Below are 141,788 nucleotides of genomic sequence, written 5' to 3'. Positions count from 1 at the left end.
CCTGCTTCTCCCTCTGCCTGTGTCTCTGCCTCTCTCTCTCTCTCTGGGTCTCTCATGAATAAATAAACAAAATCTTAAAAGAACAAATTCTATATACAGTCAGGATCCCCTGCAAAAAAAGAGAGGAAATAAATATACATATACCTACATATGTGTATGTATTTAAGAATTCACATGTACATGCCTGAGCCCTGCACACCCCCATCGGCAACTCTTGTGGGTATTTCTATCACCACGGGTTAGTGTGCTGCTTCTAGAACTTCATGTAAGCGGAATCAGGCAATATGGGGTCTTGGTCGGCTTCTTTGGCTCTGCATGGTGTTTCAAGACTCATCTGCTATTGTGTGTGTTAGCGCCTTGTTCATTTTAATTGTGTGTCTCCCTCCGGATGAATGTGCCACCGTTTGATTTTTCACGGACTTGGTGGTTGGTTTTCAGTTTTTGGCCATTGTGAATAAAACTGCTGCGAGCACTTCTGCACAAGCCTTTTTGCGGATATATGTGTGTGTTTGGGTTGAGTGTCTTGGGATAGGATTGCTGGGTCCTTGGTGCCTCTGTAACTATTAAGAACGGCCAGTTTTCCAAAAACGGTTATATCATTTTACGCCCCTGCAGGTGGCGCGTGATGGTTTCATCCACTCCACACCCTTGCCAATGTGGTATTGTTTTGTTTCTGCTTTTTTGTTTGTTTGTTTCTGCTTTTTTATTTATTTTATTTTTATTTTTATTTTAGTTTTTTAAAGATTTTATTTATTTATTCATGATAGTCACACAGAGAGAGAGAGAGAGGCAGAGATACAGGCAGAGGGAGAAGCAGGCTCCATGCAGGGAGCCCGATGTGGGATTCGATCCCGGGTCTCCAGGATCGCGCCCTGGGCCAAAGGCAGGCGCCAAACCTCTGCGCCACCCAGGGATCCCTGTTTCTGCTTTTTTAAACCATCATTTTAAAGCATGGTTTGATTAGAGATGTATGTTCATAGTGGGAGAATGAGAAAATACAGACCTGTTGGAAGATACTAGTCTGTTTAGTCTCCTCTAACAGAATCCCACAGACCGGGCAGTTCATCAACAACACACATGTATTTCCCACACTTCTGGAGGCCAGGAGTCCAAGACCAAGATGCTGGCAGATTTGGTGTTGGGGAGGCCCCTTCCTGCTTCACAGCTGGCAGCTTCTTGCTGAGTCCTCAGGTCGGGAAAAGGAGAGGGCACTCCTGGGGTCTCTTTCATAAGGGCACTGGTCCCAGCATGGGGCTCCCATCTCATGACCTAATCACCTCCAAAGGCCCCGCCTCCTCATGCCATCACCTTGGGGGTTAGGTTTCAATATATGAATTTCGGGGGGGTGGGATGCAAACATTCAGTCTATAACAGAAGGCTCGGACAAGATAGTTGACTGTGATCGTGGGAAGTCATGTAGCTTGCTCTCCTGCAGTCTCCTCTGCACAGCGGGGGTAATAAGAATGCTCACTCCCTGGGGTTGAAGAGGAATCCACATGTATTCATCTGTGTCTTGCTTGGAGCACATGTGTGGCACATGATAAGCCCTTACTAAATGTTAGCTCGTTAGATACAGAGTGAGAAATACGTATGTTTTATATATTGCCATATTTAGAATTGTAAGCTGTAGGACACTGTATTAAATCATTGAAGAAATAATTATTAAGCTCTATGTGTCAGCCTCTGGGGATCCAAAGCTGACCAGGAATATAAACTTTTAAGAATTACTATTTTAAAAGATTTTATTTATTTATTCATGAGAGACACAGGCAGAGGGAGAAGCAGGCTCTCTGCGGGGAGCCTGATTCGGGACTCGATCCCAGGACCGCCCTGAGTCAAAGGCAGATGCTCAACCACTGAGCCCCCCAGGCATCCCTAAGAATTACTATTATTGCAGTTCTTTTATACCAGCTCTTAATCTACATATATTGAGGGAAGGGAAGTTTAGATTCAGTAGACAATCCAGAGGTGCCAGGAATATGCAACAAGCGGACCCTATTTGGACAGACTGTTTATCCTTGCTCTGCTGTTTCCTCTGACCTTTTATAGACCACGCAGGATGGGGAGCTGGGTGGAGGGACGCCCAGGTAACTGCAGGTAGGCTGCAAAGGAGTGGGGGAGGCTGGTGATGAGAGCTCAGGAGGTCATCTTATTTTATGTAGACCGTGCAGCAGAATGGATGGGATCGCTCGCCCAAGGCCGGGTTGCTCTGTGTCTGTTCTAAAGCTTACCACGCCTGTGCCATTCGTATCCAGATCAGCCACCTGAGCCCTTGGTACTTTCCACATCCCATGCACCATCTGGCTGTCCACCTTTAATTGCAGAGGCAGCCGGCATCCAAGGACACCCCCTCCTGGACCCACCGAGGCCGTGGGCAGCGAGGCTCGCCCTCCACACCTCGGTGGGCGTTCATCAGGATATGCCGAGCTACGATTCAGGCACGGCGTGCAGGCAAAATGCTCTTGGCTTCTGGTTCAGAACAGCTTGTGCCGATCAAACCCTGCTCACCAACATTTTCTATTTTTATTTTCTAACCTGAACATGTTAGTTTACCAGCCTGTTAGGGAGACTGTCAGCCAGCGTGCACAGATTGTAAGTGCACAGCGCATGCCTTTGTGTGTGGACACCACAGCTGGGTTTCTCCCTGTCCCGACTGCTTGTGTCTGCTGCTCTCAAGTCAGGGGACAGAGCAGCAGCAGCAGCCTGTGAAAGCCCCTTCCTCTGGAGCCTTCTTGTGCTCCCTGGTAGCCATACTCTGATTGCTATCACTGCATATTGGTTTTGCCTGTGTTTGATTTTTTTTTTTAATTCAGAGATTTTATTTATTTATTTAGAGTGAGCGTAAGTGGAAGGGAGGAGCAGAGGGAAAGGGCAGAGAGAGAATCACAAGCAGACGCCCCGTTGGGCATGGAGCCTGTTGTAGGGCTCAGTCTCACTACCCTGAGATCATGACCTGAGCTGAAATCAAAGTCAGACACTTAGCTGACTGAGCCACCCAGGCGCCCCTGGTTTTGCCTGTGTTTGAACTTGATATTGGTAGAATCACTATGTTCCTTTCTATGTCTGGCTTTTCTGTTTTACATCGAGGTGTGAGAGTCACCCTCATTGTTGGGAGTAGGCCTTGCCTTACAGTTTCCCTCGTTCCCTTGTGCTGCACTGACTGACCTCCTGTGCATCACGATTGCCAGTGCATGTCTCCGAGTGAGGGGCCCCACAGAGGAGTTGGGGGAGGCCAGGCTGTTGCTGCTCAGGAGTGCACACAGCCGCAGGTGCCAGAGCCAGGGGCTGAACTGGTTTGACCACCTCCAAAGTCCAGCCTTGCCTATGTGATGAGTCATGGTCCCCTTGAAATAAGACACTGTTTTCTTTGTCTTTATATACCTGAGCCTCGTGCAGCTCTCCCCAACACATAAGAGGCACTCAGAATTACATGGGAGGATCCTGGGAAGATGGTGGAGCAGGAAGCACCAGGAATCAGTCTCCCCATCTGGACAACTATTGCCCTGGCACAATCTGATGTGACCATTTTGGAACTCTGGAGTCACTAAAGACTTGCACCTTCCAGGAGAGGGCTTGGATTGTAAACTGTGGTTAATTTTGATGACTTTCAGCTTGTAGCCCTTTTTTTCCCCTTCATTTTTCACTTTGTTTTGCCCATTTCAGAAGCCAGAAATTAAGGACTCGGACTTTTTTTTTTTTAAAGATTTTTTTAAAATTTTTATTTATTTATGATAGTCACACACACAGAGAGAGAGAGAGAGAGAGGCAGAGACATAGGCAGAGAGAGAAGCAGGCTCCATGCACCGGGAGCCCGATGTGGGATTCGATCCCGGGTCTCCAGGATTGCGCCCTGGGCCAAAGGCAGGCGCCAAACCACTGCGCCACCCAGGGATCCCCTTAAATATTTTATTTATTCATTCATGAGAGATGAGAGAGAGGAGAGAGAGGAGAGAGAGAGAGAGAGAGAAAGAGGCAGAGACACAGGCAGAGGGAGAAGCAGGCTCCATTCAGGGAGCCCGATGTGGGACTAAATCCCGGGTCTCCAGGATCACGCCCTAGGGCAGAGGCAGAGGCTCAACTGCTGAGCCACCTAGGTGTCCAGGATTCTGACATTCAAAAACAACTGCACACATGGGGGAAATTAGAAAGTGACTGTGTACGTCAAGGTAAGGGTCAGAAAAGAACTGAGGTTTTAAGTTTATACCTCAGGTTGATCCTTGGCACAGAGACAGCCTACATCAATCAGAAAAACAAAACCAATAGACAATAATGAAACCCTAACAAAATCAATAGAGCAAACCTTGGGGAAGGGGGGATAATCTGATTTTCACAGTTAACTGTGTGATTAGATTCAGACATCCAGTTTTCAACAAAAAAATCACAAACAATAAAGTGTGGTCTATTCAAAGGGAAAAAATAAATCAATAGAAACTCTCCCTGAAGAAAAGACTTGATGGCAGATCTATTAGAGGAAGACTTTTAAACAAGGGTCTTAAACATGCTTAAAAAATTGAAAGGAGATGGAGAGAGAGAGTCAAGAAAATGAATTGCGAACAAAACAGAAATACCAGCAAAGAGAACTAGAAACCAAAAAGAAATTCTGGGACTTCACATTAAAAACTGAAGTGAAAAAATGCACCAAATGGAATCGGAGGCAGATTGGGGGCAGAAGAAAGAATCAGCACACTTATAGATAAGACCGTTGAAATGATCCAGTCTGAGGAACAGAAGGAAAGAAGATTGAAGAAAAGTGAATGGAGCCTGTGGGCCGTGGGCCACGGAAGGTATCAAATACAGTTTTGTGACATCTGGGCAGTGACAGAGCCATTTTTGTATGTGACTGGAAGTTAACCTGTTATGCATTCAGATTAGAGGGCTATAACTTTAGAAAAATTTTTTTTTTCAATTTTTATTTATTTATGATAGTCACAGAGAGAGAGAGAGAGAGAGAGAGGCAGAGACATAGGCTGAGGGAGAAGCAGGCTCCATGCACCGGGAGCCCGATGTGGGATTCGATCCCGGGTCTCCAGGATCGCGCCCTGGGCCAAAGGCAGGTGCCAAACCGCTGCGCCACCCAGGGATCCCAGGCTATAACTTTAGGATGGGAAGTGTGATCTCCATGATAACCACAAAGAAAATAGCTATAGAATACACCAAAAGAAAATGAGAGAGGAATTTAAACATGTCATGATTAAAAAAAAAAAAAAAAAGTCAAACACAAGAGAAGAAAGTATTGCAGGAAATGAGCAAAAAGCTGTAAGGCATATGGAAAATAGTAGCAGAATGACAGAAGTCCCTCCTTATCAGTAAATGCTTTAAATGTAAATGGATTAAACTCTCCAAAAGACAGAGATTGGCAGAACAGATAAAAACACATGACCGAGGGGCGCCTGGGTGGCTTAGTCAGTGAAGCGTTGGCCCTCCACTCTGCTCAGATCATGATCTTGGGGTCCTGGGATCGAGCCTCGAGCCTCATGTTGGGCTCCCTGCTCAGTGGGGAGTCTGCTTCTCCCTCTCCCTTGCTCCCCCCCATTCTCTTGCTCTCTCTCAAATAAATAAATAAATAAAATCTTTAAAAACGAAGAAAAAACACATGACCCAACAACATGCTGTCCATAAGAGACTTACCTCCAAAGACACAAAGATATTCCAAGATATTTTTTTGATTCTATAGTATTCAAAAGAGAGCAGGAGTGGCTGCTAATATCAGACAAAATAAAAGGCCATAAGACATGAGAAGGATGTTATATATTAATGAAAAGTTCAGTACAGCAAAAAGATGTAAGCAATTGTAAACATTTACCCACCAAATGATAAAGAATCAAAATACATAAAGCAAAAACTGAGAGAACTGAAGGAGGTAGGAGACTCAGTACGCACTTGCAGTGATGGATACGACCCCGGGCAGAAGGACTCGTGAGACACAATAAAGTGACTATTCCAGCCAACGTGTGCAGGACGCTCCACCTGCAGCCACGCACATGAGCTTCTCCAGTGGACATGGACCTTCTCCAGGATGAAACACCTGTCAGGACACAAGTCTCTGTAGATGTAAAAAGATAGATGTGATGCAAGGGCTTTTCCCTGCAGTGGGATGAAGATAGAAGTTCCTAACACAAGAGCTGGAAGACTCACAGAACAACACTCCCAATCAACCAGTGGATCAAAAAAGAAATGACAAGGGAAATTAGAAAATAATTAGGGACAGATGAAAATGAAAACATACCAAAGCTCACAGGATGCAGCAAGAGTGGCGCTAAAGGGAGAGTTTATATCTATCAATGCCTACATTAAAAACCAAAGATCTCAACTCAACAATCTAAGTTTCTGGAAGAAGAACGAGTGAGATGCAAAGCTAGCAGAGAGAAGAAAGAAAGATTAGAGCAGTGGTAAGTGAAATAGGGAATAGAAGAACAGTAGAGAAAAGATCAAGAAAATGGATAAACTTGTAGCTGAGCAGACTAAGAAAAAAAAAAAGACTCAAATTGTCAAAATCAGAAATGGAAGTGGGGGCTTTATTTTATTTTTATTTTTTTAATTTTTATAATAAATTTATTTTTTATTGGTGTTCAATTTGCCAACATACAGAGTAACACCCAGTGCTCATCCCATCAAGTGCCCCCCTAAGTGCCCGTCACCCAGTCACCCCCACCCCCCGCCCTCCTCCCCTTCCACCACCTCTAGTTCGTTTCTCAGAGTTAGGAGTCTTTCATGTTCTGTCTCCCTTTTCTGATATTTCCCACACATTTCTTCTCCCTTCCCTTCTATTCCCTTTCACTATTATTTATATCCCCCAAATGAATGAGACCATATAATGTTTGTCCTTCTCCGTTTGACTTACTTCACTCAGCATAATACCCTCCAGGTCCATCCACATTGAAGCAAATGGTGGGTATTTGTCGTGAGTACACGTCTTAACGCAATTCTGTGAGGCCAGTATTCCCCTGATACCAAAGTCAGACACTATAAGAAAAAAACTACAGACCAATATCCCTGTGAACATAGATGCAAAAATCTTCAACAAAACACTGGCAAACCAAATTCAGCAGCAGAGTAAAAGGATGAATACACCATGACCAAGTGTGATATATTCCTGGGATGCAAGATGCTCTAACATGAAAATTGATCAATGTCATAAACCATTGAATGAAGGGAAAAAAACCCCACATGATTAACTAAGTGTGGAAAAAGCATGTGACAAAATTCAACATTCTTTTGTAATAAAACACTTGACAAACTTGGTATAGAAGGGCCCTCCCTCAATGCAGTAAAGGCCATCTGTGAAAAACCCACACTGAACATTATACTCTATGGGGAAAGACTTAAAGCTTTCCCTCTAAGACCAAGAACAGGTAAGAAGACTCATTTTTGCCACTTTTATTCAACTAGTACTGGAAGTTCTAGCTGGAGCAGTTAGGCAAGAGAAATAAGCATTGGAATAAACATTGGAAAAGAAGTAAAATTATCGCAGTTCACAGATATATGGTCTTATATGTAGAAAACCCTTAAGTTTCCATTTTAAAAAAGCCCCCAAGGGATCCCTGGGTGGCGCAGCGGTTTGGCGCCTGCCTTTGGCCCAGGGCGCGATCCTGGAGATCCGGGATCGAGTCCCATGTCGGGCTCCCGGTGCATGGAGCCTGCTTCTCCCTCTGCCTATGTCTCTGCCTCTCTCTCTCTCTCTGTGTGACTATCATAAATAAATAAAAATTAAAAAAATAAAAATAAAAAAGCCCCCAAAAAACAACTGTTAGGACTAAAAAAATGAATTCAGCAAAGTAGCAAGATGTAAAGTCAACACACAAAAATCAGTTGCATTTCTATATACTAGCAATGAGCAATCTGGAAAGGAAATCACAGGGGCACCTGGGTGGCTCAGCCGGTGAAGCATCTGCCTTTGGCTCAGGTCATGATCCTGGAATCCCGGGATCGAGCCCTGGGTCAGGTCGTGCTTCCTGTTCAGTGGGGAGTCCACTTCTCCCTCTCCCTTTACTCCTATCCCTGCTTGTGCTCTCTCTTCCTCACTCTAGTTCACTCACTCTCTCAAATAAATAAATAAAATCTTAAAGAAGAAATCACAGAAGCAATTCCATTTACATTAGCTTAAAAAGCAAAAAAACAAAACGAAAACAACTTAGTAGTTAACCTAGAGTGACACTTGTACAATGAAGCATTTTTGAAAAGAACATTTTCACGATTTGAACATTTTTGAAAAAAATTAAAGAAGACACAAATGGGGATCCCTGGGTGCCTCAGTGGTTTAGTGCCTGCCTTGGGCCCAGGGTGTGATCCTGGAGACCGGGGATCGAGTCCCGCGTCGGCTCCCTGCATGGGGCCTGCTTCTCTCTCTGCCTGTGTCTCTGCCTCTCTCTCTCTCTGTGTCTCTCATAAATAAATAAAATCTTAAAAAAAAAAAAAAGATACAAATGGGAATACTTTCCATGCTCATGGGTTGGAACATGAACATTGTTAGCATGTCAGTACTACCCAGAGCCATCTACAGATTCAGTGCCATAAGTATCAAAATCCCAAGGACATTTTTTGCAGAAGTGGAAAAACTGTAAAGTTCAAATGGAATCTCAGGGGACCCTTTATAGCCAAAACGCTCTTGAGAAAGAACAGAGCCAGAGGACTCACACTCCCCGATTTCAAAACTTATTATAAAGCTACCGTAATCAAAACACTGTGGTATTGGCATAAAGACAGACACATAGACCAATGGAGTAGAATGAAGAGCCCAGAAATTACCTTGGCCAGAAATGACCTTTGCATTTATGGTCAGATGATTTCTGATGAGGGTGTCGAGACCATCTGATGGGGGTAAAGGACAGTCTTTTTATCAAATGGTGCTGAAAACTGGACATCCACATGCAACAGAATGAAGTTGGACCCCTGTCTCACACTGTGTCCAAAAATTCATTCAAAATGAAGAAAGACCAGGATGTTAGACTTAAAACAATAATGCTCTTAGAAGAGAACATTAGGAGTAAGATTTCACGACCTTGGACTTGGCAGTGGTTTCTTGGTTATGCCGCCAAAGGCATAGACAACAAAAGGAAAAACAGGCAGATTGCAGCTCACGAACATTTTTAAAAATTGCATGTCAAAAGACACCATCAAAAGAGTAAAAAGGCAACTGCTAGGATGGGAGAAAATATTTGCAAGTCATATATCTGATAAGGGATTAATACAAAACAACCCAATTAAAAATTGGACAAAGGACTTGAATAGCTATTTCTCCAAAGAAGACATACATGTGGCCATAGGCATGTGAAAAAATGCTCCCTATCACTCATCATTAGGGGAATGCAAATCAAACCCACAAAAAGCTATCATCTCACGCCCCTTAGGAAGGCGATCAGCTTGGCTCTCTATTGATTCACTTCTTTTGACATGTCCCATTGCACTGAGTGCTGTCGTAGTTTCTTTTTTTTTTTTTAATATTTTTTTTTAATTTTTATTTATTTGTGATAGTCACAGAGAGAGAGAGAGGCAGAGACATAGGCAGAGGGAGAAGCAGGCTCCATGCACCGGGAGCCCGACGTGGGATTCGATCCCAGGTCTCCAGGATCACGCCCTGGGCCAAAGGCAGGCACTAAACCGCTGCGCCACCCAGGGATCCCGCTGTCGTAGTTTCTAAACAAGGAGATTTCAGGTTCATCTGGTACCTTCCCTGCCCAAGCCCTAGCTAGGGTCAGCATCTCTCCAGGGAGGCTGGTTCTATAGGTTGGGGATGGGCATTTGGAAACCACGGCCTGGGTGCTGGTTGCACTTGTGGCTGTGGCGGCCTGAGCCCCTCCCAGGGGACAGCAGGAGCCCACGCGCCTGAGCACATGGCTTTCACGTGGATGCATTTCTATGTCCACCTGCAGGCACTGGAGACCAGGAGCACCCACGGAGCGAGCCCTCCAGTGCAACGCCACAGAGTTCATTCTGTTTTCTCCTTTTCCACATTCGCAATTCCCCTTTCCAACGGCAAGAACCGGATCAGTCCCCTGGCCCTGACCAATCCCATGGATGGCACCACTGCTAGTGTGGAGGCCCTGCCCACTCGCTCTGGCTGTGATGCCCGGTGGCCACCACCCTGGCTGCTCCTTCTCCCCACTAGTGAGCCCTCCGCACCCTGTGGGGCCTAGAACTCTGCACCGGGCCGCGCTGGGGCCAGAACCTGTGGCTGCCTCCTCGTCTTCTGAGCTGCGCCAGGCAGTGGACACGGGGGCCTCACCGGCACAGACCCCTGCTCTCCCTGGGCCCAGCCCCTGCATCCCGCGAGGGGCCTGCTGCCTTTGCACCCCTGCCACCTGTCCTCCGAGATCCGCGGTCCTGCAGCAGCACGCCTGAGCTAAGCCACAGCCCTGCCCAGCTACTGGCTTCCGGATGTGCTGTTACAGGAAGGGAAGGAAATAAGGCCAGGGTCTGTTAATTCCTTCTTGTGGTTTGGTTTTACATATTTTTTTGAAAGTGTTATTTAGCGGTTCATAGGCTCAAACTTTGTCTCCCGGTTCCTAGGGAACTGTTCCTTTTGTTACTGACCAAGGGACGTTCATTATCCCTGGCCATGCCCTTGGCCTCAAAGGCAGCTTGACTTAGTGTCAAGATTGCAGCATCACCCTCTCGTGTGCTTGCCCCACCCCCTTCCTGACTCCTTTTTGCTTCTTTACATTTTAGGAATATTTATATTTCCTGTAAATAGCAGGTGGCTGAATTTTTTTCTTCTCTAAGAAATCTGTCTTGTGGGGGTGTCTGGGTGACTGTCGGTGAAGCATCTGCCTTCGGCTCGGGTGGTGATCTCCAGGTCCTAGGATGGAGTCCCGCATCGGGCTCCCTGCTCAGCGGGGCGTCCGTGTCTCCCTCTGCCCCCACCCCCAGCTCATGTGCTCTCCATCTTTAATAAAATAAATAAATAAAATCTTTAAAAATTTTTAAAAAATCAGTCTTTGATTTATTATTTATTTATTTTTAAATACATTTATTTTTTATTGGTGTTCAATTTGCCAACATACAGAATAACACCCAGTGCTCATCCCGTCAAGTTCCCCCCTCAGTGCCCGTCACCCATTCACCCCCACCCCCCGCCCTCCCCCCGTTTTATTTATTCATATATTAGGAACCATATTTAGCCAAATATGATTCTATGAGCTGTAATTACTGATACATCAGCCCCAAGTTGACCCATCCTGTGTTTTCAGTTTACTGCACCCCGTGCCTCCGGGGCCTCCTCCCACCCCCTTCTCTCTGGTGGACGGTACTCCCCCACCCCCGTGCTCTGCTCATACATTCAGCTTCTCTTCTCAGGGCCATAATCTGATCAAACTAAGGACATTTGTCATAGACAGTCACGGGATAACGACCTCGTCCTGGCAGTGAGTGATCATTAGTCACCCCGGGCCTGGGCTTGCACTTGATAAGGAGGCACAACAGCCACCCGGAAGCTCTGGGAAGACGGGACGGCACGTGTGGCCAGGCTCAGCCTCAACAAGCCTCTCCCACCAGGCACGCGCCCTCCATCACATGTTCTGTCCCCTGCCACCTTCTGTCTTCATCTTGTCCGCTGCAGCTCACCTCCAGATGTGAAATTTAAGTTCACTGATACTTAGGTTCATCTTACATTTCTCCTCTTGCCTGATCTCTGCCTGAAGCTCCTCTTTGCAGCTTGCCCACTTCTTCCATTTACCAGTTGAGAGACAAAAATAAAACCTCAAAGGCACGCAGAGAAAAAAGCTAAATGTTCTCTGTGGCAGCTATGGGCTAACAGCTGACATCTCAATAGCAGCAAGACAGCTGGAACGTAGTGGAATAATCAGGCTGCACACTGAGGACTGGTAAACGTGGCTAAGTTATTGTTCATAAGTGAAATACAGACATTTTTGAACAAGCAATGGCAAAGGGGGCTTACCCAAGACAGGAGATGTAAAGCCAGAGCGAGAAAGTTATGATGCCAAGGGGAAGGTTTACAGAGTGGGAGATGTGGGTGAATAGGAACGTGTTGGCTGTAAAATGAAAATAAAGGTGAGGGAGACTCATGTGAGTTGTTAGAACAGCAAGGGTAGACCCCGCAACCCAGGCCACAGTGAGGCAAACAGCAAGGGCAGTCGGGGGAAGGACCCAAGCGGTGTGCATGCTGTAGGACGGCAGAGCTGGAACCTTCAGATGGGCTCGATCTAGGCAGACAGTTAAAAATGCGAGTGGCCCCACTGGAAAACTGAAAGGAGAATAAGTGTATGACTCTCAAACAGTAGAGAAATGGAAGAGAAAAATTTTAATCCAGAAAATGAGGAAAGAACATAGAGAGAAATCCCCCTGCCAGCAGGTGGTGGGAAGAGGTTTGAGGGTCCAGGGGTGCTGGACCAGTGGATGTTCTGTGCTCATCTTGGGACTAGTGATGGGGGTCCTTGGGCTCCGGGCCAGCTGATGCTCTGTTCTCTTGAAGACTTAAGACTAGTGACAGGGATCTATGGGCACTGGGGCCAGTGGATGCTCTGTTTTCCTGCAGACTTAGAACTAGTGACGGGGGTCCATGGGCAGCAGGTCCAGTGGATTCTCTGTCCTCCTCCAGACTTAACACTAGTGACATGGGTCCGTGGGCACCAGGTTCAGTGCATTCTCTGTTCTCCTGCAGACTTAGGACTAGTGACAGAAGTCCGTGGCTGCCAGGCCCAGTGAATGCTCTTTCCTCCAGACTTGAGACTAGTGATGGGGATCCCTGGGCACCAGATCCAGCAGATGTTCTTCTCTCCTCCAGACTTGGGACTAGTGATGGGGATCCCTGGGCACCAGATCCAGCAGATGTTCTTCTCTCCTCCAGACTTGGGACTAGTGATGGGGATTCCTGGGCACCAGATCCAGCAGATGCTCTTGTCTCCTCCAGACTTGGGACTGGTGATGGGGATCCCTGGGTGCGAGATCCAGCAGATGCTTTTCTCTCCTCCAGACTTGGGACTAGTGATGGGGGTCCCTGGGCACAGGGCCAAGTGGATGCTCTGATCTCCTCCAGACTTGGGACTGGAGATGGGGATCCCTGGGCGCCAGATCCAGCAGATGCTCTTGTCTCCTCCACACTTGGGACTGGTGATGGGGATCCCTGGGTGTGAGATCCAGCAGATGCTTTTCTCTCCTCCAGATTTGGGACTTGTGGTGGGGGTCCCTGGGCACCAGATCCAGCAGATGCTCTTCTCTCCTCCAGATTTGGGACTAATGATGGGGATCTTTGGGCCCAGGGCCCAGTGGATGCTCTGATCTCCTTCAGTCTTGGGACTAGGGATGGGGATCTTTGGGCGCAGGGCCAAGCAGATGCTCTGATCTCCTCTAGTCTTGGGACTAGTGATGGGGATCTTTGGGCGCAGGGCCCAGTAGATGCTCTGATCTCCTTCAGTCTTGGGACTAGTGATGGGGATCTTTGGGTGCAGGGCCAAGCAGATGCTCTGATCTCCTCTACTCTTGGGACTAGTGATGGGGATCTTTGGGCGCAGGGCCAAGCAGATGCTCTGATCTCCTCTAGTCTTGGGACTAGTGATGGGGATCTTTGGGCGCAGGGCCCAGTAGATGCTCTGATCTCCTTCAGTCTTGGGACTAGTGATGGGGATCTTTGGGTGCAGGGCCAAGCAGATGCTCTGATCTCCTCTACTCTTGGGACTAGTGATGGGGATCTTTGGGCGCAGGGCCCAGTAGATGCTCTGATCTCCTTCAGTCTTGGGACTAGTGATGGGGATCTTTGGGTGCAGGGCCCAGTAGATGCTCTGATTTCCTCCAGTCTTGGGACTGGTGATGGGGATCTTTGGGCACAGGGCCCAGTAGATGCTCTGATCTCCTCCAGACTTGGGACTGGTGATGGGGGTCCCTGGGTGCCGGATCCAGCAGATGCTCTTCTCTCCTCCAGACTTGGGACTGGTGATGGGGATCCCTGGGCACCAGATTCAGTAGATGGTCTTCTCTCCTCCAGGCTTGGGACTGGTGATAGGGGTCCCTGGGTGCCCCATCCAGCAGATGCTCTTCTATCCTCCAGACTTGGGACTGGTGATGGGGGTCCCTGGGCACCAGATTCAGTAGATGGTCTTCTGTCCTCCAGGCTTGGGACTGGTGATGGGGGTCCCTGGGCGCCGGATCCAGCAGATGCTCTTCTATCCTCCAGACTTGGGACTGGTGATGGTGGTCCCTGGGCACCAGATCCAGCAGATGCTCTTCTCTCCTCCAGACTTGGGACTAGTGATGGGGATCCCTGGGCACCAGATCCAGCAGATGCTCTTCTCTCCTCCAGACTTGGGACGGGTGATGGTAGTCCCTGGGCACCAGATTCAGTAGATGTTCTTCTATCCTCCAGGTTTGGGACTGGTGATAGGGGTCCCAGGGTGCCCCATCCAGCAGATGCTCTTCTATCCTCCAGGCTTGGGACTGGTGATGGAGATCCCTGGGCACCAGATCCAGCAGATGCTCTTCTCTCCTCCAGACTTGGGACTGGTGATGGTGGTCCCTGGGCACCAGATCCAGCAGATGCTCTTCTCTCCTCCAGGCTTGGGACTGGTGATGGTGGTCCCTGGGCACCAGATCCAGCAGATGCTCTTCTCTCCTCCAGGCTTGGGACTGGTGATGGGGATCCCTGGGCGCCAGATCCAGCAGATGCTCTTCTCTCTTCCAGACTTGGGACTGGTGATGGGGATCCCTGGGCGCCAGATCCACCAGATGCTCTTCTCTCCTCCAGACTTGGGACTGGTGATGGGGATCCCTGGGCGCCAGATCCACCAGATGCTCTTCTCTCCTCCAGACTTGGGACTGGTGATGGTGGTCCCTGGGCGCCAGATCCAGCAGATGCTCTTCTCTCCTCCAGACTTGGGACTGGTGATGGGGATCCCTGGGCGCCAGATCCACCAGATGCTTTTCTCTCCTCCAGACTTGGGACTGGTGATGGGGGTCCCTGGGCACCAGATCCAGCAGATGCTCTTCTCTCCTCCAGGCTTGAGACTGGTGATGGGGATCCCTGGGCACCAGATCCAGCAGATGCTCTTCTCTCCTCCAGACTTGGGACTGGTGATGGGGATCCCTGGGTACCAGATCCAGCAGATGCTCTTCTCTCCTCCAGACTTGGGACTGGTGATGGGGATCCCTGGGCACCAGATCCAGCAGATGCTCTTCTCTCCTCCAGACTTGGGACTGGTGATGGAGATCCCTGGGCACCAGATCCAGCAGATGCTCTTCTCTCCTCCAGACTTGGGACTGGTGATGGAGATCCCTGGGCACCAGATCCAGCAGATGCTCTTCTCTCCTCCAGACTTGGGACTGGTGATGGGGATCCCTGGGCGCCAGATCCAGCAGATGCTCTTCTCTCCTCCAGACTTGGGACTGATGATGGGGATCCCTGGGTGCCAGATCCAGCAGATGCTCTTCTCTCCTCCAGGCTTGGGACTGGTGGTGGGGGTCCTGGGGCACCAGGTCCAGGGGATATTCTGTATTCCTCCAGATTTAGGATTAGTGTTGGGTGTCCATGATTATCAGGTGTAATAGATGCTCTGTTCTCCTCCACACTTAGGACTAGTGACAGGGGTCTGTTTCCACAGGGCCCAGCGGGTGCTCTGTTCTCCTGCAGACTTAGGATAAGTGATGAGGGTCCATGGGCAGCAGGTGCAGCAAATACTCTCTTCTCCTCTAGATTTAGGACTAGTGATGGGGATCCATCGGTGCTGGGGCTAGTGGTTGCTCTATTCTCATCCAGTCTTAGGACTAGTGACAAGTGTCCATGGGCACCAGGTCCAGTGGATGCTCTATTCTCTTGTTGATTTAGGACTAATGGTAGGGGTCCGTGTTCACCAGGTCTATTGGATTCTCTGTTCTCATCCAGTCTTGGGACTAGAGATGCAGGTCTCTGGTCATCAGGCCCAGTGGATGCTCCGATCTCCAGACTTGGGACTAGTGATGGGGTTGCTGGTGCACCAGGTGTAGTGGATATTCTGTGTTCATCCAGACTTAGGACTAGTGATGGGAGTCCATCAGTGCTGGGGCTAGTGGTTGCTCTGTACTCATCTAGACTTAGGACTAGTGATGGGGGTCCATGGGTTTCGGGTCCAGTGGATGCTGTGTTTTCCTCCACACTTAGGACTAGTGACAGGGGTCTGTTTCCACAGGGCCCAGTGGAGGGTCTGTTTTCCTGCAGACTTAGGACAAGTAAGGAGGGTTCATGGGCACCAGGTCCAGTGGATACTCTGTTCCTCTGTAGACTTAGGACTAGTGATGGGGGTCCATGGGCACCAGGCCCAGTGGTTGCTCTGTTGTCATCCAGGCTTGGGACTAGTGATGGGGGTTCATGGGCACCAGATCCAATGGATACTATGTTCTTCTCCAGTCTTAGCACTAGTGACGGGGGTCTGTGGGCACCGGGTCCAGCAGATGCTCTGTTCACCTCCTGTCTTGGTCCTAGTGATGGGGGTCTGTCGGGGTGGGGGCCAGTGGATGCTCTGTTCTCCACCAGTGTCTGGCCACATGGAGGACACTGAAGCTGTAGCTCAAAATGTAGCAGGAGTGGCGTTTATCCTCTCTGCTTCCTGCAATGACATAAGGTGTGTCAGGAGCATATGTGTTTTCTTCTCAGCTAAATTGAGTCGTGAAGGCAGAGACTGTGATATATTAAAAAAAGTGTATTTATATAAATCATTCTTCAAAGAATGCCCTTGAGTGACATTTAGTGTATTCACTGTTTTGCAAGCACAGTAAGTGTGTGGTGAGTGTAAAAGGACACAATGGGTTTTGAAAACTTAGTTGGAAAAAAGAATGTGAATGGTCATGAATAATTTTTATATGGATGTTATGTTTTCTTATCGAGATACCATTTACATAATGTAAAACTCACCATCTTAAAATGTATAAATTCGGCAATTTTTAGTATATTCATTTTGTTGTATAGCCCTTACTGCTAATTCCAGAATATTTCCATCACCCCAAAAGGAAACCCACACCCACTAAACAGTCACCCCCATTCCCTCTCCCAGCCCTAGGCTCCCACCAGTCTGCTTTCTGTGTGAAGATAAGTTTCTGTTTGACTCACTGTTCTTCACTTCTGGCACCAAATATGTGGGGTTTCCACACCGAACAGATCTCCATTCCTCTGATACCATGGGGCATCCTACAGTTCAGTTCAATCCGGCACTAAGCCAGGCTCAGCCCCACCAACCACCCTCCCCAGATGCTGGGGACAAGGAGTCAGTTCCGGGTTCCCACACTTTGTCTGACTTGGCTACAAACTGGGGGTTCCCTCAGCTCCCTCCTTGTGTTTGGTCATTTGCTAGAATGGCTCACAGAACTCAATTTATTTTAAGTGATGCTGATAAGCAGCCAGATGAAGAGGTACCAGGGGCAGGCCCAGAAGCCCCGAGCACAGGAGCTTATGTCCTATGGTGTTGTGGTATGCCACCCTCCTGGCAGGTGGGTGTGTTTACCAACCTGGAAGCTCTCTGAACTAGGATTTTATTTATTTTATTTTATTTTATTTTTGTTTTTTTCAACTAGGATTTTAATGGAAGCCTCAGTACATAAGCACTATTGATTAAATCATTGGCTGTCGGTAATTAATTCTCTAAGTCCTCAAGGATATGAATCTTACTCCTCTTTCAAGCCTGGCAGCTGAAGCCCAGAAGGTTATTAGCAAAGGATAGGTCCTAAATTTGGATCCAGCTATTTGGCTTCAGAGGCAAAGCCCAGAGTCCCTGCTGCCCCGGGGCAGTGCCCTGTGGCTGCACCTGGGAGCCTATCTTCACCCCCCTCACCTCCCACTCAGAGCCCGCAGTGTCCCAAGGAGGACACTTCAAGGGCATGTGAAGAAATGCACTTCCAGGCTCTTCCCGAGGCGGTGGGATGATTGGATCTGTGTCTCCTGAGAAGCCCTCTCTCTGTCAGCAGCAGTCAGACGTGATCAGAGAACTAATGCCCATTAAATTGTCAATGATGCATCAACTCTCCACTTCTTTTTAGCCATGAAAAAGTTTCTAATCCGATAATTTCTTATTCTTCCTTTCAATTACTCTTGCTTCTAACTGTGCAATCAAAGCAGGATCAGATAATGCTCTTTTTCCCTCCCGAGGGTTTTTAATTTCCATCTCCTGGAAGGGATTAGAGGTGCTTTCAGTTTTTTCTTCATAGATTGAGGTTTGCCACTGGAAGCCTCTTCCTTCCTCTCATTTTGTATTTGAATAACGGACACTTCCTTAAATGGGTTTCTGATGGAGGAATGAAAAAAAAAATAATTTTCCGTGGGGAGACTTAGTGGCAGGCAGACCCCGCATGTGATCCTTAGGTCGGGGGGGAGTTGCACTTCGTTTCTGGGGGGCAGGCTACACAGATGAAGCTGCAGGAAAGTGCAGAGCAAATCATCCAGAGCAGAACTAGAAAGCACCTTCTCATCCAGTGTTGACAGCAGAGAAAATTGAGAGCCCCAGGGGAGGAAAGGCAAGTGGAGTGAGAATGTGCATGTGTGTGCACACGTGCCTGTGTGCCCGCACATGTGCGTGAGTGTGCACGTGTGCATGCATACGTGCATGTTTGCAGGGTCTGGACCCTTTGCTGGGAAGGAAATGCACACAACGGTCACTCTTAGTTCCTGAGAACTTTGCCCCAGAGGGCTGTTGGGGAGGCTTCGAAGCCTCTGGGCTTGCTCCTTCCTGCCGCGTGTCTTCTCCAGAAGCACTCCTCCTGCTGTCCCAGCTCCCGGTGGGCCCTGTCCTGACAGCACATTCAGTCTCCAATGTGCAGAGGACCCGTTTCCACGCATTTCTGGAGAACACGGGCTCTCTCGTGATCTCGCTTGGGTTTCATTTCTTCTTTTCCAGAGCACATAAACTCTACACGTCAGAAGGCATGAATATTCTGCAGCAGAGGTAGTGCTCCAGCCCTGGGGCTCTCCCCTGAGTTTGGTGGAGAACCCATGAGCCCCGCACGGAAGCCCCCAGGAGTCCCTGATGGACATCTCCACCCCATCAAGGTGGGCTTCGGCTGCAGTCACTCTTTGTACTTGGGCAGTCGCTTAAAGCCAGTTCTCCGAAGAGCCAATTTGCCAAGTGACCAACTCCCGGAATTTATTGTCTCTTTGAACTAATTCGCTTTGGCTGAGCAGTTTTCAATTTGTGTTCCTATCAGTATATTCCCATTGCTCTCTTGTCTCTGCCTCAGTGCTGTGCAGATGGACAGAGAGGGGGCTCAGAAGACACCGGGGAGCACATTTTATGCATATAACTTTGACTACAGAGAGTTCTAATCAGCCAGTTCTTTATTAAAGTAATTATCATAAACAACTTTATACTGAAAAACGGATTCAAGCCTGTATTCTTATGGATTTATTCCTTCACTTTTTCCACATGAAGAATCTTTCCATCTGAGAAAGAGGCTGCTGGTTGCCTGGCCAATGTCTATACTCCCTTTTGCCTTTAACAGAAGCCCCTTCTTTTGTGGGGGCATCACTGTGCCCAGTAAACAAATCACATCTCCCTGCGAGGTCTAGAGAGATGTAAGCAAATGTGTCTGGATGGGATCCTCATTTTAAAAGTCCTGTAAAAGGTCTCACCTGGGAGGCATGCTCTTTGCCTGTCTGCTTGACTTCCTCTCTACCTGGAATGTGCTCGCAATGATGGATTCTGCAGTGAGACCATGAGGTGACTCCGGTGATGAATGCTCAGAAACCAAATATGCAAATGGACAGTGGCCAGACCATGTGTAAAAGTAGAACTCTAACCCCACAGGCTCCAGCCCAGGAAGCCAGCCCATTATCTGCAGTAACCAGCCCAGGAAGCCAGCCAGCATGTTACAAGGCAGATGTGTAGGAATTCAGACTACTATCTCCAATAACCAGTTCAGGAAGCCAAACGATAACCCCTGTCACAATTGGCCCCAAATGTCTATGACTTGACAGCTTCTCTAATTTTTTTCCCTGCCCTAACTTTGGACCAACCAGAGGAAACCACACATACATTGCTAATGAATCATGTAGGATGACCCACTTCTAGTTACCTGCCCACAGCTTCCTCGGGCCACAACCTCCACTCAGGGCATGCCCAGAGCCTTCCTGCTCTCCACAAGGAGGCTTCCCCACTCCTCTGCCTGCCTGGGAGTTTCCACCAAAGGCAGATGACCCCCTGCGGTAGCAAGCTCTGAATACATAGCCTTTGCTTTTCTCATTTGGGTTTCATTTATTTCCATGCTGCCAGGTGTTGAGGATGGTGAAGCAGAACCATGAAAGGACATGGAACTCTGATCAAAGGGCAGGTGGTCTACTCGCCCAGGACTGTGTGGTTGAGAGCAAAATGTCCTCCCGATCCGGAACACTTCTCCACAGAGGCAGAGGAGAGAGAAAGCACTTTTATTACTGAACAAGCATTTAGCTAGAATGTGGCGTGCATCATAGGCAATCAGCTAAAGAGACTGCAGACAGAAAGGGCTCTTACTCTTGTATGAAGCTATGTAGATATGGCCCATTATCGTCGTGCGTCCAAGATGGAACTACCGCATTTCTCATAACTTTATGAGCAGACGTTTGTTTGCATTTGGAGTCAGGTGCCAGCTGAAATCATACCCTCTCTTCCCGGGGTCAGGGAGATGGGGCATTGCCTTCCCTGATGGTCATACTTCAGAGGCACTCTCCTGGGCCCATGAGGAGTGAGGCCTGCAAGAGGCTTGTTTCACTTTCAATCTACAATGCCTGTCTCCAGCCTTCGCAACACAAAAGAAAATAAGCCTTTATCATGTGTAAGTCACTCTCATCTTGATTTTTTTTTTTTTAATAATTAGTAGCTAAACACAGTATCCAATGAAAACACAGTTTAGTGTTTTTTTCCCCAAGTCTGGACAATTCTCTTATCTTGAATACTGATTGCCACTCTCTTTGTTGTTGTTGTTTTAAGATTTTATGTATTTATTCATGAGACACACACAGAGAGAGGAAGAGGGAGAAGCAGGCTCCCTGTAGGGAGCCCGATGCGGGACTCCATCCCAGGACCCCAGGATCATGGCCTGAGCCGAAGGCAGATGCTCAACCACTGAGCCACCCAGGCGCCCTGCCACCCTCTTTGTTCTGTCCTCCGAAGCTCTCATTCTATCTTCCTCATCTAAAGTTTTCTCTCAATGCTGCTCAGCCTATATCTCCCTGTACCGCACATCTGGCGTCCGGTTCTTTAATTCTCTCTTCCTCTGCTATATAATCCTTATGTTAAGTGTTGTATTTTAATGAATAATAGGTATAGCTCACATTTTTGTTTTCTTTTTTAAAAGTTCTTCTTAAAAAAAAATGATTCCCTGTTTATGCATCAAATGCTATCCCTCATCATTATGCTTAAAGGAAGCCTCTTCAAATACAAAGACGTACATACATAGTTAAAGGTGTAAAGGATACATTGTGTAGACACAAATGAAAACTGTAGCTGGAGTGGCAGTAGCGATATTGATCAAATATCAAAGCCAATTTCAGCGGGAGGACTGTCGCCAGAGAGGAAGGGGTCAAGTGATCGGAGATACCAGAATCCTAAATGCGTATGTCCTAACATCAGAACTTCAAAATACATAAAGAAAGTCCTGAAAAAACTGAGTCTTGAAGCAAACACACCCACAGTCACGGCTGTAGACTTCTGTGCCACCTTCTCAGTAATCAATAGAACAAGAGAACGGAAGGCCCTGGGCCTGGGGAGTGGCGTGCCTGCCTCATCTGCGGGCCTTCATGTGGGGTTGAGCTGTCTCTGCTCAGGAGCTGGCTGCCCGGCCTGTTTGGGTTTGTTGTTGCCATGGTCACCTCCATGCAGATGTGAAGCCCCTCTGACTGCAGGCTGCAGTGGCCTCGTGGAGCGGGGTGCCGTGCTGGAGGGGAGGGTCTTTCTCAGGCTTCCTTGGGCCTTCTCAGCTTCAGCTGTCCCTATAGGACGGCCCCATAGAGGGGGTCCCTCTTCAGGTCCTTACGCCTCCTGACACTGCTGGGTCTGCTTCTGCCCCAGGGGTGAGACTGTCTGATGCCTTTCCCTCAGCCAGAGGCTTTGCTTATGAGAGTCTAGGAAGCACGTGGATCCTGAGGAACCACTGGTCACCCCATGCGCACCTGTGTCACCCAGAGGGCTCTCTGTATGGGACTCCATCTGTTCCCAACTGTCATACTGATCAGCCTTTAAAAACTTAAGATTTACCTGAACCTCTCTCTGTCCATCTGTGCGGTGGTCACATCTTTCTTCTGTGCCCCATCAAAGATGAAACAGTTTGTGCCCTTTCTCTCTCTCTCTCTCTCCTTGAAGGGTCTCATTCCTTTTTGGAATTCAGTTTACTTTGTTCCTTTGTGACTCATCATCTGACTTTCACCGTTGCTAGCGTGGGAGGGATGTTCTGTGCAGCTTTTGGCATTCTGAGTGGAAATGCAAGTCTCTTAGGTATTTTATTGCAACCCAAAGCTAACTGTTTCACTCTGTGAGTTCATCTTTTGGTGAGAATTTCCACTGTAGGAGTCCAGGGTAATAGCAGTATCCCCTGAGATATGTATCCTATCATGAGGCCACAGCAGGAAACAGATGGTACAGAAAACTGGGTCACCTAGGAAAGTGACAATGAGGGGAAGGCAGGGCCAGAGAACCCAGTGTCCTAGGGCTCACAGGAACAGGTGCTGTGGCATCTGGAAGGGTAAGGTCTGCAAGGGCGAGGGAGGAAACGTTCTGGGGTCCAGAGAGGGTGGCCACATGGAGAGGACTGGCAGCAGCTGTGTCCATCAGTGAAAGGTCTCAGCCAGTTTGTGGCTAGACATAAAACAAAGGAGGATATAGGAGAACTTAACACTGTTACCAACCAAGAGGACCTAATCAGCATTCACAGACTGCTTCCCCCAACCACAGCACAGAACACACGCTTTCTCTCTCTCTCTCTCTCTCTCTTTTTAAAGATTTTATTTATTTATTCATGAGAGACACACAGAAAGAGAGAGAGGCAGAGACACAGGCAGAGGGAGAATCAGGCTCCATGCAGGGAGCCCGATGTGGGACTCGATCCTGGGTCTCCAGGATCAGGCCCTGGGCTGAAGGCAGCGCTAAACCACTGAGCCACCCGGACTGCCCAGAACACAAGCTTCTCAAATGTTCATGGAACATACCCCAAGGTAGATGACATCATGAGCCATAAAACACACTTCAACAGGTTAGAATTGAAATCATGCAGAGTATGTTCTTGGGCCACAGCACAGTCGAACTAGGTATCAGTAACGGGAAGCCAACAGGAAAATCTCCAAACAGTTGGAACTAATGAGCTCACTGCCAAAGAACCCATGAATCAAAGAAGTCTCAATGAAAATTAAAAACAAAAAACAAAAAACATTGGATTGAATGAAAGTGAAAATACAACACATCAAAGCAGGGGTGAGAAATTTTTAGCACTAAATCCTTATAATAGAAAAGAGGGAAAAATCTCAAATCAGCAGTCTGGGCTCCGCCCTTAACAAAAAGAAGAGGAAAATAAACCCAGAACAAGCAGAAGGAAGGAGACAATAAAGATAAGAGATGAAATCAATGAAACTGAAGACAGAAACAATAGAGAAGGTCAACAAATCAAAGCTGGTTCTTTGAAAAGATCACTGAACCTCTAGCAGGATTGACAAAGACACAAGGAGAGAAGAGACAGATAACAAAACCAGGAGCAGAAGTGGGGACATCACCACAGACCCCACGGACGTCAGACGGGTAATAAGGGGACACTTTAAACAAACCCTCCACACAAAAGTTTTATGACTTGTATGAGATGGACCACTTCTTTGAAAAGCACAAACTAGCAACCTCACCTATTATGAAATATATACTTTGAATAACTCTGTAACTATTAAGGAAATTGAATCAGTCATTAAAATCTACCCCCCTGCCCTGCACCCAAATTCCAGATCTAGATGTTCCCATTGAAGACTTCTTTCAGGCTTTTAAAGAAGGACGACGACCAGTTCTACACAATCTCCAGTAGAAAAAAGACAAGAAGGAAGCCCTTCCCAATTCATTTTATGAAGTTAGTGTCACCCTGACAACAAAAACCAGACAGCACAAAACAGGAAAACTAGACCAGTACTCCTTAGGAATATAGATGCAAAAGCTCTGAATAAAGTTTAGCAACTGTAATTCAGGAGTTATGTATAAAAAGAATTACTGCGACCAAGCGGAGTTTATTTCAGGGATGCAAGGCTGGTTTAATATTCAAAAACTAACCAATATAATCCACTACTTTAACAGACTGAAGAAGAAAAAAACCGTAAGATCAAATTAATTGATGCAGAAGAAGCATTTGATGAAATACAGCGGCCACTCTTGAGAAGGTCTCTCAGAGAACCAGGAAGGAGCGGAACTCTCTCAAGCCGATAAAGAGCATCTACAGAAGTTACATTCATGCTTTGCCCCCTAAGATCCAGAGAAAAGCAGGGTTGTCTTTTCTCACCACTGTTGTTCAGCGTGGTTTTGGGTATTCTCGAAGGGCAATCAGGGAAGAAAAGGAAGGAGAGACCCACACTTCTCTCCTGTGCTGTGGGCCGCAATGGTGGTTACTGTGTCAGCGTCTCCTGGGGTAGAGCAAAGGACCGAAGAGCAGGGTCCCCCCTGCGGAGCTGGCCGGGCCAGGGGTGGGGGGGCCCAAGGTCAGGGAGTAGCTGTAGCCACCAAGTCTAAGATCACTGAGCGCTTCATCTCTGACAGGTCCTCTGGCCAGATGACCATGGGCACCCATGTGCATGTTCATGGTGTGATACCATGAGCGCTTCTACAGAGCCCAGCATCTTCCACCTCACTGTCCCCACCCAAGCCCCAGGAGGCCGACCAGGGCGAAAGTGGGGCTGTGCCCAACCCTCACCGGGCCAAGTCAGAGGCCTTCTTCCACGAGGCAAGTGGGTGTGAGCCCTGTCCTGTGATCTCAGCCTATGGGGCCTCCACCCAGAACTTGACCTTGGGCCCTGCTAGCATGCCCTTGGGCCTCCTGCACCCAGGGGCCCTACTGTCACCTCCGCAGGCACCTTACCTCAGAGGACTCTGGCCATGCCAACTCCGCAGTCCCTTGCCCTACCCCCGATGAACAATGTGGTGCCCCTAGCGCCGGTGTGATGCTGTCCCTGACTTCCCAAGGTTGGGACTGATGCCACTCATCTCAGAGCTGGCGGGAGAGCTGATAACAGAGACCACGAGGTACGTCTGGGCAGCCCTCCAAGGACCACATGGAAGCTTTCAGGAGCTTCAGAGCTGAGCCCCTTCAATGGGAGTTGGAGGCTCGCAGCATCAGAATGGCAAAGTGACTCTCTGGCTGCTCCTCCTGGGGTTTGCTATGTGGGCCTTCACTCCTGAAATCGCGTGGGTAGAAGAGGGAGGTTAAAACGGGGCAGCCAGAGGGCCTGGGGCAGCCAGAGGGCCTGGGGCAATGCTGCCAGTTGTGTGTTTAGATGGTGGGTGTCCTCACTCGGGTAGATGGCAGGATGTATGTCCTTCTGTCATGAAGTGGAGTTTGTCCCTGTCCCCCTTAAATCTGGGCTTGACCAGGTGACCTGCTGTGGCCGATGGGACATAATGTAAGAGCTGAGTGCATGCCAAGTCATGGAAAGTGCTTGAGCACTGGGGCTTACCCTCTCTGGCTGCTGGGACCATTCGCCACCATGAGCGTGGACCATGTTAGCTAGTCTGCTGCATGGTGAGGGTGACAGACACCTGGCTGAAATTCCAGCTGACATCAAACACTCCAGAAGTGTGGCCAAGGCCATTTAGGCCAACCAGCTCCAGCTGAGCTGGGCCAGACCAGAAATCCTGTCCTGCTAACCTGCAAACCCATGGGAAAGAGTAAGCAACGTTGTTCCAAGTCGCTAAGTTGTAGGGTGGTTTGTTACGCAGCAGGAGCTGAGACACTCTGCATTCAGAGGCAGATGCTGGAAGGAGGCAGCCACTGTGGGATTGAGTTTGCCCGAGCACATGGTCCCAGCTTGTCTTCCAGGACCTGAACCTTCCTGTCACCCTTCCCTTCTGTCATCTGTCCCCTGTGAATCCCTCTGCGCCCTGGGGCCTGGTCCTCCCAGACACCCTGCTGGTCTAAGTCTTCTGTCCTCCTACCTCCCGAGACTGAGCCCCGACCCTGCCCTGGGCAACATGTGCATGGCAGCAGTGGCCCTGGAGCAGTGACACCTTGAGCCCTGGGGAGAGAGGCAGGCTCCTGGGGGGCTGCTGTTGATAGAGCTGAGAGCCAGTCATCATGCCAAGTGCTTTGCACACATGTGTATGACTATACGACGGGAGAGGCAGGGATCGACACACAGTGACTGGGAGGGAGTAGGGGGTTGACCTGTGTCCCCCCCCCACCCATGAAAGGGTCATGACCACTTGCACCTGTGAATGTGAACTTGTTTGGAAACCAGGTCTTTGCTGATATAATGGAGTTAGGATGAGGCCGCCTGCAGGCAGGCTGGACCCGGATCCAGTGACTGGTGTCCCCACAGAGGACATTTGGATGCACAGACACACAGTGAGGGGCCATGTGACAGCAGAGGCAATGTGGCCACAGGCCAAGGACCGTGGGTAGCCACCAGAATCAGGAAGAGGAGAGGAAGGACCCAGAGTGCAGCCCTGCCCACACCTTGGTTCTGGATCTTTTGCCTCCTGAACTGTGAAAGAATTCCCGTTAGGCCACCAAGCTTGTGGTGCTTTGTGGTGGCCGCCAGAGGACACTCATGTGGAAGGCGGGTGGTGCTCACGGGTGGTGGGCAGAGAAATCCAGAAGGGCTCAAGCTCGCTCTGGCCAGACTCTTGGCAGAACAGGTGGCCTCTGGATGACCCTCCGTGGAGGTAGCAGATGCTGGGCCAGGAGGGCAGGCGCTGCCTTGGCGGGATGTGGGCGGCTGGGCTGCGGTGGGGGACGCGGGCTTGGCAGGCGTCGCCCGGGTTCCCGTCGGGAGGGATGGGCCGGCCCGAGGGGGCGGGCGATGTATAAACAGAAGGAGCATTTCTGTGCGGTTCCTTCCCGACCGAGAACTGCGGTGGGCACGGTGGGCACGCATCTGCCGGGCGGCAGGCGAGCAGGCGCTCCCCCGAGGCGGCCGCCCGCACCGAGCGGGCACACGCGGTACTTGGCGGCGTCTCCGGGATCCAGCACGGCGCTGAGCACGGCAGGCCGGTCAGCCAGCGCGGTTGTTTAGTATTTCCTTCTGTTTCATTCCAGTTGGCACGTCCAGTGCATTTTGAGTTTTCTGTAAAATAACTTTTTAAGGAAAACAGCAGAAATCAGTCCAGAGTTCTCACTGCCATGAATAATTGCTAGGTGCCGCCGGACGCTTCCGTGCCCCGTGTCGCTGCTCCTCCCGTCTCCTTCACGCCAGCCCCCTTTTCCCTTAACGAAGCCCAAATGCTCCTTGTTTTCACCCAGTTTGCCATCAGGTCTGCAAACGGAGCGGGCACGAAAGCTCGCCGTCTACCCTCAGCTGGGAGCGAGGCCAGGTGAGTAATAGGTGAGTAATAGGCGCACAGATGCTTATCGACGTGCACGCACACAGCCCCTTACTGCGGATACGCACGCCTGCACGAGTGTCCCTGTCTTCATCATGAGCACACACGCACACACACACATACGTGCGCGCGTTTTACAGTACGATTTTTACCCTCTTGCATGATTCTTTAGATTAGTGATCACAGACCGACTCACTCATTCAGTTGGCAAATGTCTGAGTTCTGAATACGTAGATCACCAGCAGTGTCCCTAAGGTGTGTGGGGTCCCGGGAGATCGTTTTGTGTAGATGTGTGTCTTTTTTTTTTTTAAGATTTTATTTATTTATTCATGAGAGACGCACAGAGAGAGGCAGAGCCATAGGCAGAGGGAGAAGCAGGCTCCCTGCGGGGAGCCCGACGCGGGACTCGATCCAGGACCCTGGGGTCACGCCCTGAGCTGAAGGCAGACAGACGCCCAACCACTGAGCCACCCGGGGGCACCAGGGTGTGTGTCTTTATAAACGGTTCAAATCACTCCAAACCAGCCTTTGGGCTGTTGGGGCTTCACTGGGAGCCGTGACGTGGCATCGAGCCGGGACGGCCAGAGCACAGCAGGGCCCAGGCACCACGGGTCAAGCCCATTCGGTGGTGACCACAGGTGGACCTCCCCTCCTCTTGTCCTCACACCTGACCCCCAAGTCCAGCTGGACGTACGGCCTCAGTGGCCCCTCAGACCCCACCTCCCTCTTCTCCTGGATGACCCGGGGTGTTGCCCTCACTGGCCTCTGGCCTCTCCGTGTGGTCATTCTGCACAGCCTCACCCTAGCCCAGGCCCCACCTCGTCCCCATCTTGCCGCTCCACCTGGTGGCCCCGTCCGCACACCCCGAGTCCACAAGCCCACCGCTCATCCTGGCTGCGGGGCCTCGGTCACCCTGCACCCCGCCACGGATGCAGCCTCGCCAGGTCTCCGGGCTCACTGCGTTCATCGCCCCACAGGACCCCAGGCTGGTAGTGAGGCCGGGAAAACTCGCCAAGGACACAGGGGACGCTGTGGGAATTCACTGTGAGTCCCTAGCACCCTCACCCAGCTCCTCTTGGCCACTGAAGGAGAACAGCTCCCCCCCAAATCCAGAGTGACCATTTTATCCTCCCCTTCCAGAGACTACGGTTCAATTCTTTTGACTTAAATGTTAAACACTCTCCTGTGGCGGTATCGGAGGAGCAGAAGGCCGGAGCAAGGCCTCCCGTGCCGTGCACCTGCCCGGCCGCGTCCCTCTTCTGCCCTTCCTGGGGTGGGGGCCGCAGCTGCCCTTGGGGTGACAACACAGCAGGGCATTTCTTGCGGCAGGGGGACGCGGCGGGGCCGCTCTGTGGCCCCGGCCCAGCGGAGCAACCGGAAGCCAGTGGCTGTCTGGGATGAAGTATTGTGTGTGTTTACTGTTCATGCAGAGTGGATTTTCCCATGTGACTTGGTTGAAGGCCACAGCCAGCGGAGGCTGTCGCGTTGGCTTTGGACAGTATGAATGGAGGAAGCCGCAGACGGTGCCCGTGGTCTGAGCCAGGACGGCGTAGGGCGCTGGGCCTGGGGTCACCTCCCAGGTGGGAGTCTGGACATCTCTCCTTTGTGTCTCCCGACCCGGAGGTCAGGATGGAGCCACGGAGGCTGCGCTGGCCTGCTGCCCGGCGAGGGGAGGAGCGGGGACTGGGCGCTGCATTCCCAGGGTGGCCTTGCTCCCGTGCCCAGCGGGCGCACGGCATTTAGGACCGAGATGTGCGGAGTCTGTAAAGCATGCTCTCATCCCCCTCATGTGAACAGCAGGTGACGGAGGCGTGGCCGGTGCGCAGGAAGCAGCGGCCAGCTCCGTTGTGTTCTGGGACGTGCAGCGCATTGTGTGTGTCCCTGGATGGGCAGGCGGCCCTAAGCGTCCTACCCTTCATGCTGACTTAGCACTGACGGTTGTGCAGTGGCCACGTTTCCCCCCAGCTTCCAGTGCTGATGTGGTCACTGCCCTGTGCCCACCTGGGTGGCCTCTCCTGGGGCAGGGGTGATCCAGGCTCTGGGGGGGGGGGGGCCCGTCCACGGCTACAGAGGCTGGTCTATAAGGGAAGAGATGTGCCCAGGTGGAAGGGGACTCAGGGCCAGGGCCTCGTCACCCCCTTGGGCTCAGCTAACAGGGTGCAAGTTACCCCAATACATAAACATTCTGGGGGCAGAAGGTTGGAGGAGGCATTTTTCGGGGATCTGATGCTCTTGCGCCCGTTGGTAAGGTTTCCGCTGATGGAAACCAGGCTGCCGCATGACACGGGGGCTGTCACAGAGGTTCTCTCCTCACAGCCCCCTCCTGGATGTTGGTTTCCTTGTTCCAGGACTTGATGTAACCTCAACCCAGTAATGTGAAGGGTGTTAGAGTGTGTATACGTGCGTGTGTGTACACGTGTGTACCCGTCATTGTGGTATATGTGCACAGAGGTGTGGTTGTGTGGATATGTGTGTGTGGGTGCAGCAGCAGTGAATTCAGTAAGCCCGGTGTGAAGTCTGACAGGGCGGAGTGTGACGGGGTGGCATTCGGACCAAGTTAGCAGGTGGGAGGTGCTGGTCAGAGCTCTTCCACTGGGGGAGCAGGTCACAGAACTTTCCTGCCAGGTGTGTGGGCCGGTGTGCAGGCTGGCGTGCGGGCTGCTATGCAGGCGTTGTGCAGGCTGGTGTGTGGGCCGGTGTGCAGGCGAGTGTGCGGGCCGGCGTGTGGGCTGGTGTGCGGACCGGTGTGTGGACTGAAGCACATCGCCCTCCAGACCCCGACTGAGTTTGGGGTTACTGTAGCTGAAGCTGCCACCGTACTGGCTTCAGCCGGATTGAAATGAAAAACAAGACCACGGAGGGATGTAGAACCCAAGGCCCGCGTTCATACTGAAATGGATTCAAAAAGTGATGGAAAATGTCACAGCACGAAATGAATTATTCAAGGATGGAAACTATTCAAGGATGGAAATTCTGGAATTCGCCGAGACGGACTGAATGCTGGAAGGACACTAATCAGCACCAGATGAAGGGCCGGCGGAGCGCAGATTTTGCGGCGGCCTTTGTCAGCAGGCTTCCTCAGAGCAGAGCCTCTTTCGTCCCCAGAGGCGGCAGAGGAAGTGTGCGCGGCCCTGGGGAGCATGGAGGGGTCTGGATGCACACGGGGCGCCGGGGGGCTGGGGTGTGTGCTGCCCGGATCTGGGGTCTGGATGCATGCGGGGTGCTGGGGGGCTGGGGTGTGTGCTGCCATTCAGAGCTTGATGTCCGCCAGCCGGGGTTGACTCTCCCTTTATGGGCACAGGGCCTTGTCCCTAAAACAAGGGCAGGAAGAAAGGCCAGCTGTCCTCCCCTGGGACAGACGCCCTCCAATGTGCCGAGCACAGTCTGCCTGCTGTCTGAGGTGGCCAATGCCCACCTCCCTGCAAACGGGGGCCAGCCTGGTGCTGTGTTCACACCTGCGTCTGAGCGAGCCGCCTCCGGCCCCACACCTCCCGGCACACCGCCACCACCTCCCCTCGCTGCTCACAAACAGGACACGGGCACGTCCTTGTGCTCCGGGCACCGCCTGAGATTTAATTCTGAATTTACACGGGATGGGGCATCACATCACACCGGGCAACCGTTCTCGATACATCTGCGAGCAAAGCACAGTTCCTCGTCTCCCCGCGAGAGCTCCGGGGGACTCTGGGGACCCTCAGGAGCAGCCCCAGGATACACATCACTACCAAAGAAGAAGTACAGTACCCGTTTCTGTATAAGAATATATTATTTAAAAGACAGTTTAAAAATAAAAATTCTGTACAGCATCATGAATTCCTTTTTTTTTTTTTTTTTGTATCAGTGAACAAAACAGTTCTTAGAAAACGCGGTTTTGTGGAGTCGGGCGCGGAGTCAACCTCCCTGCGTGGATGGCTCCCCCGAGGCTCGGCCCGCCTGGTCCAGGACCGCGGCCTGTGACTGTCCTGCCTGCTTCGGGCTCCGTCTGCTTGGAAAAGGAAAGAGACCACTGGTTTGCTTCTGTCGGGATTGAAAACGTGCAGGCGCGTTCAGGACGTCACAGGATGACACGCAGACTGTGCTGGAAAACCACACACACCGTGGATCACACTGGGGCCAAATACAACAATTTAGATCCTTCTTCCGAGCTGTCAAAAAAATATGCCATAACTGAAAAACGAAAGGCTGGTGTTTACAAGCTCTTGGGGTTCCCAGCGTTCCGCTCACTTAACGGGACAAAAGCAGTCATATTAACGGTAGTAGTCCCACTAGTTGAGCGACTGGGGCTCTGAGGCCCAGAGAGGTTGAGACCCTCATGCGGCTCACTCAGCGCGTCCTCAGCTAGCGCGTTGCTCCCCCTGCACAAAAGCAGGCCCAGCTTCCCACCCCCTGCGCCTGGCGCGCTTCCTAAGAGAATCTCCCCGGTGGTGCTTTGGCTTAGAGGGGCTGGTTCCCCTTTGACACGGACCACATGACCCGCTCGTGTCAGGTGCACGGGAAATGCTCACGGCAGCGTAACCGATTCGGCATTTCCCAGAAGTAGGTTTTTACAACCTACGTGTCCTTGTAGGCCGCCCTCGTGCTCACTATCCATCTCGTGCCGTCAACCAAAGCGCGTCCCCCTTCCCTCCGAGCCTGTGTGACTCACCGGCAAGGAATAAAAGTCTCACTTAAAACCTGGCCGTCATTTGGATTCTCCGCCCTCCCCTCCTCCGACCCTCCCCGCCACCCCCACAGATCTTCCCCGTCGCCCCGGTTTTCGTCTGAATTACCATACGAGTCGACGTCAATTCAGAATGGCATTATCTTCGCTTTTGGTCGCATCTCCGCTCCCCTCTCTCGACGTGTCGGTTTCCCCGGAGGACGTCAGGCTCTCAGTCTTCTGTAATGGGGACAGGGTATACAGAAGGCGACAATCAGGTGCCCGGAGCCCGTGAGTGCCTGCTAGAGCGCCGCTGTTGGCTGACAGCTGCCCACGCGCCCTGTGCCGAACCACGTGGCTGCGCGTGAGCCCCCTTCCCTGCTCCGGGACAACCAGCTCACCCTGGCTGCAGAGCCCAGTGGGCCGGCCGGGCTGAGCACGGAGCCCGCGGCCCTTTCTCTTTGGCGGGTCTGGCCTTCCTGGGGGCGAGGAAAGCATCCTGGGGGGGGGGCCCCACGGGGTGGCCGGGCCTGGGGCCTTTCTAGTGGTGGCTCTCGGGTAGCCCAGGAGCAACAGGGCGCTTTAGCAATCCTGCCGGGGGCCCCACAGGACACCTGCTCGGACATCGCTCCCTGTACCATTTGCTTGTAGGCTTTGGGGTCTCAGGACCTCTCTGTGCCCCGGGAGAGGGATCCCACCGACCAGCAGGCAGTTCCTGAGCACTGACGACGAGCCTGTGTTGCACACAGAGCAGTTTGGGGGGACGTAGGAACACGGGGCGCCTGGGAAATCACTCGGCGCTCAGCAGGGCGTGGGGTTCCCACTGGCAAGGCGGGGGTGGGGGGCCCATCACCGGGGAGCCCTGACTCCAGTGAGCAGTGGAGAACGGACGGCCTGGGGCGGGTGTGTGGCTCCCGACAAGGACCAGGTGTGGGCGGCAGGGACGCTGCTCTAGCTCCACCAGGGCCCCTGCCAGAGGGCAGCGGTGGCCGAGAGAGGCTCACCCGGGGCCGCTGGCCACCAGGCGGGGGTGGCCTGCGTGGGTCTGGGAGGCAAGGATCCCGAAGGGACATGAGCACGCACAGAGGCCCTGGCGAGGCCAGAGCGGCTCACGGGCTTTGCACAAAGCCTCTACGCCGCTCTGAGCGTGAGCTGGGCCTTCCCTGGAAACGCTACCAGACCCAACTGCCACCTGGAGCCAGGCCCGGTCTCCCGGACCCCGAGGGGCCGAGCTGCCATGCGCGAGGGCTCAGGGGTGCGGCTGGGCCTGGAGCTGACCCGGGAGGAGGACAGGGACCCCCGTGGGGCCAGGGCGCTGCTCTGGGGGGGTCCGAGCTGCAGAGAGACCCTGGCACACCCGACCACACCACAACTACGGGGGACGGCGTCACCCTCCCCAGGGCAGTTTGGTTTCTTGGGATTTCGGGGCGACGCAAGTGAGCTCTGGTCCAGAGGGCCCTGCTGCAGGGGTGCCCGCTGCCGTGCCTGGAGTGCGGAGCCTCACGGTGGGGAAGAGCACGTTTCCCACGTGGCACGCGTTACCTCTTTCATGGCATCATCGATTTGCTTCAGCTCCTCGTAACGATCCCTGGATTCCCAAAGGGGCTGCAGCATGATCTCCTCCACCACGGGGAAGAGCTGGGGAGACAGCGGGCTCACTCAGGCGGCCCATCGTTCTGGGAGCAGCAGACCCAGGCGTCCGCGGAGCACGTGGCAAGTGTTCTCGCAGCCCCTGGGCCGCCACCCGCGGCGGGGTCCACGGACACCCCGGGTCTGAGGCTGGCTGGTCAGCGGCTCCTGGACACCCTCACACCCGCCACCCGCCCACCCGCCTCCGGGTCCTCTCACTGCACACGCACCTGTCCCCCACCTGCCTGTCCCCGAATGTCCATCGTTCAAATGCCAGCCTCGCCTCTAGTTTCCTGACAGCCCCTGTGGCCGGAGGAACCAGACGGTTCCCCACCCGCCTCCGCTCACGCCATCCTGCCACCCCTGCCCCCGGAACGCTGCGCACGCAGCCCTCGCCCGGTGACGCCCTCCGTGCTTCCCCTGTCACATCCCGGGCCCGCAGCGCCCCTGCCCCCGCTGGCCGTGATAAAGGCCCGGAGGTCTGTGGCAGGAATGTACAGGAAGGCAAGTCCCCAGAGGAGCTGCGGTCAGTGGGGTTTACGGAAGGACGTGCTGAGGGGGTTCCGGAAGGCTGGCGGGTGGCACGGGGCCAAGGCCAGCTGAACGGGCGCACTCCGAGGCGGGGGCGTGAAGAGAGGTGAGGACCAGGGGCTGTGGGCCATCCTGCAGGACAGGAGCGCCGGGGAGGGCGGGGGACTGGGTGCAATGAGGGGGGCACGGGAGCCATGGAAGGTTCAGGAGACAGGCAGAGTCAGCCCGGGGTGGCCGTGCGCCGGGTAGAGAGGGGCAGGTTAGGAGGTGCTTCTGGAGGGCCTGGGGTGGCTCCTGGGGGCCCGGAGGCGAGAGGGCGAGTGCAGGGGCACCTTATGGGGCCTGGCAGGCGGCCACCGCATGCTGGCGTGCGTGTGCACACGGGTGTGCTCAATGTCGTGTCTTCTGGCTCGTGGTGACGGCCACTCACCTTGGTCACCGTTTCGAACATCGGGATCAGGACAAACTTGATGAACCCAATTTGGGCCGTGGCTTTGGTCACTTTGTCCCGGTCCATGAAGGGGGCCACAGGGAGGCCCTCCGACTTCTCGCGGTCGCTCTGCGGGGATGCAGGGGGCCACAACGTCAGAAATACCCCTGGGGACCCCTGAGGGTCTGAGGGCAGAAGGCGCGTTCATGTGCCAACCAGGCTGCTCGGACATAGGGACATGTCACGTGGCCACTGGAGCGTGCAGTGGGTGTGCGCGGCCGAACCGTGAAGCCGGGGCACAGGGGCAGGCGGCCTGCCCGGGGTCCCCCACGCTGCTGTCGTGAGTCCCTTGCTGGCCGGCCCAGGATTTTTGCACACAGGCCAGCCGGTTTCCGTCTAGGGCCCCCCCCACCGGGGGCTGGACGTGCCGGCCAACCTGCTTGGTCTCCCCCGCCCCCGGGGACCCCTCCTGCCTCTGTCACTTCTCTTTCAGGCCCTTTGCCCGACGTGTCCGCCCCCCCAGCTGCTCAACTAATGGTCGAGGCAGCAGTTTTCAACATTGGCTTTCCCAGGCTGTCACTGGCTCTCCTACGGCACCTTGTACCCGCTCATCGTGGATGTGCACCTGCTGCGAGGGCTTTCCGGAGGCCGGAGGCCAGTGACCCAGGCCACCAGCACCCTGGGCACACCCATCACCTTTCCAACACGGAGCCCGTAAAGGGGCTGAGGCGAGCAGCAGGGGCTGGTGGCTTTGGGACACTCTTACCTGCATGAAATACTCTTCTAACAGGCAGTCCACCCAAGGCTCCGCGACTTCCATTGGACGGACCTCATTGGAGATGTCACAGCATTTTATCAAAATCATCTTCAGCTGGAAGAGAGATTTGGGATCAGGCCTGGGGCACAGGGCGCGTCCCGCTGCCGCGTCTGGGTGTGCGCTTGCCGTCCCGGGGGACGGAGGGCGGTGCCGCTGGCAGTCTGCATCTGACCCCCAGCTCCACCCCGAGCACGGGGCCACCACTGCACCCCCGAGGGGCCCGAATATGTTTGGGGGGCTTCAGTATACGAGAGTCCGTTTGACACAGATGAGTTTCATAAAACTTAAATTGTAAAGTTTAAAAGTGTCCTGTTGAGGACACACAGCCAAATACAGAAAGAAGTCACCGTTAGCACGTGGAGGTTAAAAGGGTGATGGGAGAGGGACGCCTGGGTGGCTCAGCGGTTTAGAGCCTGCTTTCGGCCCAGGTTGTGATCCTGGGGTCCCGGGATCGAGTCCCACGTCAGGCTACCTGCGTGGAGCCTGCTTCTCCCTCTGCCTGTGTCTCTGCCTCTCTCTGTGTCTCTCATGAATGAATACATAACATCTTTAAAAAAAAAAGGGGGGGTGATGGGAGAGACCCAATCCCGCCCGCCCCTCCAGCCTGGAGTCAGGTGGACCACACGGAGGTGGAAGGCGGTGTGGGCTCCTGCCCTGTGCCCGGGACCCGCGACTCGCCTGTGAACCAGGGCTCTCTGCCCCCGGGGCCCGGGCACCTTCTGCTCAAGCCACCACCTGCAGACGCCTCGTCTCCTTCTGCTCTGGCCCCTCCGTCCAGCCTTCCTGGCCACCTCAGCGCCAGGCGGCGGCCCCAGGAGACTAGCCTCCGAGCCTGCTGGGCTGTGGGCCCGAAGTGGGCCGACCCCCCAGCCGGAGCGTTCCCACCTGGGCTGAAGGTGCGTGCTTTCAGGACCAGCTGGAAGGTCGGCCCCGTGTGGCCTGGCCTCCCTCCAGCACACCACTGTCCCTGGGAGCCACTGGCATCCTGGGTCAATGTGTGGGCCACCGCTCAGGGTCTGGAGGTGACCCCACGAGAGTCCATCTGGGCACCCCAACGCGGGCCGTGGGCCCTGAAGGGGCCTGGGCTGTTTGCACCGGGTCTTCCAGGACGGGGGTGGGCGGCGTGACTTGGCACATCTGCTTTCAGCCCAGCATCTGGCACAGCCCCAGCTGGACCTCGGGGTGCCTCGGCTGCACTGTCCCTGTCCCTGGTCACCACCCTTCCTTATCAGTGCCCGGGAGGCCATCCAGGCCTCCTTTGTCTGCTCTGGGACTTGGCTCCAGAACACAGGTCAGCAGTGGGTCCGCCCGGCAGGCCTCTGGGGGAGGCTGTCCCGACACGGCCTGGGGTACAGCCTGGGCAGGGCCGTGCTGCGGGAGTTGTGCCGGGATCTCAGGCCCTGGCCACGCGGGGCACAGCATCCAGGTCTCCTGCTGGGGGCCTCGGCGGAGGCCCTAGAATCCATCTTGACCCAGAACCTTCACGTGTGCGGGCTTTCCCCTCTACCTCCTCCAGCCCGTGTCCACAGAGACGTGGGAGCCTCTGGCCGAGGCATGATCCTCTGGTCTGTGCTGCAGGCCACTGACCCTCGCCCTGTGTTGGGGGTGGACGGAACCCTGGGGACCCGGCGACTCTTTTTCCCACTTGCTTGGACAGTTGGAAGGAGGGGGTAACGGTGTGATGGTCACTCTGTGTGGCTCATCTTCCTGACCGCTCGAGTCCCGGCAGCCCAGGCCTCCTGCCCCCAAGGGCCTCTCCTTATGTGTCAGAGGGAACACGGACGCTCTGAGGGGGCACAGTCCACTTGTCCGTCCTCCTCGTCCTGCCGTGGGGGGGCAGCGGCGCGTCCCACACCCCGCTGGCTTTTCAGGAGCCAGACCCGTCCCTCCAACATGACCCCATCTCCCCGTGTCCTGACCCATGAAGGGAGGGCTCGGGAGGCCTGGCTCGCGGGGATGTTTTCTCCTGATGATCACTTAGGGAAAACGCCAGGTCCTTCCCTGCATAGCGTGTTAGCTATTGGGGACGGGATGGTCACAAGGTCAACCGGATCTCAGAGGGCTGTCCTTGTTAATCAGCTTCTAGGGAGGGAAGGTGACCAGCAGTTTTAAAGAGAGAGAGAAGGGGGACACCTGGGTGGCTCAGTGGTTGAGCATCTGCCTTTGGCTCAGGGCGTGATCCCGGGGTCCTGGGATCGAGTCTCGAATTGGGCACTGCCTGTGTCTCTGCCTCTCTCTCTGTGCCTCTCATAAATTAAAGAGAGAGAGAGAGAGAGAGAGAGAAATGCGAGAAAGCAGGCCTAACACCCAGACCAGGCTCAGCGTCACCCCTTTGGCCACAGACCCGGGAGGACGTTCCCTTGCATCTTCCTCTTTAAAGGGCAGGCCCGGTGCAGCCCCGGGTGGGGCGGGCTCTCCTCGCTGGTGGGGTTCTGTGTCCCCCCTGTTCCTAGAGGGGCGAGCCCGGGAGCGGCCCTGCGGCCCCCTGACGTGCCCGCCCCGGAGCTGGTGTTCAGAGTGTTTTCTGGGGCAGTGCCTCCCCGGGAGGGCCAGCTTTGTTCTCAGGAAACCAGAGCAAGATGGGCTGCCTCACCCACTCCCCACCTCCAGGTCAAGCGAGGAGTGAGAGGGGCCGCCTCCAACGGGGGGATGGGAGATGCGCCCGCTGGGGGCTCTCCAGGTAGGTGCTGTGACTGCACCCGCCTGAACCAGGCCTCGCTCCCAGGCCAGGCTGAGGGTTCGGGCCGATCCAGCGGCTTCCAGTCTGGGCTGGGCGTGGGGCTGGGGGTGGGGGCCCAAGCACTAGCCCCCAAACGACGAGGAACAAGCTACTTACAAGGGTCACGTGCTCCTCATTGCTGTAGTCAAAATTCTCCATCGTTTCTTTGAAAGAATCCATAATTTCTGCGTGTCTTGCCATGTCGGTGGCTAAGATCAATGTGATCATCCCCTGAAAGGTGAAAGCAAAGCGTTGACCCCGGGCACAGCCCCCGCATTACGCAGCGAGCGCCAGCTGTGTGCCCAGCGCCCCCACCGCGCACGGCGGACTCCGCTCGCTCCTGGCGCCAGCTCTGCGTGTGTCTGAGGATCCCTGGCCTCATCTTCAGGACCAAGGAGGAGGCTGGGAGCCTCCCAGGCCGCCGCTGGCGAGTGGAGGCTGGACTTTCAAGCCCACGCATGCGCTGGGAGCAAGCCTCGAATGCCGAGTCCAGGAGGAGGCCGCCCTGCCAGGCCCTGCCAGGCCCACTCGCGTGCTGACGACAGGCGCAGCACCGCGCTTCCTGGTGACGGCTGGCTTCGGCCACGGACAGATGCTTCCCCCGAATCCAGCAATCCAGGGATATGGCTGATCTTTCACGTCACGTTGTTGGAGGTCAATCACCGATTTTCCAGGAGACTGTCCCCACCCCCCCATTATCTCATCTGTACGTGACTCTGTGCGTATAATGCTTGGGAGCAACCAAAGTCAGGTTACACTCGACAGCACTGTCCTACTAACACGTTTGTAAATGAGAAGGCCGTGATTTAAAAAAAAATTCTTTTTTTTTTTTTTTTCAAGTAGACTCAGCATGGAGCCCAACCTGGGGCTTGGACTCAGGACCCCGAACTCACGACTCTGGGATCATGGCCTGAGCTGAGATCGAGAGTCGGACACTCAACTGATGGAGCCCCCCAGGCGCCCAGAGGATGCAGTGGTTTTTAAAATACACATTATTACCTCGTTCACCAAACATCGGGTCAGGAGAAGCAACATAATTCGAAACCGTGAGCATCCGTCCGTCCACCCCGAACGCATTTATGAGAACACAGCTCTGCTGCAGAGTGTGGTCCTTTCCAAGAAAACAGCACGACAGCCTCGGGTACAGGACTGAAGTCAGTCGATTCACAGCACGTCCCACGTCCCACGTGTTTCGGGGGAGGGGAGCGTCACTGGCATTTCGAATTATGCGGTTTCTCCGTAAAGGTTTAATTGTGTTATTGGTGAAGGATCCTCCCGTGTGAGGAGTGATCCTTGGTGACGAAATATCATTAAAAAGTGGGGCAGCAAGGACGCCTGGGGGCCCCCGTCGGTGAAGCGTCCGCCTTGGGCTCAGGCCACGGTCTCGGGGTCCTGGGATCGAGTCCCGCGTCAGGCTCCGTGCTTGGTGCAGAGTCTGCTTCTCCCTCTCCCTCTGCTCCTCCCCCTGCTCATGGTTCCTCTCTATCGCTAAAATAAATAAATAAAATCTTAAAAAAAAATTGGGACAACTGGTTTTATGCTCAGAAAGTCTCATTTTAGCCTCAGCAAGTGTTCGAGGCAGGACAAGCCTCGTGTGTCTCCGTGGCAGGCGGGGACGGGTCACGCACCAAGGGGACCCTGCTGCTCTGCTCCTCTAGGTGGACCCCCCCCCCCAGGAACCTCTCCCAGGGCGGCCGCCGGGGGCTCTTCGTGACTCGCGCCCTGTCCCACCTCCTCCTGACAGCACGGGGCGCCCCGGCCAGGCGGCTCCGCAGCGTGGAAGAGCGGCGGGAAAGCCCACAGACGGGAGGACGTGGTTGTGCCAGGATTCATGACTCGGTGGCGACCGACCTTCAGCCTGCCCTGGGCTCTGAGCTTCCTGGAAGCACGGCAGGTGATGGGTGACACGGTTTATGAGGCTGTTGTCCTCTGATAAAGTGAAGCTTATCAGACCTCCAGGACGGAGGCCCCGGAATCCCGCGTGCTTACCAGGTGCGCCCGAGGCAGGCAGCGAGGACACGGGGTTGTCCGTGGCGCGGCGGAGTGTGGCTCCCCTGCACGCACGCACACGGGTCCCCAGGCTGCCGGACAAGTGCCACACGCGGGGTGACGGGGAAGCCCAGAAAGCCACCCTCTCACGGTCAGGACGCCTCTAGGGGCCTGGAGGGAAGGTGTGGGCAGGGCCGCGCTCCCTCCCAAGGCTCCGGGGACGCGTCCTTCCCGGCTGCTCGGGCTCCCGGCCACCCCAGGCGTTCCTGGACTCCTGTCCCCGTCGCTCCCGCCTCTGCCTCCCCTTTACACGGCTTTCTCCTCCGTGTATCTGTCTCCCCTTCTGTGTCTTCTAAGGACACTTGTCGTTGGGTTTAGGGCCCACCTGGACAATCCAAGCTGATCTCACCCAGAGACCCCAAGTACCGGCGGGTGAAGTCACACCCACAGCTTCTGGGGTCAGGAGAAAGGAAACACACAATTTCTTTGGCAGAGGGGGCTACCATTCAACCCAGCGACTCCTCCGAGAGGTCACCCTGGTCTCTCCCCTCCCCTGAAAACCCCGGAGGGTGGCACCCAGAGCTCAGCCGTCCTGCCTGGAAGCGGCCCTGCTGCCGGTGAGTTGGCGGTGTGTGTCTCAGGACATGAGGGCTCTGTCCCCACCTCCCCAGCGGCCCTTACGTGAGGTGGGCGGTGGGGCCGGGGAACAGCCGGGGTCTGCTAGGGTGGATGCGGCAGGTGCATCTGCCCGGGGCCTGCATACGCTCACCGCGCGCCTCTGGTGAACGACCCACCCCCAGAACACGCGCTGGAGGAGGGACGGGTCTCAAGGGATCCGGTGAGATGCTGGACGAGAAGTGGAGACCCGTGGGGTCCCCTGGACCTGTGCCGAGGGCACGCCTCCCCTTGGGGCGCCACTGGCCTTGGTGACGGAGGGGTGACCGGGGGCCTCAGTCCCTGGAGAGCAGGGCTCTACCCCGCGGCGTGCTCATCGCCCCCCTCTGCGCCGTCAGAGGGCCCTTGCCCCTGCACACCTGTCTGATCTGCTTGAACCCGTCCGGCTGCACGTTGGCGAAGATGTTGCACTCGGGCTGGGCGAGAATCTGGAAGGCCACGGCACAGTGGTGGTTCTCCAGGGGCGAGATGTCGTTGTACCGGACGGCCAGCTCTGTGCGCGCGTTGATCTGGTACCTGGCATCGACGGAGAGAGCACACGGAGCCTCGGGTGCCTGCCGGGGAGGCCAGCCTGACCCCCCTGCAGTCTCCTGACTCTCTGCTGCCCCTTTAACTAGATGCCCTCGAGGTTCTTTAATCCCACCGGCTAGACACCACCAGTACACCTCAGCTTCTCCCGGGCACGGCGCCCCGAAGGTGACCAGGCCTCCCGTTGTGTCCCCTTGCAAACATCAGCATGTGCACAAGGCAGGCACGTGGGAGGAGCACCAGGTGTGTTTCCCGTGAGAGCTGTGGCTGCCACCCCTCGGCGTGAAACGGGGGGGAGAGAGGCCCGTGGCACCCGCCTCCTCAGAGGAGCGTGGGCAGCCACACCTTGGGATCCACTCCCGTCCGGATGGAGGCCCGCCACCAAACACGACGGTGAGCTCTCGGCCACGTCGGATGTTGCCGCACAAAGACATCTGCTAGAACAGGCGCATCACTGGGGACGCAAACCAGGGCTGCACGGCCTGGACCTGGTTATGCGGGGTGGATCTGGGCCTTGCCCCCGCAGATGCGGGAGATTGTTGCTGTTCCGGGGAAGCCTGGCCTGTCCCCCCGCGGGCTGTGCACCCCTCCCTCCCTGCCCGTCTGCGCTCCTTCTCTCCCTTGGTCCCGGCCCCCTGCCTTGCTCCTGTCGGGCCCAGGCTGGGAGTGGGATCCAGAGGACGGGGCATCTTGTGCGGCATCGCTCCTGCTTCAGGCTGAGGGGAGGTTCTGGCCACCACCGGGCTCTGCTCTGTCTGTGCAGATCGCAGATGCGGGTCTGGAGCCAGGACCCCAAAGGTAACCCAGAAGGCTCTGCCCCGGGAGGCCCAAGGCCCAGAGTGGGAGCTGTGTCCCACGGGGGCGAGCTGGGGGCTGGTGAGGCCCTGGCTGACAGCCCCAACTCAGAACTGGTCTCCGTGTTAGGCTGAAGGTCACCTCTGGTAACCAGCGAGCCCTTGGAAGGGGAAGCGAGGGGCGCCCGGGGGGCTCAGCGGTGGAGCACCTGCCCCTGGCCCAGGGCGTGACCCCGGGGTCCTGGGATCGAGTCCCGCATCGGGCTCCCCGCGTGGAGCCTGCTTCTCCCTCTGCCTGTGTCTCTGCCTCTCTCTGTGTGTCTTTCATGAATAAATAAAATCTTAAAAAAAAAAAAAAAAAAGGAAGGGGAAATGAGAGAGACAAATCATGAACGTACGTGTTGTTGTAGCCTGGATGGTCCAGGTCATGGCAGATGGCCGCTGTCATTAGAATCAGGATGTCCATTTGGGAAAATTTCTCCTGGATGAGACAGAGGGTGGGAGGGGGTGAGGAGGGGGTGAGGAGGGGTCGGAGCGCGGCGGGAGAGAAGTGATGCCGGCAGGAGGAAGCCTCCCAGCAGCAGGCCTGGGGAGGGTACGGGGGGTGGGGGGGACCTGCCCACTCTCTGGGGCAGCGTCAGCAGGGTGGGTGCCCCCCGCAGGGCGGGGTGGGCTGTCTTCCCAGGAGGGTGGGGGAGCCTGTACTGGGGGCTGCGTCTCTGGGTGAGGCACTGCCCGCCGCCCCCCCCCCCCCCCCCGGCGGAGCCCCCCAGAGACCCACCTGGAGCCTGCAGAGCCAGATCATGCTGTACATCATCTGGGTCACGCAGAAGCAGTGCCGGAAGTTGTGAAAAGGGTTGTTTCTGTAGTTGTCGTGGACGCAGAGCTGCGAGGGGCAGAGGGTCCCAGCTGCCACGTCCGCCGCCCGCCCTCCCCGCCAGGCCGCCCGGGCCCTCCTCCCTCCCCACCGTGCCAGCCGGGCCGCCAGCGCTGCGGGTGCTGTGCATGACCCTCCGCTGAGCCAGAGGCCAACTGCGGGCCTGTGCTTGCTGGAGGGGCGGGCCAGGTGGCCCAGGCGGCCCGAGGACGTCCCACTGGCCACCCTGCGCCCCGAGGGCAGGTGGGGGACAGGCCTCCACCTGGGCTCATGGACTGAGGTGGGCGGGGGGCCGTCGGAGAGGCTCCCGGTCATCACCACACCTTTCCATACTTTAATATTTAACATGTAGACTTTTACTCCTTGGTTCTGAGCATTATTTTACTTAAAATAATTTGTCGCTAAACACACCCTCACACGCACATACCCCTACACGTGTCCCCTCCCCCCCACGCTCACACCCACACAAACTCACGCACACGCCTGCACACGTGCACACAAATCCACACACACCCATAAGCGTGCACACACCCGCACACACACTCCCAGACTGCAACCCTGGCCCCGACCCGGTTCTTCCTATTTTCTCGCACAGGCGCTTCGGGGCACCGAGTGTTTCCGTGGGAGACGGACAGAAGCAGGCCTCATGTCCTCCCAGAACGCTCGAGGGAACGTCACCCCTGGCTGCAGGAAGGCCCGGGCCACCAGGAAGGGCCCGGCTGGTCCGTTCCCCAGGAACGCTGCAGAGGGACGTGAGGGGCCTGCACTTACCAGCCATCTCCTGAGCGTGATGGGGTTGATGGAGAAATCTCTGACCAGGCCCAGGTCGTGGTACATGTGCTCCAAGCAGCTCAGCATCTGCGGGCAGAGGAGCAGAGGGTGGTCGGTGGCAGGGGCATCCGGGAGATGCCTGCAGAGCCAGCCGGCAGCTTCACCAGGCCGCTCCCTGGCGGGTGAGCCTAGCCCCGCCCCGGGGGCCTTGGGACCCCTAGAAGGGATGGGGTGCTTGAAAGAGCAGTTGAGGTCAGAAGTCAAGAGAGTTCCATGGAGAAGGGACAGCGATTGGTGAGAGGCAGCGCCTGCAAAGACCACGTCAGCCTCGGCGAACACGGACACACGAGAAGCCAGGCTGAGGTGCTGGGACACGGCGCCACGGGACGCGCCCGAGAGCAGGTGCTGTCGCCGACACAGGTGAGCGCCCTGTGCTCGCTGAGACCCGATGGCCCGTGTCCCCAGCACGCGTCGTCGTTCACCCCGTGGGGCCCGCTGGGACCAGACACCCACTGTAATGCGTTCATCGTTCATCGTTCATCGTGGGGTCTGGAAGGTAGGCCGCGTGCCGGGTGAGCTTCCCGTCACCGAGCTGTCTTCTACGGAAATATTGCTCTGGTTAAAATAGATTTTGTTTTCAGTCCCAAAGAGGATTGATTGTCACTGGCGCGGTCTATTTACAGCTCGGAGCCGCGGAGCTGAGTGAGCCAGGGAAGAGAGTGAGGGATCGTTCAACGCTGAGAGTCTGACAACGCGGGCTCTGCGGACTGGATAACGGGCGGGCGCCAGGCTCTGGAGGTCAGGGAGTGGTCGGAGTCCCGGGCGCTGGCGTGGGGCTGGGGTGCGGGTGCCCCGAGGCCTGAAGCCCCTTGCCCCTTGCCCCCCCACCCGCGCGCACAGCTCCGGGGATCCCAGTGAGCCGGGAGGCTGCTGGTGAAATCGGGAGTCCTAGTTGGGGGTGATGGGCAGGCGAGACGATCTGGTGCCGCTAACGGCAGGTGCGCGGCGGGAGGGCGGTGTCTGTGCCTCTGTTCCCGCGCTGGCAGCCCCGGACGCTGGGGGGTGCGGCTGGGCGGCTGCGTGGGGCGCTGTGGGTGCTCACGGGACAGCAGGGGCCCCATGGCTCGCAGCCTTGCGCTCAGGGGGGCTGTGCTGGCCCTGCTGCTGCCACACGTCGGCCGGAGGGGACAAGGGCTGGGAAGGCGTTTCCTTGTCCACGCTGTGACCTGGAGGACGCTGGTCGGGCTGGGGGGTGCCGGGCGCAGTGAGAGCCCCCCTTTGCAGGACGAGACGAGAACCCCCTGCCGGGGCCTGACATTCCAGGCGGCCAGACGCAGTTTTGCGGGGCCTTCACGGCCCACAGTCAAGATCCATGGCGTCTCCAGATTTGCCAGAGGTGAGGGCTCCCGTCTTTGGGCATCTCTGGTTTCTGGCCGCCTGCAGGTGGGATGTTTCTGGAAACCCCGGAACCGCCGAGCAGAATGCGCTGCCCTGAGATGTGCTGGGAGCCCACCCAGAGGCCGAGCCCACCGCCGGGAGCTGCTGGCTCTTTTGCCCCGGCCCTGACGCAACGGGCAGCCGGCCCTCCCCTCGGGGCTGCGGGACCCCCCCGACCTGTCCCCGGCGCCCTCCCGGGCCACCAGGAGCCCAGGCCCGGCGGGATCGCTAGCAGCGGGTGTCCATCTCCACGAAGGTGCTTTGCCGTCGGGGCTCCGGCTTTGCTCCTATTCCCGCCGCGCTGAAGCCAGAACGATTTCCAGGAGGGCGGCTCTCCGAGAGGCGTCCGTCCACCTTCCAGAAGCAGGAGCCTGCGTGCTGAGCCGGGCCGCTGCGTCCACTCGCCGGTGGACGGGCCTTGCCCAGCCTGGGCCCCCCGTTCACACCTGGTCCTAATAGTTGTCTTCAAGGACCTAACCGGTGTTTCTCCTGGCCACGTGGCCTCCCACCCCCCGGGTCACGGCCGCTGCGCACTGGCCTCCTGCCCGGCCGAACCCACGCTCCCGTCCTGCACGCTCCTGGGGCGCTGGAGGATTTGGGGCACACGTGTCGTCTGGCCTGGCGTTTGCTATGGGACCGCCCCTGGGATGGTCACACAGAGCACACAGGGGGGCGGAGGTGGGGCTGGGGCTTCTCCTGTGCCAGAGCAGAAGCAGGAGAGTCGGGGACTTCAGAGACCCCAGGCCCCGGCGTGCCAGCCAGTGGCTGCAACCTGCGGGGAGCTTCCTGGAGGCCAGGTGCCCTTGCTGCACGTCTGTGCTACTGGAAAGCTGGAGAAGTCGTGATTTGGTGGGTCTCAGGGCCGTGATGAGGGACTTTTGCTTTCTTGGGGTTCAGGAAGGGAGAGGTACAACTTGTATTACTAGATTATACTGAACGAACCCAAAAATGTCCATTTTAGTGTTTTCTCAGCCAAAGGGGAAACTGGAAGGACGGTCTTGTGGTGGGGGTCCTGCGCCCCCAGTCCCCTGGCTGCGGACAGCACCCCCCGGGCTCTCTCCTTTCGCCGGCCCCAGAGGGTGTGCGGAGGGGTGTGGGGGGCCGGCCTCCCTGCCCTTGACCGCCCGTGCCTCCACCCCGACTCCCCCTTCCCGGGCCCTGTCTCCGGGCCAGAGCGGAGGCAAGGCCCCGGCAGGTCCCCGTGTCGCTGGCTCCGGGTCTCCTCACTCACCTCGTTGGGCTCCCAGAGCCAGACGTCAAAGGTGGGCTTCCGGAGGGCGTCTATGGTCTCTGGAGAGAGCAGGTACTGAAAGCACAGAGGCCGGTCAGGGGCGCCGGGGCAAGGCTGCCACACGTCCTCGGGCCCCCGTGTCAAGGACACCCGCGTTCACACTCCAGGGCCGCCACGCCACGGGTTCTGCGCCGGGCTGACCTCGGGCGCTGACAGCCCGCAGTGGCCGGTGGGGTCCCGGGGCTCGTGGAGCCTGACTCGCTCCCGCCCACAGCGCTGTGCTCCGCGGGGCTCCACCGGCCTGCGAGCCACCTCCCGCCCCGACGGGGGGGAGCACTAGTGTCAGCGAAGTCAAGGGAAGAGAAGTAACCTGGCCTGAAGGCCCACACCGGCCCAGAGCTCTCGGCGCTTCTGTCTTGGGCCCAGGCTAACGCGGTGCAGCTTGCTGGGGTGTGGACGGGGGGACGGTCAAAGTGGGTGTGTAGATGGGGGGACGGTCAAAATGGGGGTGTGGATGGGGGGATGGTCAAAGCGGGTGTGTGGATGGGGGGACGGTCAAAGTCGGGGTGTGGATGGGGGGATGGTCAAAGCGGGTGTGTGGATGGGGGGACGGTCAAAGTGGGGGTGTGGATGGGGGGACGGTTTAAGTGGGGGTGTGGATGGGGGGACGGTCAAAGTGGGGGTGTGGATGGGGGGACAGTCAAAGTGGGGGTGTGGATGGGGGGACGGTCAAAATGGGGGTGTGGATGGGGGGACGGTCAAAGTGGGGGTGTGGATGAGGGGACGGTCAAAGTGGGGGTGTGGATGGGGGGATGGTCAAAGTGGGGGTGTGGATGGGGGGACGGTCAAAATGGGGGTGTGGATGGGGGGACGGTCAAAGTGGGGGTGTGGATGGGGGGACGGTCAAAGTGGGAGTGTGGATGGGGGGACGGTCAAAGTGGGGGTGTGGATGGGGGGATGGTCAAAGTGGGGGTGTGGATGGGGGGACGGTCAAAATGGGGGTGTGGATGGGGGGACGGTCAAAGTGGGGGTGTGGATGGGGGGACGGTCAAAGTGGGAGTGTGGATGGGGGGACGGTCAAAGTGGGGGTGTGGATGGGGGGATGGTCAAAGTTGGGGTGTGGATGGGGGGACGGTCAAAGTGGGGGTGTGGATGGGGGGACGGTCAAAGTGGGGGTGTGGATGGGGGTATGTGTGGATGGGGGGATGGTCAAAGTGTCATAGGACATGGGCTGTGGTCCCACATGTAAGACCCTCACAGTGCTCCGGGATGAGAGGTCATCTTCCCTGGGGTCTTTTGGTTTGTTTGGTTTTACATTTACTTATTATTATCATTATTATTTTAGAGCGAGCGAGAGAGCAGGAGGAGGAGCGGAGGGAGAGAGTCTCAAGCAGATTCCGAGCTGAGCGCAGAGCCCCACGCGGGGCTCAATCCCTGAGATCGAGACCTGAGCTGAGATCGAGAGTCGGACGCTCACCCAGGCGCCCCTGTTTGGTTTCCTATAAGCAACTGCAGTGGACGATGGACACCTTTCATTCTGGACGTCGGCTGGGCTGGGGGCGCACAGCCCTGCTCTCTCCGCACCGCCCTCCCCGCCGCCCCGCTGGCCAGAACTCGCTCTTACCTTGGGATACGTGGGGACATCACGCCGAGGCGTCAACCTCCTGTTGTTATCCACTAAACTGTACTTGCAGGGACAGCTGGTCCTGAAGGGGAACAGTTGGGATTAGTTCTGGTTCGGCCGCGTCGGACGTGGTGCCCGCGGGGGCCCCTCCTCCGAGCAGCACCCCAGACGCCCAAACCAAACCCCCGCCCCACGGGCCACCTCTCTTATTTGTTACGGGAGAATAAGTCGTCAAGCCGGTGACCTCTCATTGCTCACCCCCCAGGGACCCTGCCTGCGCCTGTGACGGTGACGGTGGGGCTCTCATTCCTAAAAACCTTTCCAGGATGCAAGTAAAACACTGCTAAAAAAAAAATTCAAACAAGAAGGAAGTGGGCAAAGTTAAAAAAGAAGAAAGCAAGCCCCCACGTTACCTACTTCTTTCAATCTCACACCCTGGAAATACCTTCTGTTAAGTGTGGGGTATCCTTCCAGAACGTTCCTAGGCGCGGACACCCAGGGACAGTGCCTTGTGCTTTTTTTTTTGGACAAAAATGGAATTGTACCAAACTTACTCTTTTGCTACCCTCCCCCCCCAACCTAGCATACGGCGAACGCTCCTGCCTGCAGCTTCGGTACAAGGCACGTCCCTCGGCGGTGCTCCCGGGGTGGCTGATCCAGGCTCCCACCGCGGACTCCTAGGACCTTTCCAGTTTCCCCCGGTACCTACCTTTGAGGGATGAACGTTGCTACCTGACTCCTGACTCTGTTTTCCTTCCCTTGTTAGTCTCGAGGAATTGCCCCATAAGGACAGAACCAACGGCGCCAGGGGTGCTTTGGAGGGAACGCACCTTCCAGCATCCGGGGGTGGGGGGCTGCTGACCTGGCGGCATGCGGGGGGCTGATGCGCATGGGACCCTACCTCCCCGGAAGTGGACGAGCTCCCTATCCTCACACGTTACCAACTTTGCGGGTCAAGTCCCACCTCTCGGGAGCCAAGGAGAAATCCATATCCTCTAAGCCTGTGGCGTCTACGCCGGGGAATTTATTTCAAGAAAAGAATCAGATGCGAGCAAATCGGTCCATTTGCTGCAACGTCATCTGCTGTTATCAGAACACGTCGAACCGAAGCCGCCTAAATGTTGCAGGACGGGACATCCTCTAAACCATTGTGGTATCAAGGGGACGGCCGATCGTTGTAAGATGATGATGGGTGTCACGCAGAGTAAGGAGTTTCAGGGGAAAGATGCGCTGCACGCTGCATGGACCAAGAAAAATCTACCAAGGTTCGAGGAGAAAGGAAGGCATCGGGTGGGTTGAGGTGAGCGTGGACCGTGGCCTCCCGGGAAAGCACAGCAGCTGGATGTTGGTCCAGATCTTGATTCGTTTGTTGCTCACAGTGTTGCAAGCGAAGAAAGGTCGCAGCACAGTGCTTCTTTCCAAAAGGAGGGCTCCACGCCCAGCAGCACACCGGACACCTTGGTGTCCAGATCTCAGGTGGGGGGCGCCCCGGCGTCCGGCCCGTCTGGAGGTTTTCCCCGGGCAGGCGCCAGGCCGCTGGCAAACTCGGAGTAATACCAAGTCTGTTTCCTTCCTGAGAAAAGGAGCCTCCCGCTTAGCCTTCGGGGTCCCGCTCTCCCTCCCCTCAACGCGGTGCCGCATCGGGCTCCGTGGGCGGGGGTGGGGGGATTTTTAATGCGGGTCCAGCAAAATGGCGACCAACGTGCCGTGGACGGGGACCAGCCGGGTGACCCCCACTGCCGCCCTGTAAAGGAGGAGTCGTGCCCCGCACGTTCGTGAGCAGTGTCGCGCGCTTGAGAGAGGAGACCCCTCGGTCGCCCTCGCCCCCTCCCTGCGCTCAGCCCCTCCCCTGCAGACACGCACACCCGCCGCGCTGCGTGCAGAGCTGCGTGCAGAGCCGTGCGCATTGCCCGGGGACGCGGGCACAAAGCTAGACGGTTCGCCTGCTGGAATCGCAGGGTCCGGGGCGTCCGCCAGGTGCCCTGTGACCCTCGTCAGCACCCCCACCCCCCTACCTGGGCCGGGCGGCCCTGACAGCTCCCTCCGTGCCCCGTTGCCACGGGAACGGCATCTTCCAGCGACAGAGCAGCTGGCACGGCGCCTTTTCTTTTCATTCTATTTGGGGCTTATGTTTGCTTTCATTTCCTGGGCTCCCAGCCCCCCCCTTCCCTGTGGCTCATCCGGTGGACAAGGCCATTTGGGATGAACGTGGAGACCACAGACCCCGAGCCCTCCCCGCCGGGGACGGTGGCCAGCTCCCGGTGCGCCCAGCGAGGTCCGGCCCTGGGGGGAGCAGGAGGGCGGCGGAGAACCCCTGGGCGTGTGTCTCAGAGGAGCACAGCCTGTTTGGGGGGCGCTGGGAGGCTGCCTGCGACCCCCCCTCGGCTGCTGCTCCCACTGCCAGGAGGCCCAGTGGGGTGGTCTCGCGTGGGGGCCCACGTGGAGCAGGACTTCAGGCTCGTCGGCCTTCCGGGTGGGTACGGGGCTGCCACCCTGGTTCCATGCGTCCTCCCGGAGAGGCTCAGCACCACCCAGCGGCTCGATGGGGCTGCCAGGGGTGCCCGTGTGTCCCCGTGGGCCAGGGACGCCGAAAGGACTCTGGTGGACCCCTCCGGACAACACGTCTGTGTTGGGGCGCGCACGCGGCGTATCCTTGGCCATCGGAGTTCATTTCTGCGTAAAGCGAAGCGAAGGGCTGTTTGTGGGGGTCACGGAAGGGCCGCCGGGCTCCTGCACCAGGCTCCGGGGTGGCCGGCGTGGCTGTGGGTTAGACCCGAGCCCAGGCCGCCGGGTTTCTTTCTCCTAAATGTATCAGCAACGTTCGAAATTTTTACCCCACTCTGGTTTTGACTGAAGAGTCACATTTACCCGTCTCTCACCTACGTGGGATGCTGTGAAAACCGTCTGCTGAGAATATCGCCTCTGCAAGCAGTTAGGGCACCGGGAAGTCTTCGCTTTGGATCATGGCATTGTGAGCTCTAAAAATGTACTTTCTGGGCGGTGAGGAAGGGCCCCCAGTCCTCGGCGGAGCCCGGGCGCCTCGGCTCAGCCCACGCGGCCAGGTGGGCACCCGCGGGTCACGCGTCGCCGCTCGGCTCGCCGGGTGGGCCTCTCCCCGTGCGCTCTAAAATCGGGTGCGTCCACGTGGGCTGTTCGACTTACACTCCCCAAAGGTGAGAAGGGGAGTCCTAGCCCCTGGGACCTTTGGAAACAGGGTCATCACGGGCGTCGTTACTTCAGATGTGGCCATCCTGCGGGGGCGTGGGCCCGCATCCAAGAGGACTGGTGTCCTTTTACAGGCGGACGTTGGGCTCCTTCAACGGGGTGAGGCTTCACGGGGAGCAGGCCGCGTGAGGCCGGGGGCTGTAGTCGTGCCGGGGCCGGCCGGGAGCCCCAGGGCCTGCCGACAACCTCCAGAAGCTTCGGAGTGAGGCTGGGATGATAGACCCTCCCTGGAGCCGTCGGGGGGAGCGTGGCCTTGTGGACAGCGTGGCCTCTGACCTCTGGCCATCAGAACCGAGACGGAGCACGTTGGTGGTGGTTCAGGCGCCCGGAACGTGGTGCTGTTGGGGCGGCGGCAGGAAACCAGTACGACCTGGACCAAGCGAGTTCTCTCCGCCTGTGGCCCGAGAGGTGGCAGCAGGGACGGCACACGCCCCCTTCCACGGGGGAGCCGCAGGGAGCCTGGGACGCCGCCAGGTGGGGACCGGCCAGGGCAGGGCCTGCGACTCACCCCCGCCCCCCGCTGCTCTGGGCGGGCGGCAGGACTTGGCCATCTGAGGAGGGACCAAAGGCTGCTTTCTAGAAATGCCTCCTGCAGGTGCTCCGTGGGCTCTGTGGGCGCAGCACGTTTCTGATGGAGGTGATGCCCACAGAGGCGGGAGGGGACCTCGGGGGCACCATCCCGCTCCAGAGACACCCCCTCGGCCCGTTGTGCAGACGGGGGAACTGAGGCCTGTGCACGGAGCCTTTTGTCTCAAGCTGAAGACAAGCTCCAGTTGGAGCCCCTGCCCCGAAGCTGCCCGAGGAGGCCGGTCACGCTGGCGAGGCTGGAGGCCCATCCTCCGCCCAGCGGTCTGCCCATGCCAGGCCCTGGGGAGAGGGTGGCTCCCGGGCACAGGGCCACCAGGCCCTCAGAGCAGCGGCCACGGGCGGTCCCTGGCCATGGGCTCGGGCTAAGCGCCGGGCCTGGCTCACTGGCTCCTCGTACTCGGGCGTGGGGACTGGCCACAGGAGGGAGGCGCCCGGGGGTGCCTCCGTGACCACAGCCTGACCTCCTTGCCAGCCGCCTGCTCCAGCCAACCCCAGGGCTCTTCCCTGGTCCCGCGAGTGACTCTGCCTCCAGCCCCTAAAAAGCCTCTCACTCAGGGGATGTCCGGGGTGAACCACTCACTCCCAGTTTTCTGCGAGTTTCCACAGACCCCTTCACCCCGATGTCCTCAAGTCAAATGGGATGAGACATTCCCAGATCCTCGTCAGGTGCCAAGTGGGTGTGACATAAACGTGGTGCGGTCCCTGTAAGGCCCTACTAATCAGGCTGCCCTCTGAGCCCAGCAGGGGCAGCTCCACAGCTCCCCCCTCACCTCCTGCAGGTGCAGCCAGCCTCCCCCCCCACCCCCCCGAGCTGCTTGCCCTCAAAGCTTTAAGTCAGGGGATGATCTCACTGGCAGGTGAGCTTTCAGAGACCACCTGCTGGGCGTGCGCAGGGCTCTTCCTAGGTTGGTCCCCAGCAAACCCCGCTGAGACCCGGCTGGGCCTTCAGTGGTGCCTGGCGGTGCCCCGTCCTGGGAGGGAGGAGGCCACGTTGTCCCGTGGGTCCTCCTGGGTGGGTAGCGGTGGTTGGGGGTGGGGTGGGAATCCGGCCAGCAGCAGGTGTCAGCCCCTCCCCCTGCAAGCGCTCGATGCACGTGCTCCTCCCTCATCCTCTCCGCCGTCAACCCGAATGCGTGCCGTGACCACCGTTCCGGTGGAGGGGCCTGCTCGTAGAAGCACTTGCTTTTGGTGGGGAAGGGGACACATAACGAAGCCCCCAGTCTTTTTCCCTGATTTCGGCTCCCCTGGGGAGCACCCCTCGTTCTGCACAGTAAGTAATCTCGGCATCGAGATGGCCAGAGGCCTGTGGCATCTCTCCCGTGACCTGCTGCTCCGTGCTGTGGGGCCGTCCACGCAGGAGCTCGGCCTCCGGACACCACAAGCCAAAGCCCTTTCCCTCTTATGGGGCCCCTTCTTTACGCATCGATGCCAACTTCTCTCAAGCTGGATAAGTTGATCCTAACACTTCGATCTGCGGGAGGATTGTTCCCCCGTGACATGAAGCCATCCTCCTCGCCTCTACCTGCCGGACACTCCCTCTTATGCTAGGAAGGCCGTGTCGTTGACAAGCATATCCTAGCCCGGGGCCAGGCTGCCTCCGTGCCATGCTCCCCCCAGCCAGGGCTGGGTCCCAAAACAGAGCCCAGAGCCCCCTCCCGGGGCCCCGTGTCCGGGGGAGCTCTTCCCAGGCCCGGCCTTACCTGCTGCTTCTGGCTGCCAGCTCCTCTCGCATCTTCTTGATGTCACTCTTGCATTTCTCAATCTCCACCACTTTCAGGCCTTCCACTGGGACAAAGAGAAACAAGGGGGTTACCATGGAAACACACAGAAGCCCTCTCCAGGCTGGTCACCGGGGGCGGCCCTGCGAGAAAACCTGGCTCTGGCTCCAGCCACGGTGCCCGCTGCCGAGGGCTGCTCGCGGCTCAGGGACGAGGGCCCCGGCATGTCCTGGGCCCAGACGCAGCGCCGCACCCCTCCGTGCGGTTTCTGCAGGGCCGAGCCCCTGCTTCCCTCCCCACACTGCTGAGGCTTCCTGTACCCACTTCCCGCTCTCTCTCTCCAGGCCCCTAAGCACCGGCGGAGGACAGAGGACAAAGAAATCTCTTATCCCAGGAAGAAAAGGAGGAAATGTGGCCGCCGTGTGTTAAAACACGATGAGAAGCTCAGTGGGCAAAACCCCAGCCTTCCTGGCAACGACGAACTCACGTTAATATAAACCCTTCAAAATGTTAAGGTCCCGCTGGAGCACCTAACCAGGGGAAGCTGTGGACTTCGGGGAAATGCAAACTGGCCAGGTCAACGGGGAGCAGAGCCCGGGCTTGCTCACCTTCCTGCAGCCCCAGATGCTACTGTTGACCAAAAAACGCACCGGAGCTCATGCCTCCCAGCGAGTGTTCACCTTCAAGGCGTTCACTCTGGCAGGTGCACACGGAGCCTGAGAAATAGGGCCACGAAGCAAGTGGCTTTGGAAAAGCTTTTAGGTTAGAGTCGGTTTTTTGTTTTTTTGTTTTTTTGTTTTTTTTGTTGTTGTTGATGCTCCGGAACCACACCTCAATTTTTATGCAAAAAGATGCTACCCACGATGCTCCTCTCTTCCCCTTTCCCTCAAGTATGGCCTGAATACCTAAAAATACAACGTGAACGCTTGCTTTCTCAAGGAAAACCAGTCCCCTCCCACGGCAAGTGTCGGGAGAGAGGAACACCCGGCAGGTGCTTGCCTGAACCCTGAGCCCCCAGGGCAGTTCTGTAAGCGTCTCCAGGGCCAGGGCCCAGGCAGGGACAGGGCTCCGTGAAGAGACTGCTTCTTTCTGCCCAAAGTGATGGGAATCTGGAGGGTCTGATAGCTCTGATGTGGTCCTGGCAACTCGGTTCTGGACCCCCTGGGGGATGTTGTGTGGGGCCCCTCCACCAGGACACGGGACCGGAGCGTGGGGCCGTCGGTGCAAGGGGCTGGGACCAGCCAGGTGCAGCAGCGCAGGGAATCTGATGTCGGGGACGCCTGCTCCCTCACCAAGAGCCCACAGCCTCCTTTGGGGGCGACACGCTCTCTGCGCTTCCTTGCCTCGCAGACCCCATTAGGAGGCGGCTGGAAGGCACGGGTCCTCCTCCGAGAAGAGCGCAGCGGCTCGCACCCCGTCTGGTTTGCATCTGGACCTCCCGGGGCGCCGAGCCCGGGCCACACCGCAGGCGGCTGTCGGCCGCGGGGACGCTGTCCTCTGTCCTCAGCGCGGGGCAGGGGCCGCGTCCCTGGGAAGGAGCTCAGCTTTGTTGACACGCGAACGGCAGAAACGTCCGGAAAGCGGGCGGCTCTGGAGGAGTCCGGATACGTGGGATAGACTTTGATCCCCAAAGCCAAGAGACACGCAGCGTAGAGTCCAAACAGGGTGGCCGCGTCCTGGCGGCCAAAGTCCACGGTTGCCTTTACTGCGTTTTAAACATCGTTTCTCCCGAATACATCTGATCGTTGTAGACAATGGAGGAGACACAGAACGCCTCAAAGAAGAATGTTTTAACATTTATCTGTGGTCCCAGCGGCCCAGAGAACAACCCATTTATTCCGTATGTACCGGTGTGGATCTTTCCAGGTGTTTCTCTCCCGCCGCCCCGCCCTCCATGCACGCCAAACAGCCGTCTGTCCATCCGGGGTTTTAAAAGACAAAATGGGGATCCTGCTGCTTGCTGGGTTTCCTTAGTGGCTTTTTTACCGTTATCATGACATTAGGGACACGCCCCGGTTAGCAGCCGCCCCCTGGCTCACGGCTTGCGGTGGGGGCGTCATGTTCGATTATTCGATATTGGTTCACGTAGGTCAGATTTCCAGGCCGTCTACTGGGGTTGACGTTCAAAGTAAACCTTTTGGGCGACACAGTACAATATCGCTAGTTCGGATCCCAGGGATTCAGGGTCTATGACGACTACGCTTCTGAAGAGCCTGGTTGCCAAGGAAATTGATAGCGAGTAACGAGACGCAAAGTTGCGCATTAATCAGTGGAGAGAAAAAGCCGGTCACAGGATTAGAGGCGGGCCTGAGGCGGGGGAGCCGGGGACAGGAGCCAGAGCACCCCACACCCGTGGCCGCCGCTCCCGTCCTGTCCAGGCCGCCTCCGGAAGGTTCCACGGCTCTCCTTTGGCCTGCGCCAGCCCCGCTCTGCCCCCCGTCCCCCAGGAGGGAGAGGGTCCGGCCCAGAATCGGGGCCCACCCCGGGGAAGTCCTGCATAGACCCCGGCAACGGCCCCGAGTGAGGCTGAGTGTCAGGTCCCTACCGTCCACCCGCAAGCTTTAAACAGGTGGGCGCAGCGCGGAACCCCGAACTAGAGCGCTGGAGGGCTGCTGGAGACCACCCACGAGGAGCACCCCCCACGAGCCTGGGGGGTCCCCTCCAGGACTTCAGGAGTCGTGGGGGCGCAGGAGGGCTCTGCAAGTCACCCCGAAGGAGAACCTCTGGGGATGATTCTCGAGGAGGGGCGCTGGCTCTGGGGAAGGGGCCTCAGGGGGCAGAGGCCACAGCGCAGCCAGGGAGGCCGCTCTGCCCTCGTCCTGCCCACCGGCTCGCAGGGCTCTCCCGAGAGGCCGCCTCAGCCGCCAAGACCCCCCTTCAGCGGCGGAGCTAAGGAAGTCAGTTCAAGTCCCGCATGGCTAGCGCGCAACCTCAACACTTCCTCCAAGGGCTCCGGCAAAGCATGTGCATAAACCACACGTCCCGAGCGGCACAGAGGAAAGCTTGGGTTTTGGCCTCGAGTCTCCCGGATTGTTTGTGTGTCCTGGCATTGAACCCTGCCCCGCCGGCCAGCTGTCCCGGCCTTTCGGTTCTGGTCCAGGCCTGGGCGCGTCCCACAAACAAGGGAGGGAGTCCCTCCCCCCAACCTGGGGTTTCATCTCCAGCTGGGAGGCGGCTGAGGACCTGGGTGTCCCGTGCCCATGACATCATTTCTAACCTAAGCAGGACCTCAGACTCCCTTTAATGAAGGAAAACGGCTTACGTAAGAAGGAAGGAAAGCTTCTAAAGTGAATTAAGAGAAATTCAGATGCTTATATCTGATTCAGAGGAATTAGGCTTGAGAAGGTTAAAAAAACAAAACAAAACAAACAACCCAGGAGATTCCACTCAAAACAAGTCAAGCCAGCGTAATGTGGGGTACAGACGGCCAGGTTAGCCGCGCCTCCTGGAACTCAAGGACACGTACAACAGCTCACGTATACCAGCTAAAGCAAGGGTGCGCACGTATGTGCATGAGTCACTGTGCTTACACACACATGCCTGGGAGGTGTGCACGTATGTGTGTGCCTGCCTCTACATCTTCATGTGTGTGTTTACACATGTGCAAGCAGCTGCATGCCCATGTCTCTGCATGTTCACACACGCGCTTACGTGTGCGAGCATGCCAGTGTAATGTGTGTGCATGCATGTGAGTGTGCGTGTGAGAGTCCAGGCCTCTGGACTTCGCTTCCCCATCCGAGGTCCCTGCCGTGTCCTGGACACTCACACGTTTGGGGTTAAGGAACCGCTGTGTTGGGGCGGCTTTTTGGAGCTCGCGCCGCTGGGGCTCGGCTCAGGTGAGGCTGCCTGCCCCTCTGTGCTGGGGCGCAGGGGCCTTGGAGACTGGGGAGGGGTGGCCGGAAGCCTGGTGGATGGCCGAGAGCCTGTCGGAATCATGCGCAAGTCCTGGTGGGTGTGCTCCCGCGAGGACGGGGCAGCCAGGAGGTGGGGATGCCGGCTGTGGGACGCCCCACCGATCCCGTTCCTGCTGTGCCTGGGTGTCTGGTGCCAGAGGCCAGCACAGTTAGTAACAAGCTGATCCCAGCAGAGGCGGCCGAACCTGCGCCCCGGGGGAGGGGCCTAATGCACTCTCCAGGTGACCCGTGTGTGTTCGCGTGACCTGTGATGTGCACGTGGGCGTGCAGGGAGATGCTGTCCCTCCGAGGAGCGAGCGAGCTCGGGAGGATTCGGGGCGGGCCCTGGCAGGGGAGAAGGTCACAGGCGCCTGGCCCCGCAGTCCTCAGTGCACACACCGCCCGAAGGCAAAGTCAAAACCCTCCTGCGCTGAGCAGCGTCTCGGTGGCCGGATGCTGGGAACCTCGCCAGCTGAGGTCCACACAACATTCGGGAGAAGTTTCGAAAATTCATTAATGGCCTCTTGGACTCTCCTGTTTGCAAGTGGCCGCAGGAGCCGGGGCTGGCTTCTGGGGGAGAAGCGGGGTGGGGAGAGGCCGGCGCGCTGGACCGGCGGCCACCTGCCGCCTCCGGGTGCGTCTGGGCGCCTATGCGCTTCTGTAACGGAGATGGGGAATCAGCAGCAAATGCCCTTTGTGTCCTTTCGCCGAACCCCTTCCCACGGCGTCTGGACAATCCCTGACTTTCTGGGGCTCGGTGGGAAGCTGAGCTTGCTTCCACTGCAAACATGCTCTATGGTGAGTTGACTTGTGTCCCCCAAAAGGATATGCTCACATCCCGACCCCCAGAACCCGTGAGTGTGACCTTACTTAGAGCAAGGTTCCTGTGGATACAACAGATTATGGCTCTCCGGATGAGACGGTCCTTCCAGGAGACAGGCAGAGGGGTCTGGAGACATGGAGACGTGAGGAGGGGCCGTGTGAGGATGGGGTGGTCCGGGGCATGTGGCCACAAGCCAAGGATGCTGAGCCGCCGGCAGCTGGAAGACGCAGGAGCAGATGCTCCCTCAGAGCCTCCAGAAGGACCCGCCCCCCACCCCCCTGTCCCCCAACCTCCTGGTCTGGGACTTCTGGCCTCTAGTGCTGCGAGACAATCCTCTTCTGTTACTTTACACCCCTCCAGATTGTGGTACTCCGTCACGACGGCCACGGGCAACTACCGCCCTCCCCTGCAGCCAGGGTGTGGGCACATGGCCAAGCTCCATCCAGACTTTGGGTCTGTGGCCAGTTTAAGGGGAGCAGCCCGATGTCCACAGCATGAGGGCTGGGGGGCCCGAGCACAGAGCTCTGGGTACTGGGGAGACAGCAGGCACCTGGGGCTCAGGTACAGTATCTTCAAGGCATCGGCTTTCCATGGGATTTGGGACCTTGCCCCTGCTGCATAGCCAGTGAGCAAGCCCTGCTCCTGAGACCTCCCAGCCCCCTGGGGGCTCCCCAAAATCCCTTAGGAAGAAGCCCCTTGTCTGCTGAATGCAGCCACAGCCGCCACGTGTGGGCCTCTACCCTGCCCTCCCAGGCGCCCGGGGTCCTGCACAGCTGGAGCGGCGCCACCCAGACCTTGAGTGCTGGTCCCAGTCTTTACTTTTCCAATTTGCTGGATGAGCTTGAGCAGGTCACTTAATCTCTTTCTGGCTTCTTCATCATCACTGGGGAAAATAAATCGGTTTTGAAGACGGAATACCAAATGGGTTTTCTAAATGTCAGCCTACTGAGAAGTAGGACTATGTAAGTCATGCTTCCAGTTATTAAGGTGAATGGGGTTTTTGCATGATCCTGAATATTCTTCTTGAAAAAAAAAATCCAAGCAATTCGTACAAGATATGGGAGGTGACATTCGGTACGTCCTGTGAATACGAATCAGCCAGGAGGCGTCTGGGGATGCCACGGCTCTGCCGGCCTCGGGTTTGGATTTCGTCTCGTCATCCCTGAGCTTAATAAATTCGCTGCCCTTTGCCTTGGCATTGACAAAGATGTGTGAGTCGGATGGGGAATCACGAGGCGTGAGAATCGAGCGTTGCTCCTTATTTTACGGACGAGGACACAGAGGGTGAGACACTAAGGCTGTCCCCCTCCCAGTTTTAGCTGTTTGGCCCCTGAGTCAAGACCCGAACTGACTCTCCCGGACTTGCTGGAAGTTTTTCCAGTTGCCTTGGCGGAGACTGGGAACGAGCCGATGCTTCGGCAGGCGTATTCCGAAACCAATCGTGAAGACACCGAGTGCCTGGGATTGCCTCGCTTATGGGAAAAGAAACACGAAGACGTTCAGCACAAGTTCCTCTCCCAAGGGGGCTGGTCTGGGGGTGGGGGCTCCTGCACCCAAGGCTTCCATGTGCTCCTACCGAGCAGGTGCGGTGGCCCGAGCCATGGTGGTCTCCTGACCTGTCACCTGTCACCAAGCGACTCTCACAGTAAAACAGATGCTCGCCGTTGGCGCCTCCGTCAGCATCCAAGGTCATTTCCAAGCATTTCACAAAGAGAAGACATTCACGCTTCCCCCCAGCCTCCCCTCGCTCCCCTCGCCACCCACCACCAGGCGAAGCGGTTCATTTAAACAGGAGTTAAAAGACAAGCAAGAAGGAAATGGAAAACTCACTCACATTCGACTCGCTTCTCTAGCACGGCCAGGTGATTTGCGACTTCAGCTTTCAGTTCGTTGATTTTAAATGCTCTAGGCGTGGGGAAAAAAGTCAAGTCGTGATTTAAAATTCTCAAGGTGCAGTGGGCTTGGCAAACCTCTACGGCACCCCTGCCCTGGGCGAGGCCTCCCAGTGGGCTCACCCCCTGCACCCCACCCTCTGTGGGCTCACCCCTGTGGGGGGCACAGACGCCAGGGGTTGCTTTTAAGGAGCTCACGGCCTCCAATGATCTCCAGGGTCTATTTTCCATAGAAGGGACAGCAGCACCATGCAGGCGGGTGTGTTTACCTCCCCACCCCTGGGCGCTGAGCACCTGCTCTGGGCGGCCGCCCCGGGGCCTCCGCTCACCACAGGGACGGCCCAGTCCCGGCACCCTGCCCTGCTGGGCACAGACCCTACAGGGGCCCCAGCGTGCCCTCTCCGGGCTCTAGTTCCTTCACTGCGGCCACTCCTGGGCTTTAAGGGTGGGTCACCCGTCTGCCCCGGGGCAGTGAGATGCCACAGTACAATTCATTATTTTGGAACTGGCAGGATAACTCATAACAGCAAGAAGCCCCACGTCTACACAGGATCTCCACGGCAATACTTCTTCTAAAGCCCATTGAAAAAATGGTGTCAATTCTCATAGATTGAATCTGAATCCCAGAAGAGTGAGTGGAGAAAAAAATCTGGGCGATACAAGCTCCCCCCCTAAAAAGTGCCCACTCGCCGTGTAGAAGGTAACTGCTTCCCGGACCCTGTCCGAACTGGCTTAGTTACTGAAGCCATGAAAAGACTCCACCTGGAAGGCCACTCCTCCAGGTGAGTGATGCGCCAAAGCCTGCCAGCCAACACAGCCTCCCAGCAAGGGCCCACCATGGCCGCTCACAGAGACGCACCCCTCCTGGGACTATGTGTCTAGAAGATTCTGTACCTTGAGAACTGCTCTGCCACCTGGGTCAGCACGCTCTGGATTAATTCTTCTTTCTCTATAAACCAAAAAAAGAAAGACAGATGCAGTAGGGGAAAAGTCTGTGGATCACCGTGGCCCGAATCGGAATGTTGTGGGCAGGTGGCACCCACGGGGCAGCAGGGAGCGGCCCGGGTTACCTGGAGGGATGCTCTGGCCCACCGTCAGCACGCCAAGGCCTCGCCAGGGCCCGGAGCTTCCTGTCCGCCTTCAGAGGCTCTTTCCCTCCTGGCCTGCTCCCACCAACCCGTCTCTCAGTGGTCTCTCGGCAGAGTGACCCGACTCTGGTCCTCCCGTAGTCTGCACCAGCCATAAAAAGCAGGCAGGACTGGGTCTCTAAATACGGGAAGTTTTCACTTAGTGCCCTGCTCTATTTTATGGGGGTAATTACTAGGACAAGGCGAGTTCAAGGCATATTTCACATGTAAAACACAATGTTCTCATGGCAGGTCCCGGAGAGAGGAAGCAGGCTGGGGTGAGCCCGTTTGTCTCTTTGTGGCCTGGCATGTCAACCTGGGCTGGGTGGTGGCTTCACAAGGTTCAGGTCCCAGGCTGAATATAACCTGCCAGTTTTCCTGTTTTCTGACTGGGCCCGGTGCCAGAGGCCTCATAGGAAGGTACAGACGCTCACAGCACTGTTCTTTCCAGCACTCCCTGCTCCTGGGAAGGGAGTGAGCTTGCTCTGGCTCCAGGTGGCTGTTAGTTCACACCCCAAAACCTGGAGAACCTACACAGGACCTACTCCTGAGTCACGTAATCTCTGCTGGCTGTGTGCCTAGCCCTCTGTGAAAACTCAAACAAATGAAATCCAAACCAAACCAAACCTGCCCAAACAAACAAGAAATCTCAGTTATCCAGTTTGGCGATAGGGCTCAAGGGCAAAAAAAAAAAAAAAAAAAAAAAAAAAAAATGTTCTCACGTTCTGATCTAGTGCCTCAATTTCTAGGAAGGAACGTGTGCATACACATAGAAGATGTTGGTCAGGGTGTTATTTAACCTGGTGAAAGCTGCAACAGCCTAAGTGACCTTAAATAAATGATTGTGTATTTGGCCTGTGGAAATATATTCTGCAATCAGAAATAATATTTTGGAAAATATTCATGTCTTTTGTTAAAGTAAAAAAAAAAGACAGAGATTGTAAAACCGTAATAACAGCGTGATCTTATTTATGAAGACATTGGGAAGATGCACTCCAAAATAATGACAGTAATTATTTTTTGGTTGTAAGATCATATACACATTTTTTAGTTTCTCTACATCTAACACATTTTCATAATGAACATATGTTAATTTCGTGAAACATATTTAAAAACCAATCCATCTAAATTAGCTTCTTGAGACCTCTCATCCTTTCATTTGCCAAATGGACCAGTGATGACTCAACGTTCTCTCTGGCTTTAGCATCTGAGGACTGGGTGAGAAGAAGGAAAATGATGGCTTGTATCTCCTGAAACTATAAGAGTAAATCTATCACAGAGCCCTTTGTGGAGCTGCTGACTGATCCAATCCAAGGCCCTGTCGTTCAAGGGGACCTGCACCCATACCAGAGAAGAGAAACAGTGACTCCACTGACAAAAGCCACCAGTGAGAAAGTTTCACCGTCCTCCTTGGTGAACTCAGCAGGATTTTAGATCACTTATTCTGAATCTTAGGAGAAATAATGTATCACATAACCGTTGAGAGCTAATGATCTTAAAGACTTGACATACATTGAGAAGTCCATCAAACAATCAACAGACCACTCCCCCTAACAACAGCAGAACACATATTCTTTTCAGATGCCTAGGAAGCATAGACCAAGACAGAGATATCCTGGACCACACAGAAAACCTCAACAAATTTAAAAGAAAACCATGCAGAGTATGGTCTGGGACCATAAGAGAATCCAATTGGAAATCAGTAACAGATCATAGGAGAATCTTGGAAATTAAACAATACACCTCTGAGTAATTCATGGGTCAAAGAGGAAGTTTCAAAATAAATAAAAATGGACATTGAACTGAATGAAAATGAAAATAGAATACACCCAAACTTAGCTGTGAGACATAGCTAATGCAGTGCTGAGAGGGACATTTATAGCAGTAAATGCCTACATTAGAAGGGAGGAGAAATTCAACTCCATAATCTAAGAGACTAGAAAAAGAAGAGCAAAGTAAATCCACAACAAGAGCCAAAGAAGGGGAGGAAGTAATAAAACCAGAAATAAGTGAGAAAGAAAACAGTAAAACAATGCAGAAAATCAATGAAGTCAAGAGCTGGTTATTTAAAAATATTTATAAATTGATAAATCTCTAGCAAGATTGGCAAAAATACCACAGGGAGAAGACACAGCTTTGCAATATTTGGAATGAAGGGGGGAATAGGACTACAAACACTGAAGGATAATAAGGGTCACTGCACACAACTTTACACACATAAATTTGAAATCTTGGGGAAAAATAGAGCAATTTCTGGAAAAGCATGAACTACCACATTCACCCAATAAGAAATAGGTAATTTTTAAAAAATATTTTATTTATTTATTTGTTAGAGACATAGAGAGAGAGAGGCAGAGACACAGGCAGAGGGAGAAGCAGGCTCCCTGTGGGGAGCCCGTTGTGGGACTCGATCCCTGGACCCCAGGATCATGACCTGAGCCAAAGGCAGATGCTCAATCACTAAGCCACTCAGGAGTCCCTGAAATAGGTAATTTGAACAGCCTAAAACTATTAGGGAAATCGAATTTGTCATTTTAAAGCTCCCCCCAAAGAAATTTCCAGGTACAGATGGTTTCACTGTACCATTTGGAGAATTCCACCAAACATTTATTTATTTATTTATTTTATTTTTATTTTATTTTATTTTTTTTAATGATAGTCACAGAGAGAGAGAGAGAGGCAGAGACACAGGCAGAGGGAGAAGCAGGCTCCATGCACCGGAAGCCTGATGTGGGATTCGATCCCGGGTCTCCAGGATCGCGCCCTGGGCCATTGGCAGGCGCCAAACCACTGTGCCACCCAGGGATCCCTCCACCAAACATTTAAAGAAGAATTAACACATTTCTAAACAATTCCTTCCAGAAAATAGAAGAGGAGGGAACACTTTCCAATTCATTTTATGAAGCCAGCATTAATACCAAATCCAGACAAAGATGATAAAAAAAAAGGACAGATCTTTATTCCTCATGAATGTAGATGCAAAAATCCTTAACACAATATTAGAATTCAGCAAAATATAAAAATGATTATACATCAAGATTAAGTGGGGTTAATTTGAAGGATTTGAGGCTGGCTCAATATTTGAAAATCAATGAATGTAATCTACTATTTTAACAGCTAAAGAAAAAACACACAATCATATCAATTCATTAAAACATTGGAAAAAATATTTAACATCTGTTCATTTGGTAAACTCTCAGAAAAGCAAGAATAGAGGAGAACTTCTTCAAGTAGATAAAGAACATCTACCAAAAACCTGCAGCTCACATTGTACTTCATAGTGAAAGACTAAATGCTTCTTGCCTAAACTGTGATGAGGCAGGGACGTCTGCTCTCACTATTCTCGTTAAACATTGTGCTAGAAGTTCTAGCCAGTGGAACAAGGCAAGAAAAAGCCAGCAAGAAAAAAAAAAAAAAAAAAAAAAAGAAAGAAGGAAAGCAAATCATAAAGGAAGAAATAAAATGGTCCCTGTGTGTCAATGACATTATTTTCTACACAAAACATTCCAAGGCACTTACAAAAAACTCTCCTAGAACTAATAAACGAGTTTAGCAGGCCACAGGATACAGGGCACATATACAAAATTGATTGTATTTACATATACTAGCAATGACCAGACACTGAAATTAAAATTACAATACCACTGTACAAACACTAAAAAAAAAAAACAAAACCCTCAAAACTAAGATATAAATAGAACATAACAGAACTACAAAACACTGATGGAAGAAAAAAAAAGATAGAAATAAAAAGACATACCATGTTCATGGTTTGGGAGACTTCACATAGTAAAGATGTCAATTCTCCCCAAAGTGATATATGGTTTTAACATAATTCCTAGTAAAACTCCAGCAAGATTCTCATGGAAACAGATACAATTATTCTAACGTTTATATGGAAATGCAAAGGAATTAGAATAGTTAAAACAATTTTAAAAAAGAAGATAAAGGGGGTTGAATCAGTCTATCTGATTTTAAGACCTTTTATAGGCAGGCCTTGGAGATACCACAGATTTGAGTTCAGACCACTTTAATGAATTCGAATATCACAAAAAACTGAGTCAAAATGAATTGTTTGGTCTCCCAGTGTATATAAAAATTATGTTTATACTATACTGCAGGGCATTAAGTGTACAGTAACATAATGTCTAAAAAATTTACATACTCTAAAAAGATACTTTATTGCTAAGAAATGCTAACTGTCATCTGAGCTCTCAATGAGTCCTGATCTTTTTGCTGGTGGAGAGTCCTGCCTCCATACTGATAGCTATGGACAAGTCAGGCTGTGGATGTTGAAGACTGGGGTGGTTGACAATTTCTTAAAATAAAATCCACAGTGAAGTCAGCAACATCCACGGGCTCCTCCTTTCATGAAGGATTTCTCTGTAGCATACAATGCACTTCGGCACCATTTTGCCCACAAGTAGAACTTTCAAAACTGGAGTCAATCCTCTCAAACCCTGCCTCTGCTTTCTCAATGAAGTTTACGTCATATTCTAAATCCCTTGTTGCCGTTGCAACGATCTTCACAGCATCTTTACCGAGAGTAGATGTCATCTCAAGAAACCACTTTCTTTGCTCATTCGTAAGAAGCAACTCCTCATCTGTTAAAATGTTATGAGATTGCAGCCATTCAAATATAATAATAATGAAAAAGTTTGGGCTATTCCAAGAATTACCAAAGTGTGACACAGAGACGGGCAGTAAGCAAAGGCTGTTGGGAAAATAGTGCCTACAGATTTGCTTGGTGCGGGTTTAGCACAAATCTTCAATTGGTGAAAAAAACCCAATACCTGCAAAGCCCAATACACCACGGTAGGCTTGTACACAGCTACAGTATTGAGGCCTGTGTGATGTGACTGGAGGGGTAGACATGGATCTCAAGGAACAGAACAGAGAACCGGAATTGTATCCATACATATATGCCCGACTGATTTCGGCCAGCGCGTTAAGGTAACTCAACGCAGGAGTCTTTTCAGTAAATATGGATCAAATACTCCTGGCAGGACAATGAAACTTGACCTAAACCTCACAACTCATATGAAAATTAATGCCAAATGGACCATGGATGTAAAATACAAAACTATAAAGCTTTTAGAAAAAAAAATAGGAGAAAATCTCCAGGTTCTTGGGCTAAGCAGAATTCCTAGGCTTGACATCATGAATACAAGTCATAAGAGGGAAAATGGATAAACCGAATTCCATGAGAAGCAAAGCTCTTGCTCTGAGAAAGGCCAGCGAGAGGATAGGAGGATGAGCTACGGTCTTTGCAAGCAGATACTCGTAAACTGCATCCGACGACTTGAATATAGGGCATGAAAAGAGCTGTCAAAACTCAACAGTAAGCTCCATGAAATAAATTCTGCAGATTGAAAAAAAACAAACACCAAAAAAAGTCCCTCAGTGGTAAAAAACAAAACAGCCCAATTTGAAAACGGGCAAGAGACACTAGCAGACATTTTTTTTGAAGAAAACACGCAGAGGGAGAGCAAGTGCGTGAAAAGATGCTGAGCATCGAGGGCCATCAGGAGACGCAAATTAAAACCACAGTGAATGATCACGGCGGACTTGTCAGAAAGGCTAAAATTAAACGACAACCCCCTCCCCCCCAAAACAATGACAACCCTAAAGGCTGGTAATGGTGTGGATAAACTGGACTGACTACTCACACGTTGCTGGTGGGAACGTGCATGGCTTAGCAAGTGCACCCCAGGGCAGAGAGATGAAAATTTAGGGTCACACGAAAACCTGCACAGGATGCTCAGAGCACCTTTATTTGTGACAGCCCCAAACTGAAACAACTCAGACGCCCTTGGATGGGCGACGGGCTAGACGGGCTGTGGTCGGTCCACCGCAGGGAACGCTACTCACTTCCAGAAAGAACCGAGCTAGTTAGGCCACACGGCAGCCTGGAAGGATTTCCAGGACACACGGTGAGTAAAAGAAGCCAGTCCCCACAGTTCCCTACTGAGACACATTCATAGAAGGCTCTTGAAACGGCCAAGTGACAGAAACAGAGAACAGAGTGATTGTCAGGGGTCACGGAGGAAGTATCTCCGTGGGGCTGGAGCGCTCTGTACCAGGACCGTATTCACGTCCACAGCCTGGTTGAGGACATCCTACCATGTGTGGAAAGATGCTACCATGGGGGCGGAGGGGGGAAGGGGCACGCAGACTCTCGATGTAGTTTTCTTTACAACCGTGTGCTCTTCTACAATTATCTTAAAATGAAGAGCTTAATAAACCTTTTTATACACAGGATGGATTCAAAAAGTTAAGGAGCAATTTCCCATTGGACTCCTGAGGTGGGTTCCTTTGCGCATCTCAGCATTTTAATGCCCACTTTTAATTTCCAGCGCGTGCACCCCTACTGCTTTTCCTCCTTCACCCTGTACTTCCTCTGCCCCCGGCTCAGTCCACGGGCGGCCGTTCGTGCTCTGGTCCACGGGACAGCTACGCCTCAGCCCAACTCCAGCCAGCACGTTCCAGGTTCTCAGAAAGGGCCCGGTTCCCAGAAAGGGCCCGGGCGGGAGGCTGGGCTCCCCGTGAGATCAGCCCCTGGGCGCTGTCACCTGGGTCACCGTGCTGTCCCCGATGCCCTACCCGGAGCAACGCCGCAGCCCCTGAGTGCTTTCGATACAGCGCAATCTGCATTCTTTTGCAAGGGGACGGAGGCAAAAATGCCTGTGTGCACAAAGGCCAACCACACCCACACATCCATAAACAGAGCCCTGATCAGGAAATGGTGCCTCCCCCTCCCCAGCCCGGCTCCCTGGAATTCCTGCGGCCGCCACCGCTTCCTCCCAGCGGATTTCAGAACTTGAGATGAATTGTGATTCCGTGTGCACGAGTGCAGCCCCTGTTGGCCATTGCTGCGGCTGGCCTGGACGGCCACATGTCCTTCGGGACACCCTTCCCTCCTTGCAGGGCCTGTCCCGGTGAGTCCCGGCCCACGGGGGGCACAGGCTGGGCTCTGAGAGTTACGTCCTGCTTGTGCCCCACTGAGCGTGTGCTCTGCACTCTGCTCCTGCCTCTGGAACCCTCAGAGGGCCCTGAAGCCCTGGATGTGGGGCAACGAGCAGTGTCCAATTGCAATGTTAGTCATTCCCCAGCCTTCCAGGTACACCCTACCAGAAAGATGTGACATTAGTAGGAAATCCATCTCTTCCCCCTCAATGCAGCGTGGCATATATTGCATTTTAAAAACTAATGCAAAAAAAAAATAAATAAAAAGTAATGCACATTCCTGCATCTTGCTTTGAGAATTTCCTCATCACTTTGAGACCAGCCAGCGGTGACGAGGCATGCCAGCGGCTCGGCGCTGGAAATGCTGGGTCCTTGGGGTCGGGAGACGGGGAGGGTGGGAAGCAGGCCCGGCGGGCACGGGGAGTCGGGAAGGACCACCGCTGCCCCACGTGATGGAGGCGGGGGACAGCCAGCAGGTGTCCACGGGCAACCCACATGCTCTGCAGAGACACCTGTTCCAGCGGAGCAGCTGCCAGACCGTCTGGGAGGGTCCCCACCTGGGCATGGCGGGGGGCTTCACGGGTGCAGCTCTGAGCTCCCCGGGACTCAGTCCTCAGCACCCAGGGCTCCAATACCGGTGAAAGATCGGGGCGCCCACACGACCAGGCCTGAGGACGGAGGCGTCAGCAGGCCCGTCATCCGCCTCTCACCCCTGCCCTGGCCTGCACGCCGGTGTCAGGGGTGCCAGTCCGCTGGCTTCTCAGGTGATGGGCCCCTGTGCGTATGCCGCTGGGGGCAGACACTCACAGGACAGAGGTTCCTTTAGTTCCAGGGCCATCCCGGAGTTTGGCGGAGTCTGGCCAGCTGGTAGGACGCCACTGCACCAACCTACCGGCTGCGGGCTGCAGAGCTGCACGCACAAGGCCCCGGCCCCGGCCCCTGGCACAGAGCCACGGGAGTTCGGGGCTCAGGGGCAGGATGGGGGAGTGGGGCGCCCTCCCCTCCGTGCTCCCCCAGCTGCTCTCGCAGTGACGGGGGAGCCGCGCACTCACCGCTGCTGGGGGCTCCTCGGCCGCCGCAGACGCTTCAAGGAACCTGCCTCCGCCTCTCCCGGCCCTTCCAGGAATTGTTTACTCGTTTCAGACAAGTCCCAAGTCTCCCCCACACCGAGTGGCATGGAAATCTGGTTTAACTGATCAATAGGACAGCCTAACGTATAATTGCTACTCTAAACAGCAGTTGACATGATGCACTAACTCGATTGGCCAGCCAGCTGGCGGGCATATCTCTTCATCGGGTGCTGAGCAGGAGGATCACAGTGACGGCCACGCTTACGTCTCTCCGCTCACCTGAGCTGGGCTGGGCATGCACCCTTCTCCCCCGGAGCCAGTGAACGCAAGCCGGGCCCTTGTAACACGCTGGGCCCCGAACCTGCACTCCGAGGGCAGGGGGCATGGGGACTCAGGCTGGGCACTTGACCCCCTGCGGGAGCCACGACTGGTCCGCCTCTCGGGTTGGGGGGGCAGGGTTGCGCAACCCCACTGTGGAGCTCCGGCTGTTACCTGAGGCGGGGAGCCAGCGGGGTTTCCCCTTACCAGTCTCACCCGGAAGCCTGGGGTGAGATGCTGAGCATCCTTCCAGAGACGTTTATGTGACAGACATTCTCCCAAAGTATTTACAGAACAAACACGGCTATGGCTCCAGAGAAGGGCATCTTACATTGCATTTGGGAAAATAATCCACATTATCGAGCACCCAAGGGACACCCCCAAGACCCTGAAGACTGGGTGGGGTGGGGGGTGGCGCATTTATTTGTTACCACTCTTGTCCAGGGCTCTGCCTAGGGGGATGGGGAGGGGGCCTCCTGTCTACCCTCCTTCGCAGGGTGTCGCCACCCTTCTCCAGGGAAGCAGGAGGGGTGAACTCACCTCTGTCCCACTTTTGCTCTCCCGGCCCCTCTAGCCTGACAGAGGACATTCTGGCCCAGGGCACAGTCATCGGCAATTCAGTGTTTATGGATGTCATAAAACAGACGTGCAGAACGAGGATGTTTCCCTGATAACCCAGGAGCACAATAAAGTTATATGATTAACAGTGACTTCACCTTGTTGTTTAAAGGCACAGGTGCCCTTTCCGGGGCCTGGCTTACCGGGAAATCACTCACATTTATCAGCGGCCAAAGGGATGCTTCCCTATGGCTGGTGGTGACCTCGGCGAACGCTTTCGCCTCCTGTTAACCTTCAGATGGAACAGAGAAAGCAAGGTGGACCAAGGTTATCAGGGCCCCGATAACCACATCGGAAATTCTGGTGTGTGTGTCTTGCGACCGTCTTGGCCAGGCGACGAGCAGGATCATTATGGACTCGTGGCACCTCAGAGGCAGGAATAGGGTGGAGGTTTACCTCTTCCGGTTTTGGAGAGGGCGATTTCATATTCTGCAGAGTTTAATTCGATCCTGGGTGTCTGGGTACGATTTCTCCCTCGGCCCTTCTCCTTAGGTTCGCTTTGCAAGACAAATGCCTATAAGGGGAGTTGCCTCTGGGACAGCTAGCAATGCACATTTCCTTTATTGTTTTATAGATCGCAGCAACCATAGCCATCTTTATTGAGCGCTTACTATGTTCTAGGCACTGTTCTAAGTGGTTTGTACATATTGGTCATTTAACCCTCTTAGTGACCTGATGTGGCTGTGTGATATAAGAGAGGTTTAGTCATGACAAGGCCAAACTCATCCTGCCCTCTACCCCAGTCATGTTCCCATTCAGGGCTGCAAAAATCAGGCACTGTGGCACTTAGCCACGGAGGAAGAATGTTCTGCACATGCTCCTCCTCTCTCCGAAATAACCCCCCTACGGTTGATGAGGTGTGGTGTACTTTTGAGGGAAAAGGGTGCAGGTATGATATTCTAGTGAGAATGCCCTGGACGCATTTGAATTTGACCATGAGCAGTGGATTGTACCTGTTGGTGGGACTCTGTCCACTATATGCGTATGTCAGGATGATGCCATAAGACTAGTTTCTGGAAGAATTCTGTGAGGAGAAACTCTGATCTAATCAATGAATGGGTTATGGTACAAGGGACAGGACTTTTGCAAAAATCTATTAAAGACTGAGTCTTTGGGCAGCCCCAGGGGCCCAGCGGTTTAGTGACACCTTCAGCCCAGGGTGTGATCCTGGGGTCATGGGATCAAGTCCCACATTAGGCTCCCTGCATGGAGCCTGCTTTTCCTTCTACCGGTGTCTCTGCTTCTCTCTCTCTCTCTGTGTCTCTCATGAATAAATAAATAAAATTAAAAAGAAAATGAAGATTGAGTTTTTTGCAAATTAAAGGTTTTACTCCATCTACAGACTTTTTAGCATGTTGCACACACCTGTAGAGGCTATGATAAGAAGAATAAAAATTGGCTAACTGATCATTTGTAATAACCAAAGATGAGAAACAACATAGATATCCACTGATGGGGGACTAATTGGATAAGCTATGGTACATAGTTCTCTAGCTGTGCTGCTAGAGAAGAAAGGAAGAAGATTTCTATGTTCTCGTGTGGCGTGAGCTTACAATGGGAGCTGGCTAGAACTTAGGCAGAAAGCTACAAGGTCACTGGGTTTCAAGGGTTCAGAGGGCAGGGTCCAGGGTTGTCAGAGAGGGTAGAAATGAAAGGGGAAATTCCCAAAGGAGGAAGTTCTGTAAGAACTTTCCTATTCCCCCCCTAATCCTTCCCTGAATTGCACATGCATGTGCTCCTGGGAGGACGAGAAAGCTTAGCACAGATTTCAGTGTTGCCCACCACATGCAAGACAAAGCTTGGAGTCTGAGTCCAGTTAACTTAAAGGGCTCTTGACAAACACCTCAGGCTTCCTGTTGAAGTGCCAGAGGGGCCACATTTAGAGATGTATCTTTTTTTTTTTTTCTAGAGATGTATCGTAACAAAGCATAAAACCAGGCCTCCACAGTTCAAAGTGATCACTTAGTAATTTAATTGGCAGCTAGAACAAGAACGACAAAAAATCAACACTCTTCAGAGGAAGATAACAAAATCCAGGATCTCTGCAATGTAATATTCATAAGTCTACACTAAAAAAGTGAGATGCAAAGAATCAGGAAAATGTGACATGCAGCAAGAAAAAAGTCACCCAACAGAAACCCTAGATGACTCAGATGGTGAAATTAGCAGACCAAACCTTAATGAAGCAATTATAGTTATGTCTAAGGACCTAAAGGAAAGGATGTCAGTAAATAGTAAGCAGATGGAGGATCACAAGATGGGAATCTATGAGTAAGAATCAAACAAAAATGGTAGAATTTAAAACTGTACTTCAAAACATTCATGGATGGGCTTATAGCAGTTTTGAGTAAACAGAAGAGTCAGGAAAAATTGAGGACAGATCAACAGAAATTATGCAATCTGTAGACCAGAAAGAAAAGAGATTAAAAAATAACAGAGCCAACCACTTGAGGGACAATAGCAAACTTCTAACATACATGCAATTGGATCTCAGAAGAAAAGTTGGGATAGAATGATGCATAAAATACATTTAAAGAAATAAAGCTGAAAAATTCACAAATTTGGTGAAAACCAGAGTTTATAGATCACAGAAACTCAATAAATACCAGGTAGGACAAACAAAAAGAACACCAGAGCCAGGTACATCATAATCAAACCGCTGCAACCCAAAGATAAAAGACAAGCACCTTGAAAGCAGCCAGAGGAGGCGGGGAGGGGGGAGGGAAGGCACAATTTTTACAGGGAATAATGATAGAGTGAAAGCTGATTTCTCATCAGAAATGATGAAGGCAGAAAAAAATGATTCAACATCTTTAAGCTTCTTTCAAATTATAAAAACAAACCAAACCACAAGTGCAGAATTCTATACCCTGAGAAACCATCTTTCAACATGAAGGCAAAATAAAAAAACATGTTCGGGTAAGCAAAAGCTGGGGGAATTAGTCATTAGCGGTTCTGCATAGCAAGAAATGTTAAAAGAAAAAAGAAATTCATCAGGCTGAAGGGCTATAACACCAGTTAGAAGTTGGAATCTACAGGAGTAAGTAAAAGCACCAGGGATGACACATATGTAATTAACTATAAAAAATTATCTTTAGGGGCAACTGGCTGGCTCAGTTGGAGGAATACGTGACTCTTGATCTCAGGGTTATGAGTTTGAACCCTATGTTGAGTGTAGAGATTACTTAAATAAAAACTTAAAAAAAGATTTTATTTATTTATTTGAGAAAGAGAGATAGAGCACTAGAGAGAGAGAGCACAAGCAGGAGGAGTGGCAGACAGAGGGAGAGGGAGAAGCAGGCTCCTTGCTGAGCAGGAGCCCAAAGTGGGGCTTGATACCAGGACCCTGGGATCATGACCTGAGCTGAGGGCAGACACCCAAAAATGACTGAGCCACCCAGGTGGCTAAATAAAGACTTCTAAAAAATGATCTTTAAGTTTCTTTTCATAATTTCCTGAAAAGACAACTGGCTCTTGAAAACAAAAATGGTAATATTGTATTACATAGATTGTCTTAGTCTGTTTGGTCTGCTTGAACAGAATGCTACAGACTGGTTTTAATTTATTTCTCATAGCTCTGGAAGCTGGAATTCCAAGATCAAGGTGCTAGCAGATTTGGTGTTTGGTGAGGGCCTGCTTCTTTGTTCATGGATGGCTGTCTCCTTGTCGTGTCCTCAGGTGGTAGAAGGGGCAAGGGAGTTCTCTGGGGTCCCTTATATAAGGACACTAATCCCCTTCATGAGGGTTTTGTACTCATGACCTAATCACATCCCAAAGGCCCCACCTTCTCTGGGATGCCTGGGTGGCTCAGTGATTGAGCATCTGCCTTTGGCTCAGGTCATGATCCTGGGGTCCTGGGATCGAGTCCTGAATTGGAGTCCCCACAGGGAGCCTGCTTCTCCCTTTGCCTGTGTCTCTGCCTCTCTCTCCATGTCTCTCATGAATAAATAAATAAAATCTTAAAAAAAAAAAAGCTGCACCTCCTAACACCATCACATTGGGATGAATTTCAACATATGAATTTTGGAGGAATGTCTATAGCATAGATGTAAAATATATGGCAAACACTGCAGGGGAGGAATTAAACTGCTACAGAGTTCTTACTTTTTATGTGAAATAGTATGACATTAATTTTAAATAGACTAAAAAGTTAAGGATGATTTAAAAATAGGCAAAAGATCTGAAAAGACACTTCAAGAAATGAGGATATACAGATGGCAAATAAATATATGAAAAGATACCCAACATCATATGTTAGGGAATTGCAAACTAAAATAACAATGAGATATACCACCATACACCTATTAGAGTGGTGAAAATCCGAGACAACACCAAATGCTAGGCAAGGATGTGGAGCAGCAGGAGCTCCCATTCACTGCTGGCAGGAAGGAAGGATGGTGCAGGTACTTTGGAAGACAGTTTGATGGTCACGAAGGTAAAGGTACTCTTACCAAATGATCCAGCAGTTGCGCTCCTGGGAGTCTACCCAAAGGCATTGCAAACTTACTTCCACACAATACCTTCACACAGATATTTATGGCCACTCTGTTCATAATCACCAAAACTTTGAGGCAACCATGATGATGAATGGATACACTCCAGAGCATCCATACGATGAAATATTATTCAGCATTAAAAAGAAATGAGCTATCAAGCCATTAAAGACATAGAGGTATCTTACCTGCATACCACTAAGTGAAAGAAACCAACCTGGAAAGGTTGCATAGTGTATGTGCCAACTATGGACATTCTAGAAAAGGTGGATCTGTGGAGATAGTAAGAAGATCAGTGGTTGCCAAGAGTTTGGGGGGAGGGATGGATGAACAAGTGGAGCACAGAGGATTTTTAAGGCAGAGAAATGTCATGATACTGTAACAGGGGTACATGTCATTATGCCTCCGTCAAAACCACACTACGTATGACACCAAGAGTGAACCCTAAAGTACACTATGGACTTTGACTGGTAATGACATGTCATTGTTGGCTCCTTTAGAGCTCTAATGCAGGGGTGTCAGTGGCGGGAGAGGCTGAGTGTGTGGGTGGAGAAGGACTACACCGGAACTCTCCATGCCTTTTATTCCATTTTGCTGTGAATCTAAAACTTCTCTAAAAAATAAAGTCTAGGGGTGCCTAGGTGGCTTGGTTGGTTAAGCATCTGCCTTCCACTTAGGTAATGATCTTGGGGTGGTATTGAGGCCTGTGTCAGTCTCCCTGCTCGGCAGGGAAGTCTACTTCTCCTTCTTCTTCTGCCAGTCCCCCTGCTTGAGAGCTCTTTCTCTCTCTTAAATAAATAAATAAAACCTTTGAAAAAATAAAAAATAGAGTCTACAATTTAAAAAGCTGGGAATCCCTGGGTGGCGCAGCAGTTTGGCGCCTGCCTTTGGCCCAGGGCGCGATCCTGGAGACCCGGGATCGAATCCCACGTCGGGCTCCTGGTGCATGGAGCCTGCTTCTCCCTCTGCCTGTGTCTCTGCCTCTCTCTCTCTCTCTCTCTGTGACTATCATAAATAAAAAAAAAATTAAAAAAAATAAAAAATAAAAATAAAAAGCTAAGGATGCATAGTGTAATACCTAGAACAATCAACTGAAAATAATGCTAAAAAGCATAGTATTGGCTAACAAGCCAATAGAAGGAATAAAATGGAATGCAAAAATTAATCCAGTTAAGCCAAGAAAAGGCAGAAGAAGAGGAACAGGAGATGAAGCCCAAGATCAATAAAAGGCAAATAGCAACATGGCAAACCTAACCTCAACCATATCAATAAATACATTACATATAAATGGACAGAGGAAGAAATAATAGCAAAATCACATACAATCTTTCAGAAAATAGAGAGAAGGAAGCAAACCTCGCAACATGTTCCATAAGGCCACCAACATCTCACCATACAAATATAACAAAGACGTTATGAGAAATAGGTTATGAACCAATATCCCACTTGAACACTGATACAAAAATCCTTAAAAATTCCTAATATTATTAGGAAATAAAATTCAGCAGTTTATAAAGGAGAATACAAAAAAAAAATAAAGGAGAATACATCCTACATCAGGGTAGAGGGCCTGTGCCCCCTTTTAAAAACTCATTCCTAAGTATTTTTCTATTAATACAAGTGGGGTTATTCTGGAAAAGCAGAGTGCTTTTAACATCTGGAAATCAGTCAACATAACTCACTATCTGAGCAGACAAAAGGAGAAAAATCATATGATCATCTCTAAATGAAGTGGAGTGTGTGACAGCATCCAACACCTGTTTATGATAAAAGCCACTAGAAACCCAGGAATAAAAGGAGATTGCATCAACCCATCTCAACAGATGCAGAAAAACACCTGATGCAATTCAACAGAGAATTGTGTCAAAGAACATTTGACAAAAAAAATGTTTAGCAAACTAGGAGAAGACTCCCTCAACCCAATAAGGGGCACGTACAACACACCTGTGGCTCATGTCACGCTTAGCAGTGAGAGAATGCATCTCCCTGAGCCTGGGATAAGCTCTCACTTTTACTTAGCAGTATTGGAGTTTCAACCAGGGCAACAGACAAGTGAAAGAGATAAAAACCAAAAAGACTGGAATGCTAGAAGCAAAAGTCTCTTTATTATCAGAAGATATGACTGCCTCTATGGGAAATCCTAGGAATCTAGAAAATAACTACCCAAAATAATAAATGAATTAATAAGCAATGTCAGAAGAGACTATGTCAATATACATAAATCTGCTGTATTTTTATAAACTAGCAGCAGACAAATGGAAAATTAAATTCAGATCCCCTTGACAATAACACCAGAAAATGGAAAATGCCAAGGAATAAATTTAACAAAAGATATGCAGGACCTAAAAAAAAAAAAAAAAAAAGATATGCAGGACCTTTATCTTGAATGCTATAAAACTTTGTTGAGAGAAGTTAAGGAAGATCTGAGTAAGTGAAGCGATGTATCGCGTTCATGGGCTGGGACACTCAATGTAGTTAAGATGTTAACGTTCCCAAATCAATCTCTAATAGGATGCATTCCCAATTGAAGTCATAGGTGGCTTTTTAAAAAGAAATTGATGTGCTGATTCTTAATTCTGAAATTTATAGGGAAAAGAAAAGATCCATGTAACTGCAAAAAAAAGCACAAATATGTTCTAGCAATTAAGCCAGTGTATTATTGGTGTCAAGACAGACACACAGATCAGAGAAACAGAACAGAAACACTACAAAGAGGCCCACACTTAGAAAGACAAGTAATTTTCAAGAAAGGCATCTAAGTGATTCAATGGAACAAGGGAAGTCTTTTTAACACATTGTGTTATAACAATCGAATAAGAAAAAATATGTATCAAAAAGAAAAAAGACGGTCAACCCCTACCTCACACCACAGACAAAAATCAATTTAAATTGGATAATTGCATCCTAGACTAAAATATAACAGCTGTAACTCCAAATCTTCTAAAAATGTATGTTATCTTTCTACCTGGGGGGCAGAAAAAGGATTCTTAGAGAAGACACAGAAAATACAATTCATAAAAGAGTAACTTGTTAATTTAGACTTTATCAAGTTAGAAACTTTTGTTCATTAAATGCCCTCATTAAGAAAATAAAAAAAGGGGTTGCCTGGGTGGCTCAGTGGTTGAGCGTCTGCCTTTGGCTTAGGGTGTGACCCCGGGGTCCCAGGATCGAGTCCCACATCAGGCTCCCCAACAGGGAGCCTACTTCCCCCTCTGCCTGTGTCTCTGCCTCTCTCTCTGTGTCTCTCACGAATAAATAAATAAATCTTTAAAAAAGAAAAAAGAAAAAAAGAAAATGAAAAAGATAAGCCACGAAATAGGAAAAAATACTTGTTATACATATATCTGGCAGATGAATTATATCCAGATAATATGGAATTTCCTACAAACTAGTGATTTAAAAAAAAAACACGCCCACTTACAAAATGAGCGAAACACATAGAACAGACACTTCACAAAATAAGACATTCAAATAGTCAACAAGCACATAAAAACATGCTGAACAATCATTATGTGATCTAAGAAATAGAAATTAAGGTGATAAGGAAATACAGTTTTACACCTTCTGGAGTTCTAAAAATTTAAAACACTGAGAAGGTCACACTGGGTTGTTTGTGGAGCACCTGGTCACTCCCACACGGCTGGTGGGACTGTAAAACCACACAACCACTTGGGAAAACAGCGGGCAGTTTCTTAGAGAATTAAGCTTACATTTATCATATGAACCAGTGACATCACCCCAGGGTCGTGACCCAAGATAACCGACGGATACTGTCACGGGAAGACAGTCTGTGCGCTGTTCACAGTGCCTTACGCTGAGACCACCCACGGAGGCCCGACAGGCGCAGCGGTGAACCGGCACCGAGTACTTGTGCGATGGAACTCTACTCTGCATGCGGAAGTGAATAAGCTACACGCGTGCATCTTAAAGTCACGATGCTGATGGAATCCAGACCCTGCTCTTGCGGGAGGTTCCAGGACAGTCAAGTCGGAGCAGTGGCTTCATAGGGTATGTGGGGACGCACGGGGAAGGAGGGCCGGGGGGATGTTTCAGGGTGACACAACGGCTCTTCACCTTGATGGGGAGGTGGTTACACGCACGGGAGCTTTCATCAAAATGTGCGCAGGTCCCAGGAGGCTGGAGGGGTCGCGGGCACGTGTGGCTCTGCCCAGCCCTCCAAGTGCCCAGAGGCAGACGGCGGCTCCAGCTGAGGTCCCCCCAGTCATGTTTGGACACCACCATTTCCGTGTCACCCAAATCTGTGGTCAGGACGCAGATTCCCAAGGCCTCGAACGACTGTGCACCACCAGGGTGTCCGCCAGCACAGCGAGGTGCCGCCGCAGCCATCGTTGGCGGGACCACCCAGAGACAAGACAGCGGGAAGGGGTAAGCCCCTCGAGGCAACCCAGCACCAGGGTTCATTTTCACGGCCCCGCCGCCTCCCTTCTGTTTCAAAAATCACGCGAGTCGGGACGACTGAGGCTGATCATGAAGCTCTTCCCCAGGAAGCTGTCCTGAGACTAGAAAACACTATTAAGGAGCATTATTATCTCTTGTAAGCGAAGCATTCGTGCTCACATTGCAAGTGCACCCCTGACCGGCGAGTGACTGCAGGCAGCACCCCGCGTGGTCAGCTCAGGGCCGTCCCCGTCCTGTTAAAGCCAGCAGTGCCACAGAGCCATGACTTCAGCCACTCAGCCACGCTCTGGGTCGTTACCCATGACAGCTACGGTTTACTGAGCTCTTACCACTTGGCAGGCTCTGGCCTAAGCATTTTGCACGAATTGCATCATTTGTCTCGGTGAGGACCCTGCCGGGTGGGTGTGTTTTCTGCTTCCTGTTCTGCAGGGAAGTTAAAGGGCAGTGTGGTGGGAAGCTGTCCTGAGCTGCTTTGCCAGCTGACAAGTGACTGGGGGCAGCTCTCAGGCTGGTGCTTGAAAGCAGACCCATGGATGGGGAGCTGCGTGCAGCCGTGACCCTGGAGACTCTGGGGTGCGTGCTGTGGGCCTGAGCGAGCGAGGGAAGAGATGGACCCATGGAGCGCAGGTCAGTGCATGGGGGCGGACAGCCCATCACGGGGTGGGGGGTCCCCTGAGCAACGGTGCTGGGTGCTGGCGACCTCAGACACCTGCCCAACCCCGGCAAGGATGCCGTGCATTTGTCCCTTGGTGCTCCTTCTCTCTCTCTCTCTCTCTCTGGGACTATTCCCAGGGCAGTGAACCCTCAACATCTTGGGTGACTTTGCACTCGGGAGGTCTGCAGGCTGTGGGGTGGGAGGGCCCGGGACTCGGGTCAGAGGAGACTGTCCGGCTGGTGGCACCTGTAACCTCTGGTCTGCGCTGCCGAGCACGTGCCAGACTTTGAAAACATTTTAATATTTTATTTGACCCAATATATCTCCAAACACTTCGTTTCAACATGTATCACATGAAAATGTGCAGACCCTCGGTCACCACCGCATCCCTCGTAGAGGCCAGAGGGGAAGCCACCCAAATGTCATCAGCTGATGTGTGCTTAGACAAAATGTGGCTTGTCCTCTTGATGGGACACAGTTCGGTCACAAACAAAGATGAAGCGCTGAACGCGCTGCCTCACAGAGGAGCCCTGTAAACGCTGTGCTCCGTGAACGAGGCCAGACTCACAAGGCCACATACTCCATCACGGGAGACATCCAGAGCAGGCATCTCCATAGCGACAGTGGTTGCCAAGGACCAGGGCAGGAAGGCAAGGGGAGTAAATGCCAATAGGTGTGGGATTTTTTTTCTGGGGGGTGTGTGTGTGTGTGATGGAAATGCTCTGGATTTAGACGGTGGTGGTGGTGGTTGCATAACATAGTGAATATATTGAAAGCCACGGAACTGTCACGTTAAGACGGTGCATTTTATGTTTGAGTTATGTCACTAAGAAAACACGAAATCAATCTGAAAGCGATTAGCGAGGTATTTTGCATCCTTTTATACGTGCAGAGTCTTCGCAGTCTGGTGTGTATTCCACACGCACCACACGTGGTGACCCTTCTATACGCTGGGTCCCCTCCTGGTGCGACGGCTCAGAAGGAGCCTCGTCGGCCACCCGGCTCTGTAGCATTGAGACTTGGCGAGTCCCGGTCATTAACTGTGACTCCTGTTTTGTAAGCTCCGGAGACCCAGTTTGGGGGGCTCGGTTTCTCTAAGACACCCAAGCAGACAAGCGCGCGTGGCCCCTCCAGGCGGGCCCTTCTGGCCTGGCCTCCCCGTGTCTCGAGATGGAAGCACCAGCACTAAAGCTGCGAGCCTCCCCGTGGGGAACGAGGCAGGTGTGTGCCCCACGGACGGGGCTGCTTGAGGCCTGCTGCCGTCCTGGGGCGCACCCGTCACTCCCGTCCAGCCACCCGTCTCTGCTCCACAGTGGCTCCTGGTGTGTTTATGACTCACTTTCATTTTCTGTCCTTGGGAACGAGGACAAGGATGCTGTTGGCGGCAGGAAGTCCTCGAGTCACCCATGATCTCTGCCCAGGGTGACGGAAGCCAGAGCCAGGCTGGGCCGCAGCCTCCACGGGGCCTCCCCACCGGCCTGCCGGACGAGCGGCCAGCAGAGGCGTCCGGGCAGCGTGCCGTGTCGTGGTCCCAGGGACGGGCAGGAACGGAGGGAAATCGGCAACACCTGTGTCCCTACAGCAGGGCCTGTGCCGTCCTAAAGCTGAATTCGCTCCGTTGGAGAAGGGTGACGCGGGGCCTAACCGTGGAGGGGGCCGGTGCCCGCTGGCCCTGGGCGCTTCTGCACGACCCCCCGAAGTACGGCGAGGTGAGGCGGCACAAGTGATCCTTGACACCAAAGTGCCCCAGATGGAGCCTCGCACCACCTGCTGGGCTCGGGGAGGCTCAGCCCAGGTGGGGGCCCGCCTTCGGCTCCAAGGACCCCCTTCCCCTCCAGCTCTGGTCACGGTGGTTAACCGAGGGTGAGGCTGTTCCTCCCATGTTCTCCTCCATGGGCTCCTGCGGGCAGAGGGCACGCGGGCGGGCACACGATAACTGGGTGTTCAACACTCCGCACCACTGTTCTCAGAGGATGCGTAAAATCCATCCCGTGGTCTTCGCAGTTGCTGTTAACTTCCTTTCATCCGTAAAAGAGGAAACCAGGCTATCCATGTGGTTGTCTCCCTTGCTGAGGCAAAGAGTACTTTTCTTTCTTTCTTTTTTAAAGATTTTAAAAATTTATCTATTCCTGAGAGCCCCAGAGAGAGAGGCAGAGACACAGGCAGAGGGAGAAGCAGGCTCCCTGAAGGGAGCCCAAGGCGGGACTCGATCCTGGGACCCCGGGGTCACGCCCTGAGCCTAAGGCAGGCGCTAAAGCGATGAGCCGCCCAGGTGTCCCAGCAAAGGGTATTTTTCTAACAAGGTGCTTGGTAAACACAGAACCTCCCCATTCACGGGGACGTTAGGATTCCTGTTCCGAGGCTCTTGTCCGCAGCGGCTGTTCCTTCCTCTGAAGCATGTCCCCACAGCTGTCACAGGTGTGGGGCCCAGGCCAGGACATCTTGACCATTATTTTCTATGAAAAGTCATGTTTTCCACACTACTCTTCACTTTCCTGTTTCCAAATAGTTAAGTCACGGGACAGTCAGACCCTGGGCATCTCTGCCTTGAAGGCCTCTGCCAGGACGAGTCTGGAGCATTTATTGAAATGTGGGGTCCGCGGGAAGGACGGGGGCCCCAGGAAAGGCCAGGGCCAGGGACCTCGGCAGCTGCGTGCAAGTCTGGACCCCTGGCACCTGCTTCCTTTGCTGAGCTGCTTTTTCCTGCCGTGGCACGTGTGGCCTGTTGACTCACGGGCCGCGGGGGTGCCTCTTTCTGCCACACTCAGGGCTGCAGGGCCCGGGCTGGTTACCCACCTAGGGAAAGGCTCCGAGGCTCCCGGGCTAGGCTGGGTGGGGCTGGGCGCTGATGCACGGGCGAAGGAGGGGCTTTTCCCCGCAGAGAGCCCGGGGTTCACGTGTGGAGAAAAAGTTCCAGGGGAAAGACGGAGCTCCATTTTCTTAACTTGTCTCAGGAAGGCTCAGGCCGTGGGGGTCTGTCCTTGAAGGAAAAACCTAGAATGCCAGGGGTCCGTGTGCACCAGAGCCAGGGAGAGGCAGGGCTGGGCTGACCGGAGTGGGGCTGCCCCAGGTGGCGGTGTTCAGGTGCGGGGGGATGCACACTTGGGAGGAGATCCACTTCTTACACTGCAGGGAACGTGAGTCTCTGGAGCAGGAGGCCGAGTGCTGCAGGCAGCCAGGTGCGCTCCCTGCGGCTCTAGCTTTTGCTACGTTCTTTCCCTTGAGCAGCACAAACCCACTTCTGCTGGTCCAAGTTGGGCCCCAAAGTCACACCAAAATCCCCCCCGTTCTTCCCCCAGAGACGGTCTGGTACACAGCTGTGCCCAGTCTCCCTTCCTGGAGCTCCGTCCTGCCCGGTTTGTCCCACACTCAGCCTGCTTTTGCTTCTCTGCTCCTCAAAGGCTTCGTTATTCTGGCCCTTCTGTTCCAGAGGCTGATGAGAGGCCTTCTTCTGATGGAATCCTGTGCCCGAGCGCTGGGTCACAGGGCTTCGCCCTTCCCCTGGGAGCTCACCAAGCCCTGGCTGCGAACACTCCCGTCATCCATCACCGCCACCAGTTCCAGGGCACGTCTGCAGCTCAGAGGGAGCCTCAGCCTCCTCCAGACACATCTACTCAGCATTGGTGCCCACGGCCATTCGCACTGATACGTCCCAAAGCAAGCTCCTGTGTCCTTCCAGAAGCTGAGATACCCTCGGCTTGTTCCCTTGTGGGAGGTGCTGTTCCACCCTCTCAGTGACCCTGGAGGCTTCTGCTCTGACTCCTCTTTCTTTCATAAGCCACATCCGCTCAGTGAGGAAATAAGCTGGGCTCTTCCCTCAGAACATGCCAGAATCTGACCACTCCTTACCACCCCCACAGCCCCCACACTCCCCTTTGCCTCCTGAATTAGAGCAGCAGCTCCCTGGTGGGCCTTCAAGTTCCCACGTGATGAACCCCTGAGAGCTCCCAACCTCATCTCCAGTCAAGGGGGACTCCAGAGGCATCACATCACTCCTTAGCAACAGGACCGAACTATATCCCTGGAGTTAGTGTCCTCTACAACGGTCATAGCAAAGCCTAAAAAAGGGTCTCAAAGATGTCGAGCGATTTGTAAGTTAACTTAACCACCTGCCAGCACAGAGCCCACACTCTTTAATGGGAGAAAACAAAATCCAGATGATCAACAGTATAGTAAAAAATGCACACATGGATCTTTACAACGAAATGTAGAGGAAATACAATTGTTGAAAGCAAAAAATGACTAACAGTGGATTATGGGACTTAAAACATATGCAGCATAGAAGTACAAAGTATGACATAGAACACAGGATGGGGGAAATGCTCTCAGACCCACATCATCAAGAGGTAGCATAATATAATTTGTGATATGTCAATGATACAGAGTGTGAAACCCAGAGCAACCCAGAAGAAATAAAACAGAGAAGGACAGCTCTGAGACTGAGAGTGGAGAAATAATGCTCAGTATCCAAAAGACATAGGAAAGGAGAGAAAAAAAATAAAATAAAATAAAAATGAATGAAATAAACAAAATGAGTAGTAGATTTAACCCAACTGTATCTATGATGATGTTTATTGTAAATGGCTTAACAGCACTAGTTGAAAGGCTGAAATTGCCAAAATTGATAAACGTTGCCAATGACAAACCTGCTTCAAATATAGAGACACAGATACATTAAAAGTTAAAGGATGGGAAGAGTATAACATGTGAGCACTAAGCCTAAGAAAGCCTGGGTAGCTGTATTAATGGGAGAGAGATAAGGAAGACATTCAAACAAAGAATGGAACCAAGGATAAAGGCCACATTTTCTTAAGGCTAAAGGGATTGATCCATCAGAAGGTACAACAATCCTAAATAAGTATGCACCCAATAACAGGAATTGAAAATGCACAAAGCATAACCTGACAAACTGAGAAGCAAGGAACACGTCACAAGGGACTTGGGGATTTCAACATGCATCATCTAGTAATTGATAGAACAAGTAGACAGAAAAATAAAGATATAGGAAACTCATACTACACTATCAACTAACTTGACCTAATTGATATGGGTGGAATAGTCCACCCAATAACAGCAGGATACACATTGTTTCCAAATGTATCTGGAACAGTCTCTAAGATATACTATGCCTTTTAATAAATTAAAAAAGACAGAGGTCATATGAGGTCCACTTCAAAGCACAGTGGAACTAACTTAGAAATCCATAACTGAAAGATAGCTGGAAAATATGCAACCATTTGAAAATTAAACAGTACACTTCTAAATAACAAGTGGGTCCAAGCAGGAACCACAAGGTAAATCAGAAAATATTTTGAGCTGGATGAAAATGAAAACACGACACATCAAAACCTTCCAGATGCAACTCAATTATACTTAGAGGGATATCTTTAGCTTTAAATTGTTATATAAGAAAGAGAAAGATCTAAAATTAATGATCGAATTTTCCACCTTCGGGAGCCAGAAAAAGAGGAGCAAACTAGAGGTGGGGTGGGTAGAAGGAAGGAAATAAAAGGATAAGAGGAGAAATTATCGAAATGGAAACCAGACACACAATGGAGAAAACCAATGAAGCTCAAACCTGGCTCTTAGAAAAAAGAAATCAATAAAAAATATAAATCAGGCTGATTAGCTTAGAAAGGGAGAAGATACACATTACTAGTATCTTGAATGAAAGAGTGGGGTCTCACTCCAATCCCAGAGACATAAATAAAAGGGATGGCAAGGACTTTCCAAACTCCATCATGCCAGCAAATTCTCAGATGAATCTTCATTGGAATGGGCACCTTCCCAAGGTCAATCGCAAGTACACAGAAAACCTTGACATGCTTATCTCTTAAAGACACTGAACTCATAGTTTAAAAACTTCCCATAAAGAAACTCCAAACACAGAGCATTCACTGGTGAATTCTATGAAACATTTAAGGTAGAAATAGTGCCACCTGTATACAAACTCTTCCAGAAAGCAGGAGGGTGGAGTACTTCCCCACTCATCCCATGAGGCCAGCAGTGCCCTAAATGCACTAGGAATTCAAGGTTAAAGTTTTAAAACCAACTAATAAGTCCACCATTAGTAGAACAGAGGAGTAAAAAACATGATCATCTTAATAGAGGCAGGATACATATTTGACAAAGTCCAACACGAGTTTTTAATTAAAACTCTCAACCAATTAGCAATTAAGAAAAGAAGACCTTCAACCTGATACAGGGTATCTATAAAAAAAAAAACAACTTACAGGTAACATCATAACTGATGGTGCAGAACCTCACGTTCTCTCTAGGATGAGAACAGAGCAAAAATCTGGATTCTCACACTCTCACAAAAATCTGGCACTTCTCTTGTATTAGATACTCTAGGTAGTGCGACCAGTCAAGAAAAAGAAATAAAAGAACCCAAAGACATCCAGACCTAAAAGGAAGTAGCAAGTCTCTATTCGTAGATGTAGAAAAGCACAGGAAATCCACAAAAAGGCACTAGATCTACTAAATGAATTTAGCTAAGTCAGTACACAAAACCGATTATATTCTTATAATTGGAAATTGACCTAAAAAATCCATTGACAATAGCATCACAAATATTAAATACTTAATGACAAATTTATCAACAACTATTCAACAACTCTACCTTGACAACTACGATATATTGAAAGATATTAAGAGAAACCCAAATAAATCTAGAGATACCACATTCACGAATCAGAAGACTCAACATTATAGTCAACATTATAGATAGTAATTCTTTTCAAGTTGTTCTATGTACTTAGTATAAGTTCAGTGTCTCCGCAGACTTTTTTTTTGGTAGCAACTGACATAGTGATTCTAAAATTTATCTGCAAATAAAAGGGACCTGGGACAAGTAAAACATTTTTGAAAAAAAAAGAAATCAGAGGACTTGTAGTTCTCGGCTTCATGATTACTGTAAATGCGCGGTAATCAAGACAGCGCGGCAGTGATTGAAGGACAGGCATGTATGTTGATGCAACAGGACGGCGAATTGCAAACTTGGTCAACTGATTTTTGACAGGGATGTCATGATAATTTACTGGGGGAAACGTTTTTAGCAAACGTTCTAGAGCAAGTGGAGATCCATACAGAGAGAATGAACGTCAGCCCTTTTCTCTCCCTCTTGAAGATGGGCTAGACTGAGCTATTCCTTCCAAAGAACAGAGTAAGGAAGGGTTAAAACAGTAATTTCCCAGCGGAGAAGCCAGTGAGTCAAAAGGATATCATGGACCCCCCCATTCTTTCCCCAAATCCATACCCCTGGGCTGACCCTGAGGAAAACATCAGACAAACCCAGCCTGGGGGACATTCTATAGATGCTCCGAGGCCCCCATGGTGGGTTGTCACAAGCACGGAGAGTGTGAGCACCTGTGAGACCCCAGGGCCGACAGAGGAGGAGCCCCCGTGATGAATGGACCATGGACTGCACCACAGCTTGGATGCTGGAGCAGAAAAATGACATCAGGAGAAAAACAGGTGAAATCGGAATAAAATATGGGGTTTAGTAAATAACGGTGTAAAAAAAAACACATTTATTACCAAGTCAAGGGCTCAATTATCTTCTATGTTAAAAAGGAATTTTATCCTAGAAAAAGTTAGAACTCCTACTTTATTCTAACATCTCCCATCAAGAGGATTGAGTTAAGGGTTTTTGAAGAGCTACAAAAGCATTAAAGAAGATTTAAAGCAATCAGTATCTATGTGTAAACGCTGTCACTTCCAAGAGGAGGAAAGGCCCAGACACACCAATGTCTCATCACACACCGCCCAGCACCTGACAGGTGGCTTCAGAATTCTGTTCTGTAGCCTTCAATCTTACCAAAAAAATCAAAAATTAAATGAACTGCAGAGTTTAAAAAGGGAAATCAGCCTCAGCTTCTGTCTCAGGCCATACACGAAAGTCACCCTGAGACACGGATCACAGACCTCAACGTAGAAGCTCAAAAAATAAAATAAAATAAAATTTGAGAAGGAAGCCCAGCAGAAGACCCCGCAGATAGGGGATGAGCTAAGGTTTCTCAGATAGGGCATCCAAAGCACAAACCATAAAAGATCAAAATTGGTAATCCGGGCCTCATCAGAATTTAATACTTCTACTCACTGAAAGGTATAACAAGAAAATGAAACAGCAAGTCGCGGGCGGGGAGAAATTGTTCACAAGACATATCTGACTAACGGGGTGCGTCTGAAGGATCAGGAGGGCTCACTACCCCATGGTTACGGGAAGCAAGTCTCGACTACTGCAGCAGATTCCGGAAGAAGATTTATGACCGGTTAGTAAATATTTTCCCCGTCATGGGCCACTAGGGAAGCATGAACTCAAACTAATGCAGTATCGCCGCACACCCAGGAGAATGGTTAGCATGGAAAGCGCCGACAATTCCAAGTGCAGGCGGGGAAGTTCGCGCACTGTGGGTGGGACTGCAAAAAGGTGCTGCCCCTTTGGAAAAGCGGATTGATGGTTTCTCAAAAAAAAACCAAAAAAACAAAAAAACGGTGAAACCAATATAATCTGGTTTGGTCCATGAGAAATGAGAACACGTGTCCCCACAAAACCATGCACTTGAATGCTCCTAGCAGCTGTGTTCGTAAAAGCCCCCAGACTGGAAATGACCCGGGTGTCCTTCAACAGGTGGACGGGGTAGTCACGCTGAGGTCCCGCCACACCATGGAGTGAATGCTTCCAGCAACAAGAAGGAGTGAGCCACGGGGACACCCAACCCACAGACGAGCCTCAAATGCGTGAGGCTGAGTCCGAAAGGAGCGTGCACACCGTGTGCTTTCTTTTATACAAAGCTCTAGAAAAGACAAATCTACAGTGTCAGGAAGCAGGTCAGTGGCTGATAAGACAGTAGGGGTCGAGGGCGGGCGTTAACCGGCAAGGGGCACGGGAGGACTTTTTCAGGGAGTATAAATGTTCTGGGCCTTGATTTTGGTTAATGGCTACAAGGGGGCATACATTTTTTTCAAAGCTCATCAGAATATACACTAAAATGGGAGTATATTTTATGAAGCATGAATTGTACATAAATGAGAGGGAGGGAAGATCCAAAAGGAAATGGGATTTTACCCAAACAACACCAGTGACTGCATGAAGCATCCAGGGAGGCTGGGGGACTGCAGACGGCCCACCTTTGCGGCTCATGGTCTGGGTGAGCGGTGCAGGCACCGCGTCCGGGAAGATAAGGACAATGTCACCCAGTGTCTACGTCGGTAGGGACAGCACGGGGGGAGGCCCCCCGAGGGATCGTCAAGGGTAGAGTGTCAGACGGGGCCATGGATTCTGTAATAGCACAGGGTTTTAGGTTCAAATGCTTACCTAATATATATTCAATCACAGGGGCAGCCTGGAGCCTTCTTTTTTTCTTTTAATTTTAAAAATGATAGCAGGGCCTTACCAGACAGTTGCTTGACGGCCACGGGTCTCACTTTGTAGGGAGTGCTGCAAGAGAGAAGAGGGTCCCACCGTGAGATGCCGTCAAAGGTGTTCTCGGCGAGTCTGCTGCGAGAGATAAGCTGCTCGGGATAAATTAGAATTCAGTGGATTAGGGTTTTTTTTTTTTTTCCCCCTGAAATTAGTTTCTTTGGCTGTTCGGAGCTTCCTCACTCAGAAGCATTCCAAATACTTTAAATATATCATTTAAAGGATGAACTTCCTTTATCATGTTTCATAGTGGGTGAATTGGACAAATTTTGTGATCAGTACTGCGGCCCCTCAGGTGTGGAATGGCAAAGAGCGCCAGAGCCGCCCACGTCCGACCCAACACCCGACTGATGGAGCGAGGCTCCGGCCCCGGCCTGGTTCGAGCTCACGGCAACCGCATCTCCCGAGCGCACGAGAGAAGAGGGGCCGCTCAGCTGAGGACGCACTGGCATCTTGGTGATGCCATCACAGGAATGGAGGGGCCTGGAGGGGAGGGAGAGGGAATGTCTGCCCCCCCCCCGCCCCCGGCACACCAGGGACCAGAGGTAGGGGAGAGACAGCGGGGCCCACGGCAAGTGGGCAAAGAACAGAATATGCAATTGTTGGTGACAGGTTCAAAGAAAGGTGCCTCAAGAGAAATCCCTTTTTTTCCCCCAAGCAGTTCAGCCAAATTTCGAAGACTGCTCACAGGGACACGGCGATGCTACGGCATCGGTCTTGGGGAAAGTCATCTTGGCAGGACTACTTAACGTGAAGATGCATAATCCGGGGCGCCTGGGGAGGGGGGATTCCGTAGGTGAAGCGTCTGCCTTAGGCTCAGGGTCCTGGGACCCAGCCCCACGTGGGGCTCCCTGCTCAGCGGGGAGCCTGCTTCTCCTTCTGTCCCCCACTCATGTCTTCTCTCTCACCATCTCTCTCTCTCAAATAAATAAATAAAATCTTTAAAAAAAGTAGTTGAAAAAAATGAAGACACATAGTCCTTTGATTCAGCACGTGAATTTACGAACCAAGGTATCGGATGAAACGCTGGCACACGGAGATGCCCTCACGCTGTCATGTGTCCTCGTCATCCATTTGTTCCTTCATTCAATAAATTGGTCACTGAGCGGAACTAGGTTCAGGTGATCAAACAAGACAAAAGTGCTCCTGTCCTCACGGAACTGACATTCCACGTTCAAATACGCAATGAAAGGGCGGGTACAGGTGCACTGGTTGAGCAGCTGAGCTCTAGAATTTCCCTGGCCCCCTCAACTGGGTGGATCAATCAGTTGTGCCACGGATGGTCACTCGGTTGTCAAAGACGAGATCGACGTGAAGTAATTGGCCTGAGGCGATGCCCACGACCCCCCCCCGGGAGGCAGACAGCGCAAGTTACAGTCTAAGTGACACCGAGAGGACGAGCACAGAAAGTCCGGAGAGGCTGGTACGTACCAGACTGTTCACAGGGATCCATGGGATACCTGTGCTGTAACAGGCTTGGGCACGGGGAAAACTCTGACAGCTGCAAACGCTAGGAAAGTGTAGAGTAAGAAACACACAGCCCGGTGATCCTGGGTGATGGCCTGGTGATCCTGGGTGATGGCTCGGTGATCCTGGGTGATGGCTTGGTGATCCTGGGTGATGGTCTGGTGATCCTGGGTGAAGGCTTGGTGATCCAGGTGATGGCTTGGTGATCCGGGTGATGGCCTGGTGATCCTGGGTGATGGCTTGGTGATCCGGGTGATGGCTTGGTGATCCAGGTGATGGCCTGGTGATCCTGGGTGATGGCCTGGTGATCCTGGGTGATGGCTTGGTGATCTGGGTGATGGCCTGGTGATCCCGGGTGATGGCCTGGTGATCCCGAGTGATGGCTTGGTGATCCCGGGTGATGGCCTGGTGATCCTGGGTGATGGCCTGGTGATCCTGGGTGATGGCTTGGTGATCCTGAGTGATGGCTTGGTGATCCCGGGTGATAGCTTGGTGATCCTGGGTGATGGCTTGGTGATCCCGGATGATGGCTTGGTGATCCTGGGTGATAGCCTGGTGATCCTGGGTGATGGCTTGGTGATCTGGGTGATAGCTTGGTGATCCGGGTGATGGCCTGGTGATCCTAGGTGATGGCTTGGTGATCTGTATGATGGCCTGGTGATCTTGGGTGATGGCCTGGTGATCCTGGGTGATGGCTTGGTGATTCTGTGTGATGGCCTAGTGATCCTGGGTGATGGCCTGGTGATCCCGGGTGATGACCTGGTGATCCTGGGTGATGGGTACACAAGTCCCCCCAGGGATTTCCCCCTGGCATAGTGCCCAGCAGTGAGTCCACACCTGTGAGGACCCTGCTGCCCCTCAGGAAAAAGGCCCTGCTTCCAAAGATCTCCTGGAAGTTGGTTATTTGGAAGTAGGGGTTCCTTCCTCTGGAGACTTTGTCACACTGGCAGATCCAGCGACACCTTATTTCGAATCTGTGTGGGTTTGAAGTGTGGCCCTACGTGGAGAGCTGGGGATGCACGGTGGCGTCACCGGCCTGGGCTGGAGCAGAGGGCCTGAGGGGGTTGAGGGAAGGCAGTCAGCGAGCAGCAGTTCTCACAGCCCCAAGCGCAGTGCTGAGCTCCGAGCAGGGAAGTCCTCCCAGCACATCAGCCTCATCGACTTGCTGAGCTCCCCTGACACTTCCTCACGCTGTTGAAGCATCTGTTTGTCTCCTTGAAGCGTCTGTTTGTCTCCTTAGAGGAGGGTTTTGATGCAGTGGTGGTGGAAATGGAAGGGATAGGACTGTCACAGGATGGACACCGTGGGATCCGGAATGTTCCCCTGCCCAGAAAGAGGCACTGGGACCGGCAGCTCAGGGTTCCAGCTGGCATTCCCTGAACACGGGTGGGCCGTGATCTGTCAGTCATGAGGGCTCAGGGTTGGGCAGCAATCACAGTGATCTTTCCTACCAGCTCCGAAAGAGCAGAAGCCATCTGGCAGGTGGCCTGACGAGAGCCTCTCTGATGGAAAAGGATAGAAATTCAGGCGGTGCGTGGCAGTGGGGAGCGCTCGGACTGGTGTGGGGACTTGGAGACGTGTGTTAAGGTGGATTGGGGCCAGGTGTTCCGGGGGTGGGGGTCTGGACAACATCTCGTGGCCAGTGGGCCCCCGAAGAACACCCTGTCGGGGAGGCCTGGGCTGAAGCTGTGCTGGAGGCCAGGGGGCACCCAGAGTCAAACCAGGAGGGCACCGAGAAGCCCGGACAAGAAGATACGGTCTGAACTAGACGCTGGCTGGGACCATCTGAGAAGGCGTGAAGGGGAGAAGTGTTTTGGGACACCTGGGTGACTCAGGGGTTGAGCATCTGTCTTCAGCTCAGGTCGTGATCCCCGGGATCGAGTCCCGCATCCAGATCCCTGCAGGGAGCCTGCTTCTCCCTCTGCCTGTGTCTCTGCCTCTCTCTGTGTCTCTCATGAGTAGATAAATGAAATCTTAAAAAAAAAAAAAACGGGGGTAGGGGAGAAGTGTTTTGAAGGGAGAATCAGGAGGTCATGACACTTGGTTTGAAATGAGCCCAGAAGTACAGGCCTCAGAGATGGGCCCCTGGGACCCCGCCTCCGATCAGCACCCAGGGGCTCAGGCATGAGCCCTTGGAATTTGGAGCAGGGACCCCGAGAGCCTCTCCTGTGAGCGTGTGGCGGGGGATACCAGCACCACCCCCTTCCCGTGGGCTGGCTTCCGAGTCTGCGGCCAGGGAGACGAGCAGGGGACGAGGCCCCGCTGAGGCCACGATCGTCTCCTCCAGAAGTGGAGGCTGACCACACGCACGGGTGGCGACTTGGCTACTGTTTGCTGGGAAGAAACAAGATTTATCCGGCACCTCCCAAGAGGGAAATACCCCATGTTTGGTGGACACGACCTTCTGGTGAGCACCAGCCCGGGGGCAAGAGCATTTCCTTATAGTTTCTACACCTCCCATCAGTGGCCCTCGCCCGGGCTACACACTGGAATCATCACCTGGTGAGCTCTAAACGCTCCCGGAAACTCCTTGAACTGGTGGTTTTAATCCGAGGTGGCGCTGGAAGTCGCTGGGTTAGAGGGACTGATTGTACTGGAACGGACAACCTCAGGCAGTAGGATTGGAGAGGACAGAGCAGATGAGGCCTTGCTGGGGGCCGCTAGGACGTGACCTGGGGAGGGGGCCCTGGCCCAGTGCTCAGCACACCACCCCTGGGCTGTGGTCAGGGGGCCTCCCGGCGAGGGCAGCAGGGCAGTCAGTGTGCGGCCCTGGGGCCTTGCTCCACTGCTCCTCACTGGCCTCCTGGGCCTCAGTTTCCCCTCCGTCCCTCCCCAGAGACTCTTGTTGAGAGTGAGCCCTCAGAAGGGCCCCTGAGCACGCCTGCACTTGTGATTCTCTTGGGAAGTGACTGGTCACGAAGGAACAAGCCTCCCTCACGGCCTCTCCCACCCTCACCCCACCTTTGGTTTAAATTCAGATTTCCCTACAGCAGTAAACCAAGGGGAGCCCATCCCGCGTGTGCAGAAAGGTGTCGGCGAGGCCCCTGCTTACCGCTCGGAATTGGCGGGCATGGTGGGGTCGATGGACACCATGGCGTCGTCCGCGGTCAGCAGGGAGATGGTTGTGTTCCTGGAAGACACACGGTGTCAGCGTCCCTGCGCCCGAGGGGACCACAGCACGGGTACCGGGCCCGCCCGCCCCAGGACCCGGCACCGCATGCGCACGCACACAGGTGGCCGTGCGTCATGCCAAGGGCTTTGTCCATTTTTTTTTTTTTTTTTTGCTTTGTCCATTTTTAAGTAATTTAAAATGGGAATTGGAGGAAGTCAAGCTGCGGAGTTGGGATGGACAGAGGAGGGCTGATGTCGGCCAACGGCCAACGGTGAGCTGGGTTTGCCCTGGGCTTGCTGCCCATGGGAGTCTGGGAAGCAGGGGACGTCTCCTGGGAAGCAGTTTCCAGCAGGGAAACTGAGTCTCCCCCCGGCCTCTCGTCCCCAGGGCCTCCGCTGAGCAGGGTGGCCTTGGCCACATCACTGAAGCCTGTCTGGTCTCAGGCGGCGTGCACTGGGGGTGACCCCCGAATCCCGCACTCGAATGGGCTACTGATTTGGGGAAATAACTCTTCTGGAATCGTGACGATTCTATGAGGGGGTTACGGGCCTTTTCGACTACTTTCTGAATGTCCGTCTTCCCAGACGTTGCTCTGTGGGACCCCCTCCCCCACCACGCCCCCTGAGATAGAAAATCTCACCTGCTGGATCGTTTGGGCCTGGGGGGGCCAAAGCCAAAACACAACCACCCTCCTTTGGCCTTTTCTTCAAAAGCAAAAAAAATAAATACAAGGGGGGGAAAATGCTTTTAAGACGGTGGTTTCTGCCTAATTCTGCCCCTGGGATTCCCGCGCACACAGAGCGGTACCTGTCGGCAGGTAGGGGGACGGCTGGGGCACAAACCTGCGGGCTCTCGTTCACCGATGGGAAAGGGCTCCCACGTGCGAGGGGAGCCCACCGCGCCCTGGCACACCTGTCATCCCTCCGACCTGGGGCTCCCCCTACCTTCCCTGGCACCTTCCTCTCCATGGGAACCGGCCCTGGAGGCTCGGTGGCGGCGGGGGTGGGGACAAGGCGCCCTGCTGGCCCACTCACCGAGGCAGGCCGGTGGCGATGCAGAATAGGTCCATGATGTCACTGGAGTTGCAGTACTTGCTGAAGACCACCTGCAAGACACGAGCGACAGGGCGGTGAGGGGCCGGCAAGAGGGGGTATGTGGTTTCCCCCACATAGGGGGGATGTCAGGGTCTGCGAGCTTTCTCTCCAGCCCAACCTGTAGGTTTATCATAAAAAGGAGACGACGTAGCTGTGGGCACAGGAATGCCACATGTCCATCTTTTTTTTCTTTTTAATTTTATGTCCATCTTTTCATTTAGTCCATCCGTGGAGACTCCAGGAAACACACCTGCCCGTGACGGTGCTGCCGCAGAGCCACCATCGGAGGCGTCTGATGCATAGATCGATACCCTTGGCTTCATGACCCCCCATCACGGAGAGTCTCTAATGACTCTTGGGGGCCGTTATGTGAAAAAACAAACAAAATCTTTTTGTTTATTTATTTTAAAGGTGTACCTTTATTTACTTTAGAGAGAGAGCCAGAGAGGGAGTGTGCAAGTGGGGCGAGGGGCAGAGGGAGAGAGAGAGAATCCCAAGCAGACTCCCCGTGAGCGCAGAGCCCCACGACCCCGAGATCATGACCTGAGCCGAAATCCAGAGTTGGACTGATTGAGCCGCCCAGGCCCCTCCCCCCACCCAAATCTCTTCAAAGATCATTGGTTTAAGAGGAAAGCTTCGGGGCGGGGCTGAGGCTGTAGGACTAAATCCGGGACGCATCACAATGGGAAAGCCCGAAGCAGCCCGCGGTGTCCACAGTAAAGCAACCTTGAGCGGGCAGGTGCACGGCGCCTGGGGATCCTGCGCTGGGGACGCAAGAGAAATGCGACTACATCAGCGTCTTCCGTCCAGGGGTCCTGACCGTGCGTCTCTGCTCGGGATCCCTCCCTGGGAGGGGCCTCACGTACAGTGAGAGATCTGATCTCCCCTTTGACGGGGCCTGGGCAGTCCACACCAAGGCCCCCCGTTTCCACCCTGGGAGACGGCTGCCTTTCACGTTTCCCTGGCTGACTGCCCCCCCTCGTCCCTGCGTGGGCGAGCAGCAGGCCTGGGGAGGGTGGGCGCCCAGAGCCCCGCTTTCCCACCTAACCATGTGCCTGGCCCGCGTACCGAGGACGGCGCCTCCCCAGGGGCCCGGCGCAGGCCTGAGCGCCGTAGTTGGTGCCTTGGCTTCTCTGGCTGCGCCGGGGGAGGGGAGGGGAGGGGCGGGCGGGCTGGGTCTGGGGTCCTGGCCGTTCACCCCCCCGCACGGCTCTGCTTCGGACTTTCTCCTCGTGAGCCTCTGGGAAGCTCATTTCCTCGTGGTGCAGGTTGACTGGGCTCCTTGCCGACCCCAGGGAAGGGCGGCAGCGGGCGGAGGCAGAGGGTTTGCAGGGGGGAGTGGAGTCTCCCGGAGCCCTGCTTAGAGGACGCTCCTCGGAGTGTGGGTCTGGGTGCAAGAAGGCTGGAGTGTGGGTCTGGGTGCAAGAAGGCCGACTTCCGGACCCGGCTCGGGGATGCCGAGAGCCTGGGCTGGGGCCTGGGAACCTGCATCTGGTGTTTCCCAGGCTCCCTGGTTAGCAGCCGGCACTGAGAGGTGTGGGGTCCCCCCGGCAGAGCGGGGTGGCTGTGGCGAGCACCGAGCTCCTCCCTGCCTGGCTGCAGAAGGTCCCTCTCGGTTCTGCCCCCGGGTGGGCCCCCTTGCACCAGGAGAGGGGGCGCCCCGGCTTATAGAGGTCGCTGCTCCTGAGGGGCTCGCGTGCCCAGCGGCTCCCCACGGCTAGTTGGGGTCCTGTTCCAGCTTGCGGTGGCCGTGGGGGACGGTCACCTCTGAGGTTACTTCTCTCCAGCGTCTTCGGGCACCGCGGCTTCCCCGCGGCTCTGGGAGGCCTGATGGCAGGAGGCCCACTCCAGGGCGCGGGCTCTCAGCTGTAGCAGTTGGGGTGACAGTGTGGGACCCGGGGCCTGGGGGCCCCTGATGCTCTGCCTCTCGCTTCCACGACCCCAGGCAAGCTTCTTTCCGTTTCAAGCTGCTCTTCTGTGGAACAGGCAGGAACGGGGACAGAGGGCTCTGTTCGCCCCGGACACCTGCCCGAAGCCTCTGCCACCAGCTACGGGCCAGCCCGCGACTCCGCTGGGAAGGGCCACCTTGCAGCCCCAGGGGGAAAGACACCCGCTGCCCCCTGGACGAATAACCAAGTGGTAATTGAGGTTCGGGTCGAGTTGTGCAAGCTGAGGAAGACGAAAATGCCGGGAGGGGACTAGGGACCGGGCAGGGGGTGGGGGGCTCCGTGCAGGCGTCCCGGGCACCTCCTCCGCGAGGCCGGCCACCACCTTCACCACCACGGGGACCATCTCATGAAGCCGGCGGCCCGGGATGGCACCGGTTATCTTCGGAAATCACAGAGCTCGTCTGCCGCAGCTCTCAAAATCATCAGGAAACTAGCTGTGTCAGACGTGTGGCGCGTTTGGGGCCGGCTGTTGTAAAACAAGCACTCACGTTCATTGTCTCGCTGTTACTGCGCTCGCCGCCTGCGAGCTCCTCACTCAATTGCCTTAGCAACAATTTTCACAGGGCTGCTTGGAACTCGGAGTGACGAATCTCAAGCAAAATTGTCCTCGTTATAATTCTTCCGTAGCGTGGCCCCCACCGAGTGATTTTACGTGGCTCCCGCTGAAGAAGCGGAGCCAGGTCTGTAGACACCACACTGCTGGGGACGGAAGGGAAGAAGGGAAGAGGGTGCTGCCCCGGGCATCAAGCTGCCCTTCCCGCAGGGCGACCGGCGAGCTCTGCTCCGCCACGCGGGGACCCCGCCCCGTGCTCCTTCCTCTGGCCCATCAGAACCGGACGCTTCCGGGACGTTCCCTGCCGACCCCTTCCTTGCTCTGTCCTCCCCGGCTCCTGATCTCAGCCCCCCTCCCCCAACGTCTCCCACCTCGGCGTGAACGCTTCACCATGCGTGTGTTTGCTCTTGTCATGGATGATGACGCTATTAGTTACGAATGTCACGCTGACGTCGGAAATCTCCGCCCAACCAAAACCAGGGTACGACTTCTGCAAACAGCCATTCGGACCTCTCAGAAGACGGGAGGAGGAAAGCAAACGGACAGTAGAGGAAAAGTGATGGGCGGCCCAAATCTGGAAGCAACCCCGAGTGTCAAACACGCGGGGGTCTGTGCACGTCCCAGAACACCACTCAGCAAGGGAAGGGGAAAGAAATGATCGAGCCGCACGACAACCGGATGGCTCTCAAGGGATCGACGCCGAGTGAATAAACGCTGACCGACCCCAAAACGTTCCATACCGGGCAATGCCGTTTATAATGACATTCCTGAAATGACAAAACTGGAGAAATGGAGATTAGCGCTAGCCGGGGGTCAGGGACGGGGTGAGTGAGGGCAGGAGGGTGGGGGAAGCAGGTGGAAGGGTTCTAGATGGGGAAGGACTGGACTGTTCCATCCTGTGACTGTGGTGGGGGCTGCGGGGACCCGTACGTGTGATGATATCCACGCTCGGACACGCACAGTCCAACGGGTGAGGTCTGAGTAAGCTGGTGGCTTGTCTCGCTGTCAAGATACCATAATTTTGCAAGACGTTACCATAGGGGACACTGAGCAAAGGGTACGTTGTTCTGTCTCCGTTATTTCTTACAACCCCACGGGAATCTATAATTATCTCCAAGCGTTTATGTGGTATAGCTCTGGGTGGCGGGGTGGGGGAGGCGAGGGGTGCTCTGCCCAGAATGCTTGTCCGCACGGCCCCGGTGCAAGGCCTCTGAACCAGAATGCCTTTTCCAGGAATCGCTCTTCAGGAAATAATAACAGCAAACATAATAATAAGAGCATTTACGAAGTGCCAGGCTCCATTCGGGCACTTTCCTCCAGTGAGCTCGTGTCTGCAGCGAGCCAAACCCCGGGCCACGCCGCTGCTCCGTAAGCAAAGATGCATGGCCGGGGGGGACGGGTCCCCTTGCACGACTGCTCGCCCAGAAATAAAATTAAGCTAAACATCCCATCGCCGATAGAACGGTTACATTTTAGGACGTCTCCATGACGGAACATTATCCTGGCACTAAAATCGTGTTTTTTGAAGACTCCCTAATGCTACATGGGAAAGTACTGCTGATGTGATGCTGAGTGAAGTGATCAGGATAAAATAAATTATGTAAAACACACACACACACACACACACACACACACACACACACACACGAGAAACCAGGAGAGGTCCCGAAACGTCTGCGGGCGTGATGATGGATTCTTTTCTTTTTATACGTTCCGCATTTCTCAAATATTCGATGATGAATATGCAGGACTTTTATAAGCAAGAAGAGAGTGATCCAGATCTAGAAGCCGAGGTTCATAATTGATAACAGAACTCGCTTCCGAACCTCCCCTCCCGGTAGCACGCTGCACGGCATGTCCATGGAATTCTTATGAGGGAGAAAACAGTCTTCGCCGTTTTTTTATTTGGAAAGAGTATTCTTTGGCATCAAGCCAAGCAGATGAGGAAATTAACCAGAGGACAAAACCCAGGATTTAAATAGCTCCCAGCAAGGGGAGGGGGGACAGGGTGGTGGGGGGGGTGGCCTCAGGAGAGCATAGGAGAAGTGGGGGGTCGCAGAGACAGCCAGGGGGTGGCAGACGAGGAATCCAGAGCAGAGAACGAGGCCAGGTGCCTCCGGGGATGGAGCAAGGAGGGGGTCCGTGCCTCTGAGCTGGCCACGGGTACACGGGCCCAGCAAATGAAAGAAACTCAGGGCCTGGAGCAACCCCATGCGGCTCCCCATCCCCGGGGCTGGGGGGGACTGGCCGGGAGGTGCTCCTGCCCTCAGCAGGTGTTCTGAGCACCTGAGACCAAGCCAGGCCTTGCTCCCACAGGCCAGTCTTTCTAGGTGAAGAGTTTCTCAGCTCCAGAGCTTATCTGGGCACCCCTCAGACCCTGCTGATGTGGGGTTTCTGGGGACCAGGAAGGGTGTGGGGGCCCGGGCCTGTTTGTCAGGAGGCTGGGCAGGGCCCCCGGGGGGTCGGGGCCAGCAGGCCGGCTGAGCGCTGCTCAGGTGGGGGAGCCACGGCCGACTTCCGAAGGGGGGCGTCCTGGTCGACCAGAGCTGCGCTGGGACCTGGGGGTGCAGCCCCGGGCTCAGATTTCCTTTCTGTGAGTGGATCGGCTTAAATTCCTTTAGACATAATTACAGAGCAAACCCTCGGCTCTAATGACCTAAATATCAATGATTTGAGGGGGGACATGTTATCTTTGGGGTCAGGCCCACTCGGTTGGTACCAGAGAGGCTGCCCAGGACCACTGTCCTAAGACCCAGTCCTGGCCCCCGATTTGTAGGGCCCCACAGCCCAGGCATGCGGGCCTGTCCACGCAGGCCGCGCCCTCAGGCAGCGTTTTTGGGGACCAACAAAACGCAGTGCACCTAACTGAGGCTCAGGCTGGGAGCCCGCAGGAGCCACCCCGAGCTCCCAGGTTCCAACTGTGGTGTCCACGCAAGGACCCTATTCTGTTCCCATTAATTCTGCAGTGGGCGCTATGGATTTGAACCTGTAGAACAAACGGGTACTGACACACGTCGCTGAACTCTTCATATAACCTTCACAGTTAGGGCTGCGTGTGAGATTTGGGTGAGGCGGGGAGGCGTTTGGCTGCCAACATTGTGCAAATCGCAGCACTGCCTCTTTGGCCATGAGGGCAGAGGAGGGCTGGCAACGAGGACCGTCAGCTGAGTGAGCCGCTGCTCTGGGCTGGCTCTGTCTGAACCAGCTGGTTCCAGTCTGTCCGGAGCCTGTGCCGTTCCAGCTGTCTCACACCCCCTGGATCACCCCTGGGCGGCCGCTGGTGTTGTGCACTGCTCTAGGCGCATGCAGGACGGGGGGAGTCAGAGATGTGAGTTCAGTTCCAGCCTCTCCCCTTACCAGCTCAACTCAGAGCCCATTTCTTAGCCGCTCCGAGGCTCTGACTCTCCTGCAGGATGAGGACAACTCTCCTTTGCCTACGGAATGTTAGGAGGGGTCATCAGGACACAGAGGGCCTGCTACACGCTAAGTGCTAAGTCCTGTGGCTCCTGTGATTACAGGAGGGGCCCCCTGACGCCCCTTCCTGGGCTGGGGATGGGGAGGCTTCTCTCGACCCCCTCTAAGGCCGTTTTCACTAACCAGAGTGGTGCATCGAGGGCACCAGCTTTGACGTCCACGTGTCCGCATTCCCGTTTCAGTAGAGCGTGGGCCAGAAGGACGAGTTATCTTGGGAATCTGTCACAACGCACACTCTATTGCTCCGCTAGCCCCGTATCAATTGTCAATCACATTCAACTCTATCCAAGCTGCGACACAAACTGGGGCCACATCAACTCAAGTATGTGTTGATTCGTTAATAGAATCACCAGGTAGGAGTTCAAAACAAAACAAAACTTTGGGGGATCCCTGGGTGGCGCAGCGGTTTAGCGCCTGCCTTTGGCCCAGGGCGCGATCCTGGAGACCCGGGATCGAATCCCACGTCGGGCTCCCGGTGCATGGAGCCTGCTTCTCCCTCTGCCTGTGTCTCTGCCTCTCTCTCTCTCTCTCTCTCTGTGTGACTATCATAAATAAATAAAAATTAAAAAAACCCAAAAAACCCCAAAACTTTGTTAGGCTCAATGATCAACTGGACCTCGCTTTTGTTTAGTGTTCATTTTCTCTTCCAGTGAACATGGAAGGTGGTCTCTGGAAGATGAAGTCCCCATGGGCAGAACCTTCTCATCCCACTGGGCACAGGATGTGTCCATCAGGGGAGCACCAGTGCCCAACCATCCTCCTGTCCAGAGGAGCTGAGGCTGAAATTTGCATCTGCTGGTTTATATTACACCACTACTGATGCCAGGGCCACCACCACCGCCTCCACCATGATCTCCTCCACTACAGCATCACCACACCACTGTCACCTCTGTCATCACATCTACTACCACACCCACCATGGCCTCTACCATCACCAGCATCAACATATCACCACCATCTCCACCACCACCTCCACCACAACCTCCTCCACCACCAGCATCACCTCTGCCATCATCAACACAATACACTGCCACCACCTCCACCACAACCTCCACCATGACCTCCTCCACCACCACCATCACCTCTACCATCATCAACACCAATATACCACCACCACCTCCACCACCACCTCCACCATGACCTCCTCCACCACCACCATCACCTCTACCATCATCAACACAATACACTGCCACCACCTCCACCACAACCTCCACCATGACCTCCTCCACCACCAGCATCACCTCTGCCATCATCAACACCAATACACCGTCACCACCTCCACCACCACCTCCACCATGACCTCCTCCACCACCAGCATCACCTCTGCCATCATCAACACCAATACACTGTCACCACCTCCACCACAACCTCCACGATGACCTCCTCCATCACCACCATCACCTCTACCATCATCAACACCAATATACCACCACCACCTCCACCATGACCTCCTCCACCACCAGCATCACCTCTGCCATCATCAACACAATACACCTCCACCACCTCCACCACCACCTCCACCATGACCTCCTCCACCACCAGCATCACCTCTACCATCATCAACACAATACACTGCCACCACCTCCACCACAACCTCCACCATGACCTCCTCCACCACCACCATCACCTCTACCATCATCAACACCAATATACCACCACCACCTCCACCACCACCTCCACCATGACCTCCTCCACCACCAGCATCACCTCTGCCATCATCAACACAATACACCTCCACCACCTCCACCACCACCTCCACCATGACCTCCTCCACCACCAGCATCACCTCTACCATCATCAACACCAATACACCACCACCACCTCCACCACCATCTCCACCATCACCAACATCACCACAGCACCACCACTTCCGCCGTCACCACCACCTAATAGGATTGGGCCTATGCCTGGGCCAGAACCTAAGCCAAGTGCCTTATAAGCCCTGTGAGCCCGGTTCCTCATAAGAACCGCATAAGCTTGGTGTCATCATCACCCTGTCATGGATGAGGACTCTAAGCCATAGAGAGAAGAAGCTGGCCTGGCCAGTGTGGTCCCGCATATGCAAACTCAGACCCTCGCCCCCCGGTCTAAGCCCAGAGACGGGCTGGCGGGAGAGCCCTGGTGGAGGTCTGCAAGGGCAGCAGGGGTGGTCTCTAGGCCTCTCTGCTGCCGTCACTGGCCCGTAATGGCATGTGCATTCTCTGTTTGCCTTGTTTTCCAATCGCTGGTATTTCCGATGGCATGCTTGGAACAAATATTGACTTAGGCTCCCCTCCCAGAGGAAAATAAGCCAATTCAAATTCCTTATCTTTCGTCTATCAAGCCGTGATTCATTTTCTCTGGCTTTTATAATCTACCAGGGTTTTACATACGCTTCTATAAACTCTTATAAGGCTTTGTCTGCCCTCGAAGCAAACCAGAGCATTTCAGTCTGGATCTCACGCCCCAGCTCCAGGAGTTAGAACTCCACCCGACCAGCCCAGAGAACAGTCAAATTACAACCCATCTGTGGAATTGCAACTTTTCTATCTTAGGGGAAGTTAAAAGGGAAATTTCCATTGGCTTATTAGTGCCCAAGAATCACAAGTGTTTAATATAGAAGACAGGCTAAAAAGAGACCAAGACCAACATCCCACATTTTATGTTTTTAAATACTCAAGAAATAAATGCGTGACACTGAGGAGAAGATTGTAGGCTATCTACCTCTCCGTCTACGTGCAACTGCAATCCATCTGCAATTCACCTCTAATTATAAATTTCAGAGACACACAAACTTGAGCACATTAATCACCCTGTTTTGCTCCTTGTTTTAGGAACACTTAAGGAAAACATCACAGTCAGAATGGATCACAGTTAATCGCCAGGCAGGCAATGGCTAAAATAAACTCTGCGTTAGGCCTCATTTCCCTTTCCGAGTCAGGAGGTATTTTTCTGGTCACTGTGTTTGCAAAGAATATGAAATAATAGCAGAAAGTACCCTTTCTTACCATGGGCCAGACTCACTGCATACATTCTTCTAAAGAAGAGAGGTGCCAGGGGCGCCTGGGTGGCTCAGGCTGTTAAGCGCCTGACTCATGACTCTGGCTCAGGTCATGATGTCAGGGTTGTAACACCGAGCCCCACGTTGGGCTCCACACTGGGCGTGGAGCCTGCTTGAGGAGTCTCTCTCTCTCTCTCACTCTGCCCCTCCCCACAGCAGGTGCATGCAATCTCTCTCGCTCTCGCTCTCTCTCAAATAGATAAATAAACAGAATCTTCAAGAAGAGAAGTCCCATATGTTGGAAATGCTCGAGCGTCAGCAACAGCAGAGCCACACCTCCCACCTGCCCAGCCAGAAGCGGGTCTGCATCCCAGCTCCCCCACCCTTCTACGTGTACACCCACACCTCTCTATCCCTGGATCATCTCTCTATCTCTGTATGTCTGCATCGGGGTCTTCGGGGCATGCTTTGAGGATCAGAAATAGTATGTATGCTTCACCAAATAAATGGAAGGAATGGAAAGGGGACGAAACACGTGGGTAGAAAGAGACTTTAGGAGACAACTCACGGTGTCTCACACACGGTGCCTGGGCCTGCTTTGGATCCTGACTTGAAAACGCACGCACGTGTGTGTGTGTGTGTGTGTGTGTGTGTGATATGTTCCCCTTTCCTTTCTTGGCCATCATTTGGTGAAGGACGCACATGATCTTTGAACGTCAAAGCATGCCGTGAAGGTGGGTATCATTCTTCCCATTCTGCAGATGTTAAGGCTCAGAGGGTTTCCAAAGTCACACAGCAAGTGAGCGGCGATGAGCAGGGAGCGTGCGCGTGAGCATCCAGGAGGGAGGTGATTGATGGTCAGCGAGGGAGCAGGGAGGAACTGACGGCGGGGGGTGACCGCCGTGGGACGTGGAGGCCACCGGGCGGAGCTCGGATGCAGCACGTGTACAAAGCCTCCTGGAATTGTAGGAGAGTTAGTTTGGGGGCAAACACAAGGCGGGGGGAGGCCCTTGCAGAGCCCATCCCTCCTCAAGCTGGGGGTAATATCAGCCCCACCTGCTTGGAGGCACTGTGAGCCTGCACGGGGCGGTGTCTGCACTGAGCCCGAGCCGCTGGAGTGACCATCACACCCCCCTTCCCCTGAAGTCTGCGCTGTGGGGCACGGAACCCAAAGCCAGCCTTCCTGGCCCCACCCCCAGCTCTGGTACTCGCGCACCCTGGGGCCGCGGGCAATTCTGTATTGCACACTCCCCGCATCTGCAACGTGCGGCAGACGCCAGGTGGCTCTACAGTCCTTACAAAGGTGTGTGCTATGTCGTGGGCGCTGTACAGGTGTCTGCTAGCAGGTGGCGTCCCCATTTTACAGATGTGGAATCTGGGCGTCAGGATCATGCAGCTGGCCCTACAGCAGTGCAGATGCAAACCCTGGTCTGCCCGGCCCAGGGCTGCTGGGTAAGCAAACAGGGTGATGGCAGAGGAGGGAGTGGGGCGGGGGGTTCGGCTAGTGACCTGCGGCACGCCACGGCCTCCCAAGACCCGTCCCTTTATCAAGCATCCTCTCTCCGCTCGGGCACGTGGGAGGCCCTCAGGAAACGTCTATGAGGGGAAAGGCCTTGGGGGGCACCGTTGCTCAGCACGGCAACAAGATGAAGCAAAACTTGGTGTGGGAGTCGAGAGACATGGAAGCCCTGGTTTGTGTGCAGCCAGCCGGCAGGCAGGGGACGCCGTGACGTCAACACGCACTGGGCCACCGGAGGCCAGCAGCAAGGTGCACGGGGCTGCAGGTGAAGGGACGGCACGATGGGCTCTCTGCACCCCTCGCCGCCTCCAGACCCATGACACCGCGAGGGGACAGCCACTACGTGAGGAGACTTGGGGACAGGGAGTGAGGCCCAGAGGCCAGAAACCCACAGATCTGCGTGCCTCAGGCCCTGTAGCCCCCTTCCCCACCTTACGTGGCAAAGTCTCTGCAGACAGGATCAGATGAAGGATCCCGGGAGGAGATTAGCCCAGATTATGGAGGGGGGAGCGGGGGCTTAAATGAAGTCACAAACTGGCAGGCAGCAGAGGGGGAGGTGACACACAAGAGGACGGGTGGTGTGAAGACGGGATAAGAGTCCCGAGGACGCTGGGGCCGGGGGTGTGCTGACAGCCCCCGGAGGTGGGGGAAGCAAGGACCGGCTTCCCGCTGGAGCCCGCAGGGCAACGAGAGCCCCGCAGGGCCCTGATTTCGGGGCCGGGGATGCGGAGCCGGGACTCTGGCCTCCAGAACCGCGAGACCATAAATCTGTGCTGTCTCGGTTGTGCCGATGAGTGGGAGGGGGCCGCAGCAGCCCCAGGAGCTGGTGCCCCCGGCCCCCGGCCTCTGCTCTCGGGCTGCACTCGGGACAGGAGCCCCTGCAGCTGTGGGAGGCGCGGAGCCTGCCTATGACGAGTGGGAGCAAACCCCTGGAGAGCCCGGGGGTGGGGTGCAGGTTCCAGGGGGAGGCCCGTCCCCTTGCCGCCCAGAAGAGCTGCTGTGGGCTCGGGCTGGAGCAGGGGCGGGAGGGAGAGGAACGGTCTGCCCAGGCTGGTGATGTCCATGAGCAGGACGCAGCTGGCAGGCCGTCTGAACACCCCTCCAGCTCGGGCTCCCGGGGCGTCTCAGGGCCCGTGTCCCCGCGCCTGCGTCCACCAGGGGCCGAGGCCCCCTCTGCACTGAACTCGTGTGTCACGGCCCATCCGTTCATGGCTTCTGTCACTCTTCTGGGTCGCTCTCCTGCTTTTCTACTTCTGGCATCTGAGGTCAGTCTCTCCGGTTATAAATAATGGATCACAGGGGACTGGAGGTGCAAAAAGCAGAGAGCCCAAAGGCCAAGAGCTGTGCGGAGATGGCGCGCCCTCCCAAGGACTGCTTTCCGCCAGGACGTTTCGGAAGGTTCTCTCTGCATTCAGTTTGCTTTACTTCCTGAGTTCCCGTTCGAATAGGAGGTGGCTCTTGGGGCCTGACCCTTGCATTCCCCACACCCCCCTGCACTGGGCCCCCACCCGCTCGCCCGTCTAATCTGCACCCCTCCTTCCAGGGTCTCTGTCCAGCCCTGCTGTCTCAGGGTGCCGAGTGTGGGGCGGTGCGACCCACTCCAGGGTCCGGGCTCCTTCATGCTCCGGGGCGCTGGGGAGGATCACCCACGGGACACCCCCAGCATGCAGCCCTCAGCTGCGTCGGTCGGGGCTAAGGGGGTGGCAGTGGCGGCGGGGCAGACCTAGCCTGGGAGGCAGGAAAACCCTCCCCACCTGGGACCCTGAGCTCGGGCACTTGGGAGGGTGAGCACCCTGGCTCCCACCCTCTTTCCCAGCAGGGAGGACATAGGGGCGCCAGGAGTGTGTGGTGGAGGGGCTGCTGGCGTGGGAGCTGGTCCTGCCTGGGTATCCTTGGGGCGGGTGACAGGTGGCCGCAGAGCCTTGGCCACTGTTAGGAGCGGGGCGCAAACCCCGAGAACTCCAGGCGGCCCAGGCCTTGCGGCCCTTTCAGGGGAACCTGTGAAGGCTTTGGGAGGAGAGCTGACGCATCTTCCTGCTCCAGCCTCCTTCCCGGGAGGTACACGGGGGACCGCGACCTCACCCAAGTATTCTCCAGTAATCATTCACCCCCCCCGACCTTCCTGAGACCCACGCTGGGCTCTGCACTTGCTTGAAACCCGGAATCCAGAGCAGAGACAGCCCAGGACGAGAGGCAGAAGCGGGCCAAGTTCTCACGTCCTTCCGTTCACCCCCGCTTGGCTGGCCTGGGAAGCAAAGCCCAGTCCCTCCAGTTAGAGACCCCACGGGAACCACGGGAACCACGGGGACCCTCCTCCCGTTACAAGGCCACGTTGTTTCAAGTGCACGAGGCAGGCGCACGGAAGGAGGCGTCTGTTTTTATTCAAAGTTCCTTTTCGTGACGCTCCTCAAATAAAACATAATTTTACATCGCCTTTGAAATAATTATAAACCCCCCAGAAGGACGGCGGGGCGGTGAGGGCGGTGAGGGCGGGGACACCTCATCCTGCAACAGTCGTCGCGTGAGCTGGGGACGGGCGCGAGCCGAGGCCAGGGGCATGGAAATCCGAGACGTGGGGCAAAGTGGGCAGCTCAGCGGCCTCGGGACATGGAAGAGAAGTCTTTCCTGCCTGCCTCTGGGCCTCCTCGGTCCCCTTTTCTTTATATGGCCTTGAAATTTCATTAGAAAAACTGCACACGGCTTTGCGGCCCGAAGGGAAGCGTGTCTGAGTGTGTGGGCGAAGGGGTCTCAGGCCTCCCTGCCCCCCTCGTCCTTCAGAGGCTGCTGGCCCCCATCGGCTCCAGGGTGGCCTCTCAGGCTGTCTGCTCTCTCCCTCTGGAGGACGTGCAGAGGGCTCGCTGCAGGGGCTGAGGCCGAATCAGAAATCCAGACCTGTGGGGCGGGGCGGGGCGGGGGGCCCGGGAGGGGCCGAGTGTCCCAGGAGGCCTGGCATCCAGCCTGTGGCCTCAGCTGCTCCTGCACTAATACCCGGGGGGACCCAGGGTCCCCCATCCCTGGAGACCCGTCACTTCTCAGCGCCTCCTTTGCAAGGGCCTCCCGTCCCGCCGGCCTCCAGACACTACATGCACCTGCATCCACGCAGCTCCCCGAGCCTGGCACCCTTTTTCTTCACCTGTTTTGCACGGTGCCACCAGCACAGCTTCCAGAAACATCTGTGGGGGGAAATCCATCGCTCCTACACTTCCCCCATTGCACTCCTTTGCTACGGCGAGCTCCTCTCTGGACCCCGGGCTCCTTGGAATACCTGGGGCTGGCTTTGCCAGCGGGGCACGGATGCCATCTCCCACCTCTGCTATTTGGGGCACAGCCTTCCAAACAACACATGCAAAATGAGTTCAAATGTGTGCTGGGACCACAGCCAGGCATCTGGGCAGCTCCAGGAGGTTTGGGGGGCGGGGGGAGTCTTCAGCCCTAGGGACTCCAAATGGCCAGGCCTCATTGGCCATCCGTGGGGTCACATTTTCCAACCCTTCTGGGGTCTGTTCCGAGCCCCGGATGCTCTGTGATCCGCGGCGCCGGCAAGATGAGGACGGGGGGCTTGAGGGGCTTCACCGAGAGATTTCAGGGTGTGCATGAGCCTCGAACCACTGCTCACATCTCAACTTTGCCCTGCGTGAAGTTTACAGAGCTCCACTCTGAGCAGAATCACTTTGGGGGCCGCTCCCCACGCGCTCTGGGGATGGCCCGGTGACAGCCTGGCTCGCCCGCCTCGCCCTGCGGCTTCCATCCACCGCCAGCTCTCCCATCTGCTCTGGCAGATGCAAATTCAACATTATTAAAGATCTCTAGATGATAATGTCAACCGCACTGCCTCTTTTTCTGTTATTTGTAAGGCTATAAAAGTTAAAAAAAAAACAAAAACCAAAACCAAAACCACAACAATTCTCTAAAGGCAGAAGCTGTGAGGATAAAGAGCCTGAATCACTGGGCTCCGTTAACTGTTCTGTTTACAAAATAAATCAACCCGGTGTGCAGCTGACCCCCAGAATGCCCGGACGCCATCTGGACGCCCTCCCGGCCACCCTCCGCCGCTCTTTGGTGGTGCTGATTGCGGGACAGGGTGGCGGCTTTTCCTTATGGTCGTGTTCTGGGCTAAACGGAGAGACGTCGTGCCAAACCCTGCCAACTCCTGCCATTCCACGGGGGGCTCTGACTTTGTTTCCCCAAAGCACCTGCGCCTCGTCTCCCCCAGGGCTGAGCAGCTGCCCCAGGCTGCACACGGTGCGGGGTGGGGGGCCGAGGGCCTGTGGGGGAGGCGAGGCCAGCAGCCCAGTGGTGGCAAAGCTGGCGGAGGCCTCCCCACCCCACCCCCGGGGCCACCACAGCCAGCGCCCAGCCACACACTCCGCCAGCACAGCTCCTTTCAGCAGCAGAATTACTTACTGTTAAGTGCTGTGGGCATCACAACCACCCCCTCCAGCAAAATAAATGCAGCTGAAGCCTGGAACCCTAATGCAACCGGAGAGCTGGCGTGCACTCGGGGCTGGTTGTCCTAGTTCATCTGGGCCCGCCTGCCTGAGTGCTCACCCCGCCCGCCCGGCCCCCTCACTGCAGGCCCCCAGCTCCACCTCCGACATGGTGGGAGGGCAAACCAAAGGCATCTGTGGTCAGGAAGCATGGTACCACCGAGCTGGAAGGACCTCGGGGCTGGACGGGCCCGCATGTCACCGAGGGCACCTGGACACGGGCCCCATGTGCGCAGGGACGGGGGCCATCTGCCAACCCTGGAGCCCGAAGCCGGGGGTCTCGGTTAGACTCTCCCAACTAGACACGGAGATCTGACTGCCTTCCATCCACAACGCGAATAAATAGAACAAATAGATACAAAGGACAAGGCCTTTTCTGTGGCGCTTGCCACATACCGGCCATGCTTTAGCGCCGGACACGCATTTACGCCTTTCATCAGAGTGACCGCGTGCGGCAGATGCTCCCTTCACCCCACTTCACGGGTGGAGTCACCGAGGCATGGAAGTCACTCGCGTGCCCAGGGCTCCTGGCAGGAGCCGGGTCCAAGGCAGGCGCACTCGCCCCGGAACCCGCGCTCTCGACCCTGACACCACGCGGCCAGTAGACGGACGGGGTGTCCCTGCATCTGGGAGGCACCCACCTTCCCCGAGTGGTTTCCTTCCCCGCCTCTTACATGTCACCCCTCACGGACCACGCCACACGCAACACCGATGAACACGACTGGGTTGGGGGGGGCTTTCGGGAAAATGGCATTTTCCAGAAAACGCAATAATACGCCCATTGCAATAGACCTAGGCTTTGCACACTGAGGAAATGAGACTGTTGACGGTCACCAGGCGGGTTCACTGGGGGTGGAACCGATAAGCGGAACGCGGACGGGACACACAGTCTTAGGAAGGGAGGAGAGCTGACCAGTGCCACGACGTGGACGGGCCTGGAGGACGCCGCGCTCAGGGAAATGAGCCAGGCATGGAGGGATGGTCCCGGGGGACCCGGAGCAGTGGGATCCAGGGGGAGAAGGTGGGCGCCAGTGGATCGGGGGAAGGGGGGAAGCCGGAGAGTTAGTGGGGGACGGAGCTCCAGTCCGGGAAGATGGAAAAGTTCACGACGGGTGGCGGGCACAGCCGCACAAGGACGTGAGTGTGCACCACGCCACAGAGCTGTGCACCCGGCAACGGTTAGGATGGCAAATTTTAGATCCGTACTTTGCTATCACTTAAAAAAAAGAAAAGACGTCCTGCAGGGCGTGTAAAGCAAACGCGCTCGCTGAGACGACCCGGCTCTCGGTTAACCTTCTAGACCGGGCTTTCAGGGGTGCCGTGAGCTTCTCTTCCGGCAAATGGTCCCACCAGGGGATCAGCTCGGGGACCCGGGGAGCAGATGTGGCGCCGTGCTGGAGCTGAGGGGGGACGGGCGGACGGGGTGGGTGCAGTCAAGGCCAATAAACCACTGTCAACTATAGAGATTTTTTTTGAGGTTGCAAATGTCCAGGGCCATCTCCAAAGAGCTGAGCGCCGTTTGTGCAGTGGGCCCCCCCGGTGACCACACAGCGAATGTGCCGGGGACAGGGCGCTTGCGGGATAGCGCATGAGCCTCTTTTATTCCTGCAGCTGCATTTTTACGCGTGCATTCTTAGAAGATTTTTTTTTTTGAAGATTTTATTTATTTATTCATGAAAGACACACAGAGAGAGGCAGAGACACAGGCAGAGGGAGAAGCAGGCTCCCTGCACAGAGCCTGATGCGGGACTCGATCCCGGGTCTCCAGGATCACGTCCTGGGCCGAAGGCAGGTGCCCAACCGCCGAGCCACCCGGGCGTCCCAGAAGATTTTTTTCTAATAAGGATTCAGAACGCTGGAAATGCACATGCTCAACTCAAAATGGGGAGGAAACAGCCCCACGAGCTGAGCAAGAGGCTGTGGTTCCCTCTGGAGCCGTTCGAAGCGGGGCCACGAGCTTGCAAACTGCACCGGGCTTGGAGCCGGGTCCCCAGGCTGGGGCTCGTGCTTCCGGGGAGGATGGCAGGTAATGCTGGGCCGGCACGTGCCAGCCCGGTGGTCACCTCTCACCTCAGCGTCCTAGTGGCCGACGGGGAAGTTCAGACGCGGGGGGGCCTCCTTCCCTGGGGTGGGGCCAGCTGGTGGGCTGCTGCTGTCTTGTCGAGGAGGATACCTGGGGGTCCCTTGCGTCTGCCGGGTCCCCTCTTAATCCTTCCAGCCAAAGACCTCCGTCAGCTCCCAGTAAGCGAGGTCTGCTCGGTCATCAGAGGCCTGGGGGCAGGTGACTGGGTGTGGATGGCTCAGCCTGTGCCCTCCGCCGTGGGAAGGGCGTCGGGGTCATGCCCATGCCCCCCAGCCTGCAGAGCCAGGACAGGGGCTCCCGTGACCAAGGCTACCTGTGCACCCGGTCCCGCCGTCTGACTGCGGGGCCGTGTCCTGGGCTCCCCGTGGCTGGCTCTGCCATCAGCTGCTCGGCCCAGTCCCTGTTTCATCTTTCATCTGCACGTCAGTTCACGTGAGCTGCTGACGGGGACACCATGCCCTTCGTCTGCTCTTGCTTCTCCTCCCTGACGGCCGGAGCTGTGCTCTGCACGTTTCTGAGGCCAGGCGGCCCTGAGCCCAGGCTGCCGGCCCTCCCGGCTCTGTTTCCAGCAAGTTGGAGATGAAGGTGTCCTGGACAGGGGGACGCAGAGGGCCCGGGGCCTTGGCTCAGGCTCACAGAGGGCTCGTGGGGATACAAACCAGTGACAGGAGCGTCCTGGGGGAGGCGGGAGCCTGGGTCTTCATGCAGGACGTGCTCACTGAGCCTCCCCGCGTGGCCGGCTCACCCTAGGCCCTTGGCTTACTGCTTAGCGCCATCTGTGGCCACCCAACGGGGCCACCACTGCTGTGCCCACTTTTCCAAGAAGGCGACTGCCCTCGGTTCCCCCATCCCCTGGCTGGATAGAATTCAGAGAGGCTGCGTTTCTAAGAGTTTCCGTTTGCACAGTGCCCGTGGGGGCACCGCGGGCCGGCAGGCCCATCTATTCGTTGAGGAAGAGGCTCGACACCCACACGGTGTTCTTGTTCAGTCTCGCCTCCCAGTTGTGACGCAGCTGGAGACAGAGGGGTCATCGCCAGCTGGGGGGCGGGCCTGGAGGCAAAACGCGGCCCCCATCGCTGCCCGACCATCTCCAGTTCTACGCTGCAAACCAAGACGGTGTGGGACGACTCCCATCTCCCAGCTTGGAGTCTCCACACATCCCAGCGTTGCAATTCGCTTCTGCCACCATTTCAGTGTCCGCGGAAATATCCTGAGCCATAAACACTCGACGGAAGGTACACAGACGGTGCTCAAGCCGCCGAGGGTGGCCCAGGGGAGTCCCCATCACCCGGCGGGGGTGCGGGGCGAACTAAGAGCAGCGCCCGCGCCCGGAGGACTCGTCGCCCGCCTGCCCGGCCGGTGCACCCAGCCCCGCGCGAACCGAGAGCGAGCGGGCCCCTCCGCGGCCGGGGCTCCGCTGGCCCTGAGCGAGGGCAGAGCCGGTGCGCACGTCTTAAAGCGAAAGGAAGTGTTCGCTGGGCTTTGCCAGGTGGCAGGACAGACGTGTTTTCCAGGAGGGGGAAAGGTGCCCAGGAGCCCGGGGCCCGGAGGGCCCTGCCGTGCTGACCACACGGGACTAGGCGGGGGCGGCTCAGCTGCACCCTTCAAAGAAGAGAAGACGGGACTGCTCTGAAGGAGCGAGGCCAGCCTGCGTTTGCACCAAGGCCAGAAACAAGAGTGGAGGAGCCTGAAGCCCCTTGGGGGGCGCAGGGAGGGGGGTGGCTGGCCGGGCTGCGGAGGCCTCAACTCCAAGGGCAGGGAGGAGGGCCTGGCCACGAGGAAAACCGGGTCAGGGCCCTGCAGGCGCCCGGGGAGGAACCGTGCACCGCCTGGGATCCCGGAACCCCCGCACAGCAGGCCCTGGGCTGTGTGGACGCTGGCTCCCTGGGAGGAGGCGGGACGGCCGAGCGCACTGGGCCCGGGGAGGGGACAGCAGTCCGCCGCGGGGCCCACCCGCAAACGGTGAGCCGGGAACCCTCTTCTGTAGATATTTTAACAACCTTCCAAGGCTGCTCTTCCTTTTGGTTTTTTTCTCATTTGTTTCCTTGTTTCAGAGCAGAAACCACTTACCAAAGTCAAGTGGCTGTTTGTTTTTTTTTCCGACATGGGTTCCAGCTGCAGAGTGAGGCTGGGGTCCCCGCTGCAGTGGGGCCGGGACGAGGATGCAAGGGCTCCGAGTGGCCGAGGGTGGTCCGGGCAGAGTGCCATGACCTGGGCACTGTCCCCGAGGGAGCCACCAGGCCAGGGCAATGCACCAACGGAGGTGTCCCTTCCAGAGGCGGTAGGAGCTCCGGAATGGCCATTCAGGCCCAGATGAGGGTTCTCAGCAGCCGCAGCCCAAAGCCAGGCCCTAGGGTCGCACGGACGCCTCACTCCTCTTCATGCATAAGATCATGGAACTCATGCCTGGACCTGCTACCAGGCGGGGGCTCCTCCCCCTCCACAATGCCAAGGGCATCATCCTGGCACCCCCAGGACGTCCCAGCTGAGCACGCCCTCTCTCTGGATGTACCGTGGGCAAGAAAGGAACGGGTACTGCGGCCAGGGGCAGCAGACGAAAGAAAAAAGCAAACCCTCTGAGCAAAGCAGAGAAGCAGCAGCTTCTAGAGAAGAGTCCTCTGGAGATGGGGTCCCCAGCTATGCAGGTCTGGGGACCCTGGCTCCCAGCTCTCGCCTCCAACAGGAGCAGAGGAGGAGGGATGTAGGGGACAGGTGCACGGAGTGAGGCTGTTCCCTCGGCCATCCAGCTGTTCCTAACCTGGGTCCCCCTAAGTCTTCCCAGTCTGCAAACCACCCCACCTGCAGGGCCCCCCCAAGCCAGTCTTCACCAAGGGAGGGAGCCTGTTCATCAGGCCCCCCCACTGCTGGCACCACAGCCCTGCCCCACTGGGAGGGCCCGCTGTGTCCTCCCGTCCGTCCCTGGGCGCCCTGCAACAGCTGTGGTTTACTCTCTGTGAGGCCATGGCCTGGTGGAACCGAGTTGCGGGCGTCACGTTCACACAGGACCCAGGCCTCGGCTCAGGGTGGCTGATTGATAGCTCGTCTGCAGAGCGGGCAAAGGGACTGGCCTCGTCAGGCCGATTCCACGACGGGTATCCCCACCTGACGCAGAGGTTGATCTCGCCCGGCTGCGGGGAGGGAGGCGAGGCCCTGGGAGCAGCCTGCACAGCTCCCTGCCACCCTCGCCAGCCACCCCTGCCCTCCGAGCCCCCTCCGCACAGCCGCTGAGGAAGGGCCGCAGATGGAAGATCGGTCCCCCCAACGCCACCCGGGACCCCCAGATTTCCACTGCTGGTCTCATGCTGTATCACCCCGGGCTGGTGGGGGAGCTGTGCATCTAGAATTCTCTACATGTCAGAAAGCTCTGAACCAGCTGTCTGAGCGAGGGCTGCAGGGTTTCTTCAAGCACCCGAGACGCCTGCAGTGTCATCACCCCAGGTGCGTCCTCAGACAAGGCAGGTGGCCTCCCCTCAGACAACTGGGGACCGGTCCCCCTCAGCTTTGCTGGGGCAGGTTGCACCGGCAGGAGTCACTGCTGTGACGGCTCTCCCCCCATGTTTGTGCCCTCTCGGCGGGGAGCGTGGGGTGCCCAAGAGCTGGGTGACTGGAGCAGCAGAGGGCAGAAATGAGGCGGGGCCACAGGACTGGGGGGCGCACAGCAGTGCAGACCCAGCGAGCAACCCCCCCCACAGCACGCCCTCCCCGAGGACTCACCAGAGGGGGTAGGTGTCTGTGTCCATGACCTTGCGGGGGAAGAGCTCTGAAGGATAAAAGGGAGACAGAGCACCCCCGAATCCAATGCTTGGGGCCTTAAGGAAAGAGCATTTGCTGCAAACACTCTTAGTGGAGACGTCTGAGGTCCCCACATGCTGCTGGGTGTGAGGTGAGGGGCCCAGTGTCATTTTGCAGCACAAACGTGAAAACCCCAAATGCTTTGGGTCTCAGCTCTCAGCCAGGCCCAGAAGCCCAGGGATGAGCCTCCAATGGCGTCAACAGCAAAGGCAGAGGGCGCAGAGCAAGGTCAAGAGCCAGTAAGGGACGTTGGGGACACGGGAGAGGTGCAAGGGGCACAGCCCACCTGGGCCGCCCCCTCCCCTGTTGGATCAGTGAAGGCCACTTGTGGACAGAGAGGGACTCGTGCGCGGGGCCGCCTGTTCCCACAGGGCCCCAGCCTCTCCGCTTGCACCCTCGGGGGTGCTTCTCACGACCGTCCATCAAGCGGACACGGGAGCGGGTGGCTCACAGCTGCCCAGGGACTTGCTCCGGGCCACGGGGCGAGGTGGGGCGAGCACTGAGCAGCAGGTGCGGCCCCTCCCAAGGCACGGCCTCCCTCCCGAATGCAGGTGCGCCCACACGGCTGTTCTTCCCGCAGGTCACCCCAACCTCAGGTGTGTCAACTTCCGAAAACCAGCCAGGCCGCGATGCCGGCAGAGCTCGCCAGACCACGCTCACCTCCCACCCTCCGGCACCTCGCTCCCACTTTTTAGCCACTTCCAATCGAGCTTCTCGGGGAGGCCTTTGGGAAGTTCTGGGGAGCAAGCTGCCACTTCTGACCTGGTGGCAACATCTCATCTCCCCTCTTACAAAAGATAAAAAGGGCCAGTCTTTGAGAATTCTCATCTGGTGGGGTAGGGGCGTGTGTGCGGTTCGTGCGCGGGCGTGCATATCCGTGTATGCCTGTGTGCGTGTTGTGCGTGGACACGCATGTGCACATGTGTATGTGCACGCGTGGGCATGCTTGTGCGTGCGTGTGTACACTGAAGCAGAGAAGTATTCAGCCGAGGGGCCTGTCTTCCTTTGAGGGGGCTGTTAAATCCCGGCTCAGTCACAGGGGCCTAGTCCTGGAAGCCGGGGGGCCGGGGTGCGGTCCTGCCCCCGCCACTGCCCGACTGCCCAGCACCGATGAAGTGAGAGTGTTGACAACCTGGCCTTGCGGAGGCTTCCTGTTCCCGGCTCTCTGATTCTATTAAAGCGGGTGGTGGTGGGGGAAGGGGAGTTCCACTTCCCTGGGATGGAGATGGGGATGGCGAGGGTGCGGGTGGCTTGCCGGCCAGTCTGTCAGCTGGCAGAGGCACTCCGGAGACCGCCGGAGAGACCCCCCCCCCTTCTGCCCACGCCTCCTGGCCGACTGGCTGGGGGGCCCTGCCCCGGGTGGGGGTTGTGGGTGGGGGGTGGTCCTTGAGAAGAGCAAGGTGAGAGGTGGCAGCTGCAGGGCTTCCCTGAAACGTCCAGCTGAAGTTTGGGAGTGATTCCTCACTTGGCTTCCCCCCACCCCCGGGGTTGGGGGGGCTTCAGGAGGAGCTAAAGATCCCCCCTCCAAGCCAGCTCTCTTATTGTTCCTCTCTGCCAATCAGAAGCAGGGGCCCAGGGCTCTGGACTCAGGCCAGGGGCTTAGAAAGGGAGGCGCCGGGAACAAAGGGGGTCTGCTCTGGACAGTGGAGCCGGTTAGGGCCGCTGGACACTGGGAGGGCTTCGGGGCTCTGGGGAAGGGCAGAGGGACCACAGGGTTGGTCCAGCCTGGCACCCGGCCTCTCCCTGGGCCCAGGGGCAGGGCCAGCCTCAAGGAGCTCCTCTGCTGTCAGAGCTGTCCATCTGCGGGTCCGGATGGGGGCCAGGAGCGGCCCCTGGTCCCTGCAAGCCCCGCCCCCCCGCACCTGCTCCCCGCCACTGCCTGGGGTGGGGTTGGGGGGGTCGCGGGTCCTGGGTCACCCTCCCGCCCCAGTCGCCACCCCTGCACCCGGACTGTGTCCCGTAGGGCAGCCCAGGGGCTCGGCCGCTCTGGGGTCTTTGGGAGGGACAGGGCGCGCTTCCTGCACCAGCCCCTGAACCTACAAACTCAGTGCGATGAGACCCGGAGGGGGGTGCACAGCAGCCCCGCAGCGCCCGCCCCCAGCCCAAGTTCTCGGAGGCTGCAGCCTGGACTCCAACCCTGGGACCCCAGCGCTGCCCCAGGGAGGGGGTCCCCGCAGGGGAGGGGTGAGCACGGGGAAGGGGGCTACCTTCTGAATGCGCCCATCAATGTCCAAGTAGATGGCCTTGGGCCGGTAGCTGGAGGAGCCGGATCCCATCTTGCGCCCAGCGGCGGCACTGGGACTTTTGACTGTACTTTCTCGACGCCAGCCGCCGCGGGGAGGGCGGGAGTGGGAGGGAGGAGGGGGCGGCGGCGGGAGGACGGCGGGGACCAGCCAACCAGGGCGCCGCCACCGCCACCGGTGCGGGTCGGCTGCCGCCTCGGGCCGCGTCTAGGCTCTGCTCCGCCTCCGGCCCGGCCTCCCTCCTCCTCCCTCTGCCTGCCTCCCCCCTCCTCCTTCCCTCATTTCCCTCCCGCCCCCTCCTGCCCTCCTCCTCCTTCTCCTCCTCCTCCCCCTTCCTCCCCATCCCTCCTCCCCTTCCCTTCTCTCCTCCCCTTCCCTTCCCTCCTCCCCTTCCCTTCCCTCCTCCCCTTTCCCTTCCCTTCCCTCCTCCCCCTTCCCTCCCTTCTCATATTAAGGCACACCCCCTCTTCTTCCGTTTGACTCCGGCTGCCTTGGGGACAGGGCCAAGCGGGAAGATTCTCTCCAGGTGACCTCTGGACAGGTGCCCATAGTGAGTGACCCCTCTGGCTGCAGTGCTGGCCACCTCCCGTGTGCCAGAAATTCCCAGAGCGACCCCCTCCGGCTGCAGCCTGGTCACCTCCCAGGTTCCAGAAATTCCCAGAGCGACCCCCTCTGGCTGCAGCCTGGTCACCTCCCCTATTCCAGAAATTCCCAGAGCGACCCCCTCTGGCTGCAGGCTGGGCAGCTCCCCACATGGACAGTTGCCCTTAGCGATTCCTTCGCCCCAGGTGGCTAATCAAGCACTTTAGGGACCTGGGGCCCTGAGCCGCGGCGGTCATTACTGTCATCCTGGCACCGCTTAGCATCAGGCAACTCCCGAGGCTCAGCCTCTCCCTGCCGTGATTGCCACCCTCCTGTAACTCGCCTAGGAAATGGGAAAAGTTGCTTCTCATTCATGCGCATCCTTCTCCTAAGTTCTCTGTACATTCTTGGGAGTGACAGCCTCTTCCAGCTGCACCCAGAGCTGAAATGGCAATTTTATTTCTGTCCTTAATGGAGCCAGAGAGAGGATTACCCAGCCACCGGCTCTTGCTCGATTCAGCGCTGCTCTGCCCACCGCCACCCCCGCCCCCGGCCCGCCACCTCCCTAATTGCTACGGGGAGCGTGGGAAAGGCAGGAGGGATTTCAGGCAGTTAGTGACCTGGAGGTCACACTGGGGGCTTCCTCGTGGCTCCCAAGTCTCTGAGAGCTCCCAGTGGGAACCAGTGCGGGGAGGGCTGGTGAGTGCGGAACGGCTCCAAGTGCCTGTTGCTTTTGGAAGCGGGTGTCAAAGCAGCCAGAGAATGCACTTATTGTTCCATTCTATGTGGATTCCAAGCCACTGCCTTCCATCTGTTGAATGTCTGGGTTTTGCTTATTGAGAGAGCGCCTGGTGCCCGCGGGCTCCTGCCTCCCTCGGGGCCTGCTCCAGCCGCGCCGACCCGGCCCGCGGTCATTGCCTTTCCCTTGTCTGGCCCTCCGGCCTCCACCCGGAACACGAGCCCTCAGAGTCCTCCCGGCCGCCTGGAGCACTGGCCAGGATGGAGCCCTGGGGGCGGCGGGGCTCGTGCCCTTTAAGGAAGCATTCTTCCCCAGCCTTTGGACAGTCTCGCAGGTGTCACTTCGTGTCCCTTGCTGGCTGTCAAAGAATGATGATGGCTTTGGCCTTGCCTCCAGCCCAGTGAAGGGACCGCATCGGAGCCCGGGCACCATGAGACTTGCTTTAGAAGTGGCTAGAAGGGAGAGATCGGGGCCGCGGGAGACCTTTGAGCTGGGGGTACCCTCGCTTGGGTGGTTAGAGTTGGCCACCTGACTCATGTTCGGGATAACGTGTCCCCAGAAAATTGGAGCGAGCGCGATTATTATAGTTCAGTTTTGTCGTTGAACGCTCGGATGTTATTTGGGCTAATCCAGTGATGGACCTGTGGGCCGGTGTGCTGCCTGGCGTGGAGACCTCACCGCCCAGCAGATGGCTCGTTAGCCCGATACTTATTTATTCCCCATGTGTCCCAGTCACCTGACCCGACCCTCTCCAGTCATCTCCTTCTGGCGCCCTGGAAGGACGGGTGTCCGAATGCCGTGTGCGGCTCTGAGGAGCGTGCACATCTCCGCCCGGCATCCCGTGGGGCGCTGGGGCCTCCTGGCTGCCTGGTTCTGTAGCCAGAATAATGATCTCTCTCGTCAGCGTGTGAGGAGCTAGGATGCCGCCGCGGGTCCGGTTCAGAGAGACTTAGCTGTCGCCCCCGAGAGGAGTCCTTGCCTTTGCCTCATGCCCGCGTGGGGCAGTGGTTCCAGCGCGCATCAGCACCGCTGTGCGTCCGCGCCTCCCCTGGTGCTGGCGTTCGGGAGGGAATACACTAAAATCTCGGGCTGGAGGAGCTGGCGTTTCACTGCGAGACACACAAGGTGGGACAAATAAATGGAGCATGTCGCGTGTTGGATCGTCATGAGTGCAAAGGAGAAAAGTCACTTGGGGAAGGAGATTCCAAATGTGGCACGTGGGGGCTTGACATATTAAAGAGTGAGCCAGGCACAGTGCGCAGGAGTCGGGGAGCCAGGAGCCCAGGAGGAAAGAACCTTCTAGCAAAGGGTGAAGAACCTTCATGCATGGGCCGGGGGTGGAGGTGGGGTGCCCGATGCAGCTGGCAGGGGGAGGGGAGGGAACAGGGGAGCTGCAATGGGGAGCGAGTGGCAGGCCCCCGTGTGGACCATGCAAGTGACCCGATGCCACTCTTCTGGATGCCAGCCTCATGGTATGTGGAGGAGGAGGCATGTGGCCTACTCGCCTGCTGGTGTTTTGACAGGATCATCCCGCTGCTGGGTGGCAGGGCTGCAGCAGGGAGAGCTGCAAAGACACTGCTGCTGTCGCTTTTGCAAACAACACTGGCGGTCGTGGACCACAGCGGTGAGAAGTGGCTGGATTCCGCACCCGGTTTGGAGGTTGCTCACATCTTTCATTTCTGCTCATCGCTTGGGTTGACGTCATTTCGACCTGTTTGCTCTCCTTCCCTTTTATATCGTGTGGTCCTGCCTGAACTCCTGCTCCCTCATCCTGGACGGCCCCTGGGGTAGGTAAGGTCCGAGGAGCCAGCGCTCCCCTGTATGTCCTGAATCAGCCCAGGTGTCTCCTGGGGTCCTCGACCTGCATTCCTGGCCACCAGGCGTGCAGCCGGTGTAAGTTCCAAGAATCAAGACAAAACCCGAGAAAACCACCTGCCTCTGCCTGCTGGGCTGGGGGCTGGGGGCAGGATGGGGAGCCTGGGTGGAGTGGGAGGCCCAACTTGGAGTTCACGTAGTCCCAGGGGGAGTCACAGGGAAGGAAGCCTCCGATTGTCTGGGATGTTCCGAGTGCGAGCTCCTGCCTAAACCTCACAGGGAAGGGGAAGTGGTGAGGGAGCGCCCGGAGATGCAAAGCCACCGGGCTCCTGAGGACCAGAACCGAGTCCAGCCTCTGTCTCTGGCCCCGCGTGGACTCTGTGCTTTCTTCCGGTGCCGAATGCACAGGTGCGTTCTGTATGCAGAGCTTACTCGCTAACCGCCGCAAAGACCGCACCAAGGGAGAATTTCAAAGTAAGGCATCAGAGCCAAAATGAAGAGCAGAGGGACCAAGCTGAGACACGGTGGGAGGGGCTGGCCCTGGTCCCCGGGTCCCACACGGGCTCTTCATCTCCGGCTTGAGGACGCGAAGCCACGTGAGGAGGAAGAGCAGGTCTCCCGTGTCTCTGCAGGGAGGATGCAGAGATTAGCAGGGAAGTTCAGGGAAAAGTCCAGAGGACGACGTGTGTCCGGGGTGGCTTGGCCAGGCGGAGCATCCTCCCTTGCGGCCAGCAGCGCCCAGCACCTGCTCCCAGCACCTGCTGCTGGTCTGCCCCGAGGGCATCCCCCTGCCTCTTCTTTTCCTTGGGCCTACCTGGTGTTTTTAATAATTGCTCTGGGAAGGATCCAGTGGCTGCCTCTACCAATTCTTTTTCTGAACCAGGGGTGGGGTGGGGGGCACCAAATGAATGTATGGAACAAGCCAAGTGCATTGGTGCCAACTGCATATATGGCGCTGAGCAGGCTTTATGAGGGGAGATTGGGGTGTGCCGGGCTCTGGGAGCCCCGTAGGACGGGATTAAAATGAACACGCTCACTGGATCTAAGACGCTTTACACTCTGACAGTTTTATCATCCGCCTCTTGGAGGGATCAGCCTGTTTCATACATACATAAGGAACTGAAAACCCCGTAAACTGCTCTAACCCCCTGGGGAAGCCGCTTGGCAGGATGCTCCAGGATCTGCCCCGAGCTTCGGGGCGAAGGGAGGAAAAGCGTGTGCAGCAAGGGCCCGTGTTACCGGAGTTTGATTTGTACCCACGTCAGCTTGTGTCTTTTCATGGTGTTGGTAATTATAAAATTATTACTGTTTGTAAATGTTTCAAATAATGCAGTGCGAGAGGCAGGGTCCCGAACAGATCAGGACGTGGAGCCCCACCGTCTTCTGAATCCTCGGCCCGTGGCTCTCTGACTTGCACATTTTCTTTTTTCTTCTCTTGTTCCCTGCGCGGTGGTCGTTGGGATCTTCCCAGGATTTTGTGGTTCCGAGTAGTATAGGCAGGAACCTCATGGGCGTCCTTGGGGAGCCGTGCTGTTAGTCTGTAGCACTGATCCTGGGACGTCAGGCTTCAGGGTGGAGGTGTATGCACATCTAAATTTTTGATTTTGGGAACACCTGGGTGGAGTCGGCGTTTGAGTGTCTGCCTTCGGCTCAGGTCGTGACCCCGGGGTCCCGGGATCGAGTCCTGCATCGGTCTCCCCGCAGGGAGCCTGCTTCTCCCTCTGCCTGTGTCTCTGCCTCTCCCTCTGGGTCTCTCATGAATAAATAAATAAATAATCTTTTAAAAAAATCTTTAAATTTTTGACTTTGCTGAATTGCCCTCTGGATGGTTATAGCACGGTTCTGGCTGCCATCAGCAAGCGGAGAGGTCCTTTCTGCCACACTTTGAACAAAATGAGATAGCCGTGATCCTGTTTGCACTTGCCAATCGAAGAAGAAGAGAAACATCTTTTTTTCCCTTTTTTTAAACATTTATTTGAGAGAGAGAGAGAGAGAGAGAGAGAGAATGCATGCACAAGCCAAAGGGTGGGAGGAGGCAGAGGGAGAGGGAGAAAGAATCCGCATCAGAGTCCTCGCCGAGCATAGAGCCTGAAGTCGGGCTTGATTCCACGACCCTGAGGTCATGGCCTGAGCCGAAACCAAGAGTCGGACACGTAACCACCTATGCCACCAGGCGCCCCAGAAACATCTTATTTTAGCTTGCATTTCTGTGTTTTCAAGTGAGATGAGACAGCTCTCCTGCTTGTGGGCCGTTTGTGCTTCTCTGGCAAATTCATATTCTTTGCCCTTGTTTTATTAAAAAATATTTTTTATTATTGATTTTTACCAGCTCTTTCTGTACCACCTATAGCAGCTCACTGACCCTCATGTATTTTCCAAATATTTCCTCCAAGTGAGTGGCTTATCTTTCAACTTTATGCATAGTGTCCTTCTGATGTGCCTTTTATGTTTGCGCATCCTCAAGCCGCTGCTCCTCTTCCCGTAGGCACTCTGGGTCTCCTGTCAGCTAAGAAAGCAAGTATCATTTGTAACACAAATTTTTTTAAAGAAAGAAAGATATGACCTACATTTCCAGAGATCGGTACTGGCTAATTAACTGTGGCACATTTGCTGAAGGGAAACATCAAACAGGAAAATTATGGTGAGTGCACGGAGGCCAAGGGAAAGGTCACGGCACCTCCAGTGACACAGAATCTGCAGAGGTGTTTACACGCTGGCTGTGCATTCCCACACGGGACCCGTCTGTGTGGCACGAGCCGCAGGCTGGAGCTGGACACCAGCACGGACAGGCCCAGCCCCTCCTGGGATGCCCGGGTGGCCCAGTGGTTGGGCATCTGCCTTGGGCTCAGGACATGACCCCGGGGTCCTGGGATCGAGTCCCGCATCGGGGTCCCTGCATGGAGCCTGCTTCTCCCTCTGCCTGTGTCTCTGCATCTCTCTGTGTGTCTCTCATGAATAAATACATAAAATCTTAAAAAAAAAAAAAAAAGAACCAGCCCCTGCCGCACAGAGTTCACCCACCAGGGCTGGTCCGTGAAAACCACCACAGGGTCGAACCCCATTGGAAAGGGGATATGAAATGGGTGGTAGGGTTCCAGGCATTTTCTTCTTCAAAAAAATTAAAAAAAAATTCTGTGATGTTTAAAAAAAAAAAAATTCTGTGATGTTATTTTTTTGCCATAAAATTGGGAAAAGGGGAAGCAAGCAGTAAGGTGGTGTACGTTGAGCGCGGGCAAATCTGTGCCCTCCCACTTTCTTGGAAGGGGCTGGATAGGGAAGATCGCATCTGGTTTCCAAACATGGTGCCGGGAGCCTTTGTTTGGCCCTGTGGTGTGGAGTTACGCTGCTTCCCCTGGGCCCTCGGCGGGCCTCCCTCGTCCCCTCGTCATGTACAGTGTTGGTCTCCGTGGGAAGGTGGCTGGATCCAGGCCTTTTTTTTTTTTTTAAGATTTTATTTATTTATTCCTGAGAGACCAAGAGAGAGAGGCAGAGACACAGGCAGACGGAGAAGCAGGCTCCATGCAGGGAGCCCGATGCGGGACTCGATCCCAGGACCCTGAGATCATGACCTGAGCTGAAGGCAGACGCTCAACCACTGAGCCACCCGGGAGCCCCTGGATCCAGGCCTTTCTTCCTGCCTCTCCGTCCATTTAGCGACCTCCTACCAGGGATCCCGGCCGCTCTCATCTTTCCGGAGTGCACGTCCCCAGGAGCTTCCTGGTGCACAGCCTGGCGCTGTCACTTCCCTGGCTGGCCAGTCTGGGGGCCTTTCTTGCCCCCCAGGGTGGCATACCTGGCATCTTTCGCCTCCCTTGTCCTTCCCGGTCCACACCTCCAAGGAGACACCAGATACTCGCTGTCACGTCCCTGACTTTGCACCCCATTTCACCGAGAAGAACGTCCCTTCCTCTCTCCTCCCCTTGATCACCTCAGAGATCCTTTCAGGTGTCACCCACACGGTGCCGACTTCCCCGAACCCCTTGACCTCTGGAGCAACCTCTCCCCTGGGTTCCCCGAGCCCCAGCGCACCTCTGGGATCCCATGTGTGGCCCCGGACAATTTACGAGCTCTCCCCAAGCCTCAGGTTCCTCGCTGAGCAAGTGGGGGTGACCACGCCGGCCCAAAGCATCCTGGAGATGGATCGGGGGCATGGGCTGGTGCGTGAGAGGTGGGCACGTGGCGGTGGGCTCGTGCGCTGTAACAGCCGCCATCTCCTCCACTAAATCGTGGCCTTGGGGGTGCCGACCGGGTCGTGGGGGTCTTCCCGACACAGGCTGGCCCTCCACCTGGAGCTGGACGGACCGTCACCGTCCACCCAGGAATGTCTTCTGCGACTCGGCTGCCAACCTTCCTTCGGTACGTGGCCCTGCTGGATCTGTGACCTCACCTCCGTCGACATTAAAACAGTCCTGGGAGCCCCTCGGGCCGCGGCGGTGTTTCCTCGTGCTGACCCCGAAGGCTCTTCCTCCCTCCCATGGAGCCTGAGCCAGCTGACCCGCCAGCCCTCGTGTCTGTCGTCATCTCACCGCCCGGTCACCCGGGGGCCTTGGGCAAGGAGAGGAGGTGGCCGCCCGCGACGCCAGCCCAGGGGACGGGCTCCTTTCTGTCTGGGCCCCGGAGCAGGTTCTGGGAGGGCGAGGTGGGCATCCGAGCCTGTCCTCAGCATCCCCGGCCCCCAGGGCTCCCACGCTGACCGTGCGGGGCAGCTGCAGGATTTTAAGCCGGGGTCCAGGCTGATCCGAGGACCCGAATGACCCCCCCGCCGCCCCGGCCCACGCTGGCTCCGTGGAGAGTCCGCCCTTGTGAGAGGAGCCCACTCCACTCTCGTCCGATGATGTCATTTCCAGAAACAGCACACGAAGGCCTCGCTGTTATGCGGACCTGTCCTTGATTATTTGCCCCCCGCGCGTAGCTATAGATCCAGCACTCCGGCTGGATAGTTGTTAAGGAGGAGCGTTGTGTCCTATTATTTCGGGTGGATTCCTCGACACCTCAGAATATGTGACAAACACACCCAATGTCGGTTGGAGGGTCAGGTCCGGTGCGTGTTTTACTGCAAGAGACTTCCGTGAACTCCAAGCTCGACTGCGGCCATGGCCTCTGCTGCACTAATCGCCCAGGTGCCCGCCTGTACGTGGAGCAGGGAGTTCCCTGTCCTGTGTCCCCAGAGCCACCCTGTCCCTCCCGCATCACCCGAACCAGGCGTTTACGAGGCTCAAAAGGAGGGGCCTCTGACTCGTCCCAGCAGGTGGAGGATGTGGTTCCTTCCACCCCGATTCTCCTTGGCTTCCCCCGGAGCCCCCTCCCTCAGAAAGGTCCTCTGGTCTGTGACTGTCCAACCCGTAACTGGGTGAGGTCACGGCTGCCCGATGGGACACCTTTCTCCCATCCCGAAATGCCTCCCCCTGCCCTGTTCTCTCCCTTCCTTTTGATTTGCTCCCACAAACTCCATCTCACCTGTGGGTTTCCCTGGTAGGCTCCTTCTTTCCCTCCCCTGGCTGCTGGGGAAAGGCTCCAGCCCTGCGTCCAGGAGTGCGAGCCCGCTGCCTGCTGGGTCCGGCCCGTTCTCACCACCTCCCCGACACCCTTAAATGAAGGAGAACATCTTTCTTGATCAGTGTGGACCAGAGGAGGCTGGAGATTTTCAAAGAAGCTTCTTCCAAGAAATCAGGTGAGGTGGGAGGTAGAAGGAATCAAAGGATTTACCAATGTTTGGAAAAAATGAGTTTTTGGTGGCCTGTCTCTGAGGGCCAACCACGAAGCAGGTGAATTGGCAGGACCTACCAGGCCTTCCACCTTCTGGGTCCGGCCCGAATACGGACCACAGCAAACAAAACTCACCAAGCACGGGTCAGGGTGAAGCCCGGGGCCAGGAGCAGGGAGCTGGGGGCCTGGAGCAGGTCTGGGGCTGCCTCTGCTCTGTGATGAGCTCGTGGGCATATAAAAGAGGAGGGTATGTGAGAAGAGCACATACTCCGTTTCCCTCAGCCTGCACATGTGCACAATATAAGTACCCTCTTGGGGGAGGCTTGCAGAAAGCTCTCTCGGTAAATAGGCCAGGCCAAGTTCTACTAACCTGGGACTTATGTTCTGGTGGGGAGACAGACCAGCAGCACCCTGGTGGGACTTATATTCTGCTGGGGAGATAGACAATACAAAAAATACCATACCATATAATGGATTGTATAGACGTACAACGCCAGGGCAGAGATAAGAGCTGTAAAGTAAAAAAAATAAAAATAAAAAAGTAACAGAGAAAGAAGAGAGAATTCCTCAGGCTACTATTGTAGATATTATTGTGGTCAAGGAAGTTATCATGGAAGAGGTGACACCTGAGCAGAGACGTGGTTGCAAGTGACACGGGTGCAAGGAGGCCGAGCTGCCCAGTGCAGTGTCCAGGCCAGTGGGGTCCTGGGGACTGGCCAGCTGGGGCCAGAACCCAGGTCCTCCTCGCTGGGCAGCACTGGGTATATTGCTTACCTTTCCTCAGCCTCAGTTTACCACTTTTTACAAGGGACTCGTGTCCCCTGCAAGACGAGCGGGTATAGGTGTGGAAAGCACTCAGCCATGCACAGCGTGGCCCCGCCCGCGCCTTTCTTGTCCCTCATACCGCGGCTTGCTAGTGTAGGAGGAGAATTTGAACGGCGGTGGGACAGCTCTGCAGGGCGAGCTTTCTGGTGTGATGGGCACGGGGTCACTGTTGCCATGGCAGTTGTGACTTCTGCCCCGGGAGCGGAGGCCTGAGGATTGCAGAAGGGCCCTCCTTAAGGGCCGGCTGAACACTACAGGAAATTTCTGCTCCCCCTTTAGGGTGGTAGGTCCCCGATGTTTTCCTTTTGGAGACGATCCCGAGCAATGCCCAGCTGCTGGGAGGGGAGGGGCGCCCCCACCACTTGCTTCCATATTTATTTTATTTTGATGTTTTACATTTTAAAAAATTTAAATGCAATTTGCCAACATATATAGTCTAACCCCCAGTGCTCATCCCATCACGTGTCCTCCTCAGTGCCCGTCACCCAGTCACCCCGTCCCCCTGCCCACCTCCCCTTCCCCAACCCTTTGCTTGTTTCCCAGAGTTAGGAGTTGTTCATAGTTTGTCTCCATCTCTGATTTTCCCCACTCAGTTTCCTCCTTTCCCTTATAACCTCTTTCACTATTTCTCATATTCCCCTTATGAGTGACACCGTATGACGATTGTCCTCCGACGGACTTATGTCACGCAGCATCGTACCCTCCAGCTCCATCCACGTGAAGCAGGTGGTGGGTGTTCGTCTCTTCTGCTTCCGTCTTTAGTGCCAGTGACCTGGGCCGACCCGGCTTCCCATCTCCGCCGCGCCTTCTCCCTTCCAGGAAAGGAGCCTGTTGGGGGCCACAGCCGCCGGAGCCCCGCTGGGACACCCGTGTGCACGCAGTCACCCTTTCCCAAGGCTACCTTCCCGGGCCCCAGCCGTCCGCCTGCCGTGACACCTGACAGGAGCCGCTTGTCGCTGGGGTTACAGGGCACACCTGGGGTGTCGTGCTTGCTTACGCTTGGCCTTCCTTGGAGCGCAGGGCTGGGTGGATGGGGTAACCCACCCCCAGACGCTGGCGCTGTCATCTGAGGGTCAGCCGGTCCTCGGCCGCCTGCTAAGCGAGGTGGAGGCGACGCTGTCCGGGCCCCGCGGACAGGAAGGCTTGGTGCTTCGGAAGAAAATCAGTTGGAGCCTTTCACTGGTGAGCTGCTCCGTACAAATTTCGATTTCTTGCTGATGCAAGACATGGCTCTCCAGACTCCTCCCCGGTCTAAAGCACAGGACTTAACGGAGGGTAGAACGTCACATCGAGGCCACAGAGCGCGGCTTTTCCAACCAGGGCACATGGGGACACTGGCATGTGCAGGGCCAGGCTCTCTCGGCTCAAGGGGACGTGAGCAAGGACCACAGATGCGCTGACTCATACGTGGAGTCTGGGGCTTGATGCAGTTAGACCCGAGGTCTCAGTCGGCGCGTCTGGCCGGCTCCCCCGCCCTCCCGACTGGCCCTTCCCCCGTGACCCGGGCCAGGGCTGGCTGGTGGCCCAGAGCTCACGTCCCGCCCTCCGTGACCCGAGTGCAAGGTAACTCCCTTGGGACCGGGTGAGATGCCAGCCTAAGGGTCACCCGGGGCCCAGCATGAGTCACTGCTGCGGGGACTGGGTGCTCTGACCCAGGCGTCCGGGTCACTGCTGGGCGGTATGAGCCATGACTCACAAGCTTAATATGCTCATTACAGTTTAGAAAATAAAGTTTCTATGGCAGAAGTCTTTGAGGCTTCTGGAAAAATTGCGAAGGTAGTACAGAGTCCTCGTCCACCCCGCTCCAGGTCCCCGGCACGAGCAGCCGGCCTTCCTTCGCGGGGCATGTGGGGCACGTCCCTGAGCCAGCATCGATCCAGCAGCCTTGACACAGGTCCAAGGCTGGGTCAGACGGTTTTGTTTTCACTTTGTTTTCCTAATATCCTTGATCTGTTCCGGGATCCCGCCCAGGAAGCCACATGAAATGCAGTCATCACGTCTCCTGAGCCTCCTCCTTGGCTGCGACAGCTCCTCAGAAATCTCTGGGTCCTGGTGACCTTGACAGCTTAGGGGGCGCCGGCCCCGGCTGCCTGGTAGCTACTGGCTGGCTGCTTGGCCCCTCCCTCGAGCTCCCGGGGGGGGGGGGGGGGGGGGGGCAGGTTTGGGGAGGGGGCCTCGGGGGGTGAGGAGCAGGTTTGGGGAGGGGGCCTCGGGGGTGAGGAGCCACTCTGTGTCACGTCCAGGGCGCACACTGCCAACATGGCCAGGCACCGTCACCCTTGAGCTCGATCCTCTGGCTGGGGTGTGTCGTCGGGTCTCCTCCCTGTGGGGTCACCCCATTCCCCCGCCCCCCAGCATCTCCTTTGGGAGGAGGGAGGGTGAGGTGTGCTCCCCATCCACTTACATAGGTTATTCTGAATTCTTCTGCCTGGGGAATTTGTCCCTCCTCCCCCCCGTGTCCTTTCATTCAGCTATTTCTGTTTATCCGGGGGGCGGGGGGGGGGGGCTCTGGGAGGCCTGCAGAGTTCCCTGGTTATAATCCAGCGCTGCTGGTGTGTCTTCTGCTCACCTTGATTCTGGTCACTGGGAGCCTTTCAGTGGGCTCCGGGGCCCTCGGACGTCCTCCTCGGTCTGTCTTCCTCCCTCATTCTCTTTCTTTCTTTCTTTCTTTCTTTCTTTCTTTCTTTCTTTCTTTCTTTCTTTCTTTTTCTTTTCTTTCTTTCTTTCTTTCTCTTTCTTTCTTTCTTTCTTTCTTTCTTTCTCTCTTTCTTTCTTTCTTTTTCTTTTCTTTCTTTCTTTCTTTCTCTTTCTTTCTTTCTTTCTTTCTTCTTTCTTTCTTTCTTTCTTTCTTTCTTTCTTTCTTTTTCTTTTCTTTCTTTCTTTCTTTCTCTTTCTTTCTTTCTTTCTTTCTCTCTTTCTTTCTTTCTTTTTCTTTTCTTTCTTTCTTTCTTTGTCTTTCTTTCTTTCTTTCTTTCTTTCTTTCTTCTTTCTTTCTTTCTTTCTTTCTTTCTTTCTTTCTTTCTTTCTTTCTTTTCCCTCTTCTTTCCCCTTCCTTCCTTCCTTTTCTTCTTCTCTTTCTTTCCTCTTTTTTCTCCTTCCTTCCTTCCTTCCTTCCTTCCTTCCTTCCTTCCTTCCTTCCTTTCTCTTTTTCTTCTCTTTCTTTCTCTTTCTTCTCTTTCTCTGCCTCTCACTTCTTTACTTTCTGGCACCACAAGAAGCTCAGCTCATCTTGGGTACGTCCTGCCCTCGTCCTAGAGCAGCCATATCCCCAGGAGCCCTGGTGCCTTGGACTGGAGAACTGTGTCCGAGACCAATATCTGGAGCTGGGTGTGCTCATTGCTTCTGGGCTGCCTCAACTCACAAAACTGGAAAATATATGTGTATATTCTGATCCATGTGTACACACCAATTCACAACCTTTGTATTTGTATCAGATCGGATGGAATCATATTGGCATCTTCAACTCTAATCTGTTACCACACTAAATAATCTTTCTGGCCCCTCCTCTTGCCCATGCATGGCCCCCCTCCACCTCCTGTGGTGGGAAAGCTGGCTCCCATCACCCACTATCCATTGCTTCCATTGCTTAATTGTTCAAGGCCAGTATCCATGTGTCCCGATGTTTGGAGAGCCCGTCAGGGGTGGGTGGGATCTCAGGGCCTGGCCACAGGGATGCAGAGGTGAGGAGGGGTGCACAGCAGGGGCTGCCCTGCTCTAGGACCATTGCCATAGAACATTCCAGGCCCTGCAGTGTCCAGAGTTAGCCGTCTGCTGTGGAATTCACGGGCTGTGGAGATGCTTCTCTGCTCAGCGTCTGATGGAAGGCCTGGACAGATGCCCCTCTCCTACCCTGGTGAGGGCAGACTGTGTAGCCTGTAGAAAGATGGGGATAGTAGGAAGGAAGTTCTCATGAGAACAAACCGTGGAGGGCTTGCGAGAGGACGGATGAACAGGCTGAGAAGGGCCCCATCAGACCAGCCAGGGAAGGTCTTAGCCTCAGGCAGGGTGTAAAAGGAATGAAGAATCTGCACATGCTGATCTTGAATTAAGCAGTGAGCCTCTTGACGGGAGGCCCAAGGTTGAAATAGCAACTTCAGAATAAACTGTTGAAAGGTGGCCTTCGTCTTGTCCTTCTTCCAAAGTGACCTGCCCCCTCAAAATCCCCAGACCCAGGGATCCTGGGCAGGGTCACCGGAAGCCCACCTGGTGAAGCTGCTGCTTTTATAACAGTATGTGGGGCAGGGTCTGCTCCCGGGATAGCGCTTCTGCAACAGGTGCTGGAGCCTTCCGTCGCTTTGTCCTCCCTGGACTCGCTGGGCTGTGAGCTTGGAGCAGGCTACCCTGCCGGCTGTGGTTGGCCCACTGTGTGCTGCTGCCATGGCCGGGAGGAACTCTGTCCCTGCTTTGTGGATCAGCAGAGCTTCAGTAGTTTGCTCAAAACTAGCCCGACTCTAACCATCAGGACATAGGGAAAGTCCTTATAGGCACTGACCCCCTGGTATTGGTTTTCTGTTGACACATGACCTATCACTTGCAGAGTGCCCAGCGTGAAGGGAACCATCGTCTGTGTTCCCCTACATGTCTCTGTTACGGAGCTGAAACACTGCATCGCCTTGTCATCGGTCACATGCTCCTTTCCCCATCATGAGGATGAGATGTCACTTCTCAAGTGAGCTCACAGAGCTCAGAGCTTGATAGTTCTGGGAAAGAGGCATGGACCATTAGAGGCTGCTTTCCTCGTGCATGTGCGTCTGCTGAAAGATCCTATTTGCGAGCCCATTTGGCACCCATGGGGACTGGACACAAATCTGTTTTCTGGTGCATGCTGATTAATCTCACCCCACCTACAAAACACGCACATCCTCTGCGACTGACTCCATGAAAACCTCAGGATAGTGGCTTAAGAAAACATACAATCCTTCAGTATTCTAGAAATAGCCATTTTTATCATTTTTCAAGCGAGATTGATTCTTTTTTTTTTTGATTCTTTTTTTTTTTTTTAAAGATTTTATTTGTTTATTTGAGAGAGGGTCCTGGGATCGTGACCTGAGCCGAAGGGAGACACTTAACTGACTGAGCCACCCAGGTGCCCCCCCGATTGATTCTTTTTAAGAGGTGCCGTTATCAGGTACATGGATTTGATGTAGTAATGTGCACGGTAAAAATAATGTGCTGCCCATGTTCCCACAAATGCCGTTGTATTTGCCCTGTTTGACAGGTTGGCTTATAGACTGGCCATCTGCTCATTTTCCAGCTTTGAAAACAAAAATGGTGCATGGGATGCCATCTAACTAGAAAAGGCAAACATCTTTGGGGAGTTATGCAAGGCTTCTTTAGAAATGCTCCTTAACTGAATTATGGTGTTTGCAGAGTGTTATTAACATGTTACACAATAGTACATTATTACGGTATGAGTATTACAGAACAAGAAAACCATTTGCTTCAGTGGAAAGTTAGTCACTCTGTGGAATAAATATCTAGTAATTTGACAATGTAAACTTTTCCACTGGCTGATTTGATGTTCTGTAGACAGAACTTTAATGAATCATTGTTAAATCTACTTAGCTCCCTCACAGAGGCAAGGAAAAACCATCTCTAAATGTGCAAATGAAAAACAGAGAATAAAAAAAAAAAAAAGAAAAACAGAGAATATGCTCTAGAGCTCTCTGCCTTCTATTATTTGCTTTAACCAAGGGTGGGGGAATAGGATAAACTGCCACAACCAATTAGGGCTTCCCTGCCCACACCCACAAGGTGGGTGTGAAAATGTTCCATCTTGGACTCTTGGTCAGTGAGAGAGAGCTACTTTACATTTCTGTGGAGATGGACTATGGTGACCTAAGAGATGAGGATAATGTCATAAGCCACAAGCACCTGGTGAAGTGACAGGATAGGAGAATATACCGCAAGGGATAGAAGAATATATCTTAAACGGATAGATGGGTGGATGGATGGATGGGTGGGTGGGTGGGTAAATGGATGGGTGGATAGGTGGGTGGATAGATGGATGGGTGGGTGGGTGGATGGGTGGATGGATGGATGCTCAGATGGATGAATCATGGATCACAGATACTTGGATAGATGGAGGGATCATGAATGCTTGAATAGGTGGTTGGATGAATGCTTGGATGGGTGGGTGGATGGATGGATGATGGATAGATCATGGACACTTGCACTGGCAGATGAGAGCTTGGATGAATGCATGAGTGGACGGGTAGATACTTGGTTATATCTATGAATGGGTGCATGGATGGATGGATGAATAGATGGATGGGTGGATGGGTAGATGGATGGATGATGGATGCTTGGCTAGGTGGATGCATGGGTGCACAGATGTATAGTTGGATGAATTAACAAATAAAGATGTTTGGTTTGGTTTAGGCAAATGTCAGCACGTTCAATCACCAAAGTCCAGTAGGTAGGTGGACACTCAGTCATGGAGTATTTACTTTGTGACAAGCACAGTGCCAACATGAGGTTTACCTTTAGGAGGTGAGGACCAGTGTGGTTGGTAGAAGGTCAGGAAGCCATCAGAGGAGATGGCAACTGTCTAAGCCTGAGTGAAGATGGAGCCCATCTTGAGCAGGTAGGGTCCAGAGCTTTGCAGCAGGGAGAGTAACTATGGTAACAACAACTTGCAAGTCTGTAGTAAGGTGCTTGGGGCTATGTCCTCTCAGTTCACCCTCTGTCCCTTTTCTTCACCTGTCCTGGGGCTGACCCATATGGACACACCAACGGGCCCTCTTCTCTTCTGTCTTCTCATTGGGTTCAGCCAACAACGAGTCCTGGCAGGAGCTCAGAGTTGGAGGAAGAGCTCGGGGCCTTGATCTCTGTGACATTGCCCTCGTCAGGCTGTTGTCTCCTGTGACTGAAGGTCACTGCTCTGCCCACAGTGTCCTCCTATATATGACTATCTTCTTCCAGGCTTCTTGTAAATGCTCGCCCCTTCCCTATAACCCCTTTGGTGGTAACAGCTCCAGGTTACCACGTCATCTCTCAGGTGTCCCCTTGCGCCCTGCCCACACCTTTATAAATAGTTCCTTTTCCAAATACCCCCCAAATTATCCTGATTCTGGAGTTGTTTTCTGTTGAGATCTTGACTTATAAGGTAGTTAGTATGAGGGGCGCAGAAAACAGATCCTCAAATCAAAACAGATCCTCAAAACCCATTCCTAGACCCTCCCAGGGGGGTCTGGGAATGGTTGGTCATATATTCAAGGAGCCCAGGAACAATCTCCTTGCCAGGGGAGACAACACAGGTAAGCACAGGCACAACGGAACCTTGATGATTCTGATAATCACTGGTGTCCACATGACAGTGTGGAGGGGAGCACAGCAGGGAGGGCAAAGCACTGGACAGGAGCTCCTGTTGGGTGACTGTGATGAGTCACAAGAGTTTGGTCTCTTGGTTTCATCCTATCTCCCTGGGGAGACGAAAAACTTAGACTACTGGGCACACATGAGGTAAGGGCTCTGGGGGGCAAAGAGATGATGGGCAAACCCTGACACATGGGATGAACACATGTATAGACCTGAGAATTTTGAACTTCCGAGTTTCCTGAGCCTCCTATTCCCCCAGAAACAGTCCTTCTCCTTTGTCTGAGGACACCAGTCCTGTTTGAGGACACACAAAACCCTTTCAATGACTAGACTGGGCCAGGTACTCCTTGAGCTGATGCTAAGTCTGCTTGTTCCTCCCCTCACTCCGTCTCCCCAAACACCTTCATTCTCACCAAGTGTAAATGAGAGTGGAGTCAGGTCTTCCTTCTCATGCTTCAATGTGCCTGGGAATCCTCAAGGGATTCTGTTAAAACACAAATTAAACTCAGTAGGTGTGGGGAGGGGCCTAACAAGCTCCTGACGCTGCTGCTGGGCTCTGGACCATGGGTTGAGCAGCAGAGAGGCAGGCTCAACATAGTCCTGCTGGGGAGGAAGGAGGCAGTCTACCCACCGAGAGGCTTTAGGACCTTGACAAGTTGTCAGCAGGAAGATAGAGGAGCATGTGTGAGGGGATTCTGATGGTGTAAGGCCAAGTGGGGATATGATGCTCAGAAAGGCCTACCCACTGACCCAGTTGGGATGGGAATCATCTGCAGAGCCTGAGTGCCACCTCCAGAGATTCTGATGTAATTATCTGGGATAGGATTTGGGCATTAGGAGTTTTAAATATTCCTCAGAAGAGTCTAATGGGCATCCAGGGCTGGGAACCACTGGTTAAATATGATTAAATGTATTGTCTTTATCAATAGACGACTAGATTGATCTTCAGAGCCTGAACTCAGTGACGGTCTACAGAAGGTCTGGGTGAGCATGTGACTCTGCATTTCTAAGAAAAATCCTGGAGTGGCCGAAGCCAAGTGCTTACCCATTAGAGACAAGTGGACTGCACTTCCATATCCAAACAGGAAGGGTAGCCATCAGAATGTTCGGACAAGTAGCACACGCAGCAATGGCTAACTGATCATGGAGTCACTAAAAATGGAACAGGTGAACAGGTGAGCAGCCTCTCCAGAGATATGTATGTAAGGAAGAAAATTCCATGCATCTGTCTATGTATCATGTATCTATCATCTATCAACATCATTATCTGTTATTTATCTATATTGACCGGTCTATCTATCTGTGGAAAATTCAAATTCTAAATTGATAGGGAGAGATCCAACTTAATCACCACAGTAGGGACTCATGCCCCAGACCTGGACCTAAGGCCAATTCATAGATCTGTGTCCCTCTATTGATGGGGAGGCTGTCTCCCTTTGAAGAAAGGTGCTGCAGTGAGGCACGGGTGTATACTGTGGGACTTTCTTCAGGCCTTCCCTGGGACCAACACGATGGCCAACCCTCTGGGCATTATTAGATATCGATTTGGAACATATACTGATCCCCAGTGGACACTGTGATCCACTAATAAAGATGGAAGCTTTTGGCACAGTGTTAATGGAGTCTTGGCTCAAGTTCATCTCATGTGGAGACTACGGGAATTTATTCCTAGGGGAATAAATATGCTTAATGTCTTAGCTTGGTGTGCCATAATAAATACTATAGACTGGGTGGCTTAAACAGTAGACATTTATTTCTCACGGTTCCGGCTGGGAATGAAGGACCTATGAGGCTGGGAAGTCTGAGATCCATGTGCCTACAGATTCAGTGTCTGGTGAGGCCTGTCTCCCTGGCTTGCAGAGGTGGCCACCTTCTCAAAGTGTCCTCATGTGGCAGAGAGAGAATCAGCTCTGGTGCCTCTTCCTCTTCTGATAGAGACATTAATCTTGCATGGGAACCCACCTTCATGTCCTCATCCAAACCTAATTATTTCCTAAAGGCCCCATCTCCAAATACCATTGCACTGGAAGGCAGGACTTCAACATATGAATCTGGGCAGGGGGGAAATACAGCCATTCAGTCTATAACATTTAGCAACTGGCCAAATGCCCATATTGGTGGAAGGAGCCAAGGAAGCCCTAGAACTGCCCTCTACACCATACCTTGAGAAATAATGAATCAAACCAAAACCTTATCCTAGGGAAACTGAAAAGTTGGGGCACTAGAAGACTTGGGAGATGTCAGGGTGGAGATTTGTACCAGGGGCCCATTTAAAATACATTCATTTAGGTTTTACAAGAGTCAGATGGATCCTAGAGCATGATGTGGGTTTTCACAAACTTGGTCGGAGGTAATGGTGACTAGGGTTCAGATATGACTTTACTGGAGCATAGCTGCTGGCACCAGATTTGTAGCTATTGCCTGGAAAATGCTTTCTTTTCAATTCTGATCAGTAAGGAGACTCATAAGCGTCTGCATTTACATGGCAGGTGGGGAGGTATGCACGGGGGTCCAACCACATGGTCCTCCTTTTCACCAAAGCTGACCTGGTTACTACCACTGCTGAGTGCTGACCTGAGACCAGTGCTGAGTCACCCACGATCCTCGTTGGGGTGAGCTGGCGACCTGGTGGCCAGCTAGTTACATCAAGTCTACCCATCACAGAGGAGCAGCACTCTTGTTTTCATAGGAACAAAAACTTTGCCTTCCCTCCCCTGTCCCCAGTACCTCCGAGCACCACCGTTCTTGTTCTGTAGGATGTCCCAGCCATTACTGTGGTATTCACACTCCATTGCCTCCAACAGTAACACATTTCATGGCGAGCAGGTGCTGGTACCCCTGAAAGAGAAGATCACCAGCTGGTTGTGTGGCTCAACCGTGAAACTGGATACACACAACAGAATTCCATTATATGATGCAAGTTTTCATGGGGACGCTGGGCAAGAGTAGACCACAAGGCACACACATATTGCATAAGCAGGGAGCTCAGACTCTATGGGACCCGTGTGCTCCTTATTCATCTTTCCCTCAGCCCATACCTGTAGCCATCAGGGCCATTTCTTATGGCCGGGTAATGGAGAAGGAGCAGCATGGGCCTGGTTAGTGGAGGGGTCTGCATGCTGTGCTGGCACCAGCTGGAAGTAGTGGCCTTGCGGTGCAATCAAGGCATAGCCCTAAAAGACAATGATGAAGGGAAATCCTCCCGTGGGCACAACTCCATGAAACACATCTAGTTGTCTACCTCATGGTCACCGAAGGCCCAGGTCTCTGTTGATTTATGAGGAATGGCAAAAGGGTTGACTGGTCTTCCAGCGATGTGGAAAGAGCACAAATAAAAGCCTGGTGACAAGGTGGGTCCTGGGGAGACATTTGTGGGTCTCGTGGGAAGGGCAGAGTGTGAACATATTTGTGTCTGACATAAATATCCATTGGGGGATGTGGGGGCATCCCAATATTCAGCAGTCATGGGTGACCCATCTTATGGATATCAGCTCATCTCTTTCTTCAACCAGTCCAGTGCTTGATTGGATCCATGTCAAAGAGGCCACAGATTTTAAAAATCAAAATTAACGCCCCCCCAAAAATCCACAATAAACAAAACATCAAAGTTTAAAATAACCCCCCCACCAAAAAAAATTAATAAATAAAATAAAACCCAGGACAACACCAAACCATATTGGAGCCTGGGACCAGGAAAGGAACCCCAGCTGGATTACTTTCCTGGGGCTGCTGTGACAAGCTAGGCAGCTTAAAACAAGGTAAATAAATGTATATTCTCCTGGCTCTGGAGGGAGAGCCCAAAATCAAGGTGTCGCAGGGTTGGATCCTGCTGGAAGCTCTGAGGGAGAGTCTGCTCCAGCCTCTGTGCCCTCTGCTGGTTGGTGGCTGGCAGTTCTTGGTGGCCCTGGGCTCGGGACTGCATCAATTCCATCTGTCCTCCTTCTTCACATCACTGTCCCCTCCCTGTATCTCATCCCCTTCTCTTCTCTTCTAAGGACACCTGTTTTGGATTTAGGGCCCATCCTGACCCAAGATGGTCTCATTTCCAGACCTTTTTTTTTAATATTTTATTTTATTTATTTATTCATGAGAGACACAGAGAGAGAGAGAGGCAGAGACACAGGCAGAGGGAGAAGCAGGCTCCCTGCGGGGAACCCGACATGGGACTCGATCTCAGGACTCCAGGATCACGCCCTGGGCCAAAGGCAGGCACTCAACCGCTGAGCCCCCCAGGGATCCCCCTCATTTCCAGACCCTTAATTCAAGTACATCCACCAAGGCACTTTTTCCAAATAAAGTCATAGTCACAGGCTCCAGATAGACCTATCTTTTGGGTGGGTGGGGCCACCATTTGACGTACGACATCTGGTTGTCTTAAGCAAACACATCAGGAATATACCTGATGTTGGCTTGTTCACTAATCTGATTTTTTTTTCACTAATCTGATTTTTAATGGAGAGAATTTCCCTGTTTGATGATTTCTCTTCACTAAGTGGTGATCTTAAATAATTTTTATTTCACTTAAGTGAATATCATTATAATAAATTTCGTTTCAATAGAAACAAACGAGTAGTGTTGTGGCTTTTAATATACCTCATTTTCAGCTTTTCATTATTTTTTTTAACTACTTTAATGCTCTGGGGGAAAATAACCATATTCAGCCATACAACACACGTATATGGGGTGCACGTGCTTCCTTTCATCTCAGGCTCTAGCCCGGGTTGGCTCAGGTAGGATCACGCAGGTGTGGGCAGCCAGGCTGGTGGCCTGCAAGGGATGAAGGCAAAGACGAGGGGACGGCGTTGAGGTGTCGTTTAGACTAGACTTGAGGCCAGTGCTGCCACGGCCCAGGGCTTCCTCACATTTTTGGTGTCTTTACCGCAGCAGGCACATCTCGGAAGGACTTCCCCGCTTGGCAGCTTGCAGAGGAACGAGGACCTCACCACGGTTAAAGGCCTTAGGGGCTGTGAGAACAGACACAGCTGCCCGGCTGATTCCCGTTGGGGCTGGGTGGCCCCCCCATCAAACCACCACAGCTGAGGCCCTGACGGGGCCCGAGACAGGCAAGAGCCAAGCCCCAGCGTGTGGGGTCCCCCCAAAACCTCTGTTTGGCCATCCGTCTGGGCTCGGCTTCCTGGGGCACCAGTGATGTCTTACCCTCAGAGCATCACGTAGGTGAGGGGGCCTGAGACATCGCGAGTCACTTGATGGTCCTCAGTGGGGAAGGATCACAGGGACTTTTATGTAAATACACGCTGAGAAAATATAACGTGAACAGCTTTCACCTTCGAGCTGCCTCTCTGAGGGATTTGTAAAGGCTGAGCAAAGGCCTCCTTCCTGATTTGACAAACTGGGCCCCAGGTGTCCGCATGAAAAGATCCTGGGAAGAGAAGTATTGTAGGTGGGGCTGGTGATCGGCTCTGGGGCTCCCTGACTCTGGTGAAAGCCAAACTTCTGCATGGACCCCAGTGCCCCACTGAGAGCGGAGGGGCTCCAAGGACAGGTTTAGCACCCGCGGTTCAAGGGTGGTCCCTTCAACAGACATGTCCACCCTGCGGCTGTGAACATGGCCTTATTTGCAAAAGGATCTTTGCAGATGTAATTGCAAAGTTGAGGATCTCGGCGTGGGCTCATCCTGGATTTAGGGTGGGCCCCAAATCCGATGGCAGGTGTCCCTATGAGGAGGGGGACCCAGACACACAGGGAGAATGTCACGTGGAGACAGAGCAGAGATTGGAGTCAGGTGTCTGTGAGCCAAAGAGTGTCAAGGATTATAGGGACCCCAGCAGCTGGGAGAGGCCTGGGAACAGAGTCCCCCAACCTCCAGAAGGAGCCAACACTGCTGATACCCTAATTTTGGGCTTTTGGCCCCCAGAGCTGGGGGAAGATGAATCTCTGTCGCTGTAAGCTCCCAAGTCTATGGTTATAAGAGCCCAAGGAAACAAATGCAGTGTTTAAAGGATTTCTAGGGGATCCTTGGGTGGCTCAGAGGTTTAGCACCTGCCTTCGACCCAGGGCATGATCCTGGAGTCCCGGGATCGAGTCCCGCATCAGGATCCTTGCATGGAGCTTGCTTCTCCCTCTATCTGTGTCTCTGCCCCTCTCTCTCTGTGTTTTGCATGAATAAATAAATAAAATCTTAAAAAAAAATAATGGATTTCTAAAAATCTAACTTTTATTTATGACCTAGAGTATCGGTCCTGTTCAAAGGGGGAAGGAAGGTCTTTTTTTTTATTTAAAGATTTTATTTATTTATTTATTTGACAGAAAGAGAGAGCATGCCCAGGTGAGAGAGAGACAGAGAGAGAGACAGAGAGACAGAGAGACAGAGAGAACGACCAGGGGGCGGGGCAGAGGGAGAGGGAGAAGCAGGCTCCCCGCTGAGCAGGTGCAGACGTAGGGCTCCGTCCCAGGACCCTGGGATCATGACCTGAGCCAAAGGCAGATGCTTCACCGACTGGGCCACCCAGGCGCCCCTAAAGGGGTGGGAAGGTCCTAACTGGAGGGGCCTCTCAGAGACCCAGCCTGGGCATGCGTATGGGGCCGGGTGGGCGAGCGTCGCTGGATGGGGTTGAGCCGTGGCCCCAAATCCCGGACATGGAGGCTGGGAGTGAGCGAGCGCTGCTCCAGGGGCCTCGGGTCCAGGTGCTTCTGCAGAGCCCGTTAGAGGCAGGCCCCGGGCTACGCGGTGCCCCGA

The 141,788-nt window shown here is 54.5% G+C and overlaps 1 protein-coding gene and 1 long non-coding RNA gene across 6 annotated transcripts; one reads left to right on the top strand and one right to left on the bottom strand.

The window, feature by feature from the left end:
- Positions 1-30,975: 30,975 nt before the first annotated feature.
- Positions 30,976-118,224, bottom strand: PDE9A (phosphodiesterase 9A). 5 transcript variants are annotated; one of them, XM_077879318.1, is made up of 19 exons: positions 118,069-118,224; positions 94,965-95,035; positions 93,871-93,948; positions 89,326-89,369; positions 61,156-61,210; positions 60,204-60,274; positions 53,636-53,720; positions 48,123-48,204; positions 46,499-46,573; positions 43,831-43,917; positions 42,964-43,068; positions 42,581-42,663; positions 41,220-41,376; positions 38,314-38,427; positions 35,427-35,531; positions 34,661-34,789; positions 33,613-33,708; positions 32,201-32,310; positions 30,976-31,576 (listed from the first exon to the last, which is right to left on the bottom strand). In XM_077879318.1, exons 1-18 carry the CDS (start codon positions 118,135-118,137, stop codon positions 32,215-32,217), a joined length of 1,602 nt encoding a protein of 533 aa, XP_077735444.1. In that variant the 5' UTR covers positions 118,138-118,224; the 3' UTR covers positions 30,976-31,576; positions 32,201-32,214. The 5 variants fall into 5 exon arrangements, with proteins under 5 accessions (XP_077735444.1, XP_077735446.1, XP_077735447.1 ...); XM_077879320.1 differs by having other exon boundaries at positions 30,976-31,509; XM_077879321.1 differs by having other exon boundaries at positions 30,976-31,416.
- A 1,066-nt stretch (positions 118,225-119,290) lies between these two features.
- Positions 119,291-123,559, top strand: LOC144302020 (uncharacterized). The gene is made up of 2 exons (XR_013368934.1): positions 119,291-120,734; positions 120,949-123,559. It is a non-coding gene; the product is annotated as an uncharacterized LOC144302020 (long non-coding RNA).
- Positions 123,560-141,788: the final 18,229 nt, after the last annotated feature.

The sequence above is a fragment of the Canis aureus genome, chromosome 30, assembly GCF_053574225.1.
Source record: "Canis aureus isolate CA01 chromosome 30, VMU_Caureus_v.1.0, whole genome shotgun sequence".
In the NCBI taxonomy this organism is placed as follows: Eukaryota; Metazoa; Chordata; class Mammalia; order Carnivora; family Canidae; genus Canis; species Canis aureus.
Note: the sequence above shows the minus strand (reverse complement) of the source record. Positions and strands in the feature narration are given on the sequence as shown.

Coding starts and splice junctions, on each gene's coding strand:
- PDE9A (XM_077879318.1), bottom strand. CDS start 118,137: ATGGGATCCGGCTCCTCCAGCTACCGGCCCAAGGCCATCTACTTGGAC. Junction 41,377..42,580: donor CATCCAGGCTACAACAACAC/GTACGTTCATGA, acceptor CGTCGATGCCAG/GTACCAGATCAACGCGCGCA. Junction 33,709..34,660: donor TGTTCGAAACGGTGACCAAG/GTGAGTGGCCGT, acceptor CTGTCTCCCCAG/CTCTTCCCCGTGGTGGAGGA.